Source organism: Pezoporus flaviventris, unplaced genomic scaffold (genome assembly GCF_033815535.1).
Source record: "Pezoporus flaviventris isolate CSIRO_AGI_PZ_B2104156 unplaced genomic scaffold, CSIRO_AGI_Pfla_v1 ptg000228l, whole genome shotgun sequence".
Classification (NCBI taxonomy): domain Eukaryota; kingdom Metazoa; phylum Chordata; class Aves; order Psittaciformes; family Psittacidae; genus Pezoporus; species Pezoporus flaviventris.
In genome coordinates, this window is record NW_026892776.1 from 411907 (window position 1) to 524928 (window position 113022).

Genomic DNA, 113022 nt, shown 5'->3' on the forward strand with positions numbered 1-113022 from the left:
CGGCCCTGGGCTGCATCTCGGGGCTGTGGGCTGGAGGAGGGAGGAAGAGGAGGAGGGTGAGGAAGGCTCCTAGAGGGCGCTGCCAGGGCGCGGGACGAGCCGGGCTCCGGGGCTGCCCTTTCCCTAAAAACGTCCCGGCGGAGGGGAAGCCGCGGAGCTCGCAGCCGCTGCCCCGGGGGTGAGAGCGGGAGGGAGGGCGGGAGGACCGGTGGGAGGAGGAGGAGGTCAGCAGGAGGAGGAGGAGGAGGAAGGCCCGGCCCCGCCGCCTCCTGATTGACTCCCAACTTTCTGCTCCTCCCTTGCATAAACTTTCCCGTCCCTGCGCCTGGCTCCGTGCGCGGACCCGGGAGCCCGCCGTGCTCCCCGCATTCCTGCCGCCCTCCCCGGCCCGGCCCCGGCCCGGTCCCGGCCCGGCCCCGGCCCCGGCCCCGGTCCCGGCACCCGCGGCCGGCCCAGCCCCTCCGGAGCACGGAGCAGGTAAGCGCTCGCCGGGAAGAGACTCCCAACCCCCCTTCCTCCTTCTCCTCCTCCTCCGGCGCCTCCTTCCTCCCGGCCCTCCGGCTGCACCGAGCCCCGCCGGGTGCTGGGGAGGCGGCGGGGTCGCCCCAGCCCTCGCCCCCCCAGCACCCGGCAGCCCCGCCCGTCCCTTTGGGGCTCCCCCCCGACGGGGGTGTTTGTGTGGGGCACAGCCGCGGTGTCCCCAAGGTGTCCCCAACCCCCCCCCCGTTGGGTCCCCAGGGTCCCGCCCCGTCGGGGCTGTTCTGCGCTGCTTCCCCGCTCCGGCTGTTCCCCTGTAGGGACCTACGGGGTTACAAAGAGGCCTTGTGTACGGTATAGCCCGTACGTCGGGAGCAGGCGCCAGGCGTTATAGAAAGAGATAAACGGCCCGGCTGCACCCCCCTCCCCCCGGGAAACAGCACGGGACTGGGGGGCTGAGCCGGGCGGGGGGTGGGGGCTACACGCATGTCACGTTACATGTGTGTCACACGCATGTAGGGGATGACCATACACTGACTGTATGCTAAACACTTTGTGCCTCGTCATAGGGGCGCATTGCTAACGAGGCAGCAATTAGGTGTATAATTTTCAGCCGTGTGTCATCTTTATTATTATTATTATTATTTTATTTTTACACCCTCCTTGTTGGGGTTGGAGTGTGTTTTTTCTTCCTTAACCCCTTTGGAAGGAAAATAAGGCCAAGCCCTCGCAGTGCCACCCGTCTCCACCCCCCGAAACTGCTCAGGTCTGTACTTGGGTGAGAAAAACACCTGTATTTTGGGGAGAAACCATCTGGAAATGGTAGTGGAGGCCCTGCCAGGGCAGTGGGCACCCTGCAGCCTGCCATTGCCGTTGGGTGGTTGGCACGGGGAGAGGTGAGGGCAGAGATCTGGGGGTTTTTGATGCTTTGTGGGGAGCCAGGGCAGGCGACCGTCCCACGGCAAAGCGATAATCTCCGGTGTCAGGCACGCTGGGGTATTTTGGGCTCCGGCGTCCTCTGTCCCCTCCTATCGCTTTACCCGGCACGGGTACGTGCGTGCTGTGAGTCAGGGCTTTGGCACTGTCCCGGGGGGCCCTGCCAGTGGGGCTGCCACCCCCCTACCCGGTTTTGGGCTGCTTGTGGTGATGGGTAGAGAACTGGGGGGCTGCCAGGCTGGTGATCCCCTCCCCTCCACCCACCGGCTCTGGGGGCCTTCATGGCACCAAAGCTCTTCCCTGCACCCACTTTTGGGGTGGGTTGTTTCACTTTGGGATGAGAGAAGAGGATCCCCAAAGTGGATGTGGAGCGAGAGCTCGCCAGGGTCACCCAACAGCAAAACTGGGGGAGAAATGGGTGTGGGGTGGTGGGGCTGGGACCCTGCTTGTGGGAAAAGTGACTGTCACCGTGGCGCTGTCTGAGTGACATTCCCGGCACTTCCCCACTGGAGAGGATGGGCACAAGTGCCCCCTTGAGAGAAGGCCCTGGATTTCGTTGTTTGGGTTTGTGGGGCTGGCGTTCCCATGGGAAGGGGTTGTGGATGAGTGTGGGGTGAGCAGTCACCCCCTCCCAGGCGAGTGACACGGGGGGATGTTTCGGTCCCCAGGAAATGCTGGGCACCCAGATCCCTGCCGGGGCTGGCACCGCACTGGCTTTTCTAACAAAAATAACCCTTTGAAAGCAGCGAGCTCCACAGCGGGCTCCAGCTGCCTTCTGTGAGTGGCACTGGGTATTGCAAGGACCCTCGTCCCCACCGGGGCGCCTGCAGTGTCAGGGCTCAGCTTGGAGCAGGGGGATCCTTCAACCAGGGCATTTTGGGGAGCAAAGTGGTGCAGAGATGAACCTTCCAGCAGCCATCTCACCTCTACCATCACCTTCCTGCAAAGCAAAACCGCCTTCAGCCCCCACGTGCATCAGTAAGAGGGACTTGCATCCATTTCCCATGACATACATGGGACATCACTATCTACCATGAGACCAGAAACAGCATCTCCCTGTAATTGCCATTTAATCCCCGTCTTGCCACCACCAGAGATGGTCGGGAGGTGAATCCCGGTGGCCCTGGCATTGTGCTGAGGGAAGGAGTCTTTCCTGGTGGTGTGGAGCAAGTTGGCTCTGGGAGGAGGGGGTGGCACTGCCAATCAGCTGTAATTAATGTATTAAATAGCGAGTAACTGCATGGCTCCTGTCAAAAGCAGTGAGCACGAGGCCGGTGGCAGGTGAGCTCAGCTGGAAACTGGGGGCATGGGCAATTTTGGGCTGTTTGCAGGAAAATAGTGTGTTTTCCTGCTTTAGTACCTCTTCTGTCCATGGAAGCAGAGAATGGAAGAGCAGAATGGGCTCCAAAGCCCTAATGAAGGGTGCTGCCAAGATTTGCATGGCAAGAGCCATCCCAGGGCTCTTTGTGGGGTCAGGATCCCATCACCGAATGGGACGGATGCTGTCCAAAAAGTGTCCTATCTCTAGGTGCTTACCTCTTACTAAATTCTAGATAGCAATTGCAAGGGGCTGGCGGGGCTGCGAGGTGTTACATCCACTGCTTTGGATGCGATATAACCAAATAGCTTTTATTTCAGGAGCTCCCATCCCTAGGGGATTTGCTGGGTGGCCAGGCCATGCTCTGAGCTCCTCATCCGCGTGTCCGAGGTGTAACCTGGGGTTGGTGCCCAGGCACCTGCGTGTTGCAGCTGGGGCAGGCTCCCGGCGCGCATGGGCGGGCGTTCGCTATTGCCACCGTCACGTGGAGGCTTATGAAATGTTTTTTTGGAGGGAGGAAGGGAGGGAGGTAATGATGGGGTGAGCAGTGGGGCCGTCCCCGTGCCAGCCTGCAGCGGGCACGTGGCAGGGGCAGCCACCCCCCCTCTGCGATAACGCGCGGCCGCATCCTGCTGCAGGTCTGGACATGCTGCTGCAACTCCCGGTGCTCTGGTTTTCCCCGCTTGGTGCAATGAGAGTGAGGGGCCCAGCAGAACCTCCTTGTGGTGCTGGATGGCCACTCGCCTACCCGTGGTGCTGGGGAGTAGGTGGATCATGGCACTGGGCACTGTTTTGGGGTCCCCATGCAGGTTGTTGAAGGGTTTGTGGTGAGCACATGTGGCTGAGAACTTTGGAGGTGACAAGCTGTGAACCCCACGGTCTCATGCTTGGGGTGGCAGCTGGGGATGATGTTCGTATAGGGCTCTGCTTTGGCAGAGCTGATGGGGTCCATAGAAACATGAGTGTCCAGTTGTTGAAGAACATCTATCCTGGTGATGCAGATCCCATTGGAGTGTGTCCCCTCATCTGGTCCCAAATGGATATAATGCTCTCATGTCCCCAGCATCCCGTTTGTTGCCACGAGACAGCAGCAGCACCAAAACCCAGCATGCCCAGTGCCTTCCAGGGCTGTGTCATGAGATGTGCCAGGTCTCCATTGGCTAAAGCCAGCCCACATCTCACCCTCATCCATCCTTTTACAAGCCAGAAGGTGACTTCAGGGCTGCGTTTCACCCTGTAAGAAATAACCCAGGAATCTCTCGCTCGCAGGTGGCTTGCAAGATGCAAGCAATGGAGGAGGCTGGTTTATCCCCTTCCCCCTCGCTGCCGGGGGGGATCAGACGGACCCAGCGTGTGCTCCAGAGCTCCTTCTGCGGGGGGTGGCCGGGGATGGGCCGGCCGAGCTGGAGCTAATTTTAGGTGGTGGGCAGAGCCTTGCGGGAAGCAGCCGGCTGGAGGGAGGGATGTGTGCGGTGCCCAGAGCAGCGGGAGCGAGCACCAGGGTCTGAAGACGCTGCTGTGGGGTTCGGGGTGACCCTGCATTGGCTGGGAGCAGCCGCGGGGCAATGGGGCACACACAGGGCAATGCCTCCACGCCAGGTTTGCATTACCCAGGGAGATGCTGAGCCTCGCGCCGCTCCGTGCCTCAGTTTCCCTGCTGGTGGGTTGGAGGCAGGCGGGCTGGCCGGGCTCAGGGATCCTTGCCTGGGAGCGCCAAGCCTTATTATTTTCCCCCCACGACTGTCTCCTCCTCGCTGCTCGCACAATTAGATCCAGCTGTTCACAATAGCCACTAACTTCTCTCCGGAAGATGTTCAAAGTTTACAGACGCGGCGTGCGTGGAGGATGGGCTGCGATCCCCATGCCAGCTCCTCGCCGCCCGCCCTTCCCCCAGAGGCAGCCAGCTCCTGCCTTCCCCCCCCCCCCTTCCAAGCTTAGGCAATTCGGGTTTAGGACAAAGCACACCCGCACGAAGGCACGCGAGCCCCCGACCCAGGCAAGCGTCGGGTTTTTATTAGCAGGAAGATCCGGGTGCTTTGTAGACCGGGAGCAAAGGTCTGGGGTAGGAGCTGTAGGATCCTGCTTTTTCGCTGCCCGGCTTCTTACCCGCACTCTTGGTTGGGTGAGTTGGCCACGGTGCTGGCTCAGTGAGCCCATACTCACTGGTGGCACGAGTTTGGGTTCTGGCTCTCCCATGGACCTCACTTGCAGCCTTGTCCAGGCGGCATCAAGGAGCAGAGGGTCAGGGTCTGGCTCCGATGTCTGGGTGCTCCCCGGCACTCTTGGGCCACGCTTCTTGCCAGAGATCCTTCCTTCTTTTACCAAGAATCCTGCCCTCATGTATTTTTAGCAACTTTCCTCCCCGAGGATTCCAGAGCAATTTTTCAATCTGCGGGAGCGGGAGTCGCTGTGCCCGATTCCAGCTCTCAGCTTGGGAAGTGGTGAGAGGTGCTGGGAGAAGGCGATGCTCTGCCACGGGCACCCGGCGTGCATGAGGGCGCGTGGTAGAGTGGCGCTACCCCAGAAATATCCCTTTTTGGGAATAAATCACCGATGCAGTTTGGGCAGCTGTAATCACAGAATCAACCAGGCTGGGAAAGCCCTTTCAGCTCATCCAGTCCAACCCTTACCCCAGCACTGCCCAGGCCACCCCTAACCCATGGCACTGAGGCCTCGTCTCCACGCTGTGTGAACACTTGCAGGGACGGTGACTGCAGCCCTGCCCTGGGCAGCCTGTTCCAATGCCTGAGCACCCTCTGGGGCAGGAATTGTTCCTCAGCTCCATCTAAACCTGCCCTGGTGCAGCTTGAGGCCGTTCCCTCTTGTCCCATCCCTTGTTCCTTGGGAGCAGAGCCCAGCCCCCTCCCTTACTACAGCCTCCTTTCAAGCAGTTGGACCATCTCCTGTGTTAAACGCGGACTCTGAGCTTCATGCTCATCATGGTGGGGCAGGGAAGTGTGTCCCCTTCGCAGGGGTGGCACTGCTGTGTCACGTGGGGTCCCAGACCGGAGCATCTCTGTGCCTGAGCCCCCAAAACCTTGTGTCTCCGGTGCTGGGGGGGACCGGTGTTTGCGCCCCAGCCCCTCTGTGTTCCTCTCCCTCCCGGTGCTGAGCGCAGTGGTGCTGCAGCTCGGGCAGCTGCTCCCGGGGCAGGGTTGGGTTTCGCAGGGGTGGAGGCAGCCGGGGGTGGGTGTGAAATGCATTGCAGCCTTCCTCATCCTCCTCCTCATCCTCCTCATCCTCGCCTGCCAGCCGGCATCCCCAGGAAGACGCTTTCCCTGTCCTTGCTCCAATGGCATTAAATAGGGTCAGCAGCACCTGAAACTCCTCCATGCAGGCATTTCTCCACCCAGGAGTAGGTCTGAGGGCTGGAAGGTTATCCGGGACAACTGGCCCACCTGCATGAGGGGACACCAAACTACTGCTGGCCCTTAGGGCTTCCCTGCTCCCAGAGACGCTCTGGACAAGCAGTGCCAGGAGCCCCTTGGGATATGGGACACAGTAGCCACCCTGAGCTCATCTACAGGGGATGTTCAGTATGAGACATCCCAGGTTGGGTGTATTTTGATGCGGGACCAAAGAGAATTCAGCGGTCCCCAGTGGGTGCCAGTGCCTGGCACTGGCTGTGCCACTGGCCACCGGTGCTGGGGATGTCATGGGATGGCCACAGTGGTGGTGGCCTGTGCCCGGCAGGCGACTCCAACCCTGTTGTTTCCATCCAGAACATTTCATAACACAGAGAGCAATTAATGCTGCAAAAGCTTTCTATTTATGCTGGGTGAAACGCCCCGGCCTGGCTGGGCAGGGCGGCCGTAATTGGGCCAGGGAGGGTTACGGTGTCCATCTGTCCCCTGCCCTCTGGTCTTGAACCTGGAGGCTTGAGCAAAACTGGCTCAGGTCCTCCAGCAGCCGAAACCTGGCTCTGCTGCTCTACCCAGGCTGGAGGAAGAGGATATGGAGGGGTTGGTTTGACACCCATGGTTCTGCCGTTAGGAGGAAGCATCTTGGGCTGTGCCCCAGGGTTTGCCTGGTCCCCTCCCTCCTTCCTACCAAAATGTTTGGGGCCAAATCACTTGAGTTTCCTCTTTCTTCACCCTTTGGATGAAGGGTCTGAGCATCCCTCAGCCTTGGGCCGCTGGGTGAGGACCAGCCACATCCCTGCGAGCAAGGGCCTAGGGATTTGCTGGGAGCTTGGGGGACCCTTTGGCTGTGGGGATCCAGTCAGAGCTGGGAGGCACATTCCTGGGGCAGCCCTGGCAGCACCGTGGACCCTGGTGGGATGCTGCCACGTGGCCTCCTGCGGTTTCCCCGCTCCGATTGCTTCCTGAGCCGCCCGCCAAGCCGGAAGGGACAGGAAGCGATAGAGGGGAGGAAATTATTCGAGCTGTCTCACGGGGAGCCAGGCTGGTGTATGGGGGGCTCTGCCATTGCCCTGTCCCCAGTGCACTCTGGGGTCCCTTTGGAGTGAAGGTGGCTGATAGTCCCTGGCAGGGAGGTGCAAACCTGGGTGGGACAGGGCAGAGCGGCCGCTCTTCCCTTCCGTTCCCAAGCTAGGGGATCCCTCACTGCAGCCCGAGAGCTGTTTGCAAGAGGAGCACGATGTAAACAAACTTCCTTCCATTGCCCTCCCCACCGAGCGGGGTCTTGCTTGGCTGCTGTCGCCTGGCTCAATGGGTGCTGGTTGTCCCTGGGATGACTGAACGCAACTTGGATTGTGTTCCCTGTGGGACTGTGGTAGGCTCTGGGGCACGGTGTTCCCAAAGGGTCCCTGGTCGAGCTGCCAAGGGGTCCAGGATTCCTGTGAGAAGCACTTGGCTATTGCAGGCAAAGCGCTGTTGGGTCGTGCTCAGCTGAGCTCCGTGCCTGGCGCTGGGGTCGGCAGGGGACAGGGCAGCATCTTCCCTGCTGTGTCGTGGTCTTGTTGGGGTCCCCTGGGAGCCCTGAGGTTTCTGGGTTTGCTCTGAAGGGCTCTCCAGGCTGGTGGCCGTGGCCGTGAGGGCAGCGTTTATCCAGGGCCTGTTCCCAGTGTCACGGTGTGGGCAGAGGCAGCAGCAGGAACACTGCCCTCAGCCAGTGGTCCCCTGCCTAACACGAGGAGCACGTTAACAAAGGCCTCTGCCTGCCTGCAGCCTGCTGTCAGCCCCCCCAGCAATGTTCGTGCTGAGCCCCATGGGCTGGGGAGGAGCTGGGGTGTGCAGGATCCTCAGCTTTAGAGTTTGCTCATTTGGGGTCTCACAGAGCGGGCTATGGGGGTCTGCAGACTCAGCACGAGGGGCGATGGGGGCTCCTTCTTTCCCCTCACCCCTGGGTGTGGATGCCACTGGTCATGGTGATGGGGAGGGCTGCCGGTGGCCTCGCAGTGCTGCGGCTGTGAAGGTGCAAGGTGAGCACTGCGCGGTGCCAGGCCTGCCCGGGCTTGTCCATGAACTTTTATCCTTTTGCTGTGGGGTCTGTGTGCAGGAGGGAGGGAGAAGGGCTGGATCCCTCCAGGCCTCCTGCACGGGAAGGTGGGATGGAGCTGGGATGCAGCCAGACCCCCCCACCTGGGGTCTGTTGTCCCACCAGTGTCCCCAGCACCGCAGGTGATCATCCTGTTGGGTGCTGGTAGTGCCCTGCCATGGGTTGGGGGAGCCCCCCTTAAGGAGGGAACCTTGGTACTGCTCTTGTCCCCTCAAAAATGGTCTCCACAGGGAACGCTCTGTGCTGCTGACCCCCTCGTGGGCAGATGCTGGTGGCCATGCCCTGAGTCCCTGGTGGACTGTGGCAATAGCATCGCAAAGGGCAATGCTGGACCCAGAGATAGGTGACACAGCCACCAGCCACGGAGGTCAGGGGTGGCTGGGGTAACGCTTTTGGGGCTGAGCACACTGGGGGAGAGGAATACCCCATTCCCCCCATCTTGGTGGCATGGGACAAAGATGGGGACAGGGAGCTCCCCATACCCGGGGGCTTTGTGGGGCTGACAGCCTTGTGGCCCTGCAGCCCTCAGCAGTGATGTCCCCGTGCTCCCATTGCTCTCCCCTGCACTGATCCCTATCGTGGCTGGTTGTGCTGGTCCCGGCAGCACCCTGCTCCTGAGCTCGGCACCCGCACCCAGCCCCAGCGGGTGCCCACCGACCGCTCTGACCACAGACCCTGCCTCCACAAGATTTCCTTCCCGCCACCCAGCAGAAAACACCCTGTCTGAAGCAGCCTTCCCCTGTGCAACCTCCCCTTTGCTTTTGCAGGGGTTAAAGAGGCTTCTTGTGGCTTTTCCAGGCTCTGCAGCCCTCAGCAGCTCTCCCTGACCTGCACAACGGTCTGCGTCACACCCCCACACATGGTGCCAGGGCCAAGCACTGTGATCCTGTGGGAACACCATCCCCTGGCACAGCCTTGGCCTTGCAGGGAGATAAGGGCTTCCCCGGCAACATCCTCCCCTGCCTGTTGTGTGCACCCATCCTGCCACGACTGCGGGACCTTGCAAGGGTGCAGCCCCCTTCCAGCACCCACTAAAAGCCTTGGACTGGAGCATGGTACCCCACAGAGGCATGGGAAGAGGGAGCTGGACGTGGGGGGGTGGTCCCCCTGGTGTGACTGCCAGCCAGTATCCCTGCTTATGGGGGCAAGCATCCCCATGGTGGGGCAAGCATTCCCATGGGAGGTGAGCATCCCCATGGGGGTGAGCATCCCCACCACAGGTCAGTGGTCCTGGGGTCCCCAAGCCCTGCAGAGGTGCCTGCACCACGGGAGGGGTTTTGTCCCCCGGTGCCTGGGGAGCAGCCGAAGGCAGGAGCTGGTGGCATGTTTCCCAGCAGGTCCGGTCACCTCCCTGCCCGGAGCAGGTCTGGCCGGTGGTCCCTCCGCAGCCCGTCCAGCCACACCAGTTTCCTAATTGCTGCTGTTGGTGGTGTTTTGTAAGGGCAGGGTGGAGCGCGGCCCTGGCCGTGCCTTGCGTCAGCGCAGCGCCTTGCACACTCCCTCCAGGAAATCCAGTGTCTCAGCCCAGCCGAAAGCAGGTTCGGTGGAAGAGGAGGAGGAGGAGGAGGAGGAGGAGGAGGAGCTGCTTCCTCGCACCTTGGCAGGAACCCCGGCATCACGCTCCCTCCTCTCCTGGCTTCCCTGCAAAGGCTGGGCTGGGATTTTCCTGCTGCGGGGGGAGCAATGGAGTGGGAAGGGGCTGGGGAGCTCTGGGCTGGGGGACGTGAGCTGGAACCCTGCCTGTACCTGCAGCGTCTGGCACAGGGACGGTGACCCAGGGCACTGGTCATGCTGCTTGATCCAGGATCATGCCTGCATTGGTGCAACCAGCCCCATAGATCTGCTTGCAGACCTATAGCTTTGTCCATGGCCCTATAGCTTTGCCTTTGGTCCTGTCGCTTGGCTATAAAAGCACCCTTCAGCTGGGGAGGACAGGGGGTCTGGTGGCTCCTCCTGGCAAAGCAAAGTCACCCCCAGCATTAGCTTTTGGGGTTTTCCCCTCTCGTGGTGCTGTAGGGTACTGGGATTCTGGGGGTCCTGGGCTGGTGCAGGCCTGTGGGGCCCAGGCCCCCATGGGCTCTGAGGGCTGCAGGGTCTTGGGCTGCTGTGCTGCAGCTGCGGGATCTCTGGTTCCCCTGTCTGGGGGTCCTGGTCTTCTGGGTGTTCTTGGGCTGCCACAGTGGAGCCAGGGCTCAGCACCCAGCGAGGCAGTTGTAGGTGCCACACTGGGACGGAGCCCTACTGCAGGGGAGGACCCACTGGGGCCATCTCCATGTGCTACCTGCATTATCCCTGCCTGGCACCTAGTGTCCTCTTATCCTCCTATATCCTGGACAGTCCACTCGGTTTGGGCAACACATCCCTCTGGAGGGCTGCCCTGTGGAGCAGCACGGCAGCAGGCACAGGATGCTGTGGGATTTGAGGTGCTGTTGGTGTGCTATGGGACTTGGGATAATGCTCAGGATTTTGTGAGACTTGGGGTGTTGTGGGACTTGAGGTGCCACAGGACTCGGTGTGCCATGGGATTTGGGGTGTCATGAGACTTGGAGTGCCATGGGACTCATGGTGCCGCAGAACTCAGTGTGCCATGGGACTTGGTGTGCTGTGGGACTTGGGATAACGACTGGGATGCGGCAGGACTTGGGATAATGATTGAGATGCTGTGTGACTTGGGATAACGGCGGGGGTGCGGTGGGACTTGGGGTGCTGTGGCACTCGGGATAACGTGGGACTCATCCTGCCACAGGGCGCTGCGGGACTCGGGTGCCCCGGGCCCATCCGGCACCGCCGCCGCCTTGGCCGCCTGGCTCCATCCTGCAATCCAGTTCTCCTTATTTGGCCACAGCGCTCGGCAAGAGGGGGAGCAGCAGGCGGGGGGACGGCGGCAGGGGCGGGCGGCAGGGACCAGGGCGGGGCTGACATCACATCAGGACGGGGGAAAGAGAGATGGGGACGGGATGGGGACGGGATTGGACGGGATGGGGGGGGGGGATTTCTTGTTTTATAAAAGGAAAAAATAAAAAAAAAAAGAGAAGAGAAGAGAGAAAAGAGAAGGGCTCCGGGCGCCGGAGCCAGCGGCGGCTCAGTTCCTTTAAAAGGAGATGTCTGCGCCGGAGACCTTTGTACACTCCCAGCCCGTCCGGGAAGCGCGGCGCAGGAGACACCTCTGCGCTCCCACCGCCCGCAGCTGCCGCCAAACATGTTATTGCAAAACAGTGCGCGGGGAGCCGGGCAAGGGCAGGAGGAGGAGGAGGAGGGGGGCTGAAGGCTCCCCAGCATCACCGCGGAGCGCCCGGGCAGAGCATCCTCAGGGCCGGGGGCCTCTCCCGGTGCCAGGGGTAGGGCTCTGGCACATGGTTCCCATTAAGGGGGTCTGGCTTGGAGCAGCCCAATGTCTCCTTTCACATCCCAGCTCTGCCTTTGCCAGCAGAGTGCGGGGTTTGGGGCTGGGGGCAGTTTTTGAGTGTGTGTGGGTGCTGGTGTGGGGCTGGGGCTCACAGGCTGTGGGGCTGCTGCTGCCCCGTCCTGAGGTGTCACCCATGGGCACCATGTGCCCAAGCTCCTCATGGATAATGCAGCATCTGGGCTGTTTCCTTCCCCAAATTTTCTAGTTTGACCCTGGGAGATCACTGGTGGCTTGGATTTGGGAGTACTCATAGAAATCAAGGCTCTGCCCCCAAGGAAAGCCTGTTTGTGGGTGTGATGCCTTGCACCAGGATGCTGCTCCCAGCTGTGGGTACAGCAGGGGACAGGGCCAGTGCTAGGAAATGACCTTCATGCTGTCACTGCAGCTCTAGTGAGGGTCTCTGGGTCTAACTGGTGTCCCTGTGTCCTGCAGGTTGTCGTGTGTCCGTGGGGGCTCGGGATCGGAGCCCAGAGCAGCCAGCACCATAGCGTCCAACAGCTGGAACGCCAGTGGCAGCCCCGGGGAGGGGCGGGAAGATGGCCAGGACGGCATGGACAAGAGTCTGGACAATGATGCCGAGGGTGTGTGGAGTCCGGACATCGAGCAGAGCTTCCAGGAGGCGCTGGCGATCTACCCCCCCTGCGGCCGGCGGAAAATCATCCTCTCGGATGAGGGCAAGATGTACGGTGAGTGATGGGGTGAAGCAAAACCTCCTGCCCCAAACCCACACTGGGGCATCACCTTCAAGCATCCCCCAACAGCAGAAGCAGCTACTCTGGGTGCATCCCAGAGCTGGACCAGGGAGGTGGCAGTGACCCGCATCCCCTCCCTCTGCCTGGCTCTCCCTCCTGCTCCCTCCCTCTCTCGGCCCTGCCGGAACGACTGGTTTGGTGAAGCCGTGGGGCAGGGAGCGGGTGCGGGACTGCGGGGCCAGCACCAGCCCTCCCGTTCCCGCGCGCCTCCGCATCGCTCCCAACCCTTCCCAACCGGACCTGGGGATGGGCAGCACCCTGTGGTGAGAGCCACCAGCCCACCCTGAGCCACCTGCACCTGGCTCAGCTGTCAGTGGCTTTGCTGGCAGCAGCAGGGCTGGTTGGCCCCACTGGTGCAATGAGTTTGGGAGTGCTCTCAGCCTAGTTTCTGGTGTCTCTTGGAACACTTCCGTCTTGGCAGCTCTGCAGTGGGGAGGAAGAGGATGAGGATGGATGATGTGGACAGGAGGTGATGCTGGCACGGGGTGTATGGTGCCACCAAAGAGCAGGGGAAGGTGTCATGGTGTCCCCGTCCCTCCTCCCCTCCACCTCCCATGTTGTCACCCCCAGGGCTGGTGACCTCGGGCATGGCTCACGATGTCACCATCACCCTGCAGTGCCAAAGGCTGGCACCTCCGTTCCCAGCCTCCAGAATCCACCCACCCAGGATGTCACTTGCCGTGGCTCACAGAGAAGGGCAAAGAGGCTGAGGCTTGGTGGTGATCACCGTGCCACTGTCCCCATCCCCAGCTCCCTGTGCCAGCCTGCTTGCTGGGGCCCCCAAAGCGGAGTGGGGGGGGTAGCACAGGGCTTCCCAAGCGGGTGCATTTTTTGGATTTCTCCGGGAATAGCTGAAGTGCCGCCGGGAGCCTGGCCCTAACGCCGAGCCCCGACCGGTTTTTCCAGCCTTTCGGAGACATCTGGCAGCTGCTTAAAGAGGCAGCGCCCCCCCCCCCCCCCCCCCCCCCCCCCGGCAGATCCTTTTCATCTCCCTCCACCCTCCCCAGCACCTCCCCACTCCAGGACCCCCAGCCAGTGGTGCTGAGCTTACTGGGGACCCCAAGAGCCACCGGTGGCACCGGCGATGCCAGCATCTGACATAAAGGTGCTTTGGGGCCGCTGCTTTCCACCACCCACCTCTTCTAGGGTGTCCCATGGGATGCCCATGGCCACAGCAGCCTGTGCCCCACTGATGCCAGCAAGCAGGTGGGAGCTGGGGGGCTGGGACTGGCCCCCGCTCTCCACTCGCTGCCCGCCGGGTTATTTTTAACGCAGCCCGTCCAACTGGTTCACGTGGTGGTGTCAGGGGAGAGGAATTTGGGGAATGTGGTAATTTGGAGGAGGACGTGCCCTCTCGGAGGGAATGGCACGAGCCCTGGTGAATCACGGGGGACAGGGACCGGCCTGGGTGAATCATGGGGGACAGGGACAGTACAGCCCGGGGTGGTGGCTGGGGCGAGGTGCGAGGCAGGATGGGTGCAGGAGGTGCTGGCTGCTGCCCACAGGAAGGCACCCACATTTATTTCCCTTATTTATTTATTTCCCATATTTATTTCATATATTTATTTCATATATTTTCCTTGGTCTGGGTAAGGAGAGGAAGAGACTCAGGAGCTGATGTGACCTGGAGGCTGCTGCAGGGCTGGGTACCCCCAGGCTGGGGCTCAGCACTGGATCCCCTCCACCCACACCCCATAGCAGGCATCATCTCCCTCAGCTTTGGAGGACACCCATGTGGCCTTTCCCTTTGTTAGGCACCGACGAGGCCAGGGCGCAGGCTGGGAATAGCAGCAGCAATGGGAGCTGTGCTCAGTGCTTCAGGGTGCCACTGGGATGCGCCCCATTGCCAGCACCCATCTCGAGCACAGCGCAGCCATCCCCTATGGCACCTGGCCCTGTCTGTCCCTGTGTGTGTCCCTCCTCCTCCAGGAAGTCCCAGTTGCTCCAGGGCTGGTTGTGCTGGAAGGATGGGGGGGGAGGGGGGGGGGGGGAGTGATCGTAGATCTACTTTTTAAGGGATGTATTTTTTTGAAGCCAAAACCCGCTCCAAGGGCATTTCGACAAGTTCCAACCGCGACCATCTGGTCCATGGAGCTCCATGTGGCGTTCCCGGCCGCCCCCGAGCGCGGGGGGCACGGCGGGGGGGGGCCGCGGCCGGCACAAGAAAGCTCCCGGCTGCTCTGACGTTCGAGCAGAGATTGGCCACAGCTGGCCCCCAAAATGTGGTGCAAAAGCAACTTCTGCTTCGAATTAGACCCGGGACGTTAGGAAATAGTGGTGGAAAGGCCAGCGCCAGCTTGCGAACGGGAAGCGGGGAGCCGGGGGGGGGCGCCCCAGGGTCCAGGTGGGAAGGGATGCAGGGAGCGGGTTCATGGGTCCTCTCAGGGTGCCCTGTCTGGGCTTTGAGGGGTCCGTGGAGACCCGTTTGGGGACAGGGCTGTGGTGGGGTCCGTGGGGGGCCGCTGTCACCCCCCTTGAGCCCCCTTGTGTTTGGGGGCTGCCAGACCCAGTGGGTGCCGCTGGCCTGGAGGGGTCTGGCCACGTCCCCTAGGGTCACCCCAACATCCCGTCGAGCCACCCCATGTCCCCTCGGGCCAGAGAGCTGTCGTGGCAGCGCCATCTCCTGGCAGTGCCTCCTTCGTTAAGAACTTGCCTCATTTAAGGAGTAGCCTCATTAAGGACCAGCATCTTCAGCCTGGGTTGGGGGGTGCTGGTGCCCCTGTCCCCCATTTCCCCCGGGCTGACCCTTGGCTCTGCTGGCAGGTCGTAACGAACTGATAGCCCGGTACATCAAGCTGCGGACGGGGAAGACGCGGACGAGGAAGCAGGTGAGGGCATAGCTGTGCTTCTCCTCTTGGGGGGACTCTGGGGGTGCAGGGGGAGGGGTCAGGTAAGCCTGGGGGCGAGTGGGTGCCCGGCTGCATCACCCATCCTCTGTATCCCCTCCTGGAGCCACCGTTGCTGCCAGCAGGACCCTCATCCTCTGCAAGGAGCTTTGTTTTCAAGCACAAACACCCTCGGGATGGTCAGTGCCAGCCTGATCTGTGGGTGCCCTGAAATCTGGGGTATGGGGCAGGCAGCACCCAGCCCTTCCTGGCTGTGCTGGGGTCACCCATGGGAGCAGGAGCCTTGGAATCTCCCATACGAGCAGTGTGTGCATCCACGCACATCCATGCATCCCTTTGCTGCTCCACCTGGATCTGGAGACCGTTCCCACCTCTGGCCCTTAGAATCATGGAATCAACCGGGCTGGAAAAGCCCTTTAAGCTCATCCGATCCAACCTTTACCCCAGCCCTGCCAAGACCATCCCTAACCCATGGCACTGAGGCCTCGTCTCCACGCTGTGTGAACACTTGCAGGGACGGTGACTGCAGCCCTGCCCTGGGCAGCCTGTTCCAATGCCTGAGCACCCTCTGGGGCAGGAATTGTTCCTCAGCTCCATCTAAACCTGCCCTGGTGCGGCCTGAGTCTTTATGCTGATTGTGCCAGACACCACAGTGAAGGCATCCCCAAAGCCCCCAGGCTGATCCCAAGGTGTCCCCATCTGGCCAGGGGAGAGGCTGTGCAGGTCCTGGGTACCTGGGAGTCCCACAGAGCCCTTGCTCCAGCCTCGCTGCCCTGTAAGGATTGGTGCTGAGGGAAACCGGTGCCAGCAGGGCAGGGAGCAGGCAGTGGTCCTCCATTGCCTGCATGAGCAGGGTCTCATCCATCCCAGCAGCTTCACCCTTCTGCCAGAGATCAAACCTATGTGAGGACACACTGCCCTTGAAGGGATGTGTCTGTTTATCACATGTCTGGTGGCTTTTTCCTCCCCTCTGTGGTGGTCCCCAGCCAGGAGCTGGTGACCCATGGTGCTGGGAGTGGGTTTGTCTCCCACTGCAGGGGACTCATGGGTTTGGAGCATGGGGACACTTGTGTTGGGACTGTCCCGTGCCACAAGTCCCTTCAAGGGAGGGACACTGGTCCCCAGGCACTGGCTGGGGGACATCCCTCCAGGACTGATGCTGGAGGGAGAGGGACCAGGGTTCAGCCACTGTCCCGGCGTTCAGACCAGCGCTGAGAAGTGCTTTATTTCTGGCTTGAAGCCTCAACTGGCTCCCTGGACCCCTTCTTCATGTGGGGAAGGATTCAGTGCTGGGTGACAGCACTCCCAGGGGAGAGTGCATGTGGCACTGTCCCCTCTGTGCAGTCGTGTCCTGCACAGCCTGTTGTCCAGCTTGGCGCTGGTGGGAGAAGTATCTTGCCTGTCCCCTTCCTGCCTGTACATCAGCCCCTTTGCTTTGGATCCTGCTCTTAGGAGGGCCTAGACACCAAAACCTCACAACACTTCTCACCTTTCCCACCTGCAAAATCAGCAGGAGCCTCAGGGGAATGAGCTGGTCCCTCCTGGAGCTCCCTTGGGACCTGCATACCCGCTGCAGGATAACCCAGGGGCCCCTCAAACCAGCCGGTTTGTACCCTCAACACTGCAAGCAGCAGCTCATTGCACTCACAGGGGCTGGGGGTTCTGTCTGGGAAGCCCCAAGACATGGTAAACATGGACCCCCCCCGAACTGCATCAGCTTCACTCTGAGGAGCTTCGCCCCAAACAGGGGGGCACAAACCAGCATCAATCAGTGCAGCAGCACCAGAGCCCCTCCAGTTTTGCTCTCTCCAGCTCGTGGCAGGCACAGGACCCTCTGCATCTCCAGGAGCATCACCCCCTGCGCTCCTCCCCTTTTCCATGCTCCCTTCCCCAGGAACATCATCCCACCTCGCAGGGATGAACACATCTTCACGCTCTCTGTGTTTTCCTTTCCGAACGGCATGGCGGGCGCTAGGTGTCCAGCCACATACAGGTTCTAGCTCGGAAGAAGGTGCGGGAGTACCAGGTTGGCATCAAGGTACGTTGGTGCCCTTGCCCAGGTGTCCGCGGCGGTGTCTCTGTGAGCATGGGCAGCCCCTTTTTCCTCCTTCCTCCTTTCCTCTGGTTGACGGCTCTGCTGTTCCCCCTCTCCTGCTCTCTCTCTGCAGGTCTCTAGCCACTTGCAGGTTCTTGCCCGGCGGAAATCTCGTGAGATTCAGTCCAAGCTGAAGGTACGCGCCCGCCGCCGCGCCCGCTGACCACTAACGCCCTCGGCTCTGCGGTGTGCCGCTTGCTTTCCTTTACTACCTCTGGTTTGGTGGTTTTGGTTTTCCTTCCCCCTCCCTCGGCTTCTGGGACCAGATGGGTTTTTAGAGGCATCACTGCAGGATGCACAGAGAAGTGCAAGGATGGGAGGGGAGGCAGAGCCCTTCCTTCTCCCCCAGAAGAGTGAATTTGGGTGCCAAATCCCCTCCTGTCACCCAAGCAAGGACTCCACTATGGGGAAATGGGGGTTTAAACCTCCTCTGGTGATCCGTGGGGCTGCACCCCTCTTTTGGGCTATCAGGAGTTCTCCCAGGAAGGGTAGGACCTCCTCCCCAAGAGCAGCCAGCAAGACAGTGAGGGTCAAACAAGGGGTGCAAAGGGCTGTCCCCCTGTAAGCTGAGACCTGGCCCCACTGGTGACGGGTGCTGGTAGGACATGGGCAGAAGTAGGGGGGTCCTCGGGTCTCTGCAGGCTGCCAGCTCAGAGACTTCTGATGGAAGAGGGTCTGAATATGGCCAAGGTGGCAGCTCAGGGATGAGGACGGCAGTGGGTCCAGATGGGGCCATGCTACTGTGGAGGGGACACAGGGGTCCCAGGAGGAGAAGTGGGGGTGCCAGGGCAGCCCGTGATTCCAGGAGCCAAGGGAGCCGAATGAGGAAAATCTGGATCATCCTCTCTTCTCTGGTTCGCTTTTCTTTCCTTCCTTCCTCCTAACTGGAGCCCAACTAACCCTTCCGTAACTGGTCCCACTGTGCTTCGTGGCGGTGGTGGGGAGGATGATGATGGGGCACGAGCAGGACTGGGGGCATTGACAAAGGACCGAGCCCTGCTCAGATTGGACCCGCATGGTGCAAGGTGTGGAGCAGAGTGGTCCTCACTGCACTGCCACCCATTGAGGACAGCAGCTCCAGGCTGGGCTGTGCACGCTGGGGTGTTCCCAGCTTAATCCCAGACTGTCACACCAGGAAGCATGTCCATGGGCAGGATCCAGGGGGGACACCTGCTGCCTTGCCGAGGAGCCCAGAAAAGGTTCCAGCTCCCTGCCATGACCTCCAGGTCCCAAAGGCATCATCTGCTCCCTGTGTCCCTGTCCTGGATGCTGTGCCCGAGTGTCCAGCACTGAGGCTGGCAGTGGGGCCACTGTCAGAGCTGGCGCTTGCATTTTGGCACCCAGAGCTTTAACAAGCTCTGGCTCACCCTGCCCGGGAGCCCACCAAGCCATAACCTCCACATCCCTTCAGCAGGGACAATGGTGCCCCATGAGTGGGGTGCCAGGAGTGCTTCCACCCCCTGTAGGTTTGGTCTGGGGGGGAAGCTAGGAGAGGGCACCCAAAACTATTTTGGGAGGCTCCTCTGGGCTCATGCACCTTAAACGCAGCTCCCAGCCCCGAATCAAATAGATAAAAACCAGCTTCCCTTATTGCAGGGCCCAGGGCAAGGGGGAGTCAGAGGCAGGAATGACCCCTGGAGTTGGGATGGAGGCCAGTGTCCATGGCTGCGCTCTCCGTCCCTGGCCATGCTGCCTGGAGGAATCCAGCAGGGAACAGCCAGGGCAGGGATCCCTTTAAACAATACACTGTGGATGCGAAACATCTTTTCCCAGCCATCCTGGGAGGCAAAGCCGGGCATGGGCACCCCTCTGCCCTCACCCAGTGCCTGTCCTATTGAATGGAAACTCCCTCCCGTGAGCAATAGAAGTATTTTAAGCTGCAGTCATGCACGTGTTAGTGCTGCGTGCGGCTGCATGCCCATGCTCCTGCGCTGCCCCAGGTGGAAACAGATGAAGTGATTGATCCCTGAGGAGGGTTCAGAGGGAAAACAGGCTGTGCGGTGGGACCAGCACCATGTGTCCTGGTGATGTGGCTGGAGGAGCAGCCCTACCGTGAGGGAAGACCTCGGAGCCCTCCGCTCCTGCCCAGCAAAAGGCAAAGGCAAAAAGAATTGGTCTCCTATAGGAACGTACACAGGGCACAGATGGGTTGTGCCCAGGGTCTTCCTTGTGGTGCTGTAGGGAATTTGGGGCTGGGCAGGACAGGAGCTGGTGGCTCTTCCTCTCTGTGCCCTGGCTGCAAGTGTTGGGGTTTGCTGAGGAGGTTGTGAAGGATGTTAAAGGTTGCAGAGGTTATGACAAAGCCAACAGAGATGCTGGCTGACAATCCCCCAAGACAGTGGGCAGGCTTTGGCGTCCCATTCGGGGGGGCTGGGGTTAAGCCCAGGCATCGGTGCCCACCATGTGCATCCCGTGGTCGAGGGGCTCAGTCCCCAGACCAGGCTGTGTTGATGAGCTGGGGGGGGGGGGGGATACCCCACTGGGGGTGCACACAGTGCCCACAGGCTCCCACGAGGCTCTAACCTTTGTTTTTTCCTTTCTTTTGTGGACAGGCCATGAACTTGGTAAGTTGAGCTTGGGTTTGTGATGCCTTTTGTTCCCCATTGCTTTTGCCTGCTCCTGTGGAGGGGCTCAATCCTCTGCATCCCCGAGGGGGTGGACAGGGGCGATACCTTCCAGCCCCAGCGGCTCTTGCCCAGGGGACGTTTGCAAGCTTCAAGCATTTATTAACAAGAGTGCTTTTGGGGTGGGGTGGGCATCCACTTGCCCTGGCCCTTTGGCTGGGCTGCACGACCAGCTCCAAGCTTTTGTACACTCAGACTGAGGGGGGGTCTCAGTTTGCCCCTATAACTCCCCATCTCCCTCCTGTCCCCCCCAGGACCAGGTCTCGAAGGATAAGGCTCTGCAGAGCATGGCTTCCATGTCCTCCGCGCAGATCGTATCAGCCAGCGTCCTGCAGAACAAGCTCAGCCCCCCTCCTCCTCTTCCTCAGGCTGTCTTCTCCGCTGCCCCCAGGGTGAGGACAGCCCCACGAACCCATACAGGGACACCCTGGGGTGGGGGGGACACGGATCCTGCACAGGGGACAAGGGGATAGTGTTTGATGGCCATGCTCAGCCCTGGTGGCAATGCAAGGGGGGATATGGGGACTCAAGGCAGTTTGAAGCAGGCAAGGAGGGGAATTTGGGGGTGTCACAAGCCGCTGACTCTTCCCTGTGCTGTTCTCCCAGTTTTGGAGTGGGCCTATCCCAGGACAGCCTGGACCCTCTCAGGAGTAAGTATGAGACCCCTCCACTGCCCAGTGCTGGGCAAGACCCCCCCTTGGTGAGGGGCTGGGGTAACCCAGGCTTCGTTAACCTAATGATGCTCTTTGCTTTCCAGCATTAAACCATTTGCACAACCAGCTTACCCCATCCAGCCACCCATGCCTCCATCACTAGCCAGTAAGTGCTACCCTTGCCCTCCTTAGAGGGACTGCAACCTGCTTGGTCCTGTTTGTCCTCTGCCCTGTGCCACCCTCCCACCACCTCCTGCAGGTTCTAGGGGAAAAAAATGGGTTTAAACCCAGCAAAAAGCTCCAGGATGAGCAGGACCCTGCTGCTCCCGGCTCTGTCTCCTCCCACCTCCACGTCACTTTCCCTTTTCATCCCATGTTTTGGCCATCCCATGGGAAGGCCCCTGTGTTGGGAGATCTGGGTGGGTGGGGGATACAATAGGACAGCAGTGCAGGGGGGTTCACCCCATGGTGTCCGTGTCCCCCTCCAGGTTATGAGCCCTTGGCTCCGCTCCCACCAGCCGCCTCGGCCGTGCCGGTCTGGCAGGACCGTACCATCGCCTCCGCCAAGCTCCGGCTCCTCGAGTACTCTGCCTTCATGGAGGTGCCACGGGATGCTGAAACGGTAACGGTCCCCTGCGTGTCCCCAGCACCTGGGTGGGATGTGCCTGTCCCCATGCTTGGTTTGGGTTGAAGGGACCTTAAAGCTCCTCCAGCTCCAACCCCTGCCCACGGGCAGGGACCCCTTCCACTAGAGCAGCTTGCTCCAAGCCCCTGTGTCCAACCTGGCCTTGAACACTGCCAGGGATGGGGCAGCCACAGCTTCTCTGGGCACCCTGTGCCAGCGCCTCAGCACCCTCACAGGGAAGAGCTTCTGCCTTAGATCCAACCTGAACTTGCCCTGTTTCAGTCTGAACCCATCACCCCTTGTCCTATCACTGCAGTCCCTAATGAAGAGTCCCTCTCCAGCATCCTTGTAGCCCCCTTCAGACACTGGAAGCTGCTCTGAGGTCTCCATGCAGCTTCTCTTCTCCAGGCTGAACAGCCCCAGTGTTCTCAGCCTGGCTCCACACAGGAGGTGCTCCAGCCCCTGAGCATCCTCATGGCCTCCTCTGGCCTTGCTCAAACTGCTCCATGTCCTGGAGCAAGCAGGCTCCATGAGAGCAGCGCAGAGGGGCAGGATCACCTGCTGCTACCTCTTGTTTTGATGCAGGCCAGCACAAGGGTGGTTTCTGGGCTGCAAGCTTACCTCCTGCTTCACCTCACCTCTCGTTTTCATCTCCCCACCCCGGTCCTTACAGTACAGCAAACACCTCTTCGTACACATCGGGCAGACGAACCCCTCGTACAGTGACCCACTGCTGGAGGCTGTGGACATCCGCCAGATCTACGACAAGTTCCCCGAGAAGAAAGGTGGCCTCAAGGAGCTCTATGAGCGTGGGCCCCAGAACTCCTTCTTCCTCGTCAAATTTTGGGTACGATGCTGGGAGGATGAAGATGGGGAGGGTTGTCCTTGAGCCATGGGCTTGATGCAGGTTGCCAGCATAGTGAGAGCATCTTGGGCAGCTCATAAGCTGGTGTCCCCTATTCCCATGGAGAGCTGGGTGGTATGTCACCTAAGAGGACCCCATCTCTGCTCATTGTAGAACCATGGAATGGTTTGGGTTGGAAGGGACCTTAAAGCTCATCCAATTCGAAACCCCTGTGTCCAACCTGGCCTTGAACACTGCCAGGGATGGGGCAGCCACAGCTTCTCTGGGCACCCTGTGCCAGCGCCTCAGCACCCTCACACTTCTTCCCTCTATCTTACATCATTTCCAGGCGGATTTGAACAGCACGATCCAGGACGGGCCAGGGACTTTCTACGGTGTCAGCAGCCAGTACAGCAGTGCAGAGAACATGACCATCACGGTCTCCACCAAGGTGTGCTCCTTTGGGAAGCAGGTCGTGGAGAAGGTGGAGGTGAGTCCCACGCCCCACTGCATCAGGAAGGGGTGGGAATCGGGTCCACAGTGGGTTCCAGGATGGAGAAAGCCCCAGAGCTGGGTGTAGGACTCATGGGAGCGGAGAGGCCATCTTCACCATGTCCCAGTTGGCCACCGTGTGGTTTTCCGTGTGCCATTGGGTTCCCAGTGCTCACCCTGGCTGTGCCCCACAGACGGAATATGCACGGCTGGAGAACGGCCGGTTCGTCTACCGCATCCACCGGTCTCCCATGTGCGAGTACATGATCAACTTCATCCACAAACTCAAGCACCTCCCTGAGAAGTACATGATGAACAGCGTCCTGGAGAATTTCACCATCCTGCAGGTAATTCCCTTCCTTTTCCAGGGAGCATTTCCCACCCTGACACAGCCTGCTGTGTGCTACCTGATCCCAGGGCACTCAGCCTTGGCAGTGCATATACACCTGAGCCCCCAAAAACTGGGTAGCAAGCTCTTGGTAGTGCAGTTAAATTGGTTGTGCCTAAGCCTGTGCAACACCCCAAATGTCTCTACAACTGCCTGACAGGAGGATGGAGCCAGGAGAGGGCTCGGCTCTGCTCCCAAGGAACATGGGAGAGGAAACGGCCTCAAGCTGCACCAGGGCAGGTTTAGATGGAGCTGAGGAACAATTCCTGCCCCAGAGGGTGCTCAGGCATTGGAATAGGCTGCCCAGGGCAGGGCTGCAGTCACCAGCGTGGAGACGAGGCCTCAGTGCCATGGGTTAGGGGTGGCCTTGGCAGTGCTGGGGTAAGGGTTGGACTGGATGATCCAAAAGTTTTTTTCCTACCTGATTGATTCTAGGGTTCTAAATAACAGGTAGCACATTTTTCATGGTGCAATTAAAGTGTCCGAGCCCATCAACCCCACGAGTAACAGCATCTCCCCATGGGCACAGCCCCATCCTGATGCACTGTGTGCTCTGCCGCAGGTTGTTACCAACAGGGATACCCAGGAAACTTTGCTCTGCATTGCCTTCGTCTTCGAGGTGTCCACCAGCGAGCACGGCGCCCAGCATCATGTCTACAAGTTGGTCAAGGACTAGGGGCCCTTGGGGACAGGTGGGGGTATGAAGGGTGCGGGGTGAGGGGGCTGTGCTCAGCAGGCACCCGCGCCCACTGCCTCGTGAGGAGTCATTTGAAGTGAGGAGGAGGAGGAAGAAAAACAATAGCCAAAAAAGACTGACTTGTGACGCAGATGTTTTCGACTTAGGAACAGTTTCTTTTTTTTTTTTTTTTAAATAAATAAAAAAAAAAAAAGAAGAATGGGAAAGGAAGTGTAGGGAGAAAGGAAAACCGCATCCAGAGCTGGATGGGGAGAGGCTGAGGAAGGCCGGGAGCCCATCGGTCCACTGCCAGCAGCGGGATGTCGGAGCAGAGGACAACCCCTCCTCTCACCCCGCACCTGAGGGTCCTGATCCCAGTCCTGAGCGGAGAGGAGCGAGTACGGATGGGCTGGAGGGTATGGCAGCAGCATCACTGCAGGTCTGATCCAAATCCGATTGGCATCAGTGCTGCCTGGAGGCTGGTGGGGACATGGGGATGGAATGTTGAGGTTGGGGACATGGGGATGGAATGTTGAGGTTGGAGCAGGGTAGGACAGGGTGGAGAGGACCCAGGATGCTCCTTCTCCATGCCCCGGTGAGGCACTGGGAGCCGGTGGCACAGAACTGGGAGGCCATTGACGATGCAATCTTGGTTTTTTATGGCTCTTTTTTTTTCCTTTCTTTTTTAAATTAAAGTGCTTTTTAATACTTTTTAAGAAGACACCATGCTTGTAACCAGGACTGTGACCCTCTGTGGTGTCCAGGACCTCCTTTCACCCCCTGTGCTGGTGATGGAAGAGGTGACACAATAGTTTGATGGGTCAGAGTCATGCTGGGCTTGGGGAACAGCTCCTGTAGGGAAGATTTGGGGGTGTCCCCATTCCAGGAGGGGCTGCAGACGTGGCAGTGGGATCCCCTGAGCTCTGCACTTGGGGTGACCCAGGCTAAACGTACCCTCTGTGGTTGCTTGCTGAGGAGTATCAAGGAGAGAGCACTGTGGGTGGATTTGCCTGATTTACTTTGCATTTTCCATCCTTTTGTTGGAGTTTATTTCACCTTTTGGACTTTTTTGGTGTTGACTGTTGTGGTTTCAGCTGCTCCCCGCAGCCGCTCCGGCTGGCTTGCCTGTATCCCATGGGAAGCAGCTGGGGAGGCAGCTGGAGCAGGGAGAAGCAGCGCATTGTGCAATGCAAGACCAGGCTGCGAGCGGGCAGAATTTGGGACAGAGAGGGACAGAGAGGGGGCAGAGGACAGGAGGGACACCAGAACAGGGGACTGGCTCTGCTTGGAGGTGCTTTTGTGGCTGCATCCCAAAATCGGCCCAGGCAGCATGTCCAGTCCCTAGGCTCTGCATGGGCTGAGCATCCCCAGGGTACAAGAGGGATGCAGAGGGGCGGAGGTTGGGATTTGAGGGGGTGGCATGGTACAGGGTGGCAGGAGGCTGGCAGGGGGACGAGGAGCCTGCGATGGGCAGGTCTGGCTGGGTTTCTTGTGGAGTGAAGGCAGCGGGAGGTGCAGGACTGGGTTGAGGGGTGCTGGAGCCAGGGGTGATGGGACTGGGGGGGGTTTAGGCTTGATGCTGCCAGGTGTAGAGAGCAGGGACAGCCCCAGAGCTTTGGAAAGGGCCTTGGCTGCCATTGTGGTGCCACGTTCCGTGAGATGCGGGGACTTCAACCTCTCGCTGCTGAAAGAAGCCACTCGGTGGTGGGCCTGGATGGAGCAGGGACAGCAGAGCATGGGGGAAGGAGAGAGGGAAAAATCCAGGGAAAGGCATGGGCACCCCATCCCAGGGCTGTGCCGGGGCTGCCCGGCCGAGTTCTCATATGTAGCATGCTTCTTTGTTGTTTCGTGGTTCTTTTTCTTTCTTCCATTTCACTCACTGACCTAAAAACTCTGGGAATGAAAACTCAGCACTTCCCCACCATAGAACACAGGCGTGCGCTGCTCCCGGCTCTGCTGGGGGACAAAGCTCTTCATGAACTGGACTGGTCTGTGCCTCCATCCCTGCCTCCATCCCTGCACCCTCCATCCCGGGGTGCCCACCCGCACCCCCCGCACACGCTGCCTGGTACCCAGAGACACTTTCTCATCCCCCCCCATCCCCTCTGTTCTCCTCCAGTGTATTTATGAATTTCACATGAAGTACTGTTTTATTTTTTTAACGACTTTGTAAAGCTTACCAGGGTTACAATCACCATTTTTAGAGCTGTGTCAGTCCACAATGTTAAAAAAAAAATCCTTTTTTTTAATGTATTATATTTTTTGTGTATTTTTTTTTAATCCAGCTGTGATGGGTTGTATCATATATTTGTTGTGTTTACTGTATCTGTCCAACTTCAAAGAGAGGAGACTGTGGAGCTCTGAGAAAACTACAGTCTGCTGAAAAGAAAACCATTAAAATTATTTGTTCATGGGTTGGCTCAAGTGGTTCTGAAGTTCATATTGGTTTATTTCTTGTGGTTTTCTTCCACCAGACAGGACCATGAGGGTTGCTGCAGCCCATGAAACCCCTTGGCTGGGTCGCGCTTCCCCCTGGACCACAGTTCTGGGCATTGCAACACCACATCCAACAGCATTTTGCTGTGGTTGCATCACCAGGGGTGGTTTTGTAGGGAAGGTGACTGCTGGATTAGCCCACCCTGGGGCAAACGCTCCACAGCATCACTGGGTTCATGGACACATATTTTAGGGGGTCACATCCTTGCCCACACTGGCATCAGGTGACAGAGGACTGAGTCTGACCAACCACTGAGAAATGCAGCCCAAAGGGCCAACCATATCCTGGGCTTCATCCCTGGCAGTGTTCAAGGCCGGGTTGGACACAGGGGCTTGGAGCAAGCTGCTCTATGGAAGGTGTCCCTGCCCGTGGCAGGGGTTGGAGCTGGAGGAGCTTTAAGGTCCCTTCCAACACAAACCAGGCTGGGATTCTGTGATTTCCTCAAGCCTCCAGAGACCTCTGAAAGTCATCCCATCAAAGAGCAGTAAGGGGAAACTGCTTGGCTTGGGCAGTGCTGCTGCTGCATCAGATAATGACTGGTCCTTGGCTTGGGTGAGAAATGACCTGGGGAAACTACCCATCCCAGAGCACAGCGGCTCTTTGCTGTCACTTGAAGCACCACAGGGCCTGTGCAGTGTGTGGTGTTTGCCAGGTCATCTGTCCCTGGGGGGGAATTCACCTCCTTCCATGATTCTGTGGTTAAGGCATCCAAGAGACTTATTTCTAACCAGGCTCCCTGTGGAGCTAATCCAGCCTGAGCCATAGGCTGGGAATGGCAACAGAACACACAGGCAGGATCGAGAGAGACCCTGACAGCAGAGTCAGGCTCACCAGCACCCCGTGCATAGCCCCTGCTTGAGAGCATCAGCGCTCCGGGAACAGGCTGTAGGACGTGCATGCAGTGCCATCATAAGGGCTGTAAAGGAGGAGGCAGGGGAAGAGGAAAGCTGCTCAAATACTGGGCACTGCCGCCTTTCCCATGAGCCCATGGACAGGACCCTCCAGGACACGAGTAGGGAGCGGAGAGCAGGAGAAGGGGCGGGGAGGGGAAGGGAGAGATGCCCGGAGGGCTGCGGGATGCTCCCGAGTTAGACCTGGGACCCGGGTGCTAACGAGAGAGGATGTCAACGACATCACGGCGGATCCCACAGGCCTCCGAGAAGATGCTGCGATGGGCGCCCGAACTGCCAGGAGCTGCGCGGGCTGCTCTGGGGAGGCGCGCAGCAGCACAGCCGCCGTTACCGCTGCTATCCCCCAGTGCGCCTCCCAACGCACCCCATCAGCACCCCATCAGCACCCATCACACCCACGCCCGGCCCCATTCACACCCTCCCGGCCCTGACCCGCCTCCCGGGGCGGCCCCTTTCCTTCCCCTTCCCTTTCCGTTCCGCTCCGTTCCCGTTCCGCGCTGCCTGCCGGGACGCGTAGTCCCGCGGCCTCGCACCGCTCCCGCTCGCACCAGGTCCGGTCCCAGCCCGCTCCGCGCCCGCCGATCGCTCCGCGCTCCCTCCGCTCCGCTCCGCTCCGCTCTCCCCCCGCCTGTTGCGCTGCTCCCGGCCCCTCTCCCGGCCCCGCTCCGCCTGTTGTTGCTCCCGGCCCCGCTCCGCCTGTTGTTGCTCCCGGTCCCGATCCGCCTGTTGTTGCTCCCGGCCCCGCTCCGCCTGTTGTTGCTCCCGGCCCCGCTCCGCCTGTTGTTGCTCCCGGTCCCGCTCCGCCTGTTCTTGCTCCCGGCCCCGCTCCGCCTGTTGTTGCTCCCGGTCCCGCTCCGCCTGTTCTTGCTCCCGGCCCCTCTCCGCCTGTTGTTGCTCCCGGTCCCGCTCCGCCTGTTGTTGCTCCCGGTCCCGCTCCGCCTGTTGTTGCTCCCGGTCCCGCTCCGCCTGTTGTTGCTCCCGGCCCCGCTCCGCCTGTTGTTGCTCCCGGTCCCGCTCCGCCTGTTGTTGCTCTCGGCCCCGCTCCGCCTGTTGTTGCTCCCGGTCCCGATCCGCCTGTTGTTGGTCCCGGCCCCGCTCCGCCTGTTGCTCCACAACCCCATCACCGTTCCACGCCCGGTCCCGTGGGGAGCTGGGTGGGGGAAGCGTCCCCGGGGGTATTACCGGTAATACCGGCGGGTACCGCACTGCATGGGGACGAGATGAGCCGCCCGGTGACCCGCCGGGGCAGGCAGAGCCCGGCTGCCCGCACCCGTCACCCTGGAGCCCCGGGTTACTTTCCTGAGGCTTCTAAGCGGGCAGCGCTGGGGCTGCTCCGGGAGCTGCAGGGTCCTCCCGGGGCTTGGGGTGTCCGAAAGTGTCCATGGGCTCCCCAAGCGCGGAGGGGGGGTGGGTGTCCCGTGCCCGTGCCAAGCAGATTCACTTTGAAACTGGAGTTAAAGTTCCAGGGCTTGAGCCCTGAACCCCATCCCTGACTCACTGGTGTCCTCGAGCGTGGGATGCAGGAGTCACCCATCTTGTTCGGGTGCATGGGTCCCTGTTTAGGGGCAGGTTGGGGTTTGGGATGGCCTTTGCAGGTGGGAGAGGAGGGGACGGCCTGGGCCAGGCTGGAGCACCCCGGGTGCTCCTTTATCCCAGCCTGGCTCCCCAGATCTGAGCCGTTCTCTGTGCCAGCTCCCCGGGGCTGTCACCCCAACCTCATCCCTACAGGACCCCCTCTGTCCTGGCGAGCAATGGAGGGAGATTCCACCCTGCAGCTCCGTGTCTTTGACCTCAACTGCTGGTGAGTCCAGGGGCTCGCTGGGGTGGGGATAGGGACACCTGCACTGGTAGATGGGTCCCAACCTTTGTGTCCCCTTTGTTTCAGGCTCACACTGCTCTCCCAGCCCTGCACTTGTCAGGGTTGTGCTCCCATCCCCTCTGTGCCTGCTCCTCCCAGAAAAATGCCCCCCTTCATCCCCCAACCAGGGATGAGCTGCCTTGATCCTGCGGACAGGAAAAGCTGTCCCCAGTGAGCCTCCTTGTACATCCCTCTTGTCCCCATGTTCCCCAGTGGCCCTTGCCCCCTCCCCTCTCCGTCTGCCTCCTGCCCATTGCAGTCCTGGAGCCCTCACTCCCCCATTTCAGGTGCTGGCAGCCCACATCACCCCCTGTCCCCCCGTGTCCCCCCCCAAGCTGTGACCACCCCTTCTCTCCATCAGGGCCATCCGCTACCTGAGCAAACGGCGGCAGGAGCGCGTGCGGCTCATCGGGGACGTGCTGCGTCAGGAGCGCTTCGACCTGGTCCTTCTGCAGGAGGTGAGAGCAGCCCGTGAGCTGAATGCGCCTGTTGTCAGCCCCGCGCTGTGACACGAGTTGCGCCCGTTCTCAGCCTGAAACGAATGTGCCCCTTCTCGGCCCATCCTGCTGTTCTCCAGGTGTGGAGTGAGCAGGACTACAGTGAGCTGAAGGCGAAGCTGGGAGGCTGCTACCCCTTCTCCCATTACTTCCGGAGGTGAGAGGGGCCAAGCTCAGGGCTGCCTGTGGGGCTGTGACACGTCCTTGGTGTTTGCAGCATGGAGACACCAGTGCAGGTGCTGTAGGTCACCTCTGTCCCCATGTGGAGAGTGGGGTGCTCACGGGAGCACAGTGGGACCCTGGAGTCTGAGGAGCCCCTTGGCTTGGGGCTGGCAGGAGGTGGTGGTGGGGGCACCATATACTTGTGGTTAAGCCAACCATATACTGGGCTGCACCAAAACAAGTTTAACCATCAGGGCGAGGGATGTGATCCTGCCCTTCTGCTCTGCTCTCATGAGACTGCACTTGCAGCACTGTGTTCAGTGCCAGTGTCCCCAACATAAGAAGGACATGGAGCTGTTTGAGCAAGTCCAGAGGAGGCCACGAGGATGCTCAGGGGCTGGAGCACCTCCTGTACAGAGCCAGGCTGAGAACACTGGGGCTGTTCAGCCTGGGGAAGAGAAGCTGCGTGGAGACCTCAGAGCAGCTTCCAGTGTCTGAAGGGGGCTACAAGGCTGCTGGAGAGGGACTCTTCATCAGGGACTGCAGTGATAGGACAGGGGGTGATGGGTTCAAACTGAAACAGGGGAAGTTCAGGTTAGATCTAAGGCAGAAGCTCTTCCCTGTGAGGGTGTTGAGGTGCTGGCACAGGGTGCCCAGAGAAGCTGTGGCTGCCCCATCCCTGGCAGTGTTCAAGGCCAGGTTGGACACAGGGGCTTGGAGCAAGCTGCTCTAGTGGAAGGGGTCCCTGCCCGTGGGCAGGGGTTGGAGCTGGAGGAGCTTTAAGGTCCCTTCAACCCAAACCAGGCTGGGGTTCTGTGTCTACACTTCTCACTGTGCTTTTTCCCCCCTGCAGTGGGGTGATCGGCAGCGGCCTCTGCGTCTTCTCCAGGTTCACCATCCTGGACACCCTCCTCTACCAGTACTCACTGAATGGGTACCCCTACATGGTGAGTGGGGTGGGGGACGTGTGGCATCACGGTTCCTGGCCCCATGGAGCCTCGCCAGCCCCCCAACCTGTGCCGCTTCTCCTCTGGCAGCTCCAGCACGGGGACTGGTTCTGCGGCAAGTCCGTCGGCCTTGTCATCATTAAGATCTCTGGGATCATCTTCAATGTCTATGTCACCCATGTGAGTGCCCTGGGGAAGGACCTGGCACTGGGGGGACAATGGGGAAGAGGGGGATGAGTGGCTGTACCCCCCCTTTGCTGTCCCCTTGCTTTAACCACTGCTCTGCACCGTATCTCATGGGACTATGTACTGATGTAATGAAATACTGCTTTGGAGAGGGGCAGAGACCCCTAACCTGGCTGAGCATCCCAGGCTGTCCCCAGGGGGGTGAGATGAAGACAGAGGGGTTATCCAGACCCCAAAGGGACCATCTAGAGGGGCTGGGTAGGTGTGCAGGGAGCCAAGGAGCAAGGAAGGTGCCAGCATGGGGGTCATGGCCACTTTGCCCCCCACCCTCACCAGCTACATGCGGAATACTGCCGGGAGAAGGACGCCTACCTGCCCCACCGCCTGGTGCAGGCCTGGGAGCTGGCCCAATTCATCCGGTGAGCAGCTGTGGGGTGTCCCAGTCCCACGGGGTTCCCCATTGCAGGTCCCCGGGCTGTGTGTGGTCACCCCAGTGCCTGGGGCTTGCACTGCAGAGAGCTTCCATTTGCATCAAGTCCCAGTCAGGAGTAAGGCTGGGGAACGCTGGGGAGGGCCCCAGTCACCCCAGTCCGGTGTGGGGCAGGGGTTTAGCTGTCTCCATCCCCACAGACACACCTCAAAGGCAGCTGATGTGGTGCTGCTGGGGGGAGACCTGAACATGCACCCTGAGGATGTGGGCATCCGGCTGCTGCGTGGCTGGACGGGGCTGCAGGATGCCTTTGCTGAGGCCAAGCACTTTGAGGTGAGCAGCAGGGGGGAAGCAGGGTCCTGGGGTGCACTGAGAGCCACCCACCCACCCAAGTGCTTCATCTCAGGGCTGTAAGGATGGCTGCACCCTCATCCCCAACAACTGCTTCACCATCAAGACAGAGCTGCTGCCCTTCCCGCTCGGCATTCGCATTGACTACATCCTCTACAAGGTAATGGGGGTCCCTTGGCCATCAGTTGGGACTAGCAGGGGGGAGAAAGCATCATGACCCCCCTATCAACTCACCCAGGCCGTCTCCAGCTTCATGGTAAAGTGTGAAGAGCTGAAGACCACGACGGGGTCAGCTCCAGGCAGGGACATCCCCTTCTCAGACCATGAAGCTGTGATGGCAACGCTGCACATCAGGAGGCAGCGAGAGGCTGCGAGTGCCACCCTCAGCACAGCTGGTAAGGTGGGGGTGCTGCCAGGGTCCTCCATGTGCTGTGGAATAGGGGCTGGTGGATGGGCTGATGGAGCTGGATGAAGCGGCCAGAGGAGGCCACCAGGATGCTCAGGGGCTGGAGCACCTCCTGTATGGAGCCAGGCTGAGAACACTGGGGCTGTTCAGCCTGGAGAAGAGAAGCTGCAGGGAGACCTCAGAGCAGCTTCCAGTGTCTGAAGGGGGCTCCAAGGATGCTGGAGAGGGACTCTTCATCAGGGACTGCAGTGATAGGACAAGGGGTGATGGGTTCAGACTGAAACAGGGCAAGTTCAGGTTGGATCTAAGGCAGAAGCTCTTCCCTGTGAGGGTGCTGAGGCGCTGGCACAGGGTGCCCAGAGAAGCTGTGGCTGCCCCATCCCTGGCAGTGTTCAAGGGCAGGTTGGACACAGGGGCTTGGAGCAAGCTGCTCTATGGAAGGGGTCCCTGCCTGTGCAGGGTCCTTTCGAACCCAGCTCGGTCTGGGATTCTATAATTTGGATGGCGTTTTGGACGATGTTTCCCCTTGCTTAGGGCATCCCTTGGGGTGCCTGCGTGGGCAGGCAGAGCAGAGCAGTGGGAGAAAAAGGGCTATTGGGGTGGGGGTAAAGGGCAATGGGGGATATTGGAGGGTCCTATGCTGCTGAGCCACCCCTGTCCCCCGCAGTGCCGGCGCTGGTGGACGTGGTGACGGAGGCACGGACAGAGGTTGGCGTGGGGCTGCGGGCAGCGCAGCGGCAGCGCTACTCCACGGGCAGGCTGGCGGTGCTGGCATTGCTGCTGCTGCTGCTGCAGGCAGCAGCCGTGCTGGGCACGCTGGCGGGGCTGGGCGGGCAGCCCTTCCCCAAGCTCTCCTTCTCCCTGCTGGCCTTCCTCGCCGTTGGCATCCTCCTCCTCGCCACTGGCCTCCACCTCTTCCACACCATCGAGGTGAAGATGCTGCAGGGCACAGAGGAGCAGATGCGGATGGCGCTGCGGGTGCTGCAGGAGCGGCCCAGCGATGGCTGAGTTGGTGCTGTGGATGTCCCACGTTGGCCCCACAGCCCCATCCTGGCCTCTTTCGGTCCCTTTTTGTAGCTGACTTCTGATTTTAGGTGAGCAGCGCTGTGGCCGGATAGGTGGCACAGGTTCACAGCCACCTCTCTGGGTGAAATTAAGGTTTTTGGGGGCAGATTCATCATGTTGGCCCCCATGGGAACCCGAGGGGTGGCAGGTTTTAATTGCTTTTTTAACACAGCCTTGTTACCTGGAGGGATCCACCAGCGTGGCCGAGAGGCTCCAGAGGCTCGGCCTGGGGTGGCCTCAGGGGCTCCTGGTGAAAGCTGGTGCTTGCTCCAGCAACCAGATTTGACTCGGGCAGAAATAAAGGTGACGTTTTAGCCCTTGGTGTTGGGCTGGGGAGGCTTTATTCAAAGGAAGGGAGAGGGTGCAGCAGGATTGTAGGGCTGGTGCAGACACAAAGTGGACAGGAGGGTGTGGGGAGGCAGGATGAGGAATGGAGAGGGGGGTGTATTGCTAACAGAGGAGCCCGCGCCCAGGACCTCCATGCTCGGCATAGCTGGTGCTTAAGCACTGTCTGGCCGTGGAGGCCGCCCCACAACAACCGTGGCATTGCCAAGCAGGAGAAACCCCAAAGGGACAAGGAGGACACAGGCCTCAGCCTCGTGTCCCTGAGCACAATCCCTTCTGGGAGCTGCTGGACAAACAGCCCCTTCCCCAGCCCTGGGGCATCACGGGGTGGGGAGGGTCTGACTGGTTTCCAGCAGTTGCTGGGGACAGCATGGATGTGGCACTCAAAAGCAGCGATGCAGAGTGGTGGGGTCAGCCCCGTCTGTCCCTGGCTCCACTTGCAGAGCCAGATGTCCCTGGAAGAGCTGGATGTCCAGTGTGGGACGGATGTCCTGGGTTAGGATGGATGTCCCAGGGTGGGATGGATATGTTGGATTAGGATGCATGTCCTCAGCACGGATGGGTGCCCCAGGGTGTCTCCTAAGGGCTACTCCTGACACTGCCTCTCGACATTTGGCATCTCCACTGCGACCTCCCTGTTGTGGCCATGGTCACATCTCCAGTGCCCAGAGCTGGACAGGTTGTGATGAGCCAGCTCTGTCCCACCAAGAACGCGTCCTGAGGCAGGTTCAGCTCGAGCACGAGGGGCTCTGCTGACAAAACACTTTCCATGTCCCATCCAAGCCTCTGGGCAGCATCCTCTGGAAGAGCTGATGGCTGCAGGACCTCCTGCACTGAGACCCTGCTTCCATGCAGGGCTGCTTCCTCCTGTAGCAAACCCCAGGCAGAGCCACCACAGTCCCCGTGTCCTGTAGCCTCCCGCACATCTTGTTCTCAAGCAAGCTCAAGGCAAAGGCAATCCAGCCAAGCGTGGGGAAACCCTCTCTGCACCCCAAAGCCAGGGTGCTCCCCGGTGTCTCCCTACACAGGTATCCACCAATGGGTCCGGCCTCTCCATGGCAGCTTTGGCAAGCAGGGAGCTGGATTCACCACAGCACCTCAGGCGCCACCTCCAGAGGTGATGCTCAGCCACGCTGGGGGGACACCTCTTGTCCCCCCCCGGGAGGAACCGGTGTGTCCTGAGGCCACACGAATCAGGGCTGCAGCTCACTGAGCCGCTTCTCCTCCTGGATGTGGATGAGGACGTTGCGCTTGTTCACCACGTCCAGCAGCTGCACCAGGATCTCCTGCTCGGCTGTGCGATCCTCAGGTGTCTTCAGGGATTCTATGAGAGCAGGAGGCTGGAGCAGGGCTAGGGGGGGCACAGCCCCATCCTGCTCCCCCCACCAGGCACAGGAACCCCACAGCTCACCCTCCTTGTTCATGTAGCCCCGGAGCTTCTGGTCAAGCTGGCACTGCTGCTCCTCCAGCTTCAGCTCCTGCACGCTGCAGGGAGGGAAGGGGGATGCTGGGCTCAGGGGGCTCGGGTGAGCTGAGCCCCCCATGCCAACCCGGAGCATCCTCCCCAAGCCTTACGCGATCATGAGGTCTGACTCCTCAGACATCAGGCTGTTCTTCTTCTGGACCAGGTACAGCAGCTGGTTCATCCACTGCGTCTTCTGGTCGGCCGGGGTGCCTGTGGGGCAGGGAGGTTGTGAGTGGGGCGCAGACCCCCTCGTTATGGTGGTCGTGGCACCCCATCCACCCTAGATTTACCACCCTCATCCCGGAGTAACTTCTCGAGCTTGATGCCCTGCTGCTCCAGCTCCCGGAATGTCACCTCGATCTCCTCCAGCCGCCTCTGGATGGCCTGCAAAGCGAGGGCAGTAATCACCCATGGGTGGGCATCCATGGGATGGAGGGGATGGGGACCCGGCTCTGCCCCATGGGTCCCCATGGAGCTACCTGGGCTTTGCAGAACCTCTTCATCTGTGCTTCCCTGTCCCGGCGGGTCAGGGTGCGCTTCCAGGTGGGGTATTTCTCCTCTTCCCCCAGGTCCAGGCCCTGTGAGGGACAGTGGCATGGGCAGGGGTCAGTCATTGCCCCAGCAGCTGTGTCAGAGCCTGACCCAATGGCTCTGTGAGAGAAGGTGCCAACAAGCGCCCCAGCACTGCCTGGGCTGGTGTGGCCACTGCTATTAGGGAAAGCACTCACCGACTCCACCCTGATGCCAAGGTTCGTGCCTTCCTCCTCCTCCTCCTCTTCCTCCTCACTCTCACTCTCCTCCAAAACTGCCCCAAGAAAAGAACCGTTTTGGACCATTTTGGAGTAGTGGAGGGACCCATAGCCCTGCTCAGAGACTCCAGCTTGTAGCCACCTACCTTCCTCCATGGCCATTTCCTCCTCCTCCTCCTCCTCCTCCTCCCAGGCATCTTGTCCTGGCCACTGAGCAGGGAGGGCCTCGGGTGCTGCTTGGAGCCACAGACGAGCTGGCTTTGGTGGTGGCTCAGGCTCTGCTTCACTGGTGAGGTTCAGCGTGGACAGCTTGAGCTTCTCCAGTGGTGTGAGGACGATCTTCCTCCTGCTGCCAGCCTCCTCACCCTCCTCTGCCACCCGTCTGGGCTCCACGCTGGGACCCTCATCCTCTCTCACATCCTGCTTGGGCTGTGCCAGCAGCTGCTCCTGCTGCTCCATGTCACCAGCATCATCCACAGCGTCCTCCACTGCCCCTCGCTCTTCCTCTAGCCGTGGCGTTGCTGGTGGGGGCTGCAGGGGACCTGGTGGTACACCGTCCTTGGGGGACACACATGGGCTCCCAGCATCCGAGGCCATGCAAGCAGCATCCTACAGCAGAGGGGTCACGCAGCACAGGAGCATCCCCCTCCACCCCCCTCCACCTTTCCCCTTTTCCATGGGGATTTACAGCAACTTACCCCGTCAGGCAGCACCGGGGGCTCATCCTGGGCCGGATCCATGCCGGTTGGATTGGGGTAATGAAGCGAGCAGTAAAAATGACCTGGAGGGGGGGGAACCCCAAACCCATGCGATGACCTGGCTGCTGGAGAAGCCTTCCCCTGAGCATCCCCTCTCCGCCGCCCCCTCACCGTGCTGCTCATCGCAGGCGTAGTCGCCCAGGCGCAGGGTGGCCCCGCACTGCCGGCACTGGAAGCACCCGCGGTGGAAGAAGCGTCCCTCGGCGCTGGCTCGCTCCAGGATGTAGACGCGGCGGCCGCAGAAGTAGCAGGCGTCGCTGCTGTCCCCGCGGGCGGCCGCTGGCTGCGGGCACACAGGACAGGCTGCGGGGGCACTGGGGGTGCTGGCGCCCACCCTGCCCCCCGGCTCTGCCCGCAGCCTAGAGGGGTTGGGGGGGGCTCTCCGCGGGGTGCTCAGGTTTGCTGGCACCAGCAAGGGAGTGGCAAAGACTTGGCTCTGGAAAACCAGTTGGGTCAGGAAAGAGGCAGGGAGGAGCCGGGAGCATGTGGGTGTTCGCTTGCACAGCTCCAGTCCCAGCCCTTGGCTCAGCCCCACCGGTGCTCCCCCAAGCGCCCACCCAACCTAAAGCTGGATCCCCCCCACCACAAGGACCAACCTGTCCTGGGTCCATGGTGGTGGTTTGTGGCGGCTCATGGGCATCATCCAGCATGTCTCCATCCAGCCCTGTGTCCAGCTAGAGCAACCCAAGGGAGGGTCAGTCCACACTGCTCCCCAGGACCACTGTGCCCTGAGGCACAGCATCCCTCTGCTGACCCACCTCAGCATCCCTGCGGCTCCTCTTGGCCTCAGCATCCTTCTGGGCACTGTCCTGCAAACAGGATAGCTAGGATGGGGAAGGGGGCATGGTTTTGGGGTGTCACAAGGGTCTGGATGGGGATCCCTCACCTGGCCACGCTTGTGTGTCAGGCTCCGGCTCTTCTGCTGCTTGCTGAGGAAGAGGATGGCTCCTCGTGTACCAAGTGGAAACAGCGACTTCTTGGTGACCTCCTCTGCCTCTGCACAGAGGGGACACAGCCATGGGACCCACCTTACAAAGCAAGGGGCACCCAGAGAGCCCCAGTGGGGCATCAGGACAGGATAAATCACCCCAAAATTCATACCTGGAGAGGTCTTGAAAGCTTCATAGAACTGGCTGAGGTAGGTGATGAGCCCCAGGCGGTTGGGCTCTGCCATGGTGGCCATCTCAATGCTGGAGAGGACAGGCTGGATGCCCAGCTCCTGTTCTGCCACGTCCAGCATCATCTGGTGGTTCCGGATGGGATCCCGGGGGTCCACAGACTCAAAGTGCCTGCAGGGAGACACGGGTGGCATCAGGGTGTGCTCTGCAGCTTGGGGGGTACCCGGTGGGGGTCCCAACACTCACACCAGGTCGGGGCGGAAGCGGTGGATGAGGGCGCAGAGGGCCAAGCCGCTGGTCCAGGAGGTGGTGAAGTTGGTCACCTCCACGCCTCGGTACCCAGCCGTGCTGGCCTGGCACCAGCTCAGCAGGTCTTCATAGGCACCTCTGGAGACCACTGGGGAGGCAGCACACGTATCCCCACCCCAAAGAGGCAGGGGGCACCCCCATCCCGCTCCGCAATCCAGCATCAGTGCTTTAGTGGGGAAGGGGTCTCATGGGAGTGACACAAGATGCCCGCCATGCAACCACACCCCCCCCCCAAGGCTCAATAAATGGGTTGACAAAGCATCTGTCAGTATTTCTTAGCTCAACACCAGTGCAGGCCAGAAGGAGACAACAACCTCCCCCCTGAACAGCAGCTGCAGCTGTGTCCCCACAGAGCACATGGGCAGGGGGAATGGAAACCAGCAGTGCCACCGGGATGGAAACGCAGCTGGTGCTGGGAGGAGCGTGGTGGGCAGGTGGACACGAGCCAGGGAAAAGAAGGATGGGGAGGAAAATCAGGACAGGAGCTGCTCTGGCTTGGGCTGCTGGGAGGAATGGGGGGTCCTGGCACTGGGGGGGCCGGGGCAGGACCAGCTGCTCCTACCAGTGCTGAGTCTGTTGTCACTCTTCCTCTTGTGGTCCACCTCCACCGTGCCCACGAGGTAGAGGTCCCGGACCTGCAGATGGGGACACACCAGTGGTGGGTCACTACCTGCACAGAGCCAGTGGCACCTTGCAGAGAGCTGAGTCCAGCAAGGGGACACCCAAACACCCCAAACTCCCCAGAACCACCTGCATCCACAATGTGCAATGCATTAAATGCACTGGGGACCACCACCTTCAGCTTCACACCCTTCTGGGACAGGAGACCGTGCAAGTTGGTGTCACCCTGACCACTGGGGAGGCTGGGCTGGGTGGCTGCCCCATGGCAGGACCTGGGCTGGGTACCTGGTTGGCTTTGATGGCCTGCAGGTTGATGTTGGGGTAGCGTGTGGCCGGGTCGATGCTGTACTGGCTGATGTTCTTGTTGGTGTTGTCCGGGGAGGTCTGGGAGAGGTGCTGGTAGACGCTCTCCCTGGGTGGAAGGGGCAGGGCTGGGGTCAGTGCTCATCCCCACTCGCTGCGGGTCCAGCCCAACAGGACGGGGACATTCACCTCTCAGCCAGCACCTCCAGTGGGGGGGTCCCGGCTGCCCATCGCCGCACCATCCATGCCGCATCGAAGGCGGCAAGGAAGCCCCGGGCCACGCCGGTGCCCAGTGGCCAGAAAGGCTGTGAAGGGAAAGGCAGAGATGGAGCTGGAGCAGCACGGCCGGTCGGGACGGTTGGGAAGAGACTGGGAGCTGCCAGGCTTGGCTGGGGATGAAAGCAGGGAGAGGCAGAACGCACAGCGAGGACGGTGTCCGTGCCCTCCCCAGCCAGTGCGGCTGCGTCTGGAGAGGAGTTGGGCTGCTCCTCCACCCTGAACCCATCCCAGATCCCTGGTGGGGCCAGGGAAGGTGTAACCCCACCAGAGCATCCTGATACTGGGACTTGGGGATGGGCAGACGGGGCAAGAAGTACTTAGGGATGGGGAATATATTACAACCAACACATCTTGCAGGGAAAAGGGAAACTGAGGGACATGGTGCTGCAAGGGGGACCCTCACCTCCACCAAGCAGTCGCCCACCAGCCCAAGGAGCAGGCGGACCCCGTTGTGCTCCCGCACCAGCGCCGCGTTCTCTGAGCGTGTCATGCAGGTGAAATCAAACATGTCAACATCCGGCAGGCCCCGGTGGTTGAGGGCAAACTCCAGCTGGGGAAGGCAGTAGTTGGTGGAGAAGTTGGCAGCTTCTTTGGCATAGCTGAGGAGGGCGTCCCGGTTCACGTTCTCCGGGGAGAGGAGGCTCTCAATGTCCGCTTTGTCCTGCGAGGATGGGGTGAAGCTGGCTGGGACGTGGGAGGTGGCGTCTGCCCCCCAGCCTGAGTGCAGCCCGTTCTAGGGTGATGCTCTGCCACTGAGCCTGGGGTTGTGAGCCCTACAGAAGGATTCTTCCCCTGGCACAGGCTGCCAAAGCCCTCAGCATCCCAGGGGTGCGGGGTCAAACCAGCACCCATGATCTGCATCCTACCCTCCATCACTATGGGAGCCCAGGGCTGGATCCTGCCCTTCTCACCTGGAGGATGACCCCCTTCTTGAGCAGGCTCTGCTTCTTGGCCGTCATGACAAAATAGTGAGTGTCATCCTTGTAGTAGACGATATTTTCCAGGTCGATGCCTGGGAATGAGGAAGGACCTTTGCTGAGCCATGGGACAGAGCCACAGGGAGCCCCCACACTGAGCTCAGCCACTAAATGTCCCCTGCTATGAAGTACCATGCAGGGACACGCATCCAGGGGACACAATCACAGAATCAACTAGGTTGGAAAAGACCTTTAAGACATCCCAGGGCTGAGCCTCCAATTGCACCAGGAGGGGACAGGGACCCCCGGCACCCCCCATGCCGGGGCTGGGACCACGGACCTGTTTTGTTGTAGAGGTTTTGGAAGAACTTCTGGTTGTAGATTCGGGCCACGCCGCTGATCTCGGCCACCTCCACCTCGGCCCGGCTGTGGCGGTTGATGAAGTTGGTGGTGATGCCAATGGCCAGCTTGCCCCTCATCTCCTTCCGCTTGAACCCTGCGGGATAGGATTGATGTGAGCCCCCACCCAAGCCCCCTGTACCGATCCCATGGGTGCAGGGACCCGCTGCTGTCACCTTCAGGGACAAATTTGCCTCCACCGGCTGAGATGAGGACGTCGAACTCGTAGTGGCTGAGGGGAGAGGAGCTGGGCTGCAGCACAGCGCGCCAGCCTGCGGGGAGAGCGGCCGTCACGAGTGTGCTGCCTCTCAACTGGGACGTGCTCCAGGGCAAGGGGGAGAGGGTTGCATCTCATCCCCCTGCAAAAAGGCACGTCCTGGACTAGCAGAGGGCTCGGGGGGGCTCAGAGCAGCCACCCACATCCCTGTCCTTGTCCCCAGAGATGCCACAGTGATACCTTACCCTGTCCACCCGCTTTGCCCACTGGGGGGATGAGACCGTTGAACTGCACGTTGATGTGCACCTCCACCCCCAGGAGCAGAGCCACCTTCAGCAGGATCAGCTGGAGCTGCCGGATACCTGGGATGGGAGCAGGGACACTCAGGGCTGCAGCCCTGGTCCTTGTGGGGACAACGGGGGGACATGGAGGGTGCAGAGCTTGGCTCCCCCTTAAAGACTCACTGATGTGGTCCAGTGTGCCGGTGCAGAAGTGTCCATAGAACTTCTTGGCGCCCAGTGCCCGCAGGTCGTGGATGGTGAAGGGCCAGAGGTGCAGGACGTTGTTGCGGGAGAAGGAATCCCGCTTCTCCAGCAGCACCACGCGGGCACCCAGCAGGGCCAGCTCGATGGCCACCCGCAGCCCACAGGGGCCGGCCCCCACCACCAGGCACTGCCAAGGGGATGGGTGGCGTGAAGGGGACGGGCACCCCACAGACAGCAGGAGTATGGCAGCGTCTCCCTCCTTCCCCAGGCCAGGATCTGGCTCTCTCAGGTAGTCCCCTTGTCCCCTGGGCTGCATGCACTGCTTCTCTCTGCAAAATGGGGGGTCCTGTGGGGAGCCCCTCTCTTCTCTGGCTGCCTGAACCTTGCCTTTACCCGGGGCAGCAATTCATAGTGCTCAGTGAGATAAAGCACAGCCCAGAATGGGCAGATCTCACCAGCAACAGGCTCAAAACCAGGACTTGGGTTCCATCTCCTGCATAAGGCTGGGGGGATGATGGGGCACCAGCACTGGCGACAAAAGCTATCAGCTCTTGGACAGAAATAGGATGCCCAAGCCCCAGGGAAGCTCCTGTCCTCCAAAAAGGGCTTGGCAGGTCCCTTTGCCCCTTTGCAGCCTCCCATGAGGTGTCCCCAGTGAGGAGCAGCCAGGAGGAGGAAGGACGCTGTTGGCTGGGTGGCACTGAGGTGACATCATGCCATGGGGAGAGGAGCGGTGCTAATTAACACCCTGTCCCATTAAACCCCATCAACCCCATGCCGCATCCTCCCGGGGTGGGGGCCAGGGTGCCCCAAATGATGCTCTCACCCTGACGACAAGGACACAGAGCAAGGAGGGACCCAAACCCTGCACTCCATATGCCCGGTACCTTGGTGCTGGCACAGGCTGTGCCCTGGTCGTAGTCCTTGTGCCCAGCTTTCTTATCCAGCTTGCTCCACAGGGCCTTGGCACTCCAGTAGTTGAGGGCAGCCTTGAGGCCATGGTAGAGCTGCAGCCCGCTGCCCTGCAGCCCCAGCTCCTGGCACAGCTCTCTGAAGCAGCCCAGCACCTCCCGGCACTCCCCGGCACGCAGGAACCTCTCGAAGATGCCGTGGGCTGGGTTGGCCGGAGCATTCATCCTGCTTCACCCTGCAGCCTGGCGAGGGGCAGCAGAGGTAAGCAGGGAGGGGACCCTCCTGGACCCTCATCCTCAAACCCACCCCAGTCCCATACCTGGTCTGGATGCGAGGTTTCCCACCCGGGGGTGCTCTTGGGCGGCTCTTCCTGGCAGCGGGTGTTGAAGTGTCCCCTGGGTGCTGCACCCAGCGAGCCACGGTGTCACCCTGGGCAGTGACGTCAGGGGAGGGGACGGCTGCGGTGGCAGCAAGCGGCTTCCTCCATACAGCGTGTGCCTGCAGCGGAGCGAGGTGCTTTGGAACAAACCCACCGCTTCCTTCCTCTTCACCTTCAGCCTCACCAGGGGAGGGACTGGGAGCTGGGTCCTGGGTGCTGGGACAAACCAAACGCAGCCAGACCCAGCGCTGGGGAGCAGGACTGGACCCATCCCACCAGCCTGGCTTTTTGCAACCGGAGCGGGGTGACTTTTCCCCCCATCTCTGCCTCTGCCACCCCTGGAGCAGGGCAGAAGCAGATGAGCACAGAGGAAGTATCAGTGGGGAAACCCCAAAACCCAAACCAGCATATGAACGGCTGCCAGGGAACCTGCAGGAGGAGAGGTGCAGTGCGCTCCCCATGGGTACCCCAAACCCCCTGCATCCCCGAGAGATGCACTCCTGGCCTCTCTCCTGCAACCAGCACTGCCTGCATCCCTATCCCACTCCTGTCACTGCCCCCTCAGCACCGTCCCATGCCATCCTCTATTTGCCACCCCAAGCACGAAGCACACAGCTTTGCCTTGGCCCTTGTTGCCAAGCCCCAGGGCTGGGAAAGCCTCCCCCAGCCCCACAGATCTGTGGCGCTGCCAAGGAGGAACTGGTGGAAGCCTTGGGAAGCGGGAACACTCCCACCTTTGAACCATTGCTCTTTGCCCTCTCCCGCTGGTGTTACTGGCAGGAATGAGGTGGCACCCTGAAGGATGCCAGAGAGGGAATGAGGCAGCATCTGAGCCCGGCTGCCCTCGGTGGGGTGGGGGAATGGAGGGGCTTAAGCCTGGGCTTAAATTTAGGCTGGAAAGGCCAAATTCTAGACGGGTTTCAAGTTTGGTCTCACTCCAGCAGCTTCCCTATGCCTGCAGGCGCTTTGCAAAGCACTTCTGCAGGTCACCTTCCCTCACAGGCAGGAAATCCGGGCACTTTAACCTCTTCCTTCCTGGGCAGACACATGGACAAAGCATCCAGCCGGCACGGAGCAGGAGCTGGCACCCTCTGGTCGGTCCCCAGACCAGCAGCATGGGGACAGAGGACAGGACCGATGCGTTCCCAGCAGGGCGGTGAGACCCGGACCCAGATTCCTCCTCTTCCCCCGAGGGCTCCAGCCCTTCTGGCCACACCAGGGGCACAGACTGAGCCTGGGAAACTGAGGCAGTGCTGCAAACCTCAGCCACCTCAAGGCCTCAGTTCCCACTGGACACGATGCCGGGGGCAGCACGCTTCCCAGGAAAGCTTTCCAGCCCCGGCGCTGGGCAGGGGAGCTCGGAGGAGGCAGAACAACACTCCCGGTGTTACACCGAGTTTCCTACGGAAACGATGCCTGTGCTGGCACACATCCCCTTTAGTCGGCTCACCCCCAGCGACTGTCAGCATGGACAGAACCCCAGAACCGCCCGCCCCCCGGACACTCAGTTCCTGCAGGTTTGATGCAAACAAGCAGCTTTCAAGCACCAAAGGCCAGGGATGGTGCTGAGCCAGGCTGCCTCCGGCTCTGCTCTCCCCATGGATGCCTTCTGCATTTCTTCCCTTAAAACCGCTCCTGGAAGCTGGAGGGAGGAGCTGGGGGGGGGGGGTAGAATTGAGCCAGCCCTGACTCAGCTCATGTTGGCTCTGGTGGGGATATCACCCAGGAATGACGCATGTGGAGCGTCCCTGGAGCAGGGACATCCCACCCTGCTTTGTAGGTCGGGGTCTCTGCTGTGTCCTTGCATGAAGAGAAGCAGTAGCCCCTTGGGAGATGGCCAGGGCGGGCTGCGCTGGGGGTGCTGGGCTGCAGGCGAGCTCATGTGTCTTCCAGGCACATGGAAATGGGGTGGGGAAGGACACGGCTCCATGCGGAGCTAATGAAAGCCGGGAGGATTTCCAGCCCCAGCTGAGCCTCTGGGAGCTGGCTCCCAGCATGGACCGGGCTGCTCTGGGTTTGGGATCCAGCCTGGAGACCCCTGGACCCCTGCTGAGCCAGGCCGGGCCCCGGGAAGCCCTTCCAGCAATCTCAGGGAGGGCCCTAAGGCCTCCAGTTCTTGAAGGGAGGGGAAAATCCCTGTGAATCCTCTGGTTTGAGCCAGGGATGTGGGTGCATGGGCAGAGGCCCCCAGCACGGAGCTGTGGGGAGGAGAGTGGAGGAGAGGGGGACAAACGAGCTACCAGCAGTAGCAAGGGCAGAGCCTGGCAGCAGGGTCACGGTGGGGGAGCTCCCCCCCCGGAAAGCAGACGCCAAAATCCCCCCTTGGAGGTGCAGCCAGCAGCAGAAGTGAGCACTTCTTGGGGCATTTTGGTGTTCCCTTTGCAGGGGATTCACAAGCCACAGTCCAGCCACATCCCAAGGAGAGACAGAGACAGCACCTGGGGGGTGCATAAACTTGCCCACCACCAGCCCCATGGGGGGAACTGCCTCTTGTAGCTGAGTTTTGGCACAAGAAGAAGTCTGCCCAGGGCCAGGCTTTGCATCCCACATCTTTGTCATGCTCCTGCTTCTCCTTCACCCACAGCTCCTGTTGTCCCCATGGGGTCTTGGGGTTGGTACTATGGATTTGGCTACCCACATGTACTGGAGTCTTCATCCACCCCAGGCACAGGACTGTGTCCCCCAGGCTCAGCCCTGGGATGGGACCAGCCCTAAACCCCCTCTTAGGACTCACTCCCGAGGCCCTTGGAGCATCCCACTGGGCAGAGGGGTGAGATGTGGGAGAAGCGCTCAGCAAAACTCTTCCCACTCCATCCCACTACGGCACTGGGAGCACTGGCAGTACTGGGAGTGGAGACGAGGAGGAGGAGTGGGGGCTGCTCTCTTTTCCTTTTGTCCCGGGGACGAGAAGCAGCGAGAATGCGGCAGGGGGACCGCCGGAAGAGACTTCGGGGATGGGGAAGTGAAGACAAAGCACTTCCCCCCCCCCCCCCCCCCCACGCCAGAGAGCATCCCTGCTCGGCATCCCGAGCATCCCACAGCACACGGGCACGGCGGGGCTGAGCATTTCCCTTGTGTTCCCCTCCAACCAGCACCCCAAAATCACCCCTTGGCTCTGGCATCCCCCCATCACCAGTCAAGTCCCGTGGGCAGAGGGGACCGGTGGGTGGGATGCTGCCCGCGTCCGAGCTGGGGGACACGGGGATGGGGAGACAGCAGAGCCCTGACACCCCCACGCAGGGATGCTCTGCGCATCGCCACTCCTCACTCACCTCCAGAGCCTGCCGGAAAGGGAAACTGAGGCACGGCCCGGGGGCAGCGCTCGGGGCTGCTTGCAGCGGCAAAAGAAAGCAGGAAACGGGCTCCGGCTCCGCAAGCGGCTGCGGGCTGGCCCGGCCCTCCCCTCCCCTCCTCCTCCTCCTCTTCCCTCCCCCTTTCCCACCCTGTTTCCCCCCGCCGGCGGACCCGGGGGGACCCGGGCGTCTCGGCTGCTGCAGCGCGCTGCTGGTACCGGGGGGCTGGTGCTGGGGTGCTCCGGCTTTGCTGCTGCAGTTGGGGTACCACAGAGCTGGAGGCTGAGCCCACATCACCCACCCGCGAGTGGTCCCCAAGCTGCTCTGGGAGGTTTGGAGCAGCTGGATGAGGAGATGCACAGCACAACCTCTGCCTTTTGATTGTTGGGGGGTGTGTGTGTGTGTGTGTCTTTTTGTTAGTTTTAGGGTGAGAAACTAGACTTTCATAAAGGAAATACAAAGATTCAGGCGAGCAAACCAAACCACTTCACTTTCTGCCCCGGCTCTGCGCTGTACTTCCCCCCCCCCCCCCCCAGCCAAAAATAGAGACCAGGAGGGAGCTGTGGTACAGGGGGACCCGCTCGGTGACAGCCCCGCACCCCAACCAGTGGCCAGAACCACCACAGACCCCGGGGGAACTTTTGGGGTGATGGGGGGACCCGGGTGGGAATGGTCCCTGTAGGGTGAAGGTACCTTAGGGCAGAGGATGGAGCCGCTGCAGTCACTGAAGGTCGCTCCTGGCCTGGTGCTTTGGGGTGGTTTTGGGTGCCGGTGTCCTCAGGGTGCTGCCGGACACTGGGCTCCGGTGACACACGGGGACAACCTGCCACGAGGCTGGGGATGGTGACTCAAGGGCACGGGGCGGGGGTTATGTCGCCGTGAGTCACCCGTGGCACCGCCGGTGGCTTCGGCCAGTGGGGCCACCCAGCGCAGCACCTCCATCCCTCCTTCCCATGGCCCCTCGGGCCTCTTCCCCCGGGTCCTGGTGCACAACACCCCCATACTCCTCCCCCCCCAGCTCGGGAGGGGTGTTTCGAGCCCACCGGCTCCCCGCAGAGCTGCTGGATGCGGAGCCCATCCATGCTCCGGAGCAGAAAGAGCCCGGGGCGGACGCGGAAACGGGGCGGACGCGTCAAACCAGGCGGTTTTCCCAGACGCTGGAGCGATCGGGAATAGCTCCCCCTGTTTGTGAGCCATTTGTGGTGCTAGGAGAGAGTCTGAACGCGACCTGGCTCCTTCCAGCCCCACCTTTATCCCCAGGGCAGCAGCAAATGAGCATTAGATCTCAATTACAGCTCCCCAGGAGCAGGGACCGAGGACATGTCGCGATGGAGGGTGTCCAGCCAGCGGGGGGGGAGGAAACATGACCCTAATGCAAACCCACTGGCCATGGGCAGTCTGGTCTCTGTCCACAGCACAGGGGGATGGTGTTCTAGCATCCCTGCGCCCCTTGGTGTGCTGAGAACAGGCAAACTCATAGCATAGATGAGAGCTTCTGCAGGTTTGTGAGCCCTTTGTGCCTGTAAGGAGGTGCCAGCCAAACCTTAGATCCCACCACAGGATGTTCCCTGTGCTCCAGCATTACAATCCTCCCATTTTCCCTCCAATTTTATTATTCTAGGGATGTGGTGTTTTACAGTGTGAAGAAAGAGCAATGATGGAGACTGAGGGACCTCCCCTTCCTGCTCAGGCTTAGGCCTTGGGCGATGCCACAGACTGTAGCTGCTGCAGCTCCAGGGCACGGATGAGGAGGAGGAAGGCGATGCTCAGGAGAAGCAGCCAGAAGAAAACCCAGTAGTGCTGTGGGAGGAAGAGCCATGGCCGCCACAGCACCTCTGGGGACCCCTTGGACCTGGAGAGAAGGTGACCAGGGACACTCATCAGCCAGGAGAGGAGAGCGAATCACTCCTCTGCCCCAGCCGGGGACGAGGAGGGAGTTCAGCTCAACCCCAGACCTCCCTGGCCCTTTTGCAAACCCAAATACAACAAGCCTGGGAGGGCACAGGCAGCCCACAATACACAGGGGAAACTGAGGCAGAGGAGGGTCAAACTGGGGCAGACAAGCAACATCCCAGCTTTACATCACCAGATTCCCCAGCCCGTTTCCCATGTGCAGTCCTAGGACCACAAAGAGCCCAGCAGCCACAGGCAGGTACTGGGCACACATAGGGTGCTGGGCACACGTAGGGGTCTGCTCACATCAGCCCAAGCTGCTCCGGCTCCTTGTTCCCTGCGCTTGAGCCTTTGTCTTGTGCCTCAGCCTCTGGGTCCCCGGTCACGGCACTGCCCTGGCCCTGTGGCTCCAGCTCACTCCTGGGGAGAGAGAGGACCCGGTGCTGTGCCGTGCCCCGTGGGGCAGTGGCAGCCGGTGCCGTGCCACCCGCTGCAGTTACCTCTGGGTGCCGCGCCAGCGCTGGGCCCCGTCCCTCTCCAGCTCACCGGCCAGCGCCACTCGGCTCTCAGGGCTGGCACCTGGCTGGGCACCAAAGGTGGGAACATCAGTGGGGACCCAGCGCCCCGGTAGCGCCGGGCCTGGGGACACGTCTGACAGCGGGACACAGAGCTCTTGTCCGTCCCCGCTGCGCGTGTCCTTACCAAGAGCTGCTTGGGGATGACGGCGATGCTGACTCTGCGGCGGGCAGACCCCTGCAATGGAGGGGCTGGGGGTGAGCGCTGCCCGTGCTCCCCATCCCCTCCTTCCCCATTGCCTCCCTAGCACAGGGACACCAAGGAGAAGGGACACCGTGCCAGCCTCCCACTGGCCCTGAAGCTAAGGGGGGAAGCCTGAGAGCTGGTGGGATGAGGGAAGGTCAAAGCCAAGAGGTTTGTGCCTGTCCTTACTGCTTCAAGCCGTGCCAGCGGGGCTGCCTAACCCCCTCCCCGAGCGCTCCCCTACCTCTTGAGCTGTAGGGGAATCAGTGCCGAATTCGAGCTGGTGCTAGAGAACAGCCAAGCCTGCGCCTCTCACGCTATGACCCTGCAACGCAGAGGGACCTGCCTGAGATCTCTGGGACAAGCAGCACCCAAACTCGGGCACCCAGTCTCCCTGCAGCCCCCCGAGGCCACCCCTACATTTTGCTTCATCCCCGGCACTTCTAGCAGACCTTGCCCGCAGCAAGCAGCTGGCAGGGATGGCATCGCCTGGGGACAGTGGGTGCATGGGGACCGCAGGCGAGGGAGAGCAGCAGGGTGCGGGGAGGTGGTGGCTCTGGGGCTGCTGAACTGGGACCAGTTACCTGCTGGAAAGTTCGCATCAGGGGATGAGGCCTCAGCCGTGGCTCCGCGTCATCTGGGATCAAAGAGAATCAGCCTTACATCACCCCCCAAAATGAAGACAGGGCTGATGGTTGCAAACCTCCCTCACATTGAAATCTGTCCTGGCTACATGCTCAGTGCTTGGTACAAGTCATAGAATCCCAGACTGGTTTGTGTTGGAAGGGACCTTAAAGCTCCTCCAGCTCCAACCCCTGCCACGGGCAGGGACCCCTTCCATAGAGCAGCTTGCTCCAAGCCCCTGTGTCCAACCTGGCCTTGAACACTGCCAGGGATGGGGCAGCCACAGCTTCTCTGGGCACCCTGTGCCAGCGCCTCAGCACCCTCACAGGGAAGAGTTTCTGCCTTAGATCCAACCTGAACTTCCCCTGTTCCAGTTTGAACCCATCACCCCTTGTCCTACTGCTACAGTCCCTGATGAAGAGTCCTTCTTCAGCACCCCAGTCACTCATGTGCCCCATCCGAAGGGACCTTGCTTTCACACATGGCAATGGTGTGCATGGGGCATGGAATCCAGGGACAGAGCATCCTTTGTGTGGCCTGTGCCCCCCTGCCCTGCATTCCCTGCAGTATGATGGCATTCCAGCCACCTGCTCCCACGCCGCGTCTGCTGTTACACCAGCATTGGAACCCACATTTGTCATCGGGTCCCAGCTGTCACCCCTCCCCTGTCCCAGCCTGCTCAACCCACTGCCTCTCGGTGCAGGGTCACGCTGACCCCCTGGAGGGGTTTGGGACCAAATCCCATGGGATCGCTCCACGCACACCCCGCAGAGCCCACCTCACCCTGGCTCTCTGCCAGCTGCCGGTTGCGGGAGTTCTGCTGGATCAGGCGCTTCATCTCCTCCAGCTCCGTGTGCTCCCGCAGGTGGTGCCGCTTCAGGTTCTCCACGTGCTGGACCATCACCTCCGCTGCTCGGCTCATCCGGGCCTCCTGCGGCCAGGCAGCATGGGAGATCAGGCTCCTCATTCCCTGGCCCCTAAAGACCCAGGTCCCTGCCTGTCCTGCATTGTGCATCCACCCGGGGGGTGCAAACACTCCCAATGGCAGGCAGATCCCTTGCACCCGGTACATGCAAACATAGAATGGTTTGGGTTGGAAAGGACCTTAAGATCATTCAGTTCTAACCCCCTCCCATGAGCAGGGACACCTTCCACTAGAGCAGGCTTCCCAAGGCTCTGTCTAACCTGGCCTTGAATGCCACCAGGGATGGAGCATTTACCACTTCTTTGGGCAACCCATGCCAGTGCCTCACCACCCTCACAGGGAAGAACTTCTTCATGTCATGCCATGTTCATGAAGTCAACATCAGCACCACGAGGAGGGACAAACCCCAGCAAGCCCAGGGATGGGTCCCCAAGTCCATCCACATCACCCCTCATAGCTCCCAGCCTTGCAGGGTGCAGACATCACAGACCTGATGTACAGCCCCCAGCTTCTCTGCAGCACTGGTTGCCCGCTCCACAGCAGCCGCCAGCACGGCCAGGCTGTGCTGAAGCTGCTCCAGTGTCTCCCTGCAGCCGCTGTCAGTGCAGAATGGACCCAGCCTCTGTGGAGGGAAAGGACGAAGCTGCTGGAGCCAGGACTTTGGGTTGTCCAAACCCCTCTGGGGCTGGATGCTGGATGTCCCCAGCAGATGCCAGCCCCCTGCCCTGTTGCCCACCTACCTCCAGAGCAGCCCGGCACTGCCCCAGCTCCTCCTGGATGTTTTCCTCTGCCGCATCCCGTGCCCGTTTCTCCACCTGCACCCGCTGCCGCAGGGTGAACACATCACAGCGAAAAGCCAGGGCGAGGTGGGCAAAGGCTGCCTGAGGGCAGGAGGGAGAGAGGTGGGACACAGGGTGACGGGGATGCCGCCTTGCCATGCGCTGCTGTCCCCAAGGCAGACAGACTCCCTTAGCAAGGCACCAAGCAGGGCAGTGTGAAGGATAGCTAGCATTTACCCCAGAAGCCATTAGGCTGCTGTGTGATGGGGATGGTCCCCATGAGATGCCATCCTGCCCAAGAGACGTGCCCCATGGGTAATGCATGTCAATCCCAAGCCCTCCTGGCAATAGCACACGCCAGGCAGATGCCAGCCCTCACTGCAGGTCCCAGATGACAGCGGAGCCTGACTCAGCCCTGGCACTCACAGCAAACTGGTTTTTATTAGCACAGCTTCCACCACCTCCCCAGCTTAGGGGCGCTTTTGGCAAGCTGCAGAGCACCCGGTGGGAATGCCGAGGATGGGCTCATCTTGCTGTGGAAATGCAGCTGCCTCCGAACGCCAACAGCATCGCCAGGAAAGGGATTTGTGGCTGCCAGGGGACTGCGGTGCCTGGAGGGTGGCCAGGAGCAGGGCACAGCCCTGGGACCATGAGCCAGCAAAGTCCTTGTGTCCCCCTTCCCCAGCCCTCACCTCCACATCCTGCTCTGTCAAAGCCACCCTGTGGAAAGAGAAGTGCTGTCAGGGATGGACTGCGTGCTGAAAATGCCCTTGGTCTGCTCACAGGGCTGCCAGCCACCTCCAGAAGCCCAAGTGCCCCTTGTTTGGAGGATGGCTCTTGTACAGTGGAAAAGGAGGTGAGTCCAATCCCTGGAGCACACAGTGCCCTGCTATGGGACCCCCCTGCCCCATAGTCCCCAGAGGTGCTCTCTGCTCTTACCCATGCAAGCCGAGTCTCTCCAGCACTGCGAGCTCACTGGGGAAACTCAGCAGTGGCTCCTCTGGGGTTTCTGCATCTGCAGGAAGGCAGCAATGCCATGGGAGAGACCACATGTGAAGGCTTTTCCTTGGCCTTTCATCCTCCCTCTGCCCTCCTGTCCCAGCAGATAGCAAGTGCCCATGGTGTGGGACCATCCCAGTCCTCCCCCCAGCATCAGGGGGGCTTCAGGCCCCTCCAGACCAGTCTCCCTTCCCCATGTCCCCATCAAAGGGATGACTCTCATCAGGCCACGCTGTTCCCACACTCATCCCCAGCTTCTCCGAGCCTTCCCTTAAGGCAGGGATGTGGGAAGGGGACTCACCCACCTTCCTTGGCCCCAGCACTGTCCCTGGTGTGCACAGCCACCTCCTGCCTGTCCATACCTGGCACCTGGGGGACACAAGGGCACTGTTGGAGCAAACCCCTCCCTGGTGCTGGACAGCATCCTAACAAGAGCAGTACCGAGAAGCTGGGGGCCCACATGAGCCTGAGATGGTTTGAGGAGAGAGCCCCCCCAACCTGCTGCCCTCCTCTCCCCTCTCACCTCACCAACGTGCTCCACACTCTCCTCACTCCCAGCCAAAACCCCGTCTGGGTGTCCCTGGGGACTGCTCATCCTCCCTGGGGACAAAACAGGGTGTTTGGAGCTGGGCAGCAGTGTCCCCTCCCCAGCCTGACACCACTTGAAGGGAGATCCCAAAATCCCCGCTGGCATTTCTGCAGGCTCTCGGGACAGGTACCCCCCAAAATACCCCTGCGGGGTGAAGGGAGCTGGGCCAAGGCAGTGGGAGGACGGTGAGGTCACCGCTGTTGAGGCAGATGCAGGGAATGGGGTTGGGGTCCCAGGGCTGGATGGGTGTGGGGTTGCAGACAGCTGCTGCCAGGCCAGGGGACACCCTCCTGCTGGACCCATATGATGCTGCTCCAGGAGGGAGAGTGCAAAACCGACCCTATTCCCCCCATCCCCATGCTGGGATGTCCTTACCTTCATCTGGAGACACAGGGAGCCTGGCCAGCTCTGCCTGCTGCTCCCTATGGAGAGAAACCCGGGTAATCCCCAAAGAAACTCTGGCAGCAGAGGCAGTATCCCACCCGCTCTGCCCTCCTCCAGCACCACAGCACCCCGCGATGAGTTGTTACTCCATGGGCTGCTGCTCCAGACCTGGGTCCTCTCTGAGCATCCCCTGCAGCCCGCTCTGCCTCTGTCCCCGCTGTCCCTGGCACGGGCGCAGCAGCCGCAGCAGAGCCGGCACGGAGGAGCCGGCCGGAGCCGTTTCCAGCCAGCAGTGAGTCACCAGCCCACGGCCCTGCTGCTCCTCAGCACATCAGTGCTTTATTTCCCTTTGCCCTGGCTGCTGAGCACCCCTCGCTGTGCACCGGCCTCTGCCCAGGCACAGCAGACCCGGCTGCTGGCAGAGCCCAGGCGCCATCTCACATGACCATCACAGGGACTGCACATGATTTTGCCCCCCAAAAAGTGCACCAGGATGGTCTCGCCACCCCAAAACTCTGTTCTGGGTGCAAGGAAGTCTGGCAGCTCTGCAGCATCCCTGCTCATTGGGATGATGGAGCACAATGGGGATGGCAGATCACCAACGCATGGAGATACAGGGGCTGCAGCCTCATGTTGGAGCCCAGCAGCTAACTGGGAAGGGGTTTGAACCCCAAAACTTTGCTCCTGGCTCCAGAAGGGGACAGAGTTGGGCTTTTCCCCCTTCTCCTTGCAAACCTGGGGGTCATTCTCCAGGAATGGTGGCTGCAGAAGAAGCGGCCACTGTGCCAAAATGGTGCTCGGTGCCTTGTGTTGGAGCCCAGCACCCAAATGGGAAAGGATTTGAACCCCAAAACTTTGCTACTAGCTCCACAAAGAGCTACAGTCGGGCTACTGCAAGCCTGGGGGTCATTCCCTAGGAGTGGTGGCTGCAGAAGGGGCCCTTGTGCTGAAATGACGCTCCAGCCGGAATGCCCCCTTGCCTGGCACTGCCGTCCCCATCCCATCCTTGCCAGCACCCCAGGAATCCATGGGATGAGCTTGTCATGCACATACCTCTGAGGTGAGGGGCTGGGCCCCTTTATCCTCTGCCTCTGCCGCCGTCGGCGCCCCTGGGTGAGCCCCTGTGCCTCCTCTTCCTCCTCTCCCAGCGAGGTCCCTGCGAGCGGCTTCATCTGCGAAGCGCGGAGGCTCCGGGACCAGCACACCTATCACGAGAGACACATATTAACTGCGCGCAGATGGGAGAACGCCTCTTAAATGGTATATTTTTAAAGCATTTTCTCACCCAGCAGGAGCTCCAGGCTCCTCTGCTTTAGTGTGGAGGCATCTGTGGGAAAAGAGGTGGGGAGGCCCGCTGCAATTTGGGAGGATGCTGCTGGGATTCGGGCGGGCACAGAGCGATGGAGTGAGGAATGAATGCAAGCCCCATTCCAGGGCAGTGTTGAAGCTGGATTACCCCCGTTCCCTTCCCATGGGACAACTGGGGCTCCTGATGTGGCTCATCTCCATGGCGGGGAGATAAGTTTGCACCTACCTACATGGTGGAGAATGGGAGAGACCTGCTGTACCCCAAGCATCCCCCTGCCAGGCTGGCTCCCAGACAGACAAATAGAAGAATTCCCGAGACCAAGGGAGCTTAGACATCTCGTTTAGGCTGTTTTGCAATGTTTAAAAATCGGAGAAAGACAGGAGAAAGTGCACAGAGTGCTGTTCCCAGCGCAGGGTGAAGGGATTCTCCTGCAGGATGTGTCTCCTCAGGAGCTGTGCCCACAGACACGCAGGTATGTGGTAGAAAGAGGGGTTTTTAGGGCTAGGACAGGAAATGCAGCAGAGATTGAAGGGGACAGAGAGCAGGGACTGCTTGAAGTCCCACCCGCCTGCACAGAGCCTTGGCCAAGCTCAGTATAGGTCACTCCATCACCAAGCAGGGCCATCACCCATCTTGCCCCCATCCTGAATGGGGCCATCACCGATCTCCCAGACCTCAGCCCTGATGAAGATGTAAAGCAAGCAGCACTTGGTATGTGACAAAACAAGCCCGTTTCATGCCTATACACTGGAAATTGTCCCTGGTACATCTACCCAGTGGCTCAGGAGCCCCCGGGCCATCAGGGATCAGCCAAACCCATCACAATGGAGTTTTCCTCAGGGCTGGTCCCTGATGCAAAGCCCTTGCTCCGTAACTGCCACAGGAGACCCTGCTGCGGACTACAGCTCAGACAGGCTCCCAGCCACTCACTCTTTATGATGGAAATAGAGCGGCATGCAGCACGGCACGAATAACCCCCCGGGAAGCGCTTCTCCTCGGCTCAGCCGCTTCACCCAGCTCTCCCCGGGCCGTTACCTGCCTGAACGTGTCTCATGCAGCTGCAGGCAGGTGCTGGGGCCCCCCAGCTCGGAGCCAGCACTCAGTCCCTGGCAGACGGGGGTTGGGGGTGCCGGGGCCCCGCGCGGTGCGAGCTCCCCGGCGGCGAGAGCGACCGCATCTGCGGCAGAAGGAGCTGCCAGGGAAGAGCTGGATGTGAGAAGGCCTTTAAAGGACATGCATGAGAGCGCCTGGGAGCTCCCGCACGGGGCTGGGGCGGGCTGAGTGGTTTGCAGGTGGCCACAGAACCTCTGCTTCTGGTGCGGGGCCGGGTCCTGCACCCCCTCTTTGGAGGTGGCAGAGCTGGGAGAGACCATGGCTGCTCCCTCCGCGCCTGCAGAGCAGAGTGGACCTGAGTCTCAGCACCTCCCTGGCAGGAGGCTCAGGGCTCTGGACCTCCGAAGAGTTGGGACCCCCTCATGGCTTCATGGGGGACACAGCGCCACGTTAAACCAGGATAACAGATGAGGAGCCCCTGTAGCATCATACGTGCTGATGCAGGGAAGCCACTCTCCCAGGACCCAAATCCCTCTTGTCCCTCTCAGCAGCCCTACTTCCCCCCCAGCCATCATCCCCACTGCCCCTTCTGCCCAACCCTTTGTACAAATCCTCTAAAGCTGCTTCCTTCCCCTAATGAGCTTATATGGAGTCAGACTCGATGCTCAGCACTACAGGGGACCAGGCTGCAGGCAGGCAGCTGCTGTTAGCCTATGGGACCCTAACACATCAAGAGGAACAAGGCAGGTCCTTGGGGTCTGCAAATCTCTTAAGCCCTGAGAGGTCAGCCAGCAAACGGCATCTCCCAGTCCAGGGGCAGGGCCAGCCCAGCATCATATCCATCAGCAAGAGCCGGAGCACAGGATGCGGCCCCAGGGCATGGGAGGGCTCAGAGAACCCATTTGCAGCTCCGAAGCAGGATCTGTGCCACAGTGGGATAAGGCTTTAGAAATGGCCATCAACAGTGGTCCCCACCAGGTCAGGGCTTCCAACGTCCTTGTAGCTCACAGGGATGGGTTTTCCCCCTTGGGGCAAACACCTCCTGCTTTGACCTGACCCAAAAGCAGAGCTGCTGAGAAATCACGAGTCGTCTTAGGGGAAGGATAGCCCCACATTCCCGTGCTGTCTTCCCTGTAACACACATACCCAGCAACACAGGCTGTGGTATGCACGATTAGCACAATTAATGACAACACATCGTAAGTTCACACTGCCAGGACACAGGACATGCTGAAAGGCAGACTTCAACTGTCACTCTCTGCTTTCAGTCTTACACATCCCCTGCCTTTCCCTAAAATTACTTCCCCTGGGATTTCCTCTCTTCTCCACCCCGTTCAGTTTTCTGTCCATCTCCTTTTCTGTCCATCTCCACCAGTTTCAGGTGCAAGGGCTGACCACTTAAGCTTCTTTTTAGAGAAGGATTTGCAGAGACACATTCCCTGAAGCGAGCAGGGTGCCTGGCCCAAGCTGCAAGAGAATGCTCAGGGCTTGGGATGACAGAGCTGGATCTGTTCTGCAGGAGAGTACATCCATGCATGGCCATCCAGAGGCAGCTGAGTGCTCTCCCAGTTTCCCAGTGAGTTTCCCAGCTGGCTGCTATCTCAAAACACTGCTGAAGTCTCCAGGCATAAAGTCAGGTTTGCATCAGCACTGCCAGTCCTGGGCTGCCTCACCTCCAGGCACTGTTTCATTTCAGAAAGGGGAGACCCAAGCAGATGAGAAGACCCTTGCTTTGGGCTGAGACTCAGCAGATGGAGCCCCATCGCCCTGATGCCATTCCCCTCCTCCAGGATCTGCTTTGGCACATGGATCTAAACTATTTATTTTAATGCTGAGTGCTTTTTCTAGCCAAGCATGTGCTTCCTCCTCAAGAGAGACTACAGCCAAGGCTCCCATAACAGGGCATGGAAGTAAAAGCACCTTCAAAGCATGATGCTGAGCAGAGTATACAAAACCAGGGGGACAGTGGACAGCCACCTTTGCACACCAGTGCCTTGCCACCAGCGCAGCCTCGTGTAGGAATGAGGCCCTGAGATACGTGGTGAAGGGATTAACACACTGTGGTAGCTGACCAAAACTCAACTTCTCCCTCACTTACGTATAATAAATACACCAAAGGGAGAGAGTGGCTGCTCCCCCCATCTATGACAGCAGCAACAGGTAATTTGACTACAGCCTCACCTCCACTTCTCCCAGAAGTATAAATGTGGCATTTGAATAGGACCCCACCTTGCAGACAAGTTGATGGGCTTGCTCCTCTCTCCTCCCCATAGTAAGATTTGCAGCTCCATCAGGTGATAGCCAGGTGGAACTAAGCTTAATGAATCACCAGGTGGTTTTTTCCACATGAGCTCAATCAGTCACTGGCTAGCTGTGGATCTGAGAGCTACCGCAGTAACAGAATTTATCAACAGCAATTCCAAATCTGTATTTCTGTTGCTTCAATAAACTTCACTATCCACGAATCCATAATCGTGAAAGTTCTGATTTAACACAACTGGATGCATAGTGTTAAATAGGTGATAATCAGAAATGAAGCTGCACTCGGCCCCTCTGATCTCTGAGGACTGGCTGGAACACAAAGGAGTTTATTGGTTTATTTTCTGACAACCTTCTATATTCTTAATACAACAGCAGTTCCTGCTGGCCCTGTACCCCCAGAGACCCTGCTTCCGCCCTGAGAGCAGCAGCCTGGCACCAGGCAGGCAGCGAGTCAGGCTCTGCAGCCTCTGCTCTGTGTCCTGGCATGTCCATGGCTGCACCCAGTTGCTCTGTGGGGGACACAGACCTTCAGACACCATCACATTGGCTCCCCACAACAGAAAAGAGTGTTTCTGCTCAAAAACTTCTCTATTCCCTCCCCACACACATGTGCTTCAGTAAGAGGCAACGCTCCTCTTTGCGAACAACCCCATTCAAGAAGCTTCTAAAAGCATTTAATAAAGCACCCGGGGATTTCTATGCCCTTATTTTTAACGTATGAGCATCTAAATCATGACTGCAATCCAGGTGTTGTAGAGCAATAAGCAGAAGCAGCCCAGCTCCCCGTGCACAGACCTGTTCTGCAGCGATGAACAAGACCCTGCTGGGAGATCTCCAGCCCCAGGAGACGAGCAGCAGTGAGGGGCTGTGGGCTCTGGCGTTGCCCCTCGTGTCTCCTTCCAGCGAGCTCCCAGGAGCAATGCAGCAACCTATTGCATCGGCATCTTCCCAGGGCTCCTCCTGAGGCTGGGCTGAACTTGCAGCTCAGATCCCAGAGCCCATGGGCATCTGGATTATTCACTTCTCAGAGCAAAGCTGCTCAGACTGACACTGGCTGCTACTGCTGATGCGGCAAACGTGATTTATTAGGTCTGTGCAGGAGGCCCGAGCATAAGCAACAGCCCAACCCTCCAGCTAATTCATCTTTGTGTGACCCTGTCTCCCCAGCTGACAGAGACCTGGCAGCCACCAGACTACACAAGGGAGAACACGATTCTCTTACCATGATTAAAAGGTTGTTGGCAAAAGACAGACAAGAAAGAGAGGGTTCGCTTCTTCTGATTCAGTTTTAAATTTCAGGTTGAATTAAAAGCCTGCTAAGCCTTCCCCCGAGTGGCTCAGCCTCACATCTGGGTGTCACAGCCACCAGACCTCAATCCAAAACTGCAGCAGCATATTAGGGATTACATGCATGTGACTCACAGGCTGTCATTGAAGCTCCTCCAGGGAGAAGCAGGGGGACTAAGGAGGTGATCCTGCCCCTTTGCTCTTGTGAGACCTCACCTGGAGCATTGTGTGCAGTTCTGGTGTCCTCAACATAAAAAGGACATGGAGCTGTTGGAACAAGTCCAGAGAAGGGCCACAAGGATGCTCAGGGGCTGGAGCACCTCCCGTATGAAGACAGGCTGAGAACACTGGGGCTGTTCAGCCTGGAGAAGAGAAGCTGCGTGGAGACCTCAGAGCAGCTTCCAGTGTCTGAAGGGGGCTACAAGGATGCTGGAGGGGGACTCTTCATCAGGGACTGGAGTGATAGGACAAGGGGTGATGGGTTCAGACTGAAACAGGGGAAGTTTAGATTGGATATAAGGAGGAAATTCTTTCCTGTTAGGGTGGTGAGGCACTGGAATGGGTTGCCCAGGAAGGTTGTGAATGCTCCATCCCTGGCAGTGTTCAAGACCAGGTTGGACGAGGCCTTGGGTGAGATGGTTTAGTGTGAGGTGTCCCTGCCCATGGCAGGGGGGTTGGAACTGGATGATCTTAAGGTCCTTTCCAACCCTAACTATTCTATGATTCTATGATTCTATGACTATCAGCTCCCCGGCAAGAGGGGACATAGCAACTCCCTGGACATGCCTGTAGGGGAAAGAGGCAGCCCCTCAGGGGATGGACATGGACCATTTTGAGGAAAAGGAATGGAAATGGAAAATGAAAATTAGTTTCAGCACTTCCCACCAAGGTGTTGCATGGACTAAGGTGGTCTGGCTCCTATGTGGCTCTGAATAACATCTGTGAGTGCAGCATTCACACGCCCCTGCCCACCCAAAGGAGGTACTCCACTGTCCCACCATGACACCAAGATGCCACTTAGGGAGTGGAGATATCATTTTATCATGAAACTGGTTCAAAACTCACCATGGGAGAATGGGAAAGCAGCAGAGTAGAGAGAAAACCCATGCAATTGCATAATATTAATATCCTTTAAAACAAACCAACACTGTTAGGCCAAAAGGGGAATTCCCCTCCATACCACGAAGGAGGTAAATCTTTACAAATGGAGAAGGAAGCTGATAAGGAACCACTGTCAAATACCCCGAGTAAACAGGCTGAAAATCATACACTGCCTTCTACATACACTTGTAAATGTGGAAGACAAAGCTTCAGATCTCTCCCTTCACCAACGCTGCTAATAAATCAGGACAAGGACAAACCCAGCCCTGGCTCTCCCTCCGCTCTTGGATAAGGTTCTGCTGAGCTATAAAACCTGACTGATGTCTTATTGCCGCATCCACCTCTTTGAACTGTTCAGGCTGGATTTTAAAGTTCCTAAGAGGGTCAAGAGGAGTCAAAAAGTGAAGTTTTCCATGCGGGTATTACCAACCACCAGCTAAACAAGGAGTCTTCCACCAGCATTTCTAGCATCTTCAGGGTTTGCTTCCAGTTCTCCTGCCATGGCTGTTATCTTGCACAGCCCAGAGATATCCACAGTACATGATAAACTGCAGCCAGGAGCAAAAACAGGGCTAAGGCGGCTCTTTCTACAAGACAATGTTATGCTTCCCAGAACAGGACTCCCCTTGCAGTTTGCAAAGCTGATCCCTCACTACTACTCCATGCAAAAACCACATAGGCTGGCCCAAAAGGCAGCTCCCAGCACATCCAGATGAGTTTAGGAGTGCAAAGATGCATACTGCACATAGCAGCCAAGAACAGCCTGTGAGAGTGAGCCTGCTGCCTAGAGAAACCAGTAAGGAGCTATGAAATCAAGGAGAGATGCACACTGCAGCCAGGAGACTTCAAAGCCTTCACTGCTGCCCAGTCCATAGAGGCATTGGTGCTTCCCCCGTGCTCTAGGTATACACGGCCCGTCCTTCCAGGTCTGGGGCAAGGACACCAGGAAGCTGATGACCAGGTGAGTTTTGGAGATGAGTTTGTCCTCAGTCATCCTCATGTGACCGACAGCCACAGCCCTGGGGGCAATGACACCGAGGTCACTGGGAGAAGCTTTGCAGGGAATCTATAAAGACCGCAGGCTGCTACCTAATAAAGCCAGAAGAGCAGGCTTAGACCTTGGTGATCAGGGCACAACTTCTATTTATGTCATAGTTTGGGCAGCCCTACAATAGCTTCAATATGCTCAGCTATTAACTCACTGGTATGCAAACACATCAACAATTTGGCTCCCTGGAAGGTTTCTTCCCTCCAGCTAATGTAGACTTTGAAGCCTCATCAGTCCAGTGTCACCTAAAATAGCTTAAGAGATTCTTACTATAGTCAGAAATCTGTGCTCTCAGCATTAAGAGCATCACTTAATGCTGCAGAGTTTCGTTCCTCTGGCTGGATCAAAACGTTAATGAGCAAACTTGAAGCAGTAACGTGTCTCACCTACATGCTTTAATCCCTCTTCTCCCTTTGTAGATGGAAATGTTTATGAATTTTTAAACAGCTCCTTCCTGAAGTATGCAATGCTTCAAAACCTCCATTAAAACTCCAGCACTACCTCCCTCGGAGTCCATCCACTCCTTCCCATTGTTATCTTTCCAGTCCTCCAACCAAAACGTGCCCAGATGAGGTTTCCAGTGGGTGCTTTCAAGGACACAGGATAAAAATCTGGAAACAGTCACACTATAAAGCACTTTTTATTAGCACATCACCAAGCACCTTGGAATGGGCAGTGTCATCATTGCCGCATTGAAAACCAGGAAGGTGACATACAGAGGTCCCTGTAAAGCAGAAAAAAGGCAGATTTAAAGCAGAAAATTCAAGTTTACCAGGTCTTCATCTTAATCCCACTCTCCTGCATCCTGAGATTTGTAAATCCCAGCAGACCTCGCAGATCACTGCTGCACCACCCAGAGATCGGCTTAGCCAACGTGCACAAAACATACCCCTTGTGCCTTGGCGCCTTCAAGCCATGACAAAAATCACAATGGTAAATTAAACCTGGTCCAGAATGACAATATTCAAACAGTCTCAGATCAGTTTCTGTCTTAATTCAGCCATGTGTTAAGGGCATTAAGAACTAAGGACCTGCAAACTCCACCATGCTATGTCGCTTGCTAGGTGTTCTGAGCCACCACAACGTTGGAAAAACACTTCCAATAGAAAGTGTTTGGGCAAGGTGACTTCACTTTGGCTACCGGGATGCTACTGTGGGCAAGGAGAGGGGGAGCTTTGCCAGCTTTATAGACTCATAGAGTCATTTAGGTTGGAACAAGACCTTTAAGATCATCAAGCCCAACCATCGTGCAGACCTGGTGCCAGGAAGGAGCAGCCCCATGCTTTGAGCACTGACGCTGAGGAGAAACGAAACAAGGCTGCAGGCACACAAAGGAAGCCCTGCGGCTGCCTTGCTCTGTTTTGAACCAAGAAGCAGATCCAAGTTGATTAAAACAAGAAGTGGCACCTGCGAACCAGACCGATGACACACTGGGATGCTCAGCTCAGCCCAGCCCAGCCCAGCCCTGCAGGGCTGCAGGCACCGGTCAACAAAGGGGCTGCAAGCAGAGGAGGGCTCCTGCTGGCTCCTGGCTCTGCACTGCCACGCTCCCAGCTCAGGCAATGGGGGACCTGCTCCCCGGAAAACCTGTCTGTCTGAGAGCACGCAGGGAAAACGGGCAACGCTTCCAACGTGGGCAGCGGCCTCAGGGGCGGCATCGCTGCAGGCACCTTCACTGGGGGTGCTCCTCAAGCACGCACGGGCCAGCACTAGTTCAGCCATAATGCAGAAGTAATGGGGGTCTGCCCCCCGGTTAAAAAAGCCACCTTTCTGGTGATAGGTGGATTGACTCCACAACTCGTTACAGTTGTAAAGTAGGTATGCTTTATTCAGCGCTGAGGCGCATGGGGGATCGCTCCTCCAAAAGCATGCACACCTTTCCTTTGCCACTCAGTTCATTTATATTACCTATAATGATTACCTAAACGTGAGATTGCTTCACGCCTAATACATATGCAAAACCTATTCCCATCTAGTATTATAATTAGTTTTCTGGCATTCGTCCCATTGGTGCGCCTGCGCAGTGCCTCGTAGTGGTCCTTAGGGGGTCGTGAGGATGAAGGCCTGTAGCTCCTCTTCATCACCGCGAGTAACCTCTTGCTTTCAGGCAGACTCAACGGGGTTTCGGCTCCTGTCCAAACCTCAGGTTTGGTACAAGCTGGTTTTATGTATCTTAAAGCAGAAACTTGTCAAGTTTGCAGATGTTACTCTGGCTATCTTTTGTTCCTTTGCTTTCTATGGATACTGTTTGAACAAGAATGTCTTCAATGTTAAGTTTTATGAATCTTATCTACTACAATTCTCCCTAGCAGCTGTAACTCCTACAATTCTGCTTCACCGTTCTAGCAACTTTGACCCCTACGTTCTGCTTCACCAAGCACAGCAACTGCTTAAACAAGCAGGCACAATGGTAACCCTTTATTTCCCGGCATCAGTGGCACAAATCATCTGCAAGAGAGTCACCTGGATGCAAGTTCCCCCTCCCCCGGCGATGCTCACCCCAGCCACCCCTCACACCCGTGGGCTCTCTGCGGACGTGGGGCAAACCAGGGATCCCAGCGGGCCCCGCAGCCCGGGCCCTGAGGCATCCAACAGGCCAGCCCCTCCATAGCTCCTCCTCTACCGCCATCTTGGGAGGGGCGTGGAAGGCGCCGCCACCTTGAGTGTGGCGGGGAGGGAAGGCGGGAGCCGCCATCTTGAGTGTGGTGGGACGGGAAGGCGGGGGCCGCCATCTTGGGTGTGGCGGGAGGGGAAGACGGGGCCGCGATCTTGGGTGTGGCGGGACGGGACGACGGGGCCGCCATCTTGGGTGTGGCGGGACGGGACGACGGGGCCGCCATCTTGGGTGTGGCGGGAGGGGAAGACGGGGCCGCCATCTTGGGTGTGGCGTGGCACCCACAGGAGGCCACTCGGACACAGAGCAAAGAGAGAGACAGCTGAAAACGTATTCATTGTTTAACCAAGAAACCTTCATCTTCAAGCCTAACGGCATGTGTGAGGCTGGGACGGCGCTGCCCAGTGACAGCCCACCTCAATCTAGGCTGGCCAAGAGCAAGGCACTACTGCAAAGCCCCAGGCAAAGGCAGGGGTGCTCCGGTCCCAGCCCACACCCAAGGGTCTCCATCCCGCTGCTGGTGAGCCCGAGGAGGCGCTGGGCTGCAGCCACCACCGCCTAACAGCAGGCTCTGCCCAAGGAAGCCATCGCTTTGTGGTTCTCTTTGGTGCTCACCTGGATGAAGGAGAAAGAGAACATCAAGGAAGGGAACCCCTCTGGCACCACGCTCAGCACGGCTGTAGCGGGTACCTGTCTGCTGCCCATCCCCCGGAGCACAGCATCCCCCTCACCTGGGCCCCTCCAGCACCGCCTGCAGTGACCTCCTCAGAGCCGCATTGCTGTGGCCCAGCGCGGCGGCCAGGCTGCTCCGGTGGGACGGGCTGACCTGGGGGGAGAGGAGCCAGGAGCTGCCCCGCCAGAGACCCCCGGGGCCCGAGCCCGGGCCCGGCCCCACTCACCTGGCTCTGGTACGTGGTGAGCACAGCCATCACCAGCCCGGCGTAACCCAGCGACGTGCCGAGGGCTGGGGCCTGCCGGCACAGCGCCAGCACCAGGCCATCAAAGAGCTCCGGGGGCAGCACCTCCTGGAAGAGCCCCAAGCAGGGAGGTGAGCGGGGCCTTGCTCTGGGGCTGCTGGAGCCGGCAAGGAAACGTGTTGGGGTAAGGGGGTCCTCACCTGCCGCCCCAGCACGGCCTGAACTATGGGCAGGAGCTTCTCCGACAAAGGCACCTCCAAGACTTGGCTGCAAAGGACGGGGAAGAGCAGATGTGATGCTCCTGTGGAGCTGCCGGGTGGTTGGAGCCGCCGGACCCACGGCATGGAGCTGCTGCTCCTGTCAGCTCCCACCTCAGCACCAGCCGCACAGAGTCTGGCTCCAGGCACTCCTCCACCAGCTCGCACACCAGCTTGGTCTGCTCAGCACCTGCAAGGGTAACGCACAACAGGCAGAGAGCCTGACGAGGCTGCCAAACCCATGGGGATGTGCCCAACCGTCCCTGGCACCCCTTCACACAGGGGTATGCCCAGAAAGCATGTACTGCTCCCTTCTGCTGCTCAGGATAAGCCTGTGCCCATCTGCAGCAAGGGTTTAATTCATAACAATCCCTAGGAGAAGGGGATGCTGCTGTGGCAGCGATTCCTGCAGCACCCTCTTCTCATGCCAGCAGAGCCTGCCTGGGGCAGTTTTGGCCCCAGCATTAGGAGCTGGCAGGAACCCCCTAGTCCATGGAAAGGGATGGCAGATTCCCTTTGGGAGAACTGATGCTGGGAGCCAGCCTGGCATCTGTAAACCCATCTCCCATTCTAACTCCCAAGTGTTCACCTGCCCAGATAAACCCAGCACCATTCCTCCATGGTTTCTAATGTATTTTGCACAATAAATCGTCTCCTAGGAGAAGAGAATCTGGGGCTCCCCTTGCTGATGGATGCACCCCATGACCCCTCTCCATTTGCTACCAGACGAAGCCTCCTGCGAGCCCATCACACCTTCCCCAGGCTCCTGCAGGACCGCAGCCACCAGGACATGACAGAAGGGCTGGGAATACTTGGAGCAAAACGAAGTGAGGGCAGCCATAAGGTGTCGGGAGGGCGGCTGGGTGAGGGACAAGACCTAGGGACAAGGAAGGGCAGATGGGGATGGTGGTGAGGGAAGCGGGGGCCAGGAAGTCTCTGCTGCTCTCGCACGTACTCGCCTGAGGAAGAGCTGCTGTGCCAGGGTGGCCGCGCTGGTGTAGCTGAGCTCAGGGCTGAGAACCAACAACCAGCTGCAGAAACGCACCAGGAGGTGCTCCGGGCACGTGGAGAGCTGCAGGAAGGAGCACAGCCCCTCGAGCTGGGATGGCAGAGGGGCAGGCACATTGGGGACACTAGAGACAGCAGCACCAGCAGTTGCAGTGGGGATGCTGAGACTTACCTGGGCAGGAGAGCAGCTGTTCAGGACGTGCAGCTCAGGCGGGATGCTGAGATCTGGGTGCTGGAGGGAAACCTTGAGTTAACAATAAACCAACCACAGAACACAGCTCCAGGCCTTTTCTCCTCACTGCCACCCCCTGCACTGTGACAGCAAACCCCTGTGGGCAGCAGCCTCCAGCCATCGCTGTAAACCCACATCCTCTCCCATCCCTTCCAGAGCCCCTGTCTTCAGCCCCTTGAGACCACCAGCTCCAGGAGACAGACAGAAGCAACACTTACACTGGACTCCTTCTGCAGCAGCATCTTCAGTCTTGGTCCATGCAGCTGAAGAAAATGAGATGAAGGAATAAGAATCAGAGTGTAAAGGCTCAGTGGCTGGAAGGGGGAAGCCAACCCTGCCCGGTACCTGGAGAAAGGACTGGACCTCCACTGCCACCTCTGCCTGGGAGATCTTCCTTGGAGCTTCCTGCTGGGAGCCTTCCAGAGCAGCCCCACCTGGGCTTTGTGCAGATCCATCTCCCGAAGACTCCTCTGGCATCTCCTCTTCCATCCCTGCCACATCCGCAACCTCCTGCATTCCCGGGGGGTCAAACACCACCTCCTCCAGCAGCATCCTCTTCCCTTCTCTCTCCTCATCCAACTCCAGGCTCTCCTCGGACACTTCCTTGTGCTTCCCATCGTGAAGCACAGAGTCAGCCCCATCCCCAGTGCCGCTGGGCTGTTTGCTGAAGCACCACTTCAGTTTCCTTCGCCCCTCTGGATCGTTCTGGCCAATTCTCTGGCCCAGGCATCTAAGCTGCTGCTGGCACATGGAAGACAAGAGACCAGGAGATGGGCAGCATGCTGCTGCCCTTGCTTCCTGCCGGAGCAAATCCCCCAGTGCCCGCACCCAGGGATCCACATGGGAATCCCGCTCCAATGCCTGGAGCAGCTGATCGAGGCAGCTCCCCGGCACCAGGGCTTGCACCACGAGCAGCAGGGAGAAGAGGTTTCTCTGGCACACAACAGGGAGCAGCAGCAGCCGGGGCTTCCTGGATAAGGGGAGAAAAGGGAAGGATGACGCACCAGAGCAAATCCCTAAATCCTTGTTTCCCACAGAGCAGAGTCTAATGGGCCCAGGAAGCAAGAGGAGGCAGAAAACACAGAACGCCTCAAGTTGGAAAGGACCCATAAGGATCATAGCGTCCAACTCCCTGCTCCTCACAGGACTACCTAAAGCTAAACCATATGGCTAAGAGCATCGTCCAAATGATCCTTGAACTCCGAACCCAGGTTGAATCATCTCTTATATATATAACTTCACCAACTTTTGCAGGCAAAGAGCAGCAGGTCCCTGGCACAACCCTGACATCACTACAGACCATGGGAAAGAGGATGTGCGGTGCTGAACCGGGCACCTGACACCCCAAACCTCCTGCAAAACACCCAGCTGTGGGAACATATCCAACTCACACAGCCAGGGCCCCCTCCGGCCCGTCCAGCGCAGGCTCCTCGGCACACAGGGCTGTAGTAAAGGTCTGCCAGGGAAACACGGGCCCTGGTCCCTCTCCGGGCTGGACCCGCTGCAGCATCCGGAGCGCAGCCAGCGTCCCACGGGAGCCGGAGGCCAGCGCATGGAGCAGGAGGCGGCTGTGCTTGTCCAAGCTCTGCAGCCAGGGCAGCCCGTGGGGCTCCATCGCCTGCAAGGGAATCGGGGAGAGGCCTCACATGGGGCGCACCGGGGAGGACGGGTCCATCCAGGACACGCTCTGCAGCGAACCTCCCTCCCCAGCTCCAGTCTGGGGGCTGCCCTTACCTGCAGGGGGGGCCGTGGTTATCCTCACCACCCGCGGGTGGAGGCGCATCACCGAGGAACCCCGCCGAGCTCCCTAAACCCGCTCCCCTCGCAGCTCCCCACCACCCGCTCAACGGGACAAGAGGGGAACCGCCGGGCGCTGCTGGCGGTGCCCCCGCCCGGAGCAGCCCCACCGCCCCCGGGGACCCGCACACCGCGGCACTGGGGCCGGGTTATCCCGGTGCCCGCCCCCCGCTGGGACACACACACCGCGGGGGGACACGGGAGGGGTCCCGGGGTACCCCCGCGCACCGCCCGGTGCCGGTGACCCGGAACCCGCGCCCGCTCCACTTCCGGGCCCGCCACCCTAGAGAAGCGCGCCACATATGCAAATCAGTCGCCCATGCACGTTGGATTCATTATGCAAATGAACCCTAAAGGCAAACCCTGGCATCCCCGCCGAGCACAGCCGCGGCGGTGGTCGTTTAGAGCCCGCTTTATTTCATCACGTCCACGTTGGCTAAAAGCAGTTTAAAACAGCGCCCGCAGCTCCCCCCCGGCCCCTTGTGCACCAAACCCCCGCCAGCCTGAAACCCAGCCCCGGCCCCCCCCCCAGCCGGTCTCCACCACCAAGGTGAGGGCAGGAGAAGGGGGGGCCTGTGCCCCGCTGCACGGAGACCCCCCCAGCTCCATCACCCCCTGGCTTCCCGTGGGATGTGGGACCTGCTGGGGGTCCATCAACACATTTCCCCATCCCAACCCCATCCAGGGTGCAGCACCCCAAAACAGTGTTGGGAGCGGCCCAACACATCAAAAGCTGATGCTTCCCCCTCCCAGAGGATATTCCCTTGCCACCAACAGTGGGGCACCCCACGGCTTTAGTCAGAGTCGCTGAACTCCACAAGGAGCACCTCGTGGCCATATCTGGAGTATCGGAAGTCTGCTTCCACCACAGCCAGGCTGAGAGCCCACTCCAGCACACAGAGCTCCTCATCTTCCTCGTCAGAGCTCTCCAAAGGAGGGTCCTGCAGCACAGGAGACAGGATGAACCCCAGCCTGGAGCCATGCCCCGCCCCCCCCCCCCCCCCCGGGATGTGCCACCCCGCTTACAACGGGCACCCTTGGGTGCTGCTGCCTGCGCCGTGGTGGCTGGCGGGCGGGCAGCTCGTGCAGGTAGATGCAGTCTGACTTGAATGGGCAGCACCCGCGGTTCTGGGCAAAGAACTTGCACCTGATTTTCCTATGGGGTCAAAGCACAGCTGTGGGCACAGGTCCCGAAGCAGCGCAGAGCCTGCAGTGCCGCACACTCACCCTGTCCGTGCCTTGAAGGTCTTGATGAGCTTCTCCTTCTCAGCCCCCTCCGAGACCCAGTATTTGTGGGGGATGTAGTAACTGGAGGTGATGCGGCATTCTGGGCAGGCCCTGGCAAAGGAGATGGGTGCAGGGCCCAAAAAGGGAGCGGGGAGCATGGGCCTAGCACCCACACTGGCTGGTCCCACCACTACAGCCTCATCCAGCATCCCCAACCCTATCGCAACACCCAAATGCCTGTTCCCAAAGGGAAGTTGTTCCTTCCCAAGGCCCAGGGGAGGATTTCAGGGTGCAGAAAGGGTGACGGTGACCACCCCCCCACGTCCGCATCCCCGCTCACTTGATGACGGTGCTCTGGAAGTCACGGCTGCGGCGCCACTTGCGGATGCAGCCCAGGCAATACGCGTGGCTGCAGTTGGGGAGGATCCCGAAGAGCCGCTCCTCTGGAAGCGGCTTCTCGTACACCCGGTCCATGCAGATGCCGCACACCACGGCCTCACTGCGGGCCCTCAGTGCCTCGCTGGACACCGGTGCTGCCACAGCACCCGGCTCCTTGGGGACCTGCAAGAGGAGCCCCACGGCATTGCCCATTGGCACTGCCCCACAGGGACTGACAGGGCCTGCCCAGTGCAGGAGACCCCCAGCCCACCTCTGCGAGGTCAGTCCTTGTCACCATCTCCTTCCCAGGGTCAGAGGAGTTGGGATCCAGTCCCAGCACTCGCGCCTGGGAGCCTGCAGGCAGGAGAGCTCTCAGAGAGGAAAACCACATCCCACCCCACCATCCAAGAGGCAGGATGGCTGCTCCAGAGCACAGGCTCCACAGTTACGGTCCCAACCCCAATCAAGAGATGCTGCCCCCATCTGGGCATTGCCCACAGATGGAGGGAGGTGCGGAAAAAACATGCATGGAGGGCACCACCGTGACCAGCCACCGCAGCATCCTCAGCCTCGCTCATCCCCAGGCACCCACCTGAGGCCCCCCGAGCTCGTGCAGGGACAGCCTCTCCGCCGACGGCCCCACGAGGGACATCATCGGGTGCAGGGATCTTCTCCTTGGCTTTCCTTTCCCCCTCAACCTCCACGCTTGGGAACTTGAAGGCCACGTGTGTCACGCTGGGGGCAGGGGGGGCCAAGCTGCGCCGGGCTCCCCCCCAGCCCCGGGCCATGGCCACGGGCGCAGGCTCCAAGCCCCAGTAGCTGCGGGGAGCAGGGGGCACGGGGCCATAGCGGGTCCCCACCGGCACTGGCTCCTCTTGGATGTGCTCGTAGCTGGACAGACAGAGGTCCCGTCAGCCCAGCCGGACACCTCCTGGCTCCCGGCGCATCCCGGTGGCAGCAGCCCCCCTCCTCGCTGCCCCTTTACCTGCACCTCTCTCCGTAGCTGCAGAACCCGCTCTGGAAGTACCTGCAGGTCTGGGCTGACTTTCTGTCGTGCGAGAAGCGGCAGTTCTGGCCCCAGCGGCAGAACCCACGGGCGAAGTTCCTGCCAGCCGGAGAAGCGGCACGGCCGGGGTCAGACCCCAAAATCCCCCCGGGCACCACCCATGTTTTCAGGGCCCCCGGGCTGGTGTCTGTGCTCAGGAGCCCTCCCCAAGGGCAGATCCCAGCGGGAGCCAGGGCTCTCCCTGCCCCATCCAGCCTCCCCTCCTCCTGGCTAAACAAAGCCCAGGGCTGGGCTGTCCGGGGGGGCCTGGAGCATGAGGCTGGGGATCTCCCTAGGGCTGGGGGAGCAGGGAGTCCCACTGGAATATGGAAGGCATGGAAAGGGGCAGGAATCCTCAGCCCGGGGCTGGCAGGGAGGGGGGGGTCCCCTTGGGGTGCTGCTGGGAACCCCCAGCTCCAGAGCAGGGGAGGCAGACAGGACAGGCCCGGTCCCCTCCATCCCCTCACCCTCCAGAGGATACAGGAAAGGGGGGTTCTGGGGCACCACAAACCATTCCCTGTCCCCAGAGCAAGGGATTCACAGCCCCATCTCCAGCCTTTCTCCCGCAGAAGCTGCTCCCAGCCTCCCCTTTCCCCTCAAAGTCCTACCTGCACAGGGGTCTCAGGCAGCCCCCGCGGGCCACCAGCGAGCCCGGCTCCATTTTCTCCTGGCCGCACGAAGGGCTGGGAGACCTCCTGGGACTACTTCTGGCCTTGGCCCGTGTCCTGCTTTTGGCTGGGACAGAGTTAATCTTCCTCCCAGGAGCTGGTGCAGCGTGTTTTGGATTTGGGGTGAGAATACCGCTGATAACACACGGATGTTGTAGCTGTAGCTGAGCTGTGTTTACACTGAATCAAGGACTTCTCAGCTACCCAGACTGCTGCAGCAGCAAGGATGAGGGGGGCACAAGGAGCTTGGAGGGGACACAGTGGCGACAGCAACCCCCACTTCCCAAAGGGATATTCCAAGACCATACAGTGTTATGCTCAGGATATAAACTGGGGGGGGAGGAAAGCTGGCCGGGGGCTGCTGCTCAGGGATGGGCATCAGTCAATGAGCAATCACATTGAGCAATCAGGGGGAGAACTTAGAGCAGCTCCAGTGCCTAAAGGGGCTGCAGGAAACCTGGAGAGGGGCTTGGGACAAGGGATGTAGGGACAGGCCAAGGGGAATGGCTTTAACCTGCCCGAGGGGAGACTGAGATGAGCTCTTAGGCAGAAGCTCTTCCCTGTGAGGGTGCTGAGGCGCTGGCACAGGGTGCCCAGAGAAGCTGTGGCTGCCCCATCCCTGGCAGTGTTCAAGGCCAGGTTGGACACAGGGGCTTGGAGCAAGCTGCTCTATGGAAGGGGTCCCTGCCCGGGGCAGGGGTTGGAGCTGGAGGAGCTTTAAGGCCCCTTCCAATTACAGCTCTACTATTTTTATAAAGGAAGGGCTGGGGCAATTGTTTTCCCTGGGGGCACTCGAGGGGGGGCAGAGGGAAGCTGGGGGGTGGCAGCTGCTCCCCACAAACTCTCGGCTGTTGAGACCTGACAAATCCTTGAAATCATGGCAAATCCATGGAAATCACACCAAGTCCCATGGGAGCTGCTGCAAACCCTCCCAAAGGGCAGGTCCCCAAGGGGCCCGAGTGAAACCCCACACAGAAAAACTGGATGCTACAAAGGTTCTTAAATACTTAGTTCAGATTTATTTAAAGTCAAGTCAGTTTGTGGACACTATTTATATTATTAAAAACACTTGGAGGTTGGTACTTCTAGCAAAAATATACATTTCAGTTTGAGGGTTGTTAACGCTGGCGAGGAGGGAAGAGCAAATGTTCCCCAGGTGACGAGCATGAGTCCCATGTCGGCCACGCTGAGGAGGACAAATCCCCTGGGATCCATCCAGTGCCTTCCCCCAGAGGGCTTCAAAGTGCTTTAGAAACGGTCATTCATAACCCCCCTGTGAGGTAGGGAGGGGAAAGGGAAACTGAGGCACGACAGGAGCTGGGGGGCAGCAGCAGGGGCAGGTTTGGGGCCAGCCAGCTCTGGGAGGGGACACCCAGAGCAACTCCCTTGGGGTTTTAAAGGAATTATTGCACCAGGGAAATCTGCTACCCTGAACAGGAGGAAAGTAAAGTAAAACCGACTGATTTGCTCCCACAACCCCTCCTTGGGAATATCGGGATCACAATAAGGCTGCTCAGGACATACAGGACACAAGCTGCAGGTGGGCAGGTCCCAAGAAGGACTGAGCCCTTCCTGGAGCTCTGTGTCTCCCAGAGGCGGGGGGACAGGAAGCTCCTGTTCATCGTTGGCAACCCACCCTTGGTCTCCCCTTTTATAAATCCTTGGCATTTCTACTGGTTTAGAGCTTCAAAGCTCTTTGCAACCAACACACCACCTAATCCTTGTGCTCCTCCTCCGAGCAGAGAAGAGACAATCCAGCTCACTTTCACATAGGGGAAACTGAGGCAGGACAGTTAACAGGTCAATGCCCTTTCAGCATCACAAGCACTTTGGGCTGGCTGTGGCTCTCCCCTTGCTGGTGTTTCTGAAGGCTTTGCTTGCTCAGGTACTGACAGGGAGCTGCTGCACAACCCCCTGAGCCCCCCAGGCTGGGGAAGGGGCTGCAGGACAAGCCAGAAGCCCTGCACCTCACCCTGACCAGCCCCAGGCCTTGCACAGGCCTTTCTGGTAACTGACATCCCTGCAGGACAGCCTGGGGAGCACAAAGACTCCATCCTCTGCTCTGAAGGTGGGTTCTGATGAGCCAAACCCACCTCCTCGTCCCTCCGTCTCTCACATGGAGGTGCTGAGCAGCAGGATCCCTTTGAAACAGTGGTACCGGGAGCAAGGGAAGGCAGAGATCACACAATCCCTCTGGGAGACAGGAACATACCACACATCGAGGGAAGGGGGCAGCAGTTGAGGGTCTCTGCTAGGACCACACCACCCACCTTCAACACTCTGGCTTTTCTCTGGGATAGGGAGAAACATCCTTTCATTACACTGTCCCTCACGGCTCAGGACCACTTCGGAGTGCAATACAAAGGTCAAGACACATCGTCGGTGCTGTGGCTGGCCCCAGAAGGTACCTGCACCACGCTCGGGTGTCCTAATGACCACATCATCTCCCACCATCCCCAGACTGCTGGAACCCCCACCATGTAAACCGCGTGGTTGCTCCAAGGAGCAGCTGAAGAGCTGGGCTGTAGTAACGGAAACTGTAGCTTATGATTTGCCTTTGTACATTTGTTAGTGTGTGTTAACGGGAGCCCTGGGCCTAGCAGGCGGTGGCTGATGGCGTCTCGCCCTATGTACCGTACGTCAGGGTCACGTAGAAAAGAGTTTCCAGTAGAAGAAATGGAAGACGTGGGGGGAAAGGTTTTCTTTGTTTCTGTACAAAGAGTCTTGATGGGAATCATGGCTTCATTTGCATAAATAACAGGTCCTTAGTACATGTCCTTGTAGATCTCCTGCAGAAGAGGGTGCAGAGATGTCTCAGTCTCTGTCTTCTTGATCTTCTGCACGAGCTGGGCGTGCTCTGTCACCAGCTGCCGCAGGTCTGCCATCTTCTGCAGCAGCTTGGGGAAGAGGTACTGGGCATCCGGGTGGTTGGACTGCAGGTGGAACTCCAGCGCCCGCAGGATGTTATCCTGGATCTCCTCCACTTGCTTCACGTTCATCAGGCCAGGGCGGTCTGTGGAGAGGAAGCTGCAGGGTTATGGTGTAGCCCTCCAAAGCACATGCTCCTCCTGGGAAAAGGGAGACGGGGACTGTAACCCACCCACCATGACTCCAACCTCAGCAGCTACACCAGGGGAAGCGTGCCCTCAGCCAACACATCCCACAGCAGCATACAAGGAGGTGCCACTTCTCACTGCTGGTCAGCATGACCAGCAGGTCGAAGGAAGGGATCCTGCCCCTCTACTCTGCTCTCATGAGACCCCACTTGCAGCACTGCGTACAGTTCTGGTGTCCCCAACATAAGAAGGACATGGAGCTGTTGGAGCAAGTCCAGAGGAGGCCACGAGGATGCTCAGGGGCTGGAGCACCTCCCGTATGAAGACAGGCTGAGAACACTGGGGCTGTTCAGTCTGGAGAAGCTGCGTGGAGACCTCAGAACAGCTTCCAGTGTCTGAAGGGGGCTACAAGGACACTGGAGAGGGACTCTTCATCAGGGACTGCAGTGACAGGACAAGGGGTGATGGGTTCAAACTGAAACAGGGGAAGTTCAGGTTGGATCTAAGGCAGAAGCTCTTCTCTGTGAGGGTGCTGAGGCACTGGCACAGGGTGCCCAGAGAAGCTGTGGCTGCCCCATCCCTGGCAGTGTTCAAGGCCAGGTTGGATGGAGCCTTGGGTGACACAGTCTAGTGTGAAGTGTCACTGCCTGTATCAGGGGTTGGACTTGGATGATCTTAAGGCCCCTTCCAACCCAAACCATTCTATGATTCTACACACCTTGCTCTCAGTTCAGGCTTGCCAGGCATCAACTGCCATGAAGAAGTGCTGGTTTTGGAACTGTTCTGTTCTTCTCCCACCCCCCTAAGACACCCCTGGCTGATCTCTGGCACCCCTGAGCTGCAGCTCAGGTCCCGCAGCACATCCCAAACCACCTCTAGGTACAGGAGGACTCTTCTTGACACTTTCATGGCCAAGAGCACCCGCTCACCTCCGCACAGGATGATGGCAGCCACAAACAGAGACAGGTCACTGTCATCCAGCTCCAGCGCATTGAACTTCACTGCGAACTCAAACTTGGGCTCCATGATCTCGTTGAAGGGCTTGCGCAGGCTACGCAGGAACTCACGGGTCACAAAGCCATTCCCATTGGCCACCAAGAGCCCATCCTTGTTCATGATAGAGGCCAGCATGGCAAAGATGGCCTCGTGCACCCCGTATTTCAGCAGAGTCACTTGGTCGTTCAAGTAGAGGCCTATGAAGCTGGGGATGCTCTTGGCAAACTCGGTGAGCTCCCGCACAGTCTCGACCGTGGTGCACTGGCAGCGGTAGAAGACGTGCACCCCGATCTCCTTGTAGGGGGGGATGCCATTCACTAGCTGCTTCCACACCAGCCCCTTTTCTGCCTGCCATAAGGTGTCCATGTCATGGATCACAAAAGGCTGCTTGAAAAGAAGCAAGCAGTTAGGAACACATTTATGACCCTGCTCATTGAAGGGGGGTTGGACTAGATGGCCTATGAAGGTCCCTTCCAACCCAAACTATTCTATGAACATGCTGCAGGGACTCAAGACACCAGCTCTGCCAAGGACACTTGCACTTGTCTGCCTGTCCCTTTGCTGTTCTCTTCCTTCTGGGGCAATCTGTACCCCCAGAACAGCACAAGTCTGCAGAGGAACAGGAATTTGCCCAGCCAGGGGCAGGATCGGTACAGCCCATCTGGCTGCAGCTGGGAGCTGCTGCATGGGGAACAGCCACAGCAGGATCCCCCAGAGAACAGCCCCGTGTTGGTCATGGCCAACCCTGCCTGCCCTGGTGAGGGAACTTACTGGGGTGCTGCTGGCCTTCCCGGTCAAGATACCTCTCGCCTTCTTTTTGGTCATGTTGAAGTTCTTCAGGTAGGCGTTGTAGATGTGCTTGGAGAATGCCTTCAGGTCGGCCACCTGCGGGTTCTGGCAGCTGATCTCACTCGCTGTCAGCCCTGCCACCAGCTTCCTCTTCTCTGCCTCGGGCATGCGGCCAAAGCGGATTGCTGGGGGGCAACACCAGCTGGTCAGGACACTGGGGATGATCCAAGGGGATGCATCCAGGGAAGCAGCATCTGCTCTGCCACCACAGAAGTCTGCTGGTGAACACCGACACAATGCTTCTCTGGGGAGGCAGCTCCTCCAGCACTGACACCTTCATGAACCAGCTGTTACTGCTCCTGATTACTCTTGCCAACACCAGCTCCCATCCCCACTCCTCTGGGCTCTCACACAAACCCCTTTTCCCACATAAAGACCTTTACTTGCCCCAGAACAAGATGGTTACACCTGAAGCTTAAAAATCCCAGCACAGAAGAGCAATCTGTGTGTCCAGCTCCCTCTGGGCCAACCCATAAGGGAAGGCCACGTGGCACCAGCCAGCTGGCATGGTGGGGACAAACCACCCCTTCTTGTGGAGAAGGGGATGAAGAGGCAAAGTCTCAAAGCATTGTGTTTGAAAGATGATTCCCTTAGCAAGATGACAGCAATGGGCTAAAGCAAAGGCACATAAAACCCCTCACAGAAGGGCAGGTGGCCCCTTGGCACCCAGCAGTGACACTCACCATTATGGGACATTCCCAGTGAGAGGCATTTCTGGAAGCGGCAGTACTGGCACTTGTTCCTGTTCTTCTTCTGAATCTTGCAGCTCCTCTTGCACTTCTCATACTCCAGTTTCATGCGGATCGTCCGGCGGAAGAAACCCTGCAGGTGGTGGCACAGAGGGGCACACAGAGCAGGGGGACAAGGGAACAGCAGTGTTAGCACCTCCGGCTGGGGACAAGGGGGGGTCTTATCCTTAGGAGCCTCATGGGGGTTCGGCCGGGTGGGGAGGAGCAGCCCTGGCTCTCTGACACAAGCAGTCTCCACCTCAAGGAGAGGTTGTGTGGTGGGAGAAGTGGCTGCAGAGGAAGGGCTCTGGGCTGGTGCTGGGAGCTGTGGGTGTGATTCTGCAGGCAGAGAGGAAGGCAGGGACAAGCGAGCCCCAGCCTGCAGGAATGTCTGTCAGGGCCTGGGCCCAATGCAGCCCCACTGGCATCTGCTGTGGGGGAAAGAATTTCAGAGGTGCATCCAAGCTGTGGCCAGTGATCCCAGGGGGATAAACACACAGCTCACTGCTGAGCTGCAGCACAGAAAGCATCTTTAACAGCAAAGCCAGGGTCCCCATGGGGACAGGCAGATTTGCCTTACAAAGTAAATCATGATGGGGCAAGATTTAGGCCTTACACATCTCAACTGCCTCCCCCAGGTCAGTATCTGTCTGCCTGTACTCTCCACACTGGTTGCAAATGATGTTCAGCCTGGAGAAGAGAAGCTGTGTGGAGACTTCAGAGCAGCTTCCAGTGTCTGAAGGGGGCTACAAGAATGCTGGAGAGGGACTCTTCATTAGGGACTGCAGTGACAGGACAAGGGGTGATGGGTTCAGACTGAAACAGGGGAAGTTCAGGTTGGATCTAAGGCAGAAGCTCTTCCCTGTGAGGGTGCTGAGGCGCTGGCACAGGGTGCCCAGAGAAGCTGTGGCTGCCCCATCCCTGGCAGTGTTCAAGGCCAGGTTGGACACAGGGGCTTGGAGCAAGCTGCTCTATGGAAGGGGTCCCTGCCTGTGGCAGGGGTTGGTGCTGAAGGAGCTTTAAGGTCCCTTCCAACACAAACCATTCCATGGTTCTAAGTTTCTAAAATCACTCAATCCTGCATCCCTGTTTTGCTGCAAATCTGCTGTCTGAAGATATCATGGTCCCAGGGGTCAAGTCCCTGCCTGGCCCAGCCCCTCACGCACCTTGCAGCCCTCGCAGGCGTGGACACCATAGTGAAAGCCCGAGGCTCTGTCTCCGCAGACTCTGCACTCCACATTGAGCGCTCCCAACGCTGCCTCCTCGCAGCCCATCTGCAGTTGGTCCGACAGGGAGGGAGAGGAGCTCTGCGAAAGGTCTGCAAGCACACAGCAGGTACATCCCTTTGGGCTGCAGCCACAAACCCAGTGTTCTGTCCAACTGGGATTGCCAGCACTGTCCCACCCTGCCACTGGCATTGCAAGTGGGCAGTTAACGTCTGAGATCAGGCACTCGCTGCGGGCAGATGCCAAGCACAGAGCCAAAAGTGCCCTCGGTGTGAGAGACATCAAATCAGTGCTGATTTCTCCCCTCTAGGCAATGAAATCCAACCAGCAATGTTATAATCCCCAGTTGGCAGGCGGCTGGCACAGGGCTGCCCAGCTGGGAAGTCCACGGCTCTGGAGGAGCATTTTCAGTAGTAAGAGTTCTTCCCACTTCAGCTCCTATAATCAGTTTGCACTGGAGACTTCAAGAAGTAGCCAGGGAAGCATTCTCAGGCACCCTGGGAGTCCCCTCACGTTACCCCCCTATCCTTTTAACTTCCATCTCCTAAATCTCTGGCAATGGCTGTGCAGTAACTGCACAGAAAGAACTAAGCCTCTCCCTAAGCTGGCTCTCAATGCATCTTCTCGTAAGGGGGGAGATTAAAAACAAGCCACCAAACTCCATTCAGGGGCAGGTCCTCTGCCCTTGCAGCTGAGCATGTGGATGCCTGGATGCTCCCAGGGCTCCACTCACCTGTGTAGCTGCTCGAAGGCAGCGAGCTGTCTGGTCCTCCACTTGCGTCTGAGGCTCCGCCTCCCACCATCACTGCCTCTTCCTCTTCCTCCTCCTCTTCCCTGACCTCAGGTACTTCCTCCTGTAGTTGTTCCATAATTGATCACCCCTCAGTGCCAAGACTGCAATCGCTGTCATAGCTCTGGCATCATCCGCGTCTATTCGAGATGGACCCTACCAGGCTGTTCCTGTTAGCCTGTGGGAAAGAGAAGAAAGCACCCGCTGAGCACCCCAGCAGCAGGGCAGTATGGCACCACACCAGGACCCCTCTGCTTTCCCTCCTTAAGCCAGGGAGACAAGCAGGACCTTTAGAGGTCACTTTACACTCTGGTACAAACACTCTGCAGGCCTCAAGGAAGCAGAAGCTCACTGGAGCTGTATTTAAAGCCCAGCAGACAAAGCCCAGACCACAAACCAGCCCAGGCATCACGCAGGGACCTGCAAGTCCCACAGCAGAAACACTGCCCCAGACAATGTCCCGTGAGCAGCCAGCACCCTGGGGTGGCACAGTGGATGCTGAGGCCAGGTCTGACAGCACCAACACCACCAGAAGGATTCTGATAGAGCTGCCTTCACCCTCCACCCCCGGAGCTTGGAGGGAGGGCAGCAGCCAACCAGGGCACAGCAGCTCTGTGTGGGTGGGAGATGCTGGTAGAGCCAGGCTCAGTTAAGAGCAGACAGTGGCTGAGAGCCCCTGGCCTGTGTGAGCCATCTGCAAGCCTGATGCTCCCTGTCACGCTCCTTCCCATTCCAGCGCTGCCAGTTCCACCAGTTGTGTTTATTTCCACTTGCTGTGTTGTAACTGGCCTCGGCTCCTGTGCCAAGAGCTGGGTTCAACGCGTTGCTGCTGCTCCGAGCAGCTGCTGGGCTGTGCTCAAGCAGTGTGATCACAACAGCAACACAATCCAGCCTGTGTCCCAATCCCGGGTTTCCTGCGGGAGGAACGGCCCCGTCCCCCCTCCTGCACGCTTCCGCTCCTTGTTTGCCTTAGTCCATCCCAAACAGCCCACAGAAAACTCAAGCTGTGTGAATGGTGCATCCCCACTTCCCATCTCCCTCCTATGCATCCATGCTGGATCTTGCCAGAGCATTCACCTCATGCCTCAACATCCCAGTGCTCTTTTACCTCCAGATCTTGGGTCCTAAACTGACTCTTGCTTGAATAATTAATATCTCAAGCCCAGTTTATGTAGAGTTGCATCCAGTTCCTGAAAGGAGCTATTTTTAAGTGGAGAAATAGCCACTGAAATCCATCTTCCACCAGCAAAGCCTCAATTTGCATGCGTTAAACTGATGCAGCATCCTCGAGCCCACAGCAGAGGGAAATGAGTAACCTACTCACAGGGAACTCGCACAGGATCAGCCTCCAAGCACCAGGATGGTCTGTGATCCATGCCCAAGCCAACACCACAGCACTGGCCTTGACGGGGGACAGGAGCAGTGAGCCCAGACTCCCTGGGCTCATTTTCCCTCCTGCAGCAGACCCTCACATTGGCACTTGGAGCTTGCGCCACAGCCAGCTCCTTGGACTCACTGGAAAGCCATCAGCAAAACCTGCAAGCAGGAGGCTGAATGCAAACATGTCCCAAAGCCAGGGCACAAGTCACCTCTGGAGCCTGGGGCTCCTGCAGGAGAGGGGGCTTTGCTCTTCCCCTCCACACTGGGAATACCAGGGGCAGGGCAGATGGCTTTGTTTCCAGGAGAGCTATGTTAGAGGCAGCCAGCAGCCCCCTCAGAGCAGGAGCAGGAGCAGGCAGAGGGGTGCTCAGACAAGGGCAGAGCACTCCCTCCCTGTGCCTCCACAAGAGCACTGAGGGACCATTGAAGGGCTGTGTTATCCTTGGCCTCCTCTCACACATCCCCCATGGTGGGACATGGCACACGGCAGGAAAAGCAATTCATGGGAGACGGAGGGAAACGAGCTCCATGGGTTTGAAGGCTATATATAAATGAATGTACAAACATCAGGAAAATGCTTGTGCCTGGAAGAGCAGTTAGCGAGGGAAGCTTGCGGCAGAAGAAACTAGGCTGCAGTGGAAAATACAGCCTGCAGCAGCTTCATGAGATTCTTAGCAGCTCTCTTTTGTCTCTGGCATCCAGCACAGGCCACTTGCTTTAAACCCAGTGCAGATGAAGCCCTCTGCTTCACCCCAATTGCCACTGGAACAAGGTGGACGCATCACTTTAGCGGCATCCCTGGCACACTGTCCTCCATCCGCCTGACCTGCTCAGGGCTGTGCGCTCCCCAGGGTGGCAGCAAGTCTGCAACACACAGCTTACACTGCCAAACCCACCAGAGCAACCCCAAAACCGTGCTGGGGTCAGTGCCTGGAGACGGGGGGGCAGCCCTGAGAGGGCGAAAAGTAGGGGCTGGGATGTTCACAGAGTGCAAGGCCAGGCTCCAGCTAAGACTCCCCATGTAAATGCAGGCGTCAGGGGAAAGATAAGGATTTGGATCCCACCCTTTGAGAGCGGACCGAGCCAGAGAGAGAGAAAAGCTTCTACCAGAAGGCTCTGAATGTATTGTTTTAGTATCTCCTTGCAGGCCAAGAGTGCAGGGGCCTGGCCAGAAGGAAGCTGTGAGCACTGTTTGCACACCTGCCTTTCCCTCAGCCATTCCCCTGTTTTCTAAACACACACAGAGGGAGGGAAGAGGGAAAACGGGATTGATTCCACACAGGAGGCTGCACCCCTGCCCTGGGGCCAAGGCAGCCACCGCCCGGGTGAGAGGCAGGGCACAGGCTGTGCCTGCACCCCAGCATGGAGCCAGCCAGCATGGCAGGCACCCCCCCCCCTTCCCCCGAAGAGGTGCAGCCCCCAGCCCTCCCCTCTGGGCCAGGGGCAGCACATGGAGGCTGGGGGGCTGTGCTGAGGTTTCACACATGCTCCTCTGCTCCTGTGAGCCCCGTGGTGCAGAGTGGGGTGTCCTGGGAAACCAGAGCTCCCCAGAGGTTCCTCTGAACTCTGAGCATGAGCACAGCCATGGGCAGAGCTGTCACAGCCCCGCATCCTTGTGGGATGGTGCTGGGGATGGCAGAGGATGGCCAAAGGGCCCATCTCAGCCCCAGGACCGCTCCATCCACTTGGTGCCTTCGCATCCAGCTGCAGAGCAGGCAGAGCCAGAGGAGGGATGACTGTCTCCTCCCCTTGGCTAAAAAGCACCAGCCAGAGCACAGCCCAAAGCTTTGAGCTGCAACACACAGCCTCCTCCTTTTCCTGTTCATCAGCTGTTACAGGGCACCGATGGAAAGAGGATGGAAACATGGACACAGAAAGTGAATTACTTCCTAAGCGCCTCTGGAGAATCCAGCAAAGCCGTTTCCTTTCCTCTTCCACAGGATGGAAATGAGCAAGAGGGCAATCATCTCGTGACTTGCTCTGCCCTTGCCTCAATCCCCGTTCCAAGGAGCTTTGGTAAGCCTGGCAGAGGCAGCAGCCACCCTCCAGGGAGCCAGCAGCAGTGGGGCTGTTTGCTGGCTCTGGGCTTGGGCAGATGCCTGCTCCCATGCTGCAAAGAGCACTGCAACAGGTTTATCTTCACTAGAAGTGGGAGCTGGCATCTATGCCAAGCTAAACCATACAGCAGGAATGGGGGAGAGACACGGCACAAGGGGAGGAGGAAAGAAACCAGGTTTCTCACCAGTGTTCCTGTCCCAGTGCAGCGTCACAAGACGGGGACGTGTGTTCTAACACAGACACTCAGGTGCTGGCAGCCAGACAGCCCCAGAGCCAAAGCAAGGAAGTGCTTGTAATTAGAAAGATCTCATCTTTAACCCAAGTGTAGTTTCACTGGTGGTGAGCTCGAACAAGAGGTGATTTTGGTGTGCTCACTGGCCAGGACACATGCTCCCACTCCCCTCCAAGAGACATCCATTTGTTTCCAATATATTTACCCAGATGGGATTGCCCAAGTCCCCACTGCAATCTGGAGGATCATCCAGTGTAAGATCCCACCCTGGAAGATGGGAGTTTCCAGGCAAAGCAAAGTGCCAAAGAACAGGTCCAAACCTCCCTAGGGCCAAGTCACAGAGCTGACCCGCTCAAAGCAGTTGTTCAAGTTACTGGAAAAGAGGTCACCAGGAATTGCAAAGGGAACCAGTTTACGGCAGGAGCACTTCCAGCCTGTGTTTGTATTCCTCTGGGTTGGAGTTTTAGCCAAATTCCCAGTCAACAGAATTGAATCCCTTTGGAAGGGGCAAGATGAGAACACAGCCCTCTGTACGCTTCCCGTGACGCACAGCACATCACAAATCCACAAAGAGACATTGAACTGAATCCATAAACAAAATGTGATTGCTGCTCCTTGGCCATCACTTGCGGATGTCCCCTGGGATGTGTCACAGCTTCCGATAGCTGCAGACCAAGTACCTGTTTCTGTTCCTCCTCCTCGACATCAGCTACTACCAACAAAAGCCAAATAAGAGCTAAGCAGATGCTGCAATAGAGGAAAGGTAACTTGAGTACACCGAAGATGTTTTTGTTTCTTAAAGATCATGAGCTAATGAGATCTCAGCAGCACTTACTGCCCAAGTGCTTCCCCCCTTACTCACAGGCCTCAAGGCAGACTACATCAGCTGGGGTGGAAAAGCCCTTTAAGCTCATCCAGTCCAACCACTGCCCAGCACTGCCAAGGCCACCCCTAACCCATGGCACTGAGGCCTCGTCTCCACGCTGTGTGAACACTTGCAGGGACGGTGCCTGCAGCCCTGCCCTGGGCAGCCTGTTCCAATCCCTGAGCACCCTCTGGGGCAGGAATTGTTCCTCAGCTCCATCTAAACCTGCCCTGGGGCAGCTTGAGGCCGTTTCCTCTTGTCCCATCCCTTGTTCCTTGGGAGCAGAGCCCAGCCCCTCCTGGCTCCATCCTCCTCTCAGGCACTTGTAGGCAGCCATCAGGTCCCCCCTGAGCCTTCTCTTCTCCAGCCTGAACCCCCCAGGTCCCTCAGCCCTTCCCCATCACACTTGTGCTCCAGGCCCTGCACCAGCTCCGCTGCCCTTCTCTGGCCCCGCTCCAGCACCTCAATGTCTCTCTTGTAGTGAGGGGCCCAGAGCTGAACACAGGATTCGAGGTGCGGCCTCACCAGTGCCCAGCACAGGGCACAATCCCTGCCCTGTCCCTGCTGCCGCACTGGTGCTGATCCAGGCCAGGATGCTGGGGGCTTCCTGGCTGCCTGGGCACGAGCTGCTCGTGTTCAGCTCCATCAATCAGCACCACCAGGTCCTCCTCCATAAACTGCTTTCCAGCTGCTCTTCCCCAAGCTTGGAGCGCTGTTGGGGTTGTTGAAGTAACATGCAGAAATAAACTCAGAGCCAGCAAGGAAGAGCCCTTCCATGTGCCCCTGGCCAGTGTTGACAGTCGGGGCCAGACTTTTCTTTTGAAGCATCAGCTCAGGCATTGTACCATGAGCCAGCCCAGTGCCATGATGTTCTCCCCAGTGCTGGCTGCATTTCACCAAGCACGAGCCCTGAAGGTTGAGCAGCAGGGTGCTGCCAGAGCTGCTATTGCCCTCTTGCTGCCCAGGGAACTCAGGAACACGTGACAGAGGGTGCAGGAGATTCCCTCACTTGCCTTGAGCAGCCAAAATGAATCACACATCTACCACATGTTTTAACTCACCCACTTCCTGGACACTGAATGGAAAACAAAACTTACGAAAGTTACAAAACTCGCTGATCCTTCTCTTTATGCACCACAATTGCTGCTGTCCACAAAACAGAATCACAGCTCCAAAATGAACTTCCTGCTTTCTTGCCTGTGCTGAGTTTCTTCAGAAAGCAAGAGGTATGGTAAAAACAGAAGCAAATCAAACTTTGGGCAAGGAATTCATGTGTAGAAGGCAGTCTGCCAGGCTGCTCTGCTCTTTATTTCATCCTCCAGGAGCTGCAGGCACCCCTGGCACAGCAGCTCCATAGATGTACTCAGAAACTGGGAGAGGGTTAATGCTTTCACAGGAATCATCCCTACACCTTCCCATTGGAGGGAATCCCCGCTCTCTTCATCATCTGAGCAGCTCTGTAGCTGCCTTTAGCAGAAGGGGTAAGAGCATGGTGGGAGGTGAAGAGCTGAGCAGTTGTCAGCTCTTCTCTGAAGTCCTTCTTCATGACCTCTAGCAAATTCCATCAATCCCAAAACCTCCATTTCCTTCATCATCATAAAAACCCCCAACAACCCAAACCCCACCCCCAAAATAACCAAACCCAGGACTTTGAGTGCTTCCTTCCTGGCGCTGCGTTAGCTCACAGCCACGGCATGTTTTGGATCCATCGGTGCCAAGTGTCATTGTTTGTTCCCCACTCACGGATTTGGACCCCTGTCTGCAGTCACGCTCCCAAGCCTGGCCCAGGTCAGCTCAGCACACTGCTCGTGACCCCTCCTGTTGCACGTTCCTAATCCAAGCGTTGCCAGGATTAAATAAACGAGCACATCCCCTCCTGGCAATTGCTGACCAATATTTCTGGTTTGCTGTCAGCTCAGAACAGCCCAGGATGCCCATGGGCAGGAGGGGAACGTGGCTCTGACCTGCTGGAACAAGGACCACAGCCAGGAGACAAGCAGGTATCAGAAAGGTGACACCAGCAGGGCTGCTCAGAGCTGGAAACTCATTGAAGTGCTGCTATTTGAGAAGATCATTAAGTCTGGTAAGGAGAGAGGCTCATCCCACTGCACTCCAGTGGTGCACTGGCTTCACAGCAGAGGTGGCTGTGAAGCCCTGGCAATGCTTTGGGAACAGGGTTGCAAAGAGCATACATGGAGCTGGCACAGAGGCACAGAGCAGCTTGTACGGGGCTGCAGTGATGATTGAGGGTCTAAAGGGACTCTTGGACCCACAGACCTTGCTCCCATCTCCTGGTAGGGACCCACCAACCCAGCCCAGTGGCCCCTATTTATGTTCTTTCAGCAGCCTCTGCTGCTGTCCCACACGTGCCAGCTTTCACATTCCTGTCTCTGGAAGTGCCACAGAAGCTGTCTGGGATATATTCCCTTTACCATCCCGAAGGTGAGCCGGTTGGCAGCTCAGAGAACCCACCACACCACTGTAAGCTGATACTTTCCACAACTTCTTGCAGTCCCCTCACACTTTACTCCAGGGCACTCTCTGCTTACAGACCCCTTGTCCTGAACCTGAGCAGGACACATGGAAGGATACAGTTTCAGGAACATCAGTAATTATAGAACAGGGCTGACAAGGGAGGAGCTCATGGGAAAAGCAACACCACTTCCCAAGGCAAACAGCGGGCACAGGCTGTTACAGACTCCAAGCAGCATTTCAATGGAAAATGAGGAAAGCAGCAAGTGGAACAAGTGCAAACAGGAGCAGTGCTGGCAGCGAGCAAGGCCATCAGTTGGCAGTGCTGCAGGTACCAGGAAACATTCTATTTTTGCCCAAACAGTGTTACTGGGACACCAGCAAGTGTCACCCCAGTGTCTGGATGGGGCAATCAGCTCCCCAGAAAAGCAATGAAGGGTAGAAAAGTAGCAGCTGGCCAATGCCACCCTCTGGATCATACATATGTGTGCAGGCTGCTGCCTGGAGCCAAATACCCAGTAAGGTTACAGTTAGGCTTCCAGTGCTCCCAGATCCAGGAAAACACCCACAAAATCAGTAGCAAGACAACTTCTTCTCTGCCAACTGTGTGTTCGGCTGCACGCCCAGAGAGTGAGCACAGGCCAGGGAGGGGATCCTGCCCCTCTGCTGTGCTCTGGGGAGACCCCCCCTGCAGCCCCGATCCAGCTCTGGGGCAGCAGCACGAGAAGGAGGTGGAGTTGCTGGAGCGAGGCCAGAGGAGGCCATGGAGATGCTGTGAGGGCTGGAGCAGCTCTGCTCTGGAGCCAGGCTGAGAGCTGGGCTGGGGCAGCCTGGAGGAAGGCTCCTGAAGGGGAGACCTGAGAGCAGCTCCAGTGCCTGAAGGGGCTGCAGGAAAGCTGGAGAGGGGCTTGGGACAAGGGATGTAGGGACAGGACAAGGGGAATGGCTTGAACCTGCCAGAGGGGAGACTGAGATGAGCTCTTAGGCAGAAGCTCTTCCCTGTGAGGGTGCTGAGGCGCTGGCATAGGGTGCCCAGAGAAGCTGTGGCTGCCCCATCCCTGACAGTGTTCAAGGGCAGGTTGGACACAGGGGCTTGGAGCAAGCTGCTCTAGTGGAAGGTGTCCCTGCCCATGGCAGGGGTTGGAGCTTTAATGTACCTTCCAACACAAACCACTCCATGACTGATTCTCTTTGCAGTGACAGAGATTTTAGATCTCTGGGCTAAACAGTAAAAACCCCCATAACTAGACAAGAATCCTCCAGCTTATATGCAGGTTTTGTCACACTTACATTTGCACTCCCACAAAAGTGCTACTGGTTTTGTAGACCTTAGCAAAATATCCTGGGCACGCTGCTCTGCTCCCAGGATGTGGCTGACAGTGAGCAATTATGCTCAGGCCCAAGTTCAGATGATTCAGCAGGGCCTAGGAACAAATCACTGTGTTTGCTGCATCTCTATTTTAACCACAGAGCAAGGAAAAAGAGCGAGTCTGACTGTGAACATCTCCATACAGAAAACCTCAGAGAACATTATATTAGCCTTGTTACACAAACTAGCTCAACAGCCTCTTAGGGAACTACAGGGGAATGATGTTTCCCGGCTATTTTTGGCTACATTCACACAACCAGAGCTGACTGCAGAAGGAGTTTTCCCTGTGTTTTCAGCAGCGATCCAAGCAGCAATCATGTCAGCAGCATCCTGCCAAGACTCCTCTGCCAGTTAGAGGATCACAGCACGCTCTGACCATTTGGATTTCCACCTCTTTAGAGGATCACAGTGTGCTCAGCTGGATTTCCACCTCAGGCCCCAGACCCCAAACATGTGAGCAAAGCATTAGCATCTTTTACAACATCCTCATGTCTTTGGCATCATCTTGGGGGTACAGATAGAGCAGGCGAAGTACACAGCCAACAACGACCACTTCCTAACACAACCAGGTCAACCAGCTCCTGGGAGCTCAGTGGGTTCCAACAGCTCTAGCTCATGCTCATCAATGACCCTTTCCCAGAGATTCCCATGTCCTTAAGTCCCACAACACGCCACAGTCATGAGAACCCACTGACCATCAGCCCTCATGGATTTAACAGCTTTCAAGGTCCAACAGCTCCAGCAGAATCCACAGAAACAACTTCAAGGTGAAAAGCAGGTTTAGGCATTTTCAGAAATATTCCAGACTGGCATTAAGATAGAATCAAGAGTTGCTTTAAAAGAAAACAAATGTTTGTAAGAAATGGGGCAGGACAGGAATTTGAGGCTCCCATCACTGAGGTGGCTGCACAAAACACTGCTTAGTTTGAAGCCATCTCACCCATCCTCTCTTTGGCCTGACCAAGCCCTTCCTAATGAGACATTCATTAGTAAAGTTTGTCCTAACAGACCATCAAATAAATGCTTCCCTATCAGCTCAGGTAAGAAAGCTTATCTGCCTTTCTAAACCACCAGAGCTGTTCCCCGTCTCCATTCCACGTCTCTATTATGGGCTTGAATGTGCATGTTCTGGTTTTTGCTATTCCAAATCTCAGTTCCCAGACTAGGGCAAACCAGAAAATGCAGAATGAGGGCAACAGTTCTGGTTAGTATAGACATTATATCTGGCTGTTGTTCTCCACAAGCCTCAGACACGTGCTCTGGCTTGACCCAGCACCACAAGAAGTGTTTGTGCTTCTGTCTTGTGCTTTCATTCTATGTCCTCCTCCCCAGTCAGGATTCCCTGCAAACCACAGCCTGCACAAACCCCAAACCTTTGATCAGAACTTGGCCATGGGGATCCCTGGAAAGCACCTCAACACACACTCTGGAACCCTCTGTGAAACCAATTTGAAAGATCTGACTCAATGGATCTTGATGTGCACAAGCTCTTGGAAGACACACATTTTCCAGATGCTATGATCCTAACAAGGAATATTAGAGCATTTCAAGATCTCATCCTGAAAGTAAGATACATCCCGAGTCAGTTCTGCTCTAAACCCTTCTTGCAACCAAGAAGGGCTCCACTGAACCCTGGGTTGGGTTCATTGGAGGGCTCCAATGAATGCCCAAAGCATTCATACTGGGGAAGATGCCTTGATCAACAGGCTTCATATTGGCATCAACTGTTCCACTCTAAACCCAGCTTTGGGAAAGTCATTTCCGAGGTATTCTGCCAATGCAAGCACATTGCAGAGTATAAAATGAAATAAAATAAAAGTTCTACAGAAAAATCTTACTTGTACTCGCTCTGGAAATCACTTCTGCTTGTCTAGGCTTCCCCAGAGTCTCCAAGATTATTCCAGGGATAAGCAGTGTATCTCTGAATGGTGACACCTCTAGAAAAGCAGATATTCCTCTGCAGTCCCTGATAAGAAAGCAGCTGCACAGCCTGAACAAACCTGTGGGTATGAGCATGGGCAGCTGTTCCTGCTATAAAGCAAAAGAGCTAATACAGATCACAAAATAAACCAACATCTCCCAAATTTCAGCCAGGACAAGCCAGGCTGAGTCCTGGCAGCACCTTTCTACCTTTTGGGCAGAAGCACTGTCACAGCATCTCACCCAGCTAAAAAATCATTTATGTGTCAAGTCCTGCTGCACGCAGCAGCCCCGGAGTCTCTGGTGGTTCCAATCCCTCTGTCTAAAAAGACATTTGCAGATTTACAGTTCACAATTCAACAGCTACAGACAAAATATTACCAAAAGGCAACAAGATGTACTGTACAAAGATACATACTGGTCAGCAGGCAAAATGCTGGAGAGACAGAGACCATTAACATCAGTAAGCAGCTCTGTACAACAGTGCTCTTCTGATCAGCAAAGCCTCATGTGGCTCATTACAAAATCGTCTCCACACACTGCAAAGATCCTTGGAAGTCCATCTCTCGAATGCCAGAACAGAGACAGCACAACAGCTGCCCCAACCTGACACAGAAACCACATCTCTGTCCAGCTGAACACCTCAGATGTGTGTTGCAGCAAAAATAACTCCCCCCCCCTACACACAGACAGCCACAGCACCCTTAGAGGCTACACGCAGCACAGGGCTGCAGGGCGACTGCAGTGAAGACTTTGGGGCATCATTTCAGGGGTCTGTGGGCAGGACAATGTTCACCCAAGGCCGTGCTGACCCCCTCCTCAAACTCCCTGCCCCAGCTCTGCTGTAACCCACTCAGCTTTGTCACAGTAAGGTGACAGACAGTACCAGCACTGCTGCCAGATCACATGTCTGGATCGGGAGGTTACCCAAATGCAGTCCCTGATCTCATGTGCCCTCCCCAGTCTACAACAGCCACCTTCAGTCATAAAAACCAGTGAAATAACCAAATATTAGGTCATTGCACTTTGATAGTAACAGTTGGCTTAGAAGAACAGGATTAGACTATGATACTCGCAGCATACTCCTAAGTGTAATCCATTCAGATTGCATTCAAAAACTGAGCAAAAATAAGGCATAAAGTTTAAATTTAAAAAAGCAAGTTTAAGCTCATGGACAAAAGGAAAGCTTGCTGAAAGCAAGCTGCACTTCCTAGGCTCTTCCCTTTCCCAAGTTTTTAAAAACATAGGTAGGATAAATGCTTTGGTAGATGGAAGGGAAAGGGTTACCTCTCCGGAGCCACTGTCCCCTGTCTGCCTGTCGCTGAAAGCCACTCTTCAGTTACCATGTCAGCATAGAGAGCTGAAGACTGAAGCAATCTGCAAGAGAACACAAGGGGAATTTGCAGGGCTCTGCTGAAGGCCAGATATTTATGCTGCTGGAAGAACTGGGCTGGATCCAACAACAGCTCTGCAATTTAAACACACGCTCCCTCTACCGCACGCTGAAACCATAGGCGGGGTGAGTCCCCTCGCAGCGTCTCCTGGAGCTCCAACAGCTTCTGTGAGCCAGGGAGGAGAAGGAAACCCCCAACAGAGCCAGCCCCAACCCCTCACCAGGCTTTGAACACCGCTGCCTTAGGTCAGAGGCCAGTGACCTTGAGTTTTTATGACAATGCATGAAGCAGATGCTGGAAAAAGGTGTGTGCTGGCTGTAAGGTGGTTTGTTTACTCAGTTTGCTTAATCCACCTTTAAAAGGCTGCCAGAAAGTTACTGCAGCTTTAAACTTCCTTCTCAGTGGTGGAAATTCGAGGATTTGACAGAGTTCATTCACTCTTCTTGGTTTTCCTGATAACTTTGCAAACAGCCTGAGAATTTCAGGCTCAGGAGAGCATTAAGAGACCACGGCTGGGGAGAAAAAACTGGCTTGTGAGGCTTTGAACTAGAGGGCTCGGAGAAAATGCGCTCTATTTTTAGATACAGTTATGCAGACTAACTGGACTAACATATTAAATAAAGATGTTGTGAACATGATGCTACTTGAACCCTTGTACCCTGCCTGACATTACCCAAGCTTAGTGGCTCCTCCTACCCAACAGAAAAGCCCCTTTTGGGATTGCTACCTCCAACACAGCATGATGCACACAGCAGCGGAACACTGACCATGAACCCAGCAAGAGGGGTGCCTCAGCAGTCAAGGGGGGCAAATTCAGGGCAGAGAGTGAATGCCACAACCTCTGCACACCCTCCTGCACCTCCTGGGTCTGCCACAGCACCCACACCTGCTCAGAAGAGGATGGGAAAAGGAAGTAAATTCCCTGCCCCAAAAGCTGATGCTCCCAGCACACCAGTGTGAGTGTGGAGAGTGTTTCCTACACCACCGACAGTCCAGGTATGCCCGGGGGAGGGTGTGAGTGTGAGAACCACAAAAACATACCCAGTCCTTTGCACTGGAGCGTCATTTGCATGAGGATGGCTCTTTCTTGTGGTCAGTGATAGAATAAAATCACAGTTCCCACCTTGAAGAGTGTCTGTCCTGGTAGGCAAACACGTCTCTACCTGGTAGGTACAGAAGAGCTTGACTGCCCTGGGTTTGCAGGCAGAGAAGAGAGTGGTTGCACCAGCTTTACAGGCAGAGGGGCTGAGACCTGAGCCAGGACAAGCCTGCCCAAAGGTCATCTGGGGAGGGAAGCACAGATCCAGCGCCCAGCTCTCTGCTTTAATGAGGGCCATAAACCCACACACAGAAGCTTCACTTTCACAGTGGGACACTGAAGCTACAGCAGGTTCTCTCCCAACACAAGGTGGTTTTTCTAAACGCCCAAAGTTTTTCTTTAACCCTCCTGGTGAGACGGCAATAAAGTCTTTACAACCCCGCTGGCACACCAGGAGCGTGCTTACTTCCCCTGCACCAGCAAGAAAGCCTGTCCCTGATTCAGGAACAAAGTGAAACGTTGACGCTGTCAAGGAGGGCATGAATCACACGCTGGGAGTGCACAAATCACACCCTGAGCTCTCACCCATCACTGAGCAGAGCACTCTGCTGCTGCCAGAGAGCTGAGCATCAGAACTGAATTACTGGCTCACCTTGCCCTGCTCACAGCTAACTGCCAGGGCATGCCCCATCACCACCACACACAAGGCAATACTTGCACCAGCTCAGCAGGGTGCAGAGGGAACCTGCCAGCACATCCCTCCTGAACGCTTCCTCTTGTAGCCCTGGCTGACACACCACACAGTCACAGAGAAAACTCCCACCTCAGCACAGCCTGGAGCATGTTTGCAACAGGAGAAGAAAGGGATTTTCCACTGAAGGCAGCCAGGGAGATTGCACAGAGAGAGATGGCAGGAGGAGGGCCAAGAGTAGTAGAAATGGGATGTGGGCTGCTCAAACCAGGTCACCAGTGCAAGAGATCGACACTGCTACCAGCCTTCAGACTCCCACCACCACTGCATCCTCTTTCCATACTCAGATCCCTCTGCATCACCATGATGGACAATACCCAGACCCTATGTCACATCCAAAGTCTGCTTCTCTCTGCCCAGCCCCTGCCCATTCAAAGGGGCTTTCCCAAACGGGAGGGCTCAAGAGACCCATTCCTGCCCACAGACATGACTGTCATTTGTGTGCAAGGGGCCTCCCAGCACAGCTGTCAAAGGAGAAGGTGGCCAAGGCTGAGTAAGTTACACCCAGACGCTGTTTAAAGCCCTGCAGACACAATACAGTCGGTGACAGACAGATGCTTTGGGAAAAGCATAGATGGGATCATCACAGTGGGGGATGTACTCTGTCCTGCCTTGCTGACAAGCTGCATCTTCAGCTGCCTTTCCTCTCTGTGCCTCGAGTTTCCATCCAGAGACCCTAAAACACACCTACCTCATAAATAGGTTTTGAACTTTAATTCACTGGCTTCTCTAAGTAGGGTGGAGGCTCTCTGATCACATGATTCTATGATCATAGAATAAGGCTCTTAAACATCACCTGAGGTGCAGTCAGTGCACACAAACATCTGGAAGTATAGCAAGGTCAGGAGGCCTTCAGACCACCTGGAAAAGGGGAGGTCAAAACTCATCTGGTGATGAACAGTTCAATGTAACAACAGAAAACCGTGAAAGGGGGTTGGAACTGGATGATCTTAGGGTCCTTTCCAAACCTAACTATTCCATGATCCTAGTTGGTTATAACAACAGAGCTTGGAGCTAGCCAACAAGGAAGGGAAAACTGCAACAGGTTGGCAGGACAAAACAAAAGAAGAGAGTACCTTGACAGAAAATTAGGTTTCCTGCTTCAAGTCCTACCACCTACTTCTGTGCACTCCTTCACCTAAGGTTTTTTACCAATGGTAAAGGTAATTTTTTAGGTTTTAAAGGTAATTAAGGGTTACACTCAAGACAGCCAACATGCAGGTACCACCTTCCTGCACTCAGCTATGAGTATTCACAGCATGGGACAAGCGACCTCATGCAGCAGTCTCAGGTGCTTCAGAGCCACAATTTAATAGTGCAGCATGACCCCTGCTTTATAGGTGGAAAAAAGCATGGCAGAAGAAGTAAGCATCTTTTATCTGGGATCTCAGGGAAAGCAGCAGCACAAAGTGGAGATACGAGGCATAAGAAAAGGATTCTCAGACCCTTTCTCAAGCAACCCCTTGCCTGATGCACCACTGATGTGTCATCCTGACCCTTGTGCTTCTCCTCCTTCCAACCCCACACCCCAGCAGTGCCCCGCGCTGGCACCCTAAAACCCCTGGGGAATTCCACCTCTGCCACCCCAGAGCTGGGACAGAAGAAAGGCAGACTGCCCCATCCTAGCCCCCCACAGCCTCCCCTGGTTGGGCCGTGTCCTGTCCTCCATCTTCCCCTATTTCCCATGCAGTAACATAAGCCTGAGCCCTAAAGTCACTGACGTGCCCCTGCTGCCCACCCCCTGCAAATCACTGCCCCCCAGGTCCCTGCCCCTCTTGCACCCCCTCCCTCAGAGAGCCCCCATGCATCCCCTCACCTCAAACCTGCACCCACAGCGAGCCCCGTCCCCACCCTCCACCCCGTCATCACCACCCCACAGCTCAGCTGCCCCTCTGCCCCACACCCGGCCTCCTCCCTGCGGCCAGTGCCCCACAACCCCCGTCCCTGCCCTCCCCTCACACCCCTAGCCCCACTGTCCCACACCCCCTGGACCCCACATACCCAACTGCCCGACAGCCCAGAGCCCCCAAATACCTCCACCTCCACCTCCAGTCCCGCACGTCCTGCCCCCACATACCGCCATCCCCACTGCCCCATAACTCCTTAACCTAGTCCCCCACACTCCTGGGCCCCACACATCTCTACCTCCACTGCCCCATAAGGCCCCCTCATGCCCCTGTCCCCGCTGACCCACACCCCATGTGGATGTGTCCCTCCCCCTCTCTCCACACCGGGCCCCGTCCCCCCTGCCCCTCCTTCCGGACCCCACTCCGGCCCCCTCCCGAGGCCCCGCAGGCCCCGCTCACCTCCGCCGCCGGCCCCGGCCACCATCCACCCCCCGCCCCTCAACCCCTGACGTCACCGCGCCCGCCCTGACGCCACCGCGCCCCCAGCGCCACTCACCCAATCACGGCCGTCGGCGGGTGCTGATGGCATCACCACGGCAACGGCGCAAGCCCGCCCCGCCCCGCGGCGCCCCCTGGCGGGCACAGAACACACTTCCCCTCCCCCCCCCCCCCCGCGCGCGGGGCGTGATGGGTGCGGGGCGCGGCGGCGGCACAAGATGGCGGCGGGGGGGGGCGGGGCTTGGAGGGCGTCCGGAGCCGCCGCTGCCGGCGCCGAGGCACCGAGGGGCTGCGAGCACTGCGGGGACGGCGCCTGCAGCCCTGCCCTGGGCTGGGCACCCAGTGCCGAGCACCCAGTGCCGAGCATCCAGTGCCGAGCACCCTGATCCAGTGCCGAGCACCCAGTGCCGAGCACCCTGATCCAGTGCCGAGCACCCAGTGCCGAGCACCCTGATCCAGTGCCGAGCACCCAGTGCCGAGCACCCTGCTCCAGTGCCGAGCACCCAGTGCTGAGCACCCTGCTCCAGTGCTGAACACCCTGCTTCAGTGCCCAGAACCCTGCTTCAGTGCCGAGCACCCTGCTCCAGTGCCGAGCACCCTGCTCCAGTGCTGAGCACCCAGTGCTGAACACCCTGCTTCAGTGCCGAGCACCCTGCTCCAGTGCCAAGCACCCAGTGCCGAGCACCCTGCTCCAGTGCCGAGCACCCTGCTCCAGTGCCGAGCATCCTGCTCCAGTGCCGAGCACCCTGCTTCAGTGCCGAGCACCCTGCTCCAGTCCCGAGCACCCTGCTCCAGTGCCAGGCACCCTGCTCCAGTGCCGAGCACCCTGCTCCAGTGCCGAGCACCCAGTGCCGAGCACCCTGCTCCAGTGCCGAGCACCCTGCTCCAGTGCCGAGCACCCTGCTCCAGTGCTGAGCACCCTGCTCTAGTGCCGAGCACCCAGTCCTGAGCACCCTGCCCCAGTGCTGAGCACCCTGCTCCAGTGCCGAGCACCCAGTGCCGAGCATCCAGTGCCGAGCACCCTGATCCAGTGCCGAGCACCCAGTGCCGAGCATCCAGTGCCGAGCACCCTGCTCCAGTGCCGAGCACCCAGTGCCGAGCACCCTGCTCCAGTGCCGAGCACCCAGTGCCGAGCACCCTGATCCAGTGCCGAGCACCCAGTGCCGAGCACCCTGCTCCAGTGCCGAGCACCCAGTGCTGAGCACCCTGCTCCAGTGCTGAACACCCTGCTTCAGTGCCGAGAACCCTGCTTCAGTGCCGAGCACCCTGCTTCAGTGCCGAGCACCCTGCTCTAGTGCCGAGCACCCAGTGCCAAGCACCCTGCCCCAGTGCTGAGCACCCTGTTCCAGTGCCGAGCACCCTGTTCCAGTGCCGAGCACCCAGTGCCGAGCATCCAGTGCCGAGCACCCTGATCCAGTCCCGAGCACCCTGCTCCAGTGCCAGGCACTCTGCTCCAGTGCCGAGCACCCTGCTCCAGTGCCGAGCACCCTGCTCCAGTGCCGAGCACCCAGTGCTGAGCACCCTGCTTCAGTGCCGAGCACCCTGCTCCAGTGCTGAGCACCCTGCTCCAGTGCCGAGCACCCAGTGCTGAGCACCCTGCTTCAGTGCCGAGCACCCTGCTTCAGTGCTGAGTACCCTGCTTCAGTGCCGAGCACCCTGCTCTAGTGCCGAGCACCCTGCTCCAGTGCTGAGCACCCAGTGCCGAACACCCTGCTTCAGTGCCGAGCACCCTGCTCCAGTGCCAAGCACCCAGTGCCGAACACCCTGCTTCAGTGCCGAGCACCCTGCTCTAGTGCCGAGCACCCAGTGCTGAGAACCCTGCCCCAGTGCTGAGCACCCTGTTCCAGTGCCGAGCACCCTGCTTCAGTGCCGAGCACCCTGCTCCAGTGCCGAGCACCCTGCTCCAGTGCCGAGCACCCTGCTTCAGTGCCGAGCACCCTGCTCCAGTGCCGAGCACCCTGCTTCAGTGCCGAGCACCCTGCTTCAGTGCCGAGCACCCTGCTCCAGTGCCGAGCACCCTGCTTCAGTGCCGAGCACCCTGCTCCAGTGCCGAGCACCCTGCTCCAGTGCCGAGCACCCTGCTCCAGTGCTGAGCACCCTGCTTCCCTGCTTGGTTCCTTCCTTCCTACTGACTGACTGTGTGTCAGGGGAAAGCCCCGAGGCGCGGGGAGCTGCTGACACCGGCTCTGCCGGGCCCTGCCTCCTGTCGGCTGCTGGGGGACCATGGCCTCGCTCCAGGTCCCCGCCGGAGCTCGGGGCTCTCCTCCCCTTCCCGGTCTCGGCCCTTCTCTGCGTTGCACCCCGGGGCTGCTCCGCTGCCCGCCGGGGGGTGCAGCTTTCTCCTGTCGGTGCCGTTACTCGAGGTCTGGTCCGGAGCTAACCTCGGGCCTTAGCACGGGCTGGGCCACGGCCGCGGCTGGGCCGGCTCTGCTCCCGCTGCAGCTCGGCGCGGGCTCTGCTCCCGCTGCAGCTCGGGGCCGGCTCTGCTCCCGCTGCAGCTCGGGGCCGGCTCTGCTCCCGCTGCAGCTCGGGGCCGGCTCTGCTCCCGCTGCAGCTCGGGGCCGGCTCTGCTCCCGCTGCAGCTCGGGGCCGGCTCTGCTCCCGCTGCAGCTCGGGGCCGGCTCTGCTCCCGCTGCAGCTCGGGGCCGGCTCTGCTCCCGCTGCAGCTCGGGGCCGGCTCTGCTCCCGCAGCAGGCACTCCCCTGACACCTCCCCAGTGCAGATGCGGCCTTGCCGAACATGTGCCCCAGGACAGCGGAGCCTGGGCAGAGCTGTGGGCCTGGGACTGCAATTCTGGTGTGGAGAGCAGCAGGGTTCGTGTGTGACCCTGCAAACACTCACACGGGTGATGTCACCCCATGGAGAGCTCCAGGTTCCCCACAGGAAGGGCAGCAGAGCCCCATGGGGTGGTTGGAGCAGCAGAGCTGCCCTTCACCAGTGCCTCCAGAAGCTCTCCCTGTGATCCTGCTGCACTTTATTCCTAGTCGGAGGCGCTGGAGCGCATCAACTGCTGACTTAGGTGAGCTCCAGCCCTCAGTTGGCTGCTCCGGGAGGATGAGACAGATCTGGGCACATCCAAACCTGGCAGCAGATCAAAGGCAGGAGCTGACACTGGTTCTGGCTGCTGCCTCCACGCCTGTCCTTGCCTGCAGCAGTCAGTGTACAGCTTTCTGCTGCATGGGAACTCGGCGCTTGGGAGCAAGGCAACGCTCTGGTGAGCTGCTTTGAGGAGGGATGAGGCAGCCCTGGAGCTGGAGAACAGTGATGACACCAGCAGGGATGTGGTCCCACATCTAGGGGCTGTGCATGGGGTGACGGCCCTTGTGACAAGGCACAGAGCCATGGAGGCAGATGGAGGTGGCCCCTTCTCCGTGCCTATGTGGTGTGGCACATACCTGCCCCAGCGGCTGGTCAGGGCAAGGCTGAGCTAATGAAGCTGTCTCCCATCAGTGCATTTCCACCCAGCACATTTCCTTCCCAGCAGAGAGCATCGTTTGACACACTCCCTGTTCTTGCTCTGCCTCTGGATCACATGGAGCAATGAGCAGCTTTGCCAGGGTCACCCTTCAAGGCTGCAGCAATTCATAGAATCCCAGAACCCCAGAGTGCTTTGTGCTGGAAGGGAGCTTAAAGCTCCTCCAGCTCCAACCCCTGCCACGGGCAGGGACCCCTTCCACTAGAGCAGCTTGCTCCAAGCCCCTGTGTCCAACCTGGCCTTGAACACTGCCAGGGATGGGGCAGCCACAGCTTCTCTGGGCACCCTGTGCCAGCGCCTCAGCACCCTCACAGGGAAGAGCTTCTGCCCCAGAGCTCATCTCAACCTCCCCTGTTCAGGCGTGAACCCCTTATGCTATCACTTCAGTCCTTGATAAAGAGTCCCTTCCTTTCCAGCATCCTTGTGAGCTTCTCATAAACCAAACACCCCCACGTCCTTCTCCTCAGGGCTGCTCCATTTTCTTTCCAGCCTGTATCTGGATTGCCCCAGCCCAGGGGCAGCATCTTGCTCTTGGCCTTGTTGAACTCCATGAGGTTTGTACAGTCCCACCTCTCCAGCCTTTCCAGGCCCCTCTGGATCCCATCCCTTCCCTCCAGTGTTTCGACCACACCACAAAGCTCGGAATCAGCCACAAGCTTGCTGAGGCGCTCGATCCCACTATGTTCCCACTATCCATGTCATCAAGACATGTTAAACAGCACTGGTCCCCGTACCAACCCCTGAGGAACACTTGTACCATGGCCCCATGTGCCTTGATCTAAGACCAAGCCCCAGCCTCCAGTGCAGCACATTGGGAAGGTCTCATTCCACCAGGAAGCCCGAGCAGGATGGAGTGACCCCATGTCCGTGTAGAGCGGCCAGGGTGGGACAGGGCCAGGCAGGGCCCCCAGGTCTGCATGGAGACCACGCCACTGCTCAGACCCATGCTGCTGCGGGGAGGAGGAGGAGAGGTGATGAATTTGACCTGCAGCGCCCACCACAACCATCACCACAAGGGCTGCAGCCACTGGGCCCTCCCTGTGCGTCAGCCAGGCTGTGTGGGACCGGAGCAGGGGCACACAGAGCTGCTTTGTCCTGTGGAAGCTGCCTCTCTCGCAGCCAGGCACAGTGACACATAGAAATATAACTGTAAATAAGAAACACAGGGGAGGGGAAGAGCTGGGGGAGCAAGTGCTGAAAGCCACATGGGTAGGGAAGAGATTGTAATCTCCCTAACGAACTGCAGTTCATCTGTGTGAGCAACTGTGAACCAGGTTTGATGCTCCCAGTGCCTCTTTTCAGAGGGGACCTTTATGTGACCAGGGGGTCTGTGTGCCCTGTACAATAAAGACCCCAAAGCTGCAGGTGAATGGGACTGTATTTAAACACAGGAGCTTGGAAAAACTAACCCCAGTGTTGGCATGGGTGGGTTTTTTCCATGCAGGGAGGTTTGCCAGCAGACTTGGCTTTTATTCTGAGGTTTTTGAGGAGCAAATGAGCTGGAGGAGCCAGGCCAGGCCGGCGTTACTGAAGAGAGCTGCCACATCCAGCAGCTGCTGGTTCCGATGGGCCCTGGGGGTCCTTGCTATTGCCTCGGGCCACATCCTGTCCCAAGACTCCTGAAACAGGGAGTCCTGCCGTGCAAGGGCACAGACCTAAACGTGCCCCAGAACACTGTCACCTTCCTATACAAGCACTTAATTAATCATGTAGAGGTGTTTTCCCCCCAAGACATTACCCCTGTGCCAGTCCTGCAGCCCAGTGTAGTTCATCATCTACAACCAGTTCACCAGTCTGTGTCCTTCCTGACCAAGCCCAAATCTACTGGTGGAGCCTCTTGCCGTGGCTGGTGTCTCATTCCTTTTAGTGGGCTCTTTTCTACAGTGGGAATCAAAGCCCCACAAGTGCCAAGGAGGGAGGTCTGGTGCCTGCAGGGCCACAGATGTGTGGGGAAGAAAGCCTGCAGGGCAGCAGCTCCAAAAGCTTTATTGCTTGTTGGTTTCTCCTAACACCTACGTGTCTCCAGGGACTAAGAACCACCTTCAGAGAATGCACATGGCAGTTACAGACACCACAGCCCTTCTGTGCGGTGGTCAGAAGGTACCTCTCAGCCTGCCAAGGCTTCCTGTTGCAGGGCCATGCACCCATGGGCACACTGGGCGATGCAGAAGGGTTGCTGGTGGAAACCCAAGGGGGAACTGCAGCTCTGGGCCACATTGTCCAGACCCACTGGTGGCTTTTTCTTTTAGGCATGGTGGAAACCAGAGTCTGGGGAGCTGAGTCCAAGTCCCACACGGGGGCAGCCCTGAGGAGATGGCTCTGCTGCCTTCTCCCCAGCATGGGACTGTGTGAGCCTCCAACACTGGGCTGAGCCTCCTGGCCTGTGGTGGCTGCAGCCCTTCCTGAAGAAAATGGGAGCATCTCTGCCTCCTGTGTAGTCATCTCTAGGCTCTGTGCTGGTCCCCACTTGTCTCCATCCAGAGATGGCTGTGTCGGCTGTTTCTGCTCAGCGAGATGTGCTGTGCCCTGCAGCTCCTCACTGGGCTCTGCCATCCTCCAGGCTAGTTGCAGGGCTCTGTGGCCATGGTGTCCACATCCGGAGATGGCAGCACACTGCTGTTCCCACCATTGCTCACGTTTTCCTTGCTGATGTCCTTTGTGGGGTCGCTGCCTTTATCCTCCACTTTCTGCTTGAGTTTGAGGGAGGAATCTTTCCGGGAGAGGAGGGGTTGGTAGCCAGTGAAGCCGCCTCCACTCACGTTTGTACGCTTGTCTGGACATGGAGAGAAAGAGGATTTGCTTTACCCAGGGTCCAAATTGACCTTTCAACTAAGGAAAAGGCTTGTGGGGTCTCTCCTTGCCCGAGGTGGTGGGGTGTCTCTGAAAGATGGGGCTTCTTCCAGCCCTGGATATCACCAGAGTGGGGAAGATGGGTGGGAGACAGGGCTCCTGCCCAAGCATGGCTGTGCTGAGGAGGGCAGGGTGGGTGTGATGGTCTGTGTCTTACCTCCCGGCCCAATGGGGTGCATCAGCCGGTTCATCTGGACGTTCCAGTGCTTGACGTTGGTGCTGGCCTGTCGCAGCTTCCGCTGGGCCGCCTGCGAGGGGATGGAGGAGAGGGATGAGCCAGCCCTGACAGACCCTGACCCAGGACCGTGGGCAGGAGTTTCCCTGACTAAGCCGGGATTGGAGGCTCCCTCTGGGATAGAGACCCAGCTCACCCTCCTCTAGGCCTTCTGCTCCCCCTCGAATCCTCCCCCCTCCACACACTCTCACTGTCAACATTCCTCTGGGACCCGCATTGTCTCCCTGGCTTGGGAAGCACTTTGTCCTCTCTCAGCCACTGAATCACCCCGTGCCTGCACACGGCACAGCTCAGAAAGCCCCGGGGCAATGCCAGCTTGGTCCCCAGAGCTGCTGAGTACCCCTCAGTGTGGAGGTGACTTGGGAAGTCCCCCAGGGCTCACAGCATGTAAGGGATGTGGCACCGATGTGATGCTCACCATGAAGTCTTGGTCCACCCGCTGCCTGTTCAGTCTCACTTCTTCCAGCTGCTTCTGTGCCTCTTCCAGACACTTGTTCTTGTTCTCCATCTCCTGCTTGAGGACTTGCTTCTCCCGCTGAGTTTTGATGATATATTCCTCTTGCTCCTCCTTCAGCTTCATCAGCTGCTTCAGCTTCTCCTCCTCCTCAGCCAGCAGCCTGTCAACAAAGAGGTGAGAAGTCCCTGTACCACTTCTTCCACCAGCTTCCCCCATTCTTGCATACTGGGAAGTCACCAGCACGCCCCAGTACCCCGGGGAGCATCGCATTGCCCAGGGGAGCATGTCCCCATGCTCAGCCCTTGAAGTGGGGCTGGTTGAGGAGGAGCAGAGATGCCCTGGTCCTACCTGGCCTGCGCGTATCTCACAGACTCCTCATCCTGCCGCGCTTTCACCTCCTGCTGCAGGGCCTCCTGCAGACGCTCCTGCATGTCCTCCAGCTCCAGGATGCGCTTGCGCTGCCGCTCTGCCTCTGCCTCCTTCAGCACCATCTCTGCCTGCATGGAGGCACGAGCCTGTGGCCAGAACAGGAGCCATCAGCACTGGCAGCTCCAGAGCCATCGCCACCATCCCCAAGACCCCTTTATCCTGACATCCCTGGGTGGATGGGGCAGACATCTCCTACACCAGAAAAGCCCATAGAGAGAGCTCTGAAGCAAAGCTGTCTCCCTGCTGAGGAGACACACTGCATCACGGTTGGACTTGATGATCTCCAAGGTCTTTTCCAACCTAGTTGATTCTATGAGTCTATGATTTGGAGCCAGTGCTGGCTGCAAGGGCAGAAATGGGCTCCTTGGCCCAGCACTAGTGCTCACCTCTCACCTGCCCCCAACTTTGTACATCCTGGGGCAGGTTGTCCTTACCTCCTGCTCCCCAGGTATCTCATACATGCAGGCACTGACCCCTCTGTCCCTCATCCCAGGTCATATCAGCCCCTGGGGGTCCTAGAGGTGATGGGTGGCAGCAGCACTGTTACAAGACCTGGACATGCTCCTAGAAGCACCTCCAAACCCCCTGCTGCCGTGGGAAGGGAAGGGGATGGAAGCACCCACCCCATGAGCACCGCAGCCCTGTGGCAGGACACCCCACGGGGATGCACTCGCCTGCTCAGCCTCCTGCAGCTGGATCTCCAGGGTCCTCTGCATCTCCTCGTGCTGCTGCCTCCGCCGCTGCTCCTCCTCCTGCAGGAGCATCTCCGCCTGCCGCTGGGCCTCCTTGAGCAGCTCCAGCTCCTGCAGCTTCCTCTCCTTCTCCTCCTGGAGCTGCTTGAGCCGCTGCGTCTCCTCCTCCTTGGCTGCCTTGCGCTGCTCCCTCTGCTCCCGCTGCTCCCGGCGCTTCTGCTTCAGGTCTTTGTGCAGGGATTTCTTGCCCTCAGCCTGCAGCCGGATGGCCGTCTGGATGGCTGGGGAGGGAAGGGGACGGTCAGTGGGGACATGGAGTGGGGCATGGGGAAGCTGGGGAGGGGGCACTAGGGGGGACATGGACCTAGTGTCCACTCCTGGCGCTGCCGGGTGTCGGAGGCACTCATCTCATAGGTGCGGGACGGGGTCTTCACACAGAACATGCACCTCTTCCCATCCCGGTCAGGCAGCACCTGCAGGGACAGGACACAGGATGGTGTTACCCCCCCGTACCCCACCGTATCCCCACTTTCTTCAGCCACAGCACTGGCTCTCCCATGCTCACAGATGTGAGATTGTGTATTCTGGGGTTCCCCTTCCTGTCCTGCTGTACCTCCACGCAGCAGTGCTTGTCCAGTGTGATGCTCCCCTTCTTCTCCTTCCGTTCCTCACTCATGTAGTAGGACAGGGCACTGGGCTTCAGAGTGAACCACCGCTCTGACCAGTTCCTCCTCAGCTGGCCCTTCTTCCAGAGGTAGCCCTGCGCCCAAGAGACACGGGCATCAAAACCAGTGTGGGAGCAAGACAGGGTTTGTACCCCAGTACGTGTGGGTTCCTTGCCTGTTTGAGCACATCCTCGATGACCTCCTGGTACACCTCCTCGATGGCCATGCTCACGGCCTCCTGCTCAATGCCGCGCAGGAACCGCCCCGAGTTCACCAGGTCCAGGAACTGCCAGACGGTGAGGCCGCCCTGCCCCTGCGGCTCCTGGCACAGGGAATCATCCAGCTCGCAGGAGCTCAGCTCCACGTTCATGGCTGTGCAGATCTTCTTCAGCAGGTACTCCACCTGTGGGGATGGGGAGCGCAGCGACAAGGAGCAGTGAGAGCTGTCCTACCCCACCGCATCACTCTGGAGAGCCCAAGACCCCATCTGTCTCCTGCCTGGAGATGCAGGACCCAGAGCCATCACCCCTTGGGATGGTTGATGGTCATGGCCAAGGCGTTCCAGGCAGGTTGACCTTTTTCAGGGCCAGGCTGGACAGAGCCTTGCGTGACGTGGTCTAGTGTGAGGTGTCCCTGCCCATGGCAGGGGGTTGGAACTGGATGATCTTAAGGTCCTTCCAACCCAAAGCAATCTGTGATTGGGTTAGAGCTTAACCACTGCTGGGAGGTTTTTCCTTTTAACCACAAGACTGAAATGGTTTTAGCTTGTTTGGTTGCAGAAGTAAAGTGCCTGAAGCAGAGGAGACCAACACTGCTGTCCCTGCAACCCAGCCTGCAAGGCTGGTGTCCCAGACCATGGTCCTGACCTCAGCACTGCTCTGTTTTCCAGCTGAGGTCATAAGAACACTGAGGGAAGGGAAGGACTCTACGAAGGAGATGAGCATTGCTTTGAAACTGTAAATACATTGCTTTAAAGAAGAGCTAAAGTGGTTGACACAATATTGGGAAGACTTAGTTCAGTTTGAGTTCAAGGATGCTGGAGAGGGACTCTGTCAGGGCCTGTAGGGACAGGCCAAGGGGAATGGCTTTAACCTGCCAGAGGGGAGACTGAGATGAGCTCTTAGGCAGAAGCTCTTCCCTGTGAGGGTGCTGAGGCGCTGGCACAGGGTGCCCAGAGAAGCTGTGGCTGCCCCATCCCTGGCAGTGTTCAAGGCCAGGTTGGACACAGGGGCTTGGAGCAAGCTGCTCTATGGAAGGGGTCCCTGCCAGTGGCAGGGGTTGGAGCTGGAGGAACTTTAAGGTCCCTTCAACCCAACCCATTCCATGGCTCTGTGATTCTGTGATATGTTTTGCTGCTAGCTCTTCTCTACCCACCACCCAGGGCCCAAGGAGGGTGGTGGCTGCAGAGCCAAGCAGAATGGTGGAGCACAGCAGACTCCCATCACCCCCTGCATTTTTTCCATCATCCAAGTAGGAGAAGGGCAAGAATTTAATATAATTTCTGGCTTTCCTCTTTTTATTTCCAGCTCAGCCCCGTGAGCACAAAGATGATTCAGTGTGTCATGGGCTGGGGAACAGGAAGCGCCTCTCCCGGGGGCAGGAAGTGCGGTCGCCCTCCCTCAGCTGCACAGTGCTGCTGCTCTTGTCTCCTTTTCCCCTTTTCTCTGGCTTTTCTGCTGAGCTCAGTTGGTTCATGGGGTAGAAGCTGATGGCAGCGGCTTGCCCAGCTCAGCTCCTCCTGCTGAGGCTTCTGAGCTTGTCCCCCTTCTCATGTGGGTTTCAGCTGACCTCCTCCTCCTCCAAATGCCGGGTGGGATTTGGAGATTTGGGTGGGATCTGGGGATTTGGGTGGCATTTGGAGGTTACTGCCAGATGCTTTGCTGCTCCTGGGTACCTCACTCTTAACCCTCTGGACGCTGGACAGGGTTTGGGTGGCTGGTGGCAGGGAGAGGGACAACCAGGTCTGCTCTGCCCCTGCCTTCCTGGTGGCCCAGGCTGTAAAGCCCCATCCAGCCTGACAGCAGCGTCATGGAGCAAGCACCCAGTGTGCCAGATTTGAAGGTTTTCTCATCATCTTCTCTTTCTCCTCATGAAAATCAGGAGTCCTCTTCTAGCACCATGCTCAGCTCAGCCCTTGGGTGGGATTTAAGGGCTTTAAGCATGGGACCAGGACAAGGAGGAGCTGAGCTGTGGATGCTCCTTGGGCTGGGGCTCTGAAAGCTGACACATTCACTTCACAGCAGGCGAAAGAGCTTGTTGTAGGCTTGGATGATGGAGGAACAACATGGACTACCCCATTGTCCAAGTCATCTGTGTGTGAGAGGCTTCACCCTTCTCCCTTCTCTTCAGGGAATCCTGGGCAAATGGGGGTGTCCATGGGCATAGCTGGGGGTGCACAGGGCAGACACCCCCCTCCTCCCACCGCTCCCCGGCTCGCTGTCACCCAGGAGCACCACAGCTTGCAGGATGTGGTGGGACATGCCAGGAAGCGATAGCGGGATGTGTCAAACCCAACCGGGGCTCTGCCAGCACGCACAGCCCGGGGAGGCTGGGGATGAGGAGGGGGAAGAGGAAGGTCCTACCTCGTCTGGCACCATGACGAGAGGGTATTTGTCTTCAGACAGAAAGTTGAAGAGACACCAGAGCTTGAAGGCATCTTGGTGGGACACGACGCTGTTCCCGTTCCGGTCAGGCTTGTAATTCTTCTTTGCTGTCAAGGTCCAGCAGAGCTCATCAAAGTTCTCTTTGACAAAAGCACCTTCCACCACCTGCAGGCAGGAGTCAGGGGTGAGCTGGTGCTGCAGGGCTGTGGAGGGGGCTTCTGGGGAGGAAACGGAGGAGGGAAGAAACCCTCACACCTGAGATCTCCTCTAGACCCACAACTGGAGTGTAAGAGGGCACTGCCCCATGATGCCAGACTACACATGCCTAGCACAGGCCCCTTACACAGGTAAGCAAGGTGTCGTGGCTGACAGAGAAGATGCTACAGGACTGCTGCAGCATGGCCCAGCTTTGGAGCACCAGCAGGAGCCTGGCTGCATCTGGCTGCTCCATCCCAGTGTGCTGCCAACACGAGGGCAAACCACAGCCTGTAGCAGGGCTGGAGAAATACCTTTAGGTGGCAGCAAGCTGAAAGCCCCTCTTACAAGGAAAACCCACTTCCCCTTCTCATGCTGCCTCGGATTTTATTAGCCATGGCAAAACCAGAAGAGGCTTTAAAGCTCATCTCCCAGAGAACTACCTGGGAAACTGGAAGGATTTCAAGCACTCTGTGGCAGGGAGATGGGGCTGGGCTGACCTTGTGCAGCTCTTTTCCCTGGGCAGAGGGCGCTGGGGAAGGCTTTGCCCTCATCCACTGCAGATCAGATCCCTGCAGCTGAGATCAGTGTCCCTGGACCAGGCTGGGCAGCTCCTGAGCAGTTCAGGGCAAGACAAAGACCAGCCCAGGGACCAGCCCAGGGAAGCAGCAGGGAGGGAAGGGTTACTGCACGCAGCTCCAGCCCCCTCTTCTTTCTAGCACGCAGTGGAAGAAAGCTGTCAGTCATTTTTCTTCTCCACCCAGGCACAAAGTCTCTCCTTCACCAAACAAAGGTGCCTTTGAGCCATGCGGGAAAGAAGGGAGAAAGCCCCTGCCCACCCCAACCTCTGCTCCTGCCCCGGCACCTCGTCCTCCGCCTTCTCCTCCCCTTTGCCGAACGAGGTCACACCTCAGATTTGAAGAGGGGTGGAGAGGAAAAAGGGGTTGATTTCTCTCTCTGAGCCCTATAGGAAGTGTGGGCAGAGATGCACCTCCATCCAGAGCCTCGACGGAAACGGCTGACTTCATCCTTGCCAAGGAGACGTTGAGTATGAAACACTTCTCACTTGGCTCGGCATTCACCTGAGCGCTCCCAATGTCCTGTGTCCCTTTTCCAGACATCAACACGTGGGACCTCCAGGAGCAGAGGGGAGAGGAGCAGACCTGGTGGCAGCCAGCAGGTCACGGCGGGGTTGGCCAAGGGGCTCACCTTATCCAGGATGTACTTGTTGAGGTAGGGCATGTAACCCTGGCTGGACACCGGCCCGTCGTCATCGTCACGGAAATGCTCTTCCAGCGCCACGGGGTCGTGGGGGATGCACAGCACCGTGTACAGGTTGTGAGACAGCACCTGCCCGAGCAGTAGGGATGGGGAGAAGGTGAACAACCCCGGCACATCCCCACGGTGCCACAAACCACCCGGGGACCGTGGTTTGGGTTTGGCAGGGAGACAGCTTTACATTCCCAATGTAAACCTTACAGAATGAGTTAGAAACAGGCAAAAGCTGAGGATTTTTTCACGTTCATTTCTTGGCACATGGGGAAGGTTGTGTTGTTTGTTTTTCAAGGCTGTTACAAACGCTACAGAGCAAACAGGACGTGTTCTGATCTAGAAAAGATGATAAGCCACCCGGAGCCAAGCTGTTCGGCAGCTGCCCTTTCTGATTTCTCAATGACATAACTAGTGACAGCAGCCAGCCTGGCCCCGGCTGTTACGTGCCAGTGGGGCACAGAAAGACACAAAGATGAATCCCAGAATGCCAGACTGGTTTGGCTTGAAGGGACCTTAAATCTCATCCAGTTCCAACCCCTGCCACGGGCAGGGACACCTTGCATAGAGCAGCTTGCTCCAAGCCCCTTTGTCTAACCTGGCCTTGAACACTGCCAGGGATGGGGCAGCCACAGCTTCTCCCCCAAGGCAAAGCATGTTTTGAAGCTCCCCGATTTCCCATGTGCTGGAAAGCCCATGCTGGAGCCAGGCTGCCCAGGAACACCACCAGCATATCTAGCTTGTGATGCCAGGCAAGCGGCTGTCTCCTTGTCTTTACCTCCCAGCAAGCAGGAGATGGTAAATGAGCTTGCCAATGAGGGTTGGCAGGGATGGCTTGTAGGATCTGCAGGTGCAGCTTGCCAAGGGTTCAAGACCAGTGCCACGGGTTAGTGGTGGCCTTGGCAGTGCTGGGGAACAGTTGGACTTGATGAGCTTAAAGCTCTTTTCTAACCCATCGATTCCATGGCTCTAAGAGAGGGGCTGGGAGCTGGTGTGCAGCATCCCTGCTCCTCCTGAGCTGGAAGCTTCCTCGCTGCAGAAGAGGAGGCGCCAGAGGCCACGCGCTGCTGCAGCTGGAAAGGTTCTTGCCCAACCAGATTTTCTTTCTCTTCTTCACCCCCCTGGACTGATGCTATCAGCAGAGCTCCACCCTCATCTCAAACACTGAGCGGGCTGTAGCCCTGAGCGCTGCTGCTGCTATGGCTGAGCCTTTTGGAGTTCACTGCAGCCCCGGGGTCCATGCAGGGGTGGAAAGCACTGGGCATCCTCCAGGACAATGAACAAATCCATCAGGATGGATTGAAAGTTTGGAGATCGCATCCTGTTCTGCATTTGCAATGCTGGGCCTCATCCCCATCGCTCGCACTTCCTCTCACAGAACCCCAAAAAGCCCTGGGAGCTGTTGCATGTGCCCCTGGGTCACAGCCAGTACCCCAAGCCCCTCCATCCATCCCAGCATGCTGCGAACCTCACCCCCTCCGCTCCATCACCTACAGAATCCCTTTCTGATTCCTACAGAATCTGCCTCCCTGGGGCAGGGAGGAAAGCCCCAGCCAGGCTGATGGTGGGGACCCAGGGCTACCCAAACCCCACATAGGGAGGAGAGGTGGGAAACCACCCCGGCCCCCCTGCTGGGTTCTGAAATGGGGGCTAGGAGGGGAAAATAACAGCAGGGAGAAGGGAAGGGATGCTCTGAGAGCAGTTTGCTGGCACAGCCTTTCCATGCAGAGGGTGCACAGAGGTCTGCCTGACACCCCTGAGAATCCCAGACCTCTCTGACCACCAGCCCCAATACTGTTCTCCACCCTCTCCTATGCTCTCCATGCTCCCCATCACGTCCCATTCCCATCGCTCTGCACAGATTTGACACAGATGGAGAATGGCAGCACCATTCTTCACCCTCATGGAAGGTGCTGGGGGTGATGCCAGGGCTTGGGGTGACATTTCAGGCTGGAACCTGGTTCCCTGTGCTAAGCACAAACCCCTGGCAGGCAGGAGCAGGGGGGATCAGAGCTGCTGCACCACACAGGGACTGTGGCTGCTGCCTCAGTTTCCCCAAGTGCAAACAGACCAGCCCTGCAGAGAAAACCAAAGCTTCCCCAGAGCTGGGGGTGCAGGGAGCCCTGTCCCAGGGGACCCCCAGCATGCCTTTCTCAGCAGCAAGGGTCCCTTGAGCTGCAGTGAGGACACAAGTGGGGCTGCTGCCTCAGCACCCTATCAGCTCAAGCTCAGCACTGGGACCATCAGCTCCAGACCTTGGGAAAGGCTTTTCCCCTCACCTGAATAGATGAGCTGCTCTCAGACCTGTTGCTGGCCAAACTGGGACCCACTGGCCTGTGTCAAGAGCCGTTTGTGCTCCCCGACAGGCAGCTCTTCATTTAAACCACTCCCCTGTCCCTCTGCTTCTTCCTCTCCTCTCCCAAGGGCTTTGCCTCAGAAGACCAAGCTCCTGGATGGAGCAAACCCCTCCTAATCCTCCACAACAGGGGCAGGAGCAGAATAGAGGTGCTGAGAAGCACCAGGACAATGCTCAGGCTGCCTCGAAGGACTCAGTGAGAGCAGCGTCCTGTATCCCACATCCCAGCTAGCATCCCTGGGGACCGGGTGTAGCTCCACCAGCTTGGCCAGGAGGATGTGAAGGCACAGAGAGAGAGGATAAACTCCCGTCCAAGAGCAGGGCTGGTGCGTGCCTGCACTGGGAACAGAGCTGCCTGACATTGCTTGCTGGGTAGCACTCAACCACAACTGTCTTTCCTTCCTGTGCAGACACACACCTACACATCTGCACACGCTTCCTCGCATGGGAGTGTCCATGCAAAGAACTCAACTGCTCAACCTATGGCTTTGAAATGCTGATAAATTGACTTGTGCTGGAGAGAGGCTGGAGTTGTTCAGTGCCCGGCTCCATTTGCTGCTCCTCCACCACCAAATCCCACCCCAGCTCCTGGGGCTGGGCTTGTTTCTGGAGGTGCAAATGCTCTGAACACCAGCACTTCTCCCACCCTTCTTCAAGACCCTTCTTGCAGCAACGCACCTGGGTGAGGGAACAGAGCAGAGCCTGGGAGGAGTTTGGAGGGGACATGGCCACTGTGGCTTTAACAAACCTGTGAGACCCTGGATTTCTTCTGCATGGAATGAAAAGAAACCCCAGTGCAGGCTTGTGTAGGCTGGAGCAAACCCAAGCCAGCATTTGGCAGTAACAGGGGATGCAAAGGAGCTCTCCCTGGACTCAAAAGGGAGTGGAAAGTTATCCAGAGTTGACCTTTGTCATAGAATCATAGAACCGTGGAGTCATAGAACCATAGAATCAATTGGGTTGGAAAAGCCCTTTAAGCTCATCCAGTCCAACCCTTACCCCAGCACTGCCCAGGCCACCCCTAACCCATGGCACTGAGGCCTCGTCTCCACGCTGTGTGAACACTTGCAGGGACGGTGACTGCAGCCCTGCCCTGGGCAGCCTGTTCCAATGCCTGAGCACCCTCTGGGGCAGGAATTGTTCCTCAGCTCCATCTAAACCTCCCCTGCCACCCTCCCGTGCCGTTGCTGAAGGCGGATGGAAAACCAGCAAGGGGTGAATCTTCCTTCCCCTCTAAAACATCCCCCTGGGCAAAGCCACTGTGGAGACACCATCCCAGCCCCCCCGATCCCCTACAGGAGGGTCTGCAGCTCCCGTCGCCCCTGGCCAAGCTCCCTGAGAAACTGCTGTTCAAACTGGGGTCTCTGTGGCCTCAGCACTGTCGCTGGTGGTAAAGATCTCACAGACAAGTGCTGCACGTGTCTGGGGCCAGCAGCGCGCCTGGGCTGGGCTTAGCACCCAAAGCCTGGGCGCAGGGGATGCTGTGAGGGGAGCACAACAGCCCCTCTCTGGGATTAGCAAGGGGAAATAGGCTCTGGCCTGCTTTGGGATTTTCCCTAATTCCTTCAGCTATTTCTCCAGCTTTAAGTAGGTGACTGTGGCTCGCCCGGGCACATGGCTCTGGGGAGCAGCCGAAGGCTCTCAGCTGCAAAGCAGGAGGAACCCAGCTCCTACTGCTTCTCCTCCAGATCCCTGCAAACAAAACTCCTCATTTGGGGGCAAAACATGCCCTGCCCACCAAGCCCAGCACCTTCCCTACAGTCTGTCCTGGGGGAAGCCCTATGAAGTATGGGGAACAGACGAAAAGAGGTTTCTTTGAACATTTCATAACTCCTCTCACAGACAGGCAGCGGCTGCCAAGTCCTGACGCAACAGCTCCCCGTGTTTTGCATGTTTCTCACTCAGGTTTTTCCTCTGCATCGCAGCCCCAGCCACCATTTCCCACCCCAGCACCAGCCTAAGGACCACATGGGGACGTTTACTCAGGAGCAAAAAAAAAAATAAAAAGAAAAATAAAAAGAGCAGTCCCATCATTTGTGAAGGGAAAAAGAACCTAAAAATCAGTAACCGTCATCGCAGCCAAGGTGCAGCCTGACAGTCACCCAGAGCCTGTCCTGGAGGCAGAGAAAAAGGTTGTTAAAGCCGTGACAGCTTTAAGAAGGGCTAAATGCAGGAGCCCCCTGAGGGGGTGCGGGGCAGGGGAAAGCAGAGATTTCTTCAACACTGTTATTTCTGGCCAGAGCACTGAGGAGGTTCAGTTTAAAATCAGGCTGCCTCTACCTCCCAGCCCGACGGCTGAACAGGAAGCAGAAACACGGGTGCTCCAGCAAGCAAGAAAATATAAACCCAATCTGGGCTGTTAGTTGGCCATAAAAAGCATAAGAAACTGAAGACAGCTGAAAACAACTAAAAATTAGACTTCTCATTTTCACCTAGAAAATACATTTGAGCATTAACTCTCTTCCCCCCACCCCCCACTCCCCCTTTTTTTCATTAAGGGAGACAAGGCAGAGCAGCAAACGCCACCAAACCCAGCGTGGAGCTAACAGGAAGGTCTTACCAATCTTAATATTTCACACTCCCTCCATGGAACCCCAGGGCGATGCACAGCATCCCTGGACCTGCTCTACTCCTCACAGCCCACCCGCCGGAGCCCTCCGAGAGCTCACCTTGAGCTGGGATTTGGAGACCTTGCCGCTCTTCTCCACGTCCAGGGCGGTGAACGCGTACCAGATGGACTTGAGGAGCTCTGCTCGCAGGTCCATGGCTACGGGCGGCGGTGGCAGAGACGGCTCTGCCGAGGCCGAGGATCCGGTTCCAGGAAACCGCCTGCCCCGACAGCCCCGGGCGCTGGGGGACGCACGCAGCAGCAGCGCCATCTGCTTGGGTGCACCCCGGAGGAGCCCACGGGCCCCATCGCTGCCGCCTGACCCTCCCCAAGGCAGCCCCACGGCCCCCCGGCCTGCAGGTCTTTGCCCCAGAACCCCCATGCACACAGAAGCACAATCCGGGGCTCAGGGAACACAACCACCACAGGGATTCGGAAGCCCTTCGCTAGCTCAGCCTGGAGATCAAAAGCTTTCTCAGCATTCGTGTTCTGCAGAGAGGAATTCCCTTCCTGGCTCAAAGAGCAGCTTACTCTTCTGGGATTTAAATGAAGAGTTTCCCCTCGCATCAGGACAAGGAGTCTTTTGGAAAGGTTCCAGCTCTGCTTGTTTTGGGATCAGCTGCACCAAGGAAGGGGAGCGGAGACGGAGCCCGCAGCAGCCTTCCCAGGTTATGCCTGTTCCATACCTGCAGAACCTCACCCTCTGCAAAGACCTTGGGTACATTCGTAAGAATAAAGCATCTGATTGCTGGGAGTCCACACTGGGATGGGGGTTATGGTTGGACTTGACCTTAAAGGTCTCTTTCAATCTAAATGATTTTCTGGCGCTTTGCCCACAGGCTGCCCCAGGCAGAGGTACCTACCCAGCGGAGAGGATGAGGATCCTCCTGCAGGATGAGGAGCCAGCCCACGTCTCTCCCCTGAGCTCTGAGGGCTGCAGGATTCCTTCACAGACACTTTCTTGTATTGACACAATTCCCTCAATCTAGGTTTGCAGGAGTCCTGGGAAGAGCCAATGCCTGATCTGAGACAAGATTCAAGAGACAGCACTCAGCCCCTCTAAGACACACTCTGGGAGCTGAGAGGCTGCAACATCATGCCAATTGCCCTCC

The 113022-nt window shown here is 58.4% G+C and overlaps 7 protein-coding genes across 20 annotated transcripts; 2 read left to right on the top strand and 5 right to left on the bottom strand.

The window, feature by feature from the left end:
- Window positions 1–253: 253 nt before the first annotated feature.
- Window positions 254–23780, top strand: TEAD3 (TEA domain transcription factor 3). Of its 5 annotated transcripts, XM_061442633.1 has the most exons (14): window positions 254–477; window positions 12030–12283; window positions 15113–15177; window positions 17171–17233; window positions 17364–17426; window positions 19843–19854; window positions 20169–20306; window positions 20521–20564; window positions 20672–20733; window positions 21056–21189; window positions 21866–22039; window positions 22386–22526; window positions 22723–22875; window positions 23479–23780. In XM_061442633.1, exons 2-14 carry the CDS (start codon window positions 12148–12150, stop codon window positions 23590–23592), a joined length of 1299 nt encoding a protein of 432 aa, XP_061298617.1. In that variant the 5' UTR covers window positions 254–477; window positions 12030–12147; the 3' UTR covers window positions 23593–23780. The 5 variants fall into 5 exon arrangements, with proteins under 5 accessions (XP_061298617.1, XP_061298618.1, XP_061298619.1 ...); XM_061442634.1 differs by lacking the exon at window positions 19843–19854; XM_061442635.1 differs by lacking the exon at window positions 17171–17233 and having other exon boundaries at window positions 255–477.
- A 4401-nt stretch (window positions 23781–28181) lies between these two features.
- On the top strand, window positions 28182–33224 carry SMPD2 (sphingomyelin phosphodiesterase 2). 2 transcript variants are annotated; one of them, XM_061442603.1, is made up of 11 exons: window positions 28182–28411; window positions 28729–28801; window positions 29220–29316; window positions 29436–29512; window positions 30371–30464; window positions 30555–30644; window positions 30987–31069; window positions 31281–31413; window positions 31487–31591; window positions 31670–31826; window positions 32505–33224. In XM_061442603.1, exons 2-11 carry the CDS (start codon window positions 28752–28754, stop codon window positions 32843–32845), a joined length of 1227 nt encoding a protein of 408 aa, XP_061298587.1. In that variant the 5' UTR covers window positions 28182–28411; window positions 28729–28751; the 3' UTR covers window positions 32846–33224. The 2 variants fall into 2 exon arrangements, with proteins under 2 accessions (XP_061298587.1, XP_061298586.1); XM_061442602.1 differs by having other exon boundaries at window positions 28182–28801.
- Window positions 33207–42021, bottom strand: MICAL1 (microtubule associated monooxygenase, calponin and LIM domain containing 1). 3 transcript variants are annotated; one of them, XM_061442591.1, is made up of 24 exons: window positions 41755–42021; window positions 40847–41054; window positions 40628–40744; window positions 40342–40437; window positions 40107–40262; window positions 39761–39861; window positions 39253–39510; window positions 38760–38875; window positions 38553–38679; window positions 38209–38281; window positions 37584–37734; window positions 37321–37508; window positions 37106–37215; window positions 36978–37028; window positions 36816–36893; window positions 36331–36502; window positions 36160–36242; window positions 35608–36070; window positions 35441–35517; window positions 35192–35290; window positions 35006–35096; window positions 34823–34922; window positions 34659–34732; window positions 33207–34571 (listed from the first exon to the last, which is right to left on the bottom strand). In XM_061442591.1, the coding sequence occupies exons 1-24, from the start codon at window positions 42001–42003 to the stop codon at window positions 34441–34443; spliced, it is 3369 nt and encodes a 1122-aa protein (XP_061298575.1). In that variant the 5' UTR covers window positions 42004–42021; the 3' UTR covers window positions 33207–34440. The 3 variants fall into 3 exon arrangements, with proteins under 3 accessions (XP_061298575.1, XP_061298574.1, XP_061298576.1); XM_061442590.1 differs by having other exon boundaries at window positions 35003–35096; XM_061442592.1 differs by lacking the exon at window positions 40342–40437 and having other exon boundaries at window positions 35003–35096.
- A 5022-nt stretch (window positions 42022–47043) lies between these two features.
- FANCE (FA complementation group E) lies at window positions 47044–67544 on the bottom strand. 2 transcript variants are annotated; one of them, XM_061442601.1, is made up of 25 exons: window positions 67534–67544; window positions 67226–67298; window positions 66883–67109; window positions 65837–66461; window positions 65710–65754; window positions 65432–65491; window positions 65207–65350; window positions 65005–65128; window positions 64366–64441; window positions 64195–64261; window positions 63977–64102; window positions 53457–53608; window positions 52395–52441; window positions 51954–52030; window positions 51736–51799; window positions 51371–51446; window positions 51124–51151; window positions 50393–50533; window positions 50143–50274; window positions 49511–49658; window positions 48688–48740; window positions 48047–48097; window positions 47845–47927; window positions 47651–47764; window positions 47044–47303 (listed from the first exon to the last, which is right to left on the bottom strand). In XM_061442601.1, exons 3-25 carry the CDS (start codon window positions 67104–67106, stop codon window positions 47144–47146), a joined length of 2817 nt encoding a protein of 938 aa, XP_061298585.1. In that variant the 5' UTR covers window positions 67107–67109; window positions 67226–67298; window positions 67534–67544; the 3' UTR covers window positions 47044–47143. The 2 variants fall into 2 exon arrangements, with proteins under 2 accessions (XP_061298585.1, XP_061298584.1); XM_061442600.1 differs by lacking the exon at window positions 67534–67544 and having other exon boundaries at window positions 66883–67113; window positions 67231–67433.
- Window positions 67545–68070: 526 nt separating this feature from the next.
- On the bottom strand, window positions 68071–70938 carry LOC133262979 (probable E3 ubiquitin-protein ligase makorin-1). Its single transcript, XM_061442513.1, has 8 exons — window positions 70547–70938; window positions 69879–69998; window positions 69486–69784; window positions 69165–69247; window positions 68856–69076; window positions 68516–68626; window positions 68315–68444; window positions 68071–68229 (listed from the first exon to the last, which is right to left on the bottom strand). Exons 1-8 carry the CDS (start codon window positions 70597–70599, stop codon window positions 68083–68085), a joined length of 1164 nt encoding a protein of 387 aa, XP_061298497.1. The 5' UTR covers window positions 70600–70938; the 3' UTR covers window positions 68071–68082.
- A 2350-nt stretch (window positions 70939–73288) lies between these two features.
- PPARD (peroxisome proliferator activated receptor delta) lies at window positions 73289–90901 on the bottom strand. 6 transcript variants are annotated; one of them, XM_061442606.1, is made up of 8 exons: window positions 90709–90901; window positions 89835–89924; window positions 78195–78429; window positions 77402–77553; window positions 76191–76329; window positions 75430–75632; window positions 74592–75045; window positions 73289–73619 (listed from the first exon to the last, which is right to left on the bottom strand). In XM_061442606.1, the coding sequence occupies exons 3-8, from the start codon at window positions 78328–78330 to the stop codon at window positions 73372–73374; spliced, it is 1332 nt and encodes a 443-aa protein (XP_061298590.1). In that variant the 5' UTR covers window positions 78331–78429; window positions 89835–89924; window positions 90709–90901; the 3' UTR covers window positions 73289–73371. The 6 variants fall into 6 exon arrangements, with proteins under 6 accessions (XP_061298590.1, XP_061298592.1, XP_061298588.1 ...); XM_061442608.1 differs by lacking the exon at window positions 90709–90901 and adding an exon at window positions 86549–86682 and having other exon boundaries at window positions 89835–90065; XM_061442604.1 differs by lacking the exon at window positions 90709–90901 and having other exon boundaries at window positions 89835–90064.
- An 8010-nt stretch (window positions 90902–98911) lies between these two features.
- On the bottom strand, window positions 98912–112220 carry DEF6 (DEF6 guanine nucleotide exchange factor). The gene is made up of 11 exons (XM_061442647.1): window positions 111972–112220; window positions 106887–107027; window positions 105462–105647; window positions 103055–103282; window positions 102828–102974; window positions 102579–102687; window positions 102197–102495; window positions 101442–101608; window positions 101055–101253; window positions 100559–100649; window positions 98912–100324 (listed from the first exon to the last, which is right to left on the bottom strand). Exons 1-11 carry the CDS (start codon window positions 112179–112181, stop codon window positions 100113–100115), a joined length of 1989 nt encoding a protein of 662 aa, XP_061298631.1. The 5' UTR covers window positions 112182–112220; the 3' UTR covers window positions 98912–100112.
- Between the last annotated feature and the right edge of the window lie 802 nt (window positions 112221–113022).

Excerpts from the sequence above, each read along its gene's own strand:
- TEAD3 (XM_061442633.1), top strand. The coding sequence starts at position 12,148 with ATGGACAAGAGTCTGGACAATGATGCCGAGGGTGTGTGGAGTCCGGAC. Across the intron at positions 17,234-17,363 it reads AGTACCAGGTTGGCATCAAG|GTCTCTAGCCACTTGCAGGT; the intron begins GTACGTTGGTGC and ends CTCTCTCTGCAG. Across the intron at positions 22,876-23,478 it reads AGAATTTCACCATCCTGCAG|GTTGTTACCAACAGGGATAC; the intron begins GTAATTCCCTTC and ends GCTCTGCCGCAG.
- SMPD2 (XM_061442602.1), top strand. The coding sequence starts at position 28,518 with ATGCAGGAGTCACCCATCTTGTTCGGGTGCATGGGTCCCTGTTTAGGG. Across the intron at positions 29,513-30,370 it reads TTCTCCCATTACTTCCGGAG|TGGGGTGATCGGCAGCGGCC; the intron begins GTGAGAGGGGCC and ends TCCCCCCTGCAG. Across the intron at positions 31,592-31,669 it reads TTGACTACATCCTCTACAAG|GCCGTCTCCAGCTTCATGGT; the intron begins GTAATGGGGGTC and ends CAACTCACCCAG.
- MICAL1 (XM_061442590.1), bottom strand. The coding sequence starts at position 42,003 with ATGAATGCTCCGGCCAACCCAGCCCACGGCATCTTCGAGAGGTTCCTG. Across the intron at positions 38,282-38,552 it reads AGGCCATCAAAGCCAACCAG|GTCCGGGACCTCTACCTCGT; the intron begins GTACCCAGCCCA and ends CCCCATCTGCAG. Across the intron at positions 36,243-36,330 it reads CGCCTGCGATGAGCAGCACG|GTCATTTTTACTGCTCGCTT; the intron begins GTGAGGGGGCGG and ends CCCCCCCTCCAG.
- FANCE (XM_061442600.1), bottom strand. The coding sequence starts at position 67,274 with ATGCGCCTCCACCCGCGGGTGGTGAGGATAACCACGGCCCCCCC. Across the intron at positions 65,351-65,431 it reads ACAGCTGCTCTCCTGCCCAG|CTCGAGGGGCTGTGCTCCTT; the intron begins GTAAGTCTCAGC and ends CTGCCATCCCAG. Across the intron at positions 48,098-48,687 it reads TGATGCGAACTTTCCAGCAG|GGGTCTGCCCGCCGCAGAGT; the intron begins GTAACTGGTCCC and ends CCTCCATTGCAG.
- LOC133262979 (XM_061442513.1), bottom strand. The coding sequence starts at position 70,599 with ATGGAGCCGGGCTCGCTGGTGGCCCGCGGGGGCTGCCTGAGACCCCTG. Across the intron at positions 69,077-69,164 it reads CAAGGACTGACCTCGCAGAG|GTCCCCAAGGAGCCGGGTGC; the intron begins GTGGGCTGGGGG and ends CTCCTCTTGCAG. Across the intron at positions 68,627-68,855 it reads TTCCAGAGCACCGTCATCAA|GGCCTGCCCAGAATGCCGCA; the intron begins GTGAGCGGGGAT and ends CTCCTTTGCCAG.
- PPARD (XM_061442606.1), bottom strand. The coding sequence starts at position 78,330 with ATGGAACAACTACAGGAGGAAGTACCTGAGGTCAGGGAAGAGGAGGAG. Across the intron at positions 75,633-76,190 it reads ACTGGGAATGTCCCATAATG|CAATCCGCTTTGGCCGCATG; the intron begins GTGAGTGTCACT and ends GTTGCCCCCCAG. Across the intron at positions 75,046-75,429 it reads GGAAGGCCAGCAGCACCCCA|CAGCCTTTTGTGATCCATGA; the intron begins GTAAGTTCCCTC and ends CTTCTTTTCAAG.
- DEF6 (XM_061442647.1), bottom strand. The coding sequence starts at position 112,181 with ATGGCGCTGCTGCTGCGTGCGTCCCCCAGCGCCCGGGGCTGTCGGGGC. Across the intron at positions 103,283-105,461 it reads TCGTCATGGTGCCAGACGAG|GTGGAGTACCTGCTGAAGAA; the intron begins GTAGGACCTTCC and ends CCATCCCCACAG. Across the intron at positions 100,650-101,054 it reads GGGTGGACCAAGACTTCATG|GCGGCCCAGCGGAAGCTGCG; the intron begins GTGAGCATCACA and ends ATCCCCTCGCAG.